Source organism: Carcharhinus amblyrhynchos, chromosome 2 (genome assembly GCF_965287045.1).
Source record: "Carcharhinus amblyrhynchos chromosome 2, sCarAmb.v2.hapA, whole genome shotgun sequence".
Lineage (NCBI taxonomy): Eukaryota > Metazoa > Chordata > Chondrichthyes > Carcharhiniformes > Carcharhinidae > Carcharhinus > Carcharhinus amblyrhynchos.
The window spans coordinates 140,554,731-140,678,527 of record NC_137325.1 but is presented as its reverse complement, the minus strand read 5'-3'; the positions used below and the strand labels follow the sequence as shown (position 1 = coordinate 140,678,527).

General features: G+C 44.2%; 2 protein-coding genes across 2 annotated transcripts; both read right to left on the bottom strand.

The window, feature by feature from the left end:
- Positions 1–4,113: 4,113 nt before the first annotated feature.
- On the bottom strand, positions 4,114–70,950 carry ccdc13 (coiled-coil domain containing 13). The gene is made up of 15 exons (XM_080217632.1): positions 70,727–70,950; positions 49,023–49,171; positions 46,305–46,447; positions 45,151–45,243; positions 44,288–44,404; positions 43,172–43,276; positions 38,931–39,101; positions 36,322–36,498; positions 34,617–34,823; positions 26,380–26,534; positions 21,669–21,752; positions 18,255–18,374; positions 17,952–18,100; positions 7,820–7,931; positions 4,114–4,870 (listed from the first exon to the last, which is right to left on the bottom strand). The coding sequence occupies exons 1-15, from the start codon at positions 70,948–70,950 to the stop codon at positions 4,714–4,716; spliced, it is 2,163 nt and encodes a 720-aa protein (XP_080073758.1). The 3' UTR covers positions 4,114–4,713.
- Positions 70,951–73,292: 2,342 nt separating this feature from the next.
- LOC145359063 (HIG1 domain family member 1A, mitochondrial-like) lies at positions 73,293–87,542 on the bottom strand. The gene is made up of 4 exons (XM_080213437.1): positions 87,422–87,542; positions 78,001–78,108; positions 76,401–76,535; positions 73,293–74,632 (listed from the first exon to the last, which is right to left on the bottom strand). The coding sequence occupies exons 2-4, from the start codon at positions 78,101–78,103 to the stop codon at positions 74,559–74,561; spliced, it is 312 nt and encodes a 103-aa protein (XP_080069563.1). The 5' UTR covers positions 78,104–78,108; positions 87,422–87,542; the 3' UTR covers positions 73,293–74,558.
- Between the last annotated feature and the right edge of the window lie 36,255 nt (positions 87,543–123,797).

Genomic DNA, 123,797 nt, shown 5'->3' with positions numbered 1-123,797 from the left:
CTGGTAATCTTAACTTGGCTGTCAATGTAATTCTTGGCACACTCAAGATTACTTCGTAAATGTTGCCCAATTGCGGAATCACATCTGATGTTGAATACTATGGATGGAATTCTCCTATTCCACCTGTGGCAGGATTAGTGCCAAGCACGAGCACAGAATCTTGTGGGAGCCCAAAAGTCGGAAACCTGCTGGCGTAAAATGACGTTGCACTTCTCTCATTGGCAGGTCCATGGCGGGTCAGATCTTCCCAGTTGCTGGTGATGCCAATGTCATTTGCATTCATTTGCATATCATGAATGCTCATTAAAACAGCAATCTACTGGCCTCCCATCAGATCTTTCAATCCTGCGTCATGCCAGTGGGAAATCACATCAATGTCATTCCTGATTGCAAAAGAATGGCATGCCCAAGATGGTCCACAGTAGGCAGTGTACTTCACGGTGAGTGCAACCTGACGACTCTCACCAATTTTTACAGATGCACCACGGAAAGCATCCTTTCTGGTTGTATCACAGCTTGGTATGGCTCCTGTTCTGCCCAAAACCACAAGAAACTACAAAGGGTTGTGAACAAAGCCCAGTCCAACATGCAAACCAGCCTCCCATCCATTGACTCTGTCTACACTTCCTGCAGCCTCGGAGAAGCAGCCAGCATAAGCAAGGAACCCATGTACCCCGGACATTCTCTCTTCCACCTTTTTCCATCAGGAAAAGATACAAAAGTCTGAGTATACGCACCAACTAACTCAAGAACAGCTTCTTTCCTGCTGCTGTCAGACTTTTGAATGGACTTACCTTGCATTAAGCTGATATTTCTTTATATCCAAGCTATGACTGTAACATTACATTCTACATTCTCTCCTTTCCTTCTCTATGAACAGTATGCTTTGTCTGTATAGTGCGCATGAAATGCTTTTCACCGGATACTAATTGTTATAAAGCAGAAGTGGATCCCCCCTCTGGGAACTAACATGGAAGCACCGAAAGAGGAGTACCGTGCTCTATAATCTGTAAGAAGTGTGTGTGAAATGGTGTGACCTGCTCTTCAGCAACTTCTAGTGGTTAAATGCAAAATAAATCCCTGACAGTCACCTAAAATCAACACGTGACAATTTATTTATCTAACTAGCAGGGGCGGCACGGTAGCACAGTGGTTAGTACTGCTGCTTCACAGCTCCAGGGACCTGGGTTCGATTCCTGGCTCTGGAAGTTTGCACATTCTCCTCGTGTCTGTGTGGGTTTCGTCTGGGTGCTCCGGTTTCCTCCCACAGTCCAAAGATGTGCAGGTTAGGTTGATTGGCCATGCTAAAATTGCCCCTTAGTGTCCTAAGATGCTTAGGTTAGAGGGATTAGCAGGTAAAATATGTAGGTCCTGGGTGGGATTGTGCTCAGTGCAGACTCGATGAGCTGAAGGACCTCTTTCTGCACTGTAGGGATTCTGTTCTATTCTAAAGAACAAATTATTAACAAACCGAATAAATCCCTTCGAATTATTAACTATTCCCAAATAAAAAAGATTCTAGTGGAATGCTGTTCCAATAAATACAATTCCCATTCAGTAACAAAATTTAGTCACTCTCTAAAGTTTGGTGTCTTCCAGAATATTCTGTATCTTCTCTGTTGATTCTTCCGTATGGAATTTCTTGCTTCTTGGTATCTTTGCTATCTAGATGGTGTTTTCTCTAAGACATAGATGAAGCTATGAGAGCCAGTGATTCTCTCTCCACAGCTGAGCTGATAGCTCTGGCAGGTGGCAGTTTCTCTCCCCTCTTTGTCCCACTGCCCCCTTCTTTTATACCCATGATAACATATCAATATTTCCTATAACAGGATTGGTCCTAGGTTGACAAAACCATCAGATTTAAATTTAACAGTTTCTTGGTATCTAAGTGCCTGATTCAAACTGATTGGCTAAATTCAAAAGCCTGTTGTCTTGGTAGAAACTGCTGCTTGGCCTTTCGATACCAATGTTTCAGTTTGAGCCCTCAGTGTACCTGTATTGTTTAACTCTCTAAGCATAGAAAAAACACCATCTTTTAACAGGACCATGCAATCCCTTCCCCCCCTAGCATTTTACAATTTTACCACTTTACAAACATCAAATTCTAACTTCCTACCTCCCAATCTACAACTACTCAACTTTGCAACATAATACATGTGACAATAATATATCAAATCAAAAACAAAGCTTTTTGCTATAGTGCTGCAGTGCTTTTGAAGCATTGTACACCGCTCTGCTAGGGCAGACTCGTCCCTGCCCACCATCACTGTGCTGAGCTGGTCTTCATGGACAACACTGTGCTGCTGGACCCACACATCCTCCTGTGTCACCAACTCAGATCAGTACTGCACCTGGAGTTGGGGAGTCCAGGGGTAACAAAATCTATACAACCACCGCAATGAAGGTCAGAAGTTCAACTGGGAGGGTGTGGGGTGGGCTAGTAGCCTGGAAAAGGTGAAAGGGCAATGTGGAAGTAGAGCTGTGTGGGATGGGGGGGAGGGTGAGGGTTCACAATGTCTGGCAGATAGGCAAGGAAGTGGATGTTAAAAATTAACAGTAGAGGTCAAAGAGAAGACCAGGAGAGGGAAGCTGGACCCTGACAAGCCTGCAAAAAAAAAGCTCACAAACAAAGGGGGGGGGGGGGGGGGGGGGGGTGTCAAAGAGATACCGCATTGTTTACTGGAAGGGGATGGATGAAGACTCCAGATGCGGTGGGCTGAAGTTTAAGTGGGGCATGGGCACCTCACAGGTGATGGGCTTGAGGAGGAATGTGGTTGAATCGAGAAACAGACTTCTTCTCGAACTGCTATCCTTTTCCCTCCACATCTGCACAGTCTGGTCAAGAAAGGTGGCCTGGAGAGACCGATATGTGGTGTGGCTGGACTGCTATTTAAATATGGCTCCAGGACCTTCGAACCCATCAAACCCTGAGGGCAGGCGAGTGAATCAGCAGCCGGCCCCCACAGGAAGAGTCGAAGATGAACTCATTGGTACATAATTAATGAGATCCGAGTCCAGAAACTGACATGGGATCCTGCCATTCTGGTCAGTGGGACAGGCTTTGCCAGAGCCACCTGCTATTGCACCTGGCCTCAAAATGGGAGAATTCCATCCTATGTTTTGAGTTTTGCAAGCCAGACCTGGTTGGGTATGGTCAGTATCTTGCCTGTTGCAAATAGTTGAAGGGATGTAATGTTTGATATGATCCGCCCACCTTTTTTGTTCTGATGAGCGCAAGTTGAAAAGCTTTGACATCATGTATCTTTTTCCATCAATACTTAACTTCTGTATCATCGAATGATTAAACGTGTCATTCTTACCCAGTCTGGTTGACATGACAATTCCAGGAAGTTTTGGAAGATCATGGGTGGCGCGTTGCACCGTGGTTAGCACTGCTGCCTCACAGCGCCAGGGACCAAGGTTCGATTCCTGGCTTAGGTCACTGTCTGTGTGAAGTTTTCTTCACTTGGTTCATTCAATACCCGAGGTGGAAAACAGCAGATCCTGGAAATTTGTCCAACTTCAATCGCATTATTTTTTCCATTTTGTAAAACTTATATCAATCTTATAATTCCTCCTCCTAATTTACTTCTCAGATCTTTGACATTTTGTATATTAAAATTTAAGCAAGCTGCATAACCACTTGTTAAGAGCATTTATTGTTAGATAACGTTGATAATGCATTTACACATTTAGATGTAGTATTGCATTTGCTTGGAATGTATGAATTTCTATTGAGGTGAAGTGATGAGAAATTGACTCTCTCCTGCTCCATGAGGATATTGACAACTCATGTACCTCTGGGTAGGCACAGCAAGAACCAGCTGCAATTCTGAACATTCCTGTCAATGTATCTGAATCGCGATGTACGAGGGAATGCTCATATTATGTGCATTCAGTTATCTGACATTGAGGGCTGAGACTGCTGAATTGCGGCAATCTGTTCAGACCAGGTTTGTACCAATATCTGCTCACCCCTGGATTTATCCAGACACCACAAAATGGGTTCCCATTGGAATAATTGCAACATTGGACTAGATATTTTATTGAAAACGCATCATCAAAAAAAGTTTCCTGAATATGGAAGTTGACATTAAGGTATTAGTAAGAAAAGTAACTTTTTTTTTGATTACCTATATACCCTGTAAGATACATGGTACATCAACTGTATCATTCCTACAGGATAGAGCAGCAATCTTCAATATCTGGTTATCTTTAACAATGCTTGCTTTGCCTATTCAGAAGGTACAATTCTTATACATCAATTTTTAACTCTATCCTTGACATGCAGGTGGAAGAAAAGTTTTATCTCTTCCCAACTGCATTCCTGTATTCCTTATCCCTAGAGGGCCATTACAGCAATTGATCCAAACTCGAAATGGACTTATATCTGGCATCAAAAATTTCAAATCATTTGAGACATGGTTGGATACTGTAATGGGAGTAAACCACAGATGGGTTGAGTGACCTGCCTCATTTGTCATTTGTGTGACTCTGATTCCTCAGTCCTTTCACTTATAAAAGGCATGAGTGAAACCATAATCATCCAATTAGCCCAAGGTCTTCTTTGCAATTCTCTGGAGAAATGTGGCATGGAATCGGATTTGTTCTCTTCTTCTTTGACTGTGTCTGTTCTCCAAATGCCACGCCATTGTTTTGGATACCTCCTCAACAATAAACTGAAGGAATGTTTCTTCAGCTGAAGCAGTCGATTTAAGTTTTTTCTCTGTGCCGTCGAAGAGTCTGAAGGAAGACCTGCTTCACTTGGCCCATTGTGTCATGGTATAATTTCAGGTCTTCTTCTTTGGCTTTTAAAGTGCTTTGTAGAGCCGTCTTTAAGGCTTCATTCTCATCCATCTGTATGGCAAGTCTGAAATCAAAAAGATGCCACATCTTTACATTCAAATTAATCCATCAATTTAACCCAAGAACTTGAGGGGACCATGAAAAGATTAGGAGAATGGCTCTACCAAAGGGCTGCCACAGGCATGATAGGCCAAATGGCCTTATTCTGTGCCATTTCAGTTAATGATTCTATCAGATAGATGTCAGCCATGTCTCAGTTGCAGCACTCTTGCTTCTGAATTAGAATCATAAGGTTTCAATACCATTCCAGAGAGTTAAGCAGACAGTTTATGCTGATATTTTGTGCAATGAACACTATATTTTGGATGAGATATTGAAACCAAGACCCCATCTAGTCACTCAGCTGGACCTAAATGATCCAAACGTCCTATCTAAAGAAGAGCAGGGGAAATATCCTTGTGTCCAGTCACACATCCATCCCTCGATCAACACCAACAAATTCAGCTTGTGGGACCTTGCTGTGGAAGAAATTGGCTGTAGATGGTGAGATGTTTTCACTAGTAGCTACAAGATAAAGAGCCAGTCATTCAAAACCAAATGTGTAGAAATTTCTTCTTGCAGAGGGTGGAGAATCTTTGGAATTTTTTGCCCCAAAGGGTCATGGAGGTTGGTCATTAGAAATATTTAAAGAGGAGTTGGATAAATATTTGATCGATTGAGCAATAAATAAAGGGCTATGGGGAAATGGCCCAGAAAAGGAGTTGAGGTTGGCATAGATGAGTCATGAGGTTTAGAACGGAGTTGAGGAGGAACTTCTTCACTCAAAGGGTGGTGAATCTCTGGAATTCTCTGCCCGTTGAAGTGGTGGAGGCTACCTTGCTAAATGTTTTTAAGACGCGGGTTGATGGGTTTTTGGTAAGAGAGGGGATTAAGGGTTATGGGGAGAGGGCGGGAATGTGGAACTGAGCCAAGACAGATCAGCCATGATCTTATTGAATGGCGGGGCAGGCTCGAAGGGCTAGTTGGCCTACTCCTGCTCCTATTTCTTATGTTCTTATGAAGGGCCTGCTGGCCTATTCCTGCCTCTATTTCTTGTGTTCTTGCGTGTTGGCCTATATTAAAACAGCATCTAGACTTCAAAGGCACTTTCCTGGCTACGAAGCGCTTTAATCAGTGCAAGGTTCTATATCAATGCAGGTTCTTTTTCTTTCTAAAGTTCTTGGGAAATAATCAAGATTGCTGCCAAAACCACACTGGCCAGAAATCTGACTTTAAAAACCAAATGTAGAAAATATACATCAGGCCCATCAGCATCTTAAAGAGGGACTCAGGTTTTCAATTTTGCATGGGACCTTTCTATCCTCTTGGTAGCATTCTTACTTTTAACTTTTACTTTAGCCTGAACAATGGATCACAAAGGGCCATCATCACACCAGAACATGGAGTGCTAAGATTGAAAGAATGAATCATGGTCACTGAATTCTCCCTTTTATTGATCAGATTTGGGGTGTTAATGAAATGTTTGTTCTTTGCACTGCGCAGTACTCCAATAAAATGGAGGGTTCCTTTTCCAATTCATCGGGGTAAGACTTGGCTAAGGAACTACAGTACAATATCTGAGTAAAGTTATTGTATGTGCAGATTGTGTGTTTTTGATAAATTATATATTAAGCAGCTCATCTGACTTTAAAAGTAAAAACAAAATCAACAGTTTCTAGCGTGGAATAGACAAACAGCAGTTCACCAGCACCTTCTCAAGGGCAATTAGGGATTAGCGAGAAATACCGGCCTTGTCAATGACACCCACATACCATGAAAGAACAAAAACAATTTGCAAAACATGTGACACTTCACACAAGTCAAAGAATTGAGCTGCAGGTGTGGGTCTATTCACAACAGTGTTGAAGTACAGCTGTACAGCTGAGAAAGTCTGCTTTATTAGCCTGTAAACAAGGGAATTGAAATGTTAGAGATTTATTTCCATTCTCTAAACACCAAAGTCACCAGTATAATGAGTTTCTAGCATTTCTAGCTAGGTACAATAATTGTGCACCATGTAAAGTTATTTTCTTAAATTCAAGTGTATCCATTTTTGCATAGGGTACTGACACCCCAAGATTATCTCGCTATGAAGGAAATATTAATTTAAAGAAAAACACATTCCACATTCACTTCTTGTGTGTTCGATTTACAGGAGTTCAAAACATTAATAGAGGAAACTGCCCTTGGACAATCCTCTTGTCCAAAAGGCCAGTAACCGCAAAGTACTATTACTAGCCAATGTCAGCAACTAATATGACTATGCATAAAGACATTGGAAGTTCCCGCATTCAAATAAACACAAAATATACCCTCAGAGTAAGCACTAGTGGACAGAGCTTAAATACAGGCTAAGACTGGCACATTTCTGAGTCACTGCCAGTCAGGTACATCTTATGTCAGATGCCAAACAGATCATATTTGCACAAGTTTCATATTTTCAAATAGCTCAATCTGCAGAAGAGACCCAATTTCGTATTTTTCCAGTTGTTTTGACAAAAAATAAATCACAACAATATGTTATTATTTTTATTCCTTCATAAAGCATGGGTGTTGCTGGTTGACCAGCATTTATTATCCATCCCTTGTTGCCCTTGAGAGTCAACCACATTTCTGCGAGTCATATGTAGGCCAGACCAGCAAAGAATGGCAGATTTCCTTCCCTAACGGACATTAGCAAACCAGATGGGTTTTTCCGACGATCAACAAAATGGTTTCATAGTTATCAGTACATTCTTAATTCCACATATATTTTATTAAATTCAAATTCTACCATCTGCCGTGGTGGGATTCAAACCTGGGTCCCCAGAATATTTACTGAGTTTCTGGATTAATAGTCTATTGATAATACCACTAGGCCATCGCCTCCTGATTATCCTGAAAGGTTATCTTACCACATTCATATAGCAGTGTTACATTGCATACCAGGACAGATCTGCACAAAGACCCCTTTAAAATGCAAACATCATCTTACCGTGTATTCAGTTCTTCTACTTGAATATCCAAAGATATGGCCAATGGCCTCCCTGGAGGCAGATCCCCACTGCCGCATAGGTTCTGGGACTGACGGCTGCTGCTGGACGAACCTTCATTTAGGAAAACAGGATAGCTGTACGAGTCTTACTTTGACATACATCACAGTGACAGTGGGGAGCAATTTGGGCATGTACAAGTTCTCAAAACAAGTGGTACACGACATCAGCTGCCTGTTATATGCCTCACCCTGTGACTTCAACAGGACAAAACATTGGATATATTGTATAACAGGCAGTAAATGCAATTCTACCAATTTTTCTACCCTGGCCACTGTCCAATTTCACTTCTGCAGAGCTGCATGCTTTTTAAGTGCCATGAAAGTAAAATATTTTGGTTTAACGTTGTTCCCTATCACAACTGGATTCCTACCATCTGAAAAGAAATCAGAATTAACATCCACATCTGTGATAAGTTCAGAGAAAAGATGAGAATAGAGGTGTCAAGAGTGGGGACACTGCGCAGCTATAGATCAAACAGATAGACAAAGGTAAATATGCAGGGTATTATGGAATACTTTGATAAAAGAACAAAAAGACACAGGTTCAAAATAACAAAAGGCAAATTTAGAACTGATGTCTGATTTTCTTCATATGGTGGGATATTAGTATTTGGGGTGGGCTCCTGGTTAGGGTCAGGTGGGAAGATGGTTGGGTCATCTGAGAAACACTTGATGATGGGGGTGCACATATAAATTGATGAGCTAGGTTGGGCACAATGACATTGTTCACCCATATTTATTTTCCACTATCATCTGCAGCCTGTTTCTGAACTCACACCTAGCACTATTCACTAAGGGCAACACGGTAACACAGTGGTTAAAAAGTAAAGTTTACTTAATAGTCACAAGTAGGCTTACATTAACACTGCAATGAAGTTACTGTGAAAATCCCCTAGTCGCCACACTCCACAGTCTGTTTGGGTACACTGAGGGATAATTTAGCATGGCCAATGCACCTAACCAGTCCTTCCAGACTGTGGGAGGAAACCAGAGCAACTGGAGGAAATCTGCGCAGACACGAGGAGAGAAGGTGCAGACTTCACACAGGCAGTGACCCAAACCGAGAATCAAAACTAAGTCCCTGGCGCTGTGAGGCAGCAGTGCTAACCATTGTGCCACTGTGCACCCCTCTGCTTAGCGCTACTGACCCACAGTACCAGGAATCCAGGTTCGATTCCCAGCTTGGGTCATGTGTGGAGTTTGCACATTCTCCGCATGTCTGCATGGGTTTTCTTCAGGTGCTCCAGTTTCCTCTCTCAGTCTGAAAGATGTGCTGGTTAGGTGGATTGGCCGTGCTAAATTCCCTCTTAGTGTATCCGAACAGGCACCTACCAGAGTGTGGCACTCGGGGATTTTCACAGTAACTTCATTGCAGTGTTAATGTAAGCCTATTTGTGACACTAACAAATAAACTTAAAACTTAATCACCGTGTTCGTTAACCTATATTGGCTACAGGTGCAGCAATGCCTGGAATTTAAAATTTGCATCCTCTTGTTTAAATCCTCCCTAACTCAAGTTTTACAACACGTTGAGAACCTTGCACTCCTCGTTCTAGCTTTTTTGTATCCCGAGTTGATTTTCATCACCTCACCATTGGCTCCAGTTGCTTATACCCCAAACTCTGAATCCTCTCCATAAACCTCTCCATCTTTACACCTTTCTCACTTCTCGTTTCATACTTTTCAAAATCTTTCCCTTTCACCTCTCTGATCAGATGTCCCATCGCTTCTTCATGCAACTCGGTGTCAAATTGTGTCTGACTACACACCAATGCAGAGCATTGTGTGTGTCACTGCAATATAAATGCAAGTTGTTTTTATTGATCTTGTGGGGGAAAAAAATCAGTATGATTATTACAATTTTTTTACTTTGCTGAAAGTGAAAATGTAAATCTATCTTGGATTTAGTAACCATTTTCAAAGGTTCCCCTGCTGTTCCAGTTCTGATACAGAAGAAAAACTCCCACTGTACTGCATTGCACCAGTGCTAACTTTCAATTTCTGCATTACCTGTTCCTGGATCTGTGGGGGGGCCCTGCACCTGAACAGTTCCCTTCTCTTCTACAGCAGACTCCAGCATCACACTTCACAAGTGAACACATCTTGTAAACATGTCTCATTAGCTGTGTTTGAACGATCTAGATGACTGCTTACATTTTATCTTTGAATGTATATATTTTTTAGATGAACACTACTCTAAGCTGTCTAACTTCATAACGAGAATGTTAAAACTCCGGGCATTTGTCCATGAAAATAATAAATGTCTTTGCCATTTCATTCCCCACCACCTGGGTCCAGCCCAGCAACATTGTAAATATAGTTACGGAATCAGTATCACATAATTGCTATGGTTCAGAAGGAGACTATTCAGGCTATTGTGACTGACTCTGTTCTCCAAATGAACACTATGGCCGGAATCTTACTACCATTCATGCTGGCAGAATTTTCCTGTCCCGCCACAGTGAACACAGATTTGGCTGGTCGCCAAATTCTCCGATCTTGCTGCAGCGGGAGAATGGTGTGAATGGCAGGTGAGATTGCGCCCTGTGACTTGGTGCCACTCTCCTGCCCCATCCTCCTACCCCTGCACATTACTGTATTAGAATAAAAACAGTAACTATTCAATAGTCACCTTCATACCATCCAAATTGCTTGCTTTATGTTGCTGACAACACCAAAAGCAAACAGGCGGTGAGATAAGGTCAGAGCAGGATATTGATCTATCACTCTCATGTATAATTTGCTGATAAAAAAGCATTGAACTGCTTAATGGTCTCAATAATTAACACTCCTGCATCATAGAAATAATTGGAAATATAGTCTTGCATTCCACTGATGGTGCAACCACTTTATTCAGTGAGAAGCAGAAAACAGAAAGGTCGTTGATGCAATGTCTGATCTGTGTCAAGTTCCATCTCTGAGCCAAATAGGTGGCAGGGACAGTAAAAATTAATGGCAGGATGCCAGGTTAGGAGAAGTACAAAATGTGGAATCTGCTATTGAACACCACTCACCGGGCCTTTCTAGAAGTGTGTTTGTGGGAGAATTTTAACCTAGCTCTTTTGGTGAAAATTTGACGTTGGGTGGAACAGTGATCTCATAGTCAATGCAAAATTACTCTTCATGGAGAGTAAATTCAGGTGGAGGTGTAAAATCAACACTATAGCCCAGCCCACCAGTCTCCAGATGAGCAGGTCAGTTTAAAATTGTCCAGCTAGACTGCGTGCCCAAGTAAAGGCAGCATTCAGCCATGATGTCCTCTATAGCATACAGATATTAGCAGACTAGCATGTCTGACATGTGTGAAGTATTGGGGATCATAGAATCATCGTAGAACCCCTACAGTGCAGAAAGAGGCCACCTGGCCCATCGAGTTCATTGACTCTACTGGATACTATCAAATTATGCAGTAGCAAGGCATCATGAGAGAAAGCATGATGAATTTTCTAATGGTTGGGAACAGATTTATTGCTACTAAATAGACAGCTGCAACTGGGACATCAGGATTTACTCTGCCCCCATCTCTTTTGTAACGTACACTATGCCACTTTGAAAGTAATATTATGGTACCATCATTAATTCTCACATGGAATGTGAAAGTTTTGGCAGGCATTTACAATACCTTCTTCAGAACTATTACTCTTCAAGAATTCTTGTGCAGCCCAACTTCTTTTGTCTCACAATTAGTGGTGCTGCCTTCAGCACCATTTCTCTCTCCTTCTTTAAGACATTCTTTAAAACCTAACTTTTTGACCACCTGTCCCAATGTGTCCTCTGGCTCTGTGCCAATCTGTTTGTCTGATTTTGCTCCGGTGAAGTTGTTGGGACATTTGACCATGCTAAGAAATTTAATGCAGAGAAGTGCAAAGTGAAACATTTTGGTAGGATGCAGGGAGATAAGCATTATTAGCTAAAAAATACAATTCTAAAGGAAGTGCTGGAGCAGAGGCCTGGCAAGGATATATATAATACAAGCGGTTGAAGAAAGAAGACCAGGTTGAGAAAGCAGATAAAAAAAGCACGTGGGATCCTGGGTTTTATAAATCATAGAATCCCTACAGTGCAGAAAGAGGCCATTTGGCCCATTGAGTCTGTACCAACCACAATCCCACCCAGGCCTTATTCCTGGAACCTCACACATTTACCCTGCTAATCCCTCTGACATTAGGATTAATTTAGCACATACAATCAATCTAACATCTTTGGACTGTGGGAGGAAACCAGAGTACCTGAACGAAATCCGTGCAGGCACAGGGAGAAAGTGCAAACTCTATACAATGATCCACGGCTGGAATTGAACCCGGGTCCCTGGTGCTGTGAGGCAACAGTGCTAACCGCTATGCTACCAAGCTGCCTAAGACATACAGTGTGAAAGCAAGCAAGTTAAACGAAACTTTATGATAGCTGGTTCAATCACAATTGGAGTATCGTGTCCTATTTTCAGTACTGCACTCTAGCAAGGATGTGAAGGCTTTGGATTGGGGCTGAAAAGATTTACTAAAATTTTTCCAGGGGTGAGGGACTTCAATAACAGATAGATACGAGAAGTTGGGGTCGTTCTCTTTGCAACAGAGAATGCTAAGAGGAGATTTGATGGAGGGATTCAAAATCACAAGATAGTATGGGCAGAGTAGATAAAGAGAATCTGTTCCCATTGTCAGAAGATTCTGGAACCAGGGCACATTGATTTAAACTAATCGGCAAAAGGTAGCACGAGGAAAAATCTTTCTCTAAGCAGCAACACAACAGGGGAAATAGAATCAACAGTGGCTTTCAAAAGGTACTAGATAAATTCACAAAGGTACACAGTGTGCAGGGTTATGGGAAAAGAATGGGGGAGTTGGACGAGCTGGATTGCTCTTGCAAGTGCTGACATGGACTCGACAAGCCAAGTGGCTTCCTTTCGCACTTTAACCATTCTATGAGCTGAACCCCACCTGCTCCTCCACTGCTGTGGAACAAATCCTAGTGGCGGCAGGAGAATGCCTTAAGTAGCCATTAATTGCCATGGTGCCTAAGTTTACAGCCCTCCCCCAAATCCCAACTGCCCCTGAGGGCTGGAAGATGTAAAATTCAGCCCTTTAATTAAGCCCCACAGTATAAAAGTACAAATTGTTGTTGTAATTGGAACGCATGCCAAAAACCCATTATTTTCATTCCCCTCCAGTGTTGGGAAAGTGAAAGTTGATGTTAATGATCAGTAGCATCAACACATATGGGAAAGGGAGCTCAAGGTGTAATGCCACTTTTTTTTCCATTAATAATTTTCAGCATGTATAGAATTTCCTACCAAGGCATTCCCAAGTGAAAACATTGCAATTTTGTGCATCTGCTATAAGGACACCTTTAATCAACTTCCTCCTTGGGGGGGGGAAACCGTCAATAACAAATAAGGTCACCTTCTGTCTCTCAACTCCTGTGCCTCTACCTCGAGGACCAGAACGGCAGCGATATGTAGCATCAGCTGATTAGCTGCCCACAAATGTAATGCACAAAATGACTGATACATTGTTTAGTAGGACTGGGGCTTTCAGCTTCTTTCCCTACAGATAGCGATTGCAGCAAGGCGCAACTACTCAATCTCAGAAGAACACGGTGGAGGTCAGGGGACATCATTAATTTCATCCATGTGGACGTTTTATAGCTCCTTCTGCGTGTCAGTTATCAAACATACATCACGATCGTAAACTGGGTTGAGAGATATTTCTGTGGGAGACACTTAACATACTAGTGTTACCTAAGTTTTGAACATAATTTTCAATCAGGTGAAACCGTAGCTCTCTGTATGGGCATCAATGCATGCTGAGCATTGACAAGATCATAAGGTGGCATGAAAGTTCTAAAAAGGCAAGTAGAGAAAGACTGACAGCCTTGAGGACATGCCATCATGGTATATATATTTGGAGTATCCTTGTTATAGAAATCCTTTAGTTAGCATTACCTTGGTGCCTTTTCTCAGGCTGCCATCTATTTCCACAACTCCAGCCAACTGCCTCAAAGGCACAGAGAGAAATCGCCTTCCCTGCCAGCCAACACCTGCCAGAGATCTCAATGACTCTTCTCTGAGAGGTTGCCCTTGACAACCAACTGAGAAAACTCTCCACCATCGCCTTGAGGGCACTATCTGCAAATATTCCAGCTTGCTTTCCAAGCTTTCCGCTGACTTGAAGTAATTGCAATCTTTATTCCTAGTCTCTCCAGTTCATATAAAATGGCATTTTAATTCAGACTGTTTATTAGCTTGAATTTCAAACTGGTTATTTCATTTGTGCAAGTCATGAAGGAAACCCTAAATAGGACTTTTGCTGTAGCTTGCTCACCACTGTGTTTGTACTGGGGTTTCATTGTTCTTTACGCCTCAGAAAAATTCTGCAAAGGCACAGAAGAACAGAAATCGGCCATTCGGCCCTTTCAGCCTGTTCTGAGGTTCAATTAGATCCTGCCTGATTGTATTTTGGTGGACCCATAACCAATGTATTATAATCCCCCCAGCCTCAACAGCATTTTGTAGGAGAGTTCCAGACTTCTATTACCCTTTGTGTAAAGAATTACACCTGACATCATCCCTAGTTCTCATTTAAAGGTTACACTCCCTTGTTCTTGAGTCTCCCTGTACCAGAGAAAATAGTTTCTCTCGATCTACCCTATCAAGTTCTTCAATTATCTTTAACACCTCAATTAGGTCATTGCTTAATACTATACACTGAAGGGAATAGAGGTCTGTGTAACTTGGAGCTATGAGGAGAGGCTGAATAAACTAGGCTTGTACTCGTTAGAGTTTAGAAGAATGAGGGGAGATCTCATTGAGACGTATAAGATGATGAATGGGATGGATAGGATAGAGGTGGAAAGACTCTTCCCGCTCAAAAAAGACAGTAGGACTAGGGGGCACAGCCTCAAGATAAAGGGGGGGCGGTTCAGAACGGAGTTGAGGAGGAACTTCTTCACTCAAAGGGTGGTGAATCTCTGGAATTCTCTGCCCGTTGAAGTGGTGGAGGCTGCCTCGCTAAATATTTTTAAGAAGCGGGTTGATGGGTTTTTGATAAGAGAGGGGATTAAGGGTTATGGGGAGAGGGCGGGAAAGTGGAACTGAGCCACGACAGATCAGCCATGATCTTATTGAATGGCGGGGCAGGCTCGAAGGGCCAGATGGCCTACTCCTGCTCCTATTTCTTATGTCCTAATAATTTAACCCTTTTAGGCCCAGTATCATTCTAGTGAAATTAGTTAAAGCCAGGGTGTTCAAGCATTTGTTATTGTGGGTTGCCTAACATATAATGTTTAAATTTACATTCCAATCAGATGCACATATCTAATTTACTTTTCCCAACACATGGTGTTCTGTCTGAGGAATTACCCACGAATGGCAATGTGGATAGAATTCAACGCCCTCTGACCAGGGTGAGTTTGTTGGTGGGATCTGCCAACTTTCCATCTTCACCCTAATTAAGACTGTGGCTTGCGGGTGGTTTTCCTGCTATGTGACCAATTTGGTCATAAATGTACAATTAATGTATTTAATGTCCAGCAGGGAGCATGACAAACAGACGCTGGGGCAAGGCCGTCCATCATTCAAAGGCACTCCATTTCTGATAGAGGGACCAGACATCACAGTGTGAGGGGGCTGTTGAAGGCCAACTTCTGCCCTTTCTGACGACCTCATTCCACTCAACTTACCTGCCAATCCTGCTTTCTGCCAGCACTAACCTAGTGATGATACCTGGCCTCTGGCCAGAGAAGACCAGTTACTGTCCTGTTAAGTGCCTGAGTGATGGTTTCAGCTTCTCACTAGCTATCCAATTGGCAACGAGAGCATAGTCACCTCCATGAAATACCACCCAGCATTTCCAAATTCTAGCTGAACAATCTAGTGAATGTACATACAACTAGTCTATGAACCAGATGTGATGAAGACTGTTACACAGGAATGGTTATTGGGTTAAATCAATAGGGGGACAGATTTTTATTGTTTGCAAAAAGTGAACACTGTTGAAATTGTTGGAGGGTAATGAAAGCTATCACTGGTTATGTCTCAGCTCAAATGTTTTCACTGGCAGGAGGGTTAGTAACCAGTGAGCACAAATTTAAAATGGCTGGCAGAGGGGGGATGAAGGTATTTGCCTTTTCAGAGTGAGTTATGAGTGGTGAAACTGTGGTGGAAGAGATTAAAAAGTAACTTTTAAAAGACATTATAGAGACTTGAAAAAGCAACATTTGAAGGCAGGGGATGGGTGCTTGGGACTAAAGTGAATGTCTTTTTCACATAACTGGTATAGACATGATGGACCAAATGGCCTTCTTCAGGGTTGCATAACTTTATGGCTAAGTTGCTAGGCCTTTGAAGGCCAAATTGCTAGTATTCCAGTCGTTTGTTGAGTTACAGAGTTGCACAGCAAAGAAGAAGGCCCATCAACCCATCGTATCTATGCTGGCCACCAAGCACCTATTTATTATGGAACTTGCCTATTGCTCAGCGAGTACACATTTCACTGTGCTGAATTCGCTGTGTTTAATCTCTCAGTCTGTTTTAAATGTCGAAAAACATGTATGAAAACATTTTTAAAAACTGTAATACAACAGTGACTATGGCTTGGATTATCATCGAGTTAGGATGACTCAGAAGCCCTTTAAAAATGTCAGGGGGGGTCCAAATTCTAGGAATACCAAACCCATTCCCCGCCTTTCTGATTTTCGTGAGTCGCTTTGAAGATTATGGTCTGGTTCAGGTCAGAAGCTCACACCCTGAACTACCAACCTGTGCTGGTTCTATTGTGGGGTTAGGCATGTCCTAGTTACATAGAACATAGAACATTACAGCGCAGTACAGGCCCTACGGCCCTCAATGTTGCGCCAACCAGTGGAACCAATCTAATGACTCTCTAACCTAAACTATTCCAATGTTATCCATATGCCTATCCACTGACCATTTGAACGCCCTTAAAGTTGGCGAGTCCACAACTGTTGAAGGCAGGGCATTCCAAGCCCTTACTACCCTCTGAGTAAAGAACCTACCTCTGACATCCGTCCTATAATTACCACCCCTTAGTTCTCAGCAATTTTCATGCAGTCGGGCCAGCTTTTCAAAGATTAGAGCTTCACTGCCCATTACAGGTGTTGCAAGCCATTGTCAACACAAAGGAACCTTTTGAAATTAAATTCAAAGGTCCTCCTCATCTCCCCTGTGCCAAGGGATATCCCTCAAACAGCCACTATGGTCCTTCATGCTGAACTATAGCTGAACTATATCTATACTTATTCATCCACAATACACTGTATAGAAGCAATGAATCCCATAGTGACAGTAGGATGCATGAATATATATTTTTAAAAAGCCATTCATTCATTAAAAAAAGCTATTACTATATCCTAATAAAGTTGTCAATCATCCAGACCATTTAAAGTTTCAAAGCTGAAACTGCAAACATTTGAAACCTCTTTATCCAATGTTTATTTACCTTCTTGTGTAAATGAATATGACACAATTGTGTGCATAGAGCTGTCAATCAAGCAGTGTTTTCTTCAGAGCGCAAGCATTTAGAAACTTCTAGGCTCTTGGCCAAGCCTCACTGTGTATTCTTGGCTGAGAGCCCAGAAATCCATTAATGTACTAAATCTGCACCCCCCCCCCCCCCCAACAAACAAACAAACAATAAAAATCCAGTCCTTGTGGTCACTTTTTCCTGAGGTGGAGGGGATGAGTCCGGAATTTTTCTGACTCCTGCTACCCACTTTGAGGATGAAAATCCAGACCTAATTTTCACTGGCTGTAAAGCGCTTTGGGCATGTCCTGAGGTTGCACAAGATACTGTTTGAACTCTAGTCATTCCTCCCTTTTGCCATGTCTGCCAACTCTGTGGTTGTAACAGTAGAACAGAGAAGTGAAGTAACAGTAACTTATACTTTTATTGCACATTTAATATAATAAAATGTCTCAAGGTGCAAAATTATAAAGCAAAATAAGAAAACTGTGGTGTCTACTTCAAGTGGCAAGGTTGGGATTTAGAGATTGCAATGGTCAGAGCTCCTGGGGGTGTGGGGAAGTGTTGTCTGCTCGGCGTCACAATGCACTTACTTGCTTTGCTCTTACTGGAAGACTTGTCATGGGTCTTTCCCGCATCCAGTTTGGCTTTTCCAAGTTGCTGCTCTAACGTCACAGACCACCGGCGCTGCTCAAGAAGTTTCTGCTCAGCCTCCAGAACCTTGTCTTTGCTACCTTCTAACCTAAAGCACAGTCAGTATTGTGGTCATTAGATTAGGGTTAGAGTCAAAGCCAGATAGACTTCTCAAGTAAAACTTTGATTGAAATAAATATTGTACCAATTTTAAAATCTCCCTGAAAATTTCAAAAAATCTTCAATTCATGCCTTGATCTTACCTCTTCTGTAGGATGGTAACTAGCTCCATTAGTTTATCCCTTTCTACTTCTGCAGCTTGGTAAAAAGCCTTGTACTCGGTGCACTGTAACTGAAGAGCTTTCACATCAATTCCATTGACACTGAGGAGAAAAGAAATCCATAAAGGATCCACAGCTTCATTTGTTTTAAATTTATGCTACTTGTGTTCAGAGAACTTTTGCCACCCAGTTTCAGCATAAAGCATAATGGGATCAGATGCAGACCAGAGCTCCCTCAGTCTTGTCCTGACAGTATATATAAACATTAACCTCAGAAACACACCACCATCTCCTCAAGGGGTATTAGGGATGGGCAATAAATGGCCTAGCCAGAGACACTCCGGCTGGAGTGTCCCAGGAAAAAATATATTTTTAAAAAAGAATCTCTAATTCATCGATCTGAATAGAACACTGCCTTGCTCTTGCTCCTTCCTCATTGCACCATTCCAGATTTGTCCAGAGAATTACCTGCAATGGCTTCTTTTCAGCTCTCCAAATGGTAACTTTGGAGACCTCCAACGATCTATCTTGAGCTCCTTTCTACATTTCACCTGCATGCTGCTCCTCGGTGCCATCATCTGAACATACAGGTTCTACATGTACACTGACAAAACCTAATTCCACCTCACCAACACCTGTCTTGACCTGTCTGCTCTCTCTGATGTCTCACACTGTAACATCTAGAACATCAACTAAATATTGGGAAGGCTGAAACCACAGTCCTTGGTCCTCACCAGAAATTCCCTTTCTGAGCCACTGATACCATCCCTCTCCCTGGCAACTGGCTGAGGCTCAACCAGATCACTCTCAATCTTGATGTGAATTTGACCCCAAAATGAGGTTCTGAGGACTTACCTACTCCACCAGCAAGACCGCTTACTTCCACTTCTGCAACATTGCTCAATGTTGTCACTGTCTCGGTTCATCTGCTGCTGCAATCTTAATCTCCATGCCCTTGTTACCTCTACACCTGAGTATTCTAATGTCTTCCTGGCTCTCGCTGACCTCTTGCTCAAAACGGGTGCAGAATACATTGAACTCATCAGGGAGGGGTGCGTTGGAGCCAGCAATTTTACATGCCTTCATCTTGTAGCCTGTTCTGACTTGAAATAGTCAGCGGAAACGCTGGATGTTGTAAAGTGCACTAAGATAGATAAGTCCCTGGGATCTGATGAAGTGTATCCTAGAACATTGTGGGGGCTAGGGAGGAAACTGTGGGTCCCCCTAGCAGAGATGTTTGACTCATCAACAGCCACAGGCAAGGTGCCTGAAGATTGGGGGTGGCAAATGTTGTGCCTTTGTTTAAGAAGGGCTAAAGGGAAAAGCCTGGGAACTACAAACCAGTGAGCTTAATGTCTGCAGTGGATAAGTTGTTAGAAGGTATTCTAAAAGACAAGATCTACGGGCATTTAGACAGACAAGGATTGATTAGGGACAGACAACATAGCTTTGTGAGTGGAAAATTATGTCTCACAAATTTGATTGAGTTTTTTGAAGGAGTAACCACGAAGATAAATGAGGCAGTACAGTTGATGTTATTTACATGGACTTTAGCAAGGCCTTTGTCAAGGTACTGCATGGTAGGTTGTTGCATAAGGTTAAATCTCATGGGATCCAAGGTGAGGTAGCAAATTGGATACAAAATTAGGTTGATAACAGAAGGCAGAGGTGGTTGTAGATGGTTATTTTCAAACTGGAGGCCTATGAGTAGTGGTGTGCCTCAGGAATTAGTGCTGGATCCATTGTTATTTGTCATTTATATTAATGCTCTGGACAAGAACTTAAGAGGCATGGTTAGTAAGTTTGCAGATGACACCAAGTTTGGTGGTATAATGGACAGCGAAGATTATCGAGGGTTGCAACGGAATCTTGATCAATTAGGCCAGTGGGCTGACGAATGGTAGATGGAGTTTAATTTAGATAAATGCGAGGTGATGCATTTTGGTAGATCAAACCAGGGCAGGGCTTATTCAGTTAATGGTAGGGCGCTGGGGAGAGTTGTAGAACAAAGAAATCTAGGGGTACAGATTCATAGCTCCTTAAAGTGGAGTCACAGGTGGAGAGGTGGTGAAGAAGACATTTGGCATGCTTGGTTTCATTGGTCAAAACATTGAATACAGGAGTTGGGACATCTTATTGACGTTGTATATTATATTGGTAAAGCCACACTTGGAATACTGTATCCAGTGCTAGTCATCCGATTATAGAAAGGATATTATTAAACTAGGAAGAGTGTAGAAAAGATTTACTAGGATGTTACTGGGACTTGATGGTTTGAGTTATAAGGAGAGGCTGGATAGACTGGGACTTTTTCCCTTGGAACGTAGGAAACTTCAGGGCGATCTTATAGAGGTCTATAAAATAATGAAGGGCATAGATAAGAGATAGTCAACATCTTTTCCCAAAGGTAAGGGAGTCTAAAACTGGAGGGCGTAGGTTTAAGGTGAGAGAGGAGAGATACAAATGGGTCCAGAGAAGCATTTCTTTCACACAGAGGGTGGTGGGTACAATTTTGTATTTTAAAAAACATTTAGGTAGTTACATGGCTATAGAGGGATTTGGGCCAAACGCAGGCAATCAGGATTAACTTAATGCTTAAAAACTGGACGGCATAGACAAGTTGGGCCGAAGGGCTTATTTACCATGCTGTAAGGCTCTGTGACTGTATGACGAGATAATCATTTTTAAAGTGATGTTGGTTGAAGAATAAATATTAGTCAGGGCACCATGAAGAACACCCATGCCCTTCTTTGCAATAGTACTATTGGATCTTTATGTCCATCTAAGAGGTAAGATGGAGCTTCAATATCATACATGCAAGACAGTACCTCTGATAGTGCGGCACTCCCCAATACTGCATTAGGGATGTCAGCCTTGATTATATAAGTCTCTGGCGTGTGACTTGATCTTCCAGCAGTCTAACTCAGAGGTAGGTGCGCTGCCACGAAGAAACAACTGAACACTGTGTGTTAATGGGCCAACACCAGATTCCAGGAGCAGTATGGGGACCATCACCTTTAAACCTGCAATGTTCCCATCGAAAGTGACACTGGCATTCACAAAAGGGAAAGCAATAAAGTAAAAGGGTTAATGTCATTTGGGTGACTTAACCATAAGTAACTCCTTACTTTAATAGGCTTGCAGGAGCAATGGGGGTGGAGGGAAAGAGAAGAAATAAATTTCATGTTTGGCAGGAATACATTATTCTTGCCATTCTGCAGGTTGCGGTTTCATTAATAGCGCTCATGTCTCTGAATCAGAAAGCTGTGGCATCAGACTCCACTCCAGAGAGTTGGGCCCAGGACCCAGACTGACAATTCACTTGTTCACAGAACTAAGAAATTTAGACTTTGTGTTCAAAACCTAAAACATGATCCACATGAAAGATGAACAAACCTGGTGCACCTTCCAACAGCACTGCCTGAATGGGGTGGCGTTGCTGCAGATTCAATCAGGGTGTGGCCCATCTTGGACACCGAGCTGTTGAGATCAAAAAAATGCAAAACCTTTGGGTAAAGCATGATTATGTCAATCTGTTACATTTGCTGAAAATCTGTGACACTTGCTGGGTTTTCAATCCTATCGCTATCATCCCTTTCTCCCATAATTACTGTAATTTCTAAAATAAATATTCATACTGCTACGATGCTTCACTCCTTCAGACGCGAGGTGCTGAAGCACAAATTTCACCCCACCTACACCCAGTGCTGCTTTCACACTGGCACACTCTTGCCCGATTCGGACTGGCCTTCCGACTGATTTATTTCCTCCTCTTGCTCGGAGTGCTTTCTTCTTTGAGGTGCAACAGCTGACCACCCAGGTCGAAGCATTTGTTTAACCTGACTATCAGTCAAGGCCGATACTTCATCCTGGACCCTCTCTGAATGAGAGTCCAATTATCTGCTGCATTCCTAGCAGCAAGCAGTGAGGGCGCTCTGAGGAGGAAACCACCCAGGTTGAAGAAAGGGGCTACTATAACCTTGATTCTCTTTGATCTGGGCCCCTGGCTGGGAGCAATGGAGTGTACTCTAACATTTGATGACTGCGATGGGACTAACCGCACACAGAAAGGAATACAGGTTTACAACTTCTAGTTATTTTTAAAATTAGGATTACAGCTGGAGTCTTGCCTGCTGGGCTTTGCCACCAAGTGGTGCAGCATGTTCTATTGCACACTCCATCAAGTTCTCAGACTCAAGGAGACCCAGTAACTCATCCCAGAAAGGCCAGCAAGCGATTCAGCAACCCCTGCATACTGGTTTGCATTGTGAAGTGTCACCTTACTTTCGCACAGAAAATGTCTCCTATAGTCCTTAAATTCCAACTGTGAGAAGTTACCATAAGCAAAAAGCTCAGACTAAACAAACAAACCCCAATGTAGGGCAATACATTGGGAGATAAGGAGGAAAGATGGAAACATTAAACCTTGCAGGAGGAGGAGGGATAAGGGGCTCAGTGGATGGATATACAAAATTGGGAGAGGCATGGTAAAAAGGTGATGAGAAAAGCAAGCCCTGGAAAACCACTGCTGATGAAATTCAGCACTACAATGGAAAAAAAGCAGCACAGTGATTAGCACAGTTGCATCACAGCGCCAGGGATCCAGGTTCGATTCCTGGCTTGAGTGACTGTCTGCAGGGTCTGCTTGTCCTCCCCGTGTCTGGGTGGGTTTTCTCCGGGTGCTCCGGTTTCCTTCCACAGTCCAAAGCTGTGCGTGTTTGGTTGATTGGCTATGCTAAATTGCGCCTTAGTGTCAGGGGGATTAGGAGAGTAAATATATGGGGTTACGGGAATGGGATCTGGGTGGGATTATTGTCGGTACTGTTGATGGGCTAAATAGCCTCTTTCTGCACTGTAGATTCTATGAATCTAAACACATTTTCAATATCACAGCTGCAAAAAAACCAGTCAGAGAAGAAATGGAGACCAAAAAAAAGATGCAAAATCAGGTTGGAGCCATGGATGTACACAACATGGGGTCAATGGTGGCTTGGCAGTAATGTCATTGGACTTGTCATCCAGAGGCCCAGGTAAATACTCTAGAGATATGGATTCAAATCCCACCTTGGCAATGAATTTGAATTCAATTGATAAACTAGCAATATAAAGCCAGTCTCAGTAATGGTGACCATTGCAACCATCATCGATTACTGTAAAAAACCATCTGGTTCATCAATTGCTCTGAGAATCATAAAATCCTTTCTTTAGAGAAGGAAATCTGCCATCCTTACCCAGTCTGGCCTATATGTGACTTCAAAGTTACAGCAATAACTGTCAGAGCCAACTATCCTCTAAAATGGCCCAATAAGGCCATTCAGTTAAAGGGCAATTCGGGATGGGCAAGCGACACCAGCATCCCATGAAAAAAAAATCAGGATGACTACTCCCTCTCAGTATTCATGAGAGAACTCTGAAACAAAAGTCCAGTGACGTTTTATAAATCAGATGGAAGACTGAGGAGATCAAGTAGGGTTCCAAACAAATAAAAGGAATGGATGGCATTTATCCTAAAGTCTGGAGCGAAGAAAGAGCATGAAGCATCAGTACTAATTACAAGGAAGCCATTGCCCACTGTGGATGCCTCACATTGTGTCATATTGGCATTCTAAAAGCATGTCAGAATAGGTGATGAATTGGTGAATTAGTCCAACTTGCAATTAACTTGCACCGAGTAACTCATCTTCTGATTCCCCAAGGCCTGTCTACCACTTACAAGGTACAAGCCAAAACTGTGGTGGAATATTCCCTACTTACCTGGATGGGTGCACTCCAACAACACTCAAGAAGCTCAGCACCACCCAGGACAAAGCAGTCCGCTTAATTGGCACCACATCCACAAACAAGCACTCCCTCTACCACCGATGCTCAGTAGCAGCAGTGTACCATCTACAATATGCACTGCAGAAATTCACCAAAGGTCCTTAAACATCACCTTGTAATCCCACAACCGCTTCCATCTAGAAAGTTAAGAGCAACAGAGACCTGGGAACACCACCACCTGCAAATTCCTCTCTAAGCCACTCACCGTCCTGACTTGGAAATGTATTGTAATTTCTTCGTAGTCACTGGGTCAAAATCCTGGAACTCCCTCTGTAACAGCATTGTGTGTCAACCCACAGCATGTTCACGTTACATATTAATTATATTAATGATTTTGAAGAGGTACCTCAATGTATTCTCTCCAAATTTTCAAATGATACAAAGTTGGCTGGGAGGGTGAGCTGTGAGGAGAATGCAGAGATGCTTCAGCATGATTTGAACAGGCTGGGTCTTTGTGCATGAGCATGGCAGATGCAGTATATTGTGGATAAATATGACATTATCCACTTTGGTAGGAATAATAGGGAGACAGATTATTACTTGAATGAGTGTAAATTGAGAGGTGGGTACTCAGCGAGACTGTGATGTTCTTGTGCATCAGTCCTGAAAGTAAGAACGTAGGTACAGCAGGCAGTAAAGAAGGCAAATGGTATGTTGGCCTTCATAGCAAGAGGATTTGGGTTTAGAGATAGGGATGTTGCAATTGTACAGGGCTTTGATGAGGCCACACCTGGAGTGTCCTTTTCTGAGGAAGGGTGTCCTTGCTACAGAGGGAGTACAGCGAAGGTTTACCAGGCTGATTCCTGAGATGGCAGGTCTGTCATATCAGGAGTGACAAGTTGGTTAGGATTATATTCACTGGAATTTAGAAGAATGAGAGGGGATCTCATAGAAACTTATAAAATTCTAACAGGGTTAGACAAGGTTGATTCAGAAGGGATGTTTCCATTGGTGGGGCTGTCCAGAGCTAGGGTCATTTAAGTTTAAGTTTGTTTATATTGTCAAAAGTAGGTTTACATTCACGCTGCAGTGAAGTTACTGTGAAAATTCCCCAGTTGCCTCACTCTGGCGCCTGTTCAGGTACACTGAGAGAGAACTTAGCATGGCCAACGCACCTAACCACCATGTCTTTCGGATTGTGGGAGGAAACCCGGAACACAGAGGAAACCCATGCAGACATGGGGTGAACGTGCAGACTTTGCACAGACAGTGACCCGAGCTGGAATTGAACTTGGGTCTCTGGCGCTGTGAGGCAGCAGTACTAACCACAATGCCACCGTGTCACCCGTGAGGATAAGTGGTAAACCTTTTAGAATTGAGATGAGGAGAAATTTCTTCATCCAGAGGCTGGTGAATGTGTGGAATTCACTATCATAGAATGTAGTTGAGGCCAAAATGTTGTCTGATTTCAAGAAGAAATTAGATATAACTCTAGAGACTAAAGGGATCAAGGGACATGAGGGAAGGGAGGATTGGGAGATTGATTTCAATGATCAGCCAACGTCAAAATGAACAGTGGAGCAGGCCTGAAGGGTCAAATGGCCTACTCCTGCTTCTAGTTTCTGTGTTTCTATGTGGACTGCAGCATTTCAAGAAGGCAGCTCACCCCCACCATCTCAAGGACAACCACGGGTGGGCAATAAGTGCTGGCCAGCCAGTGATGCCCATGTCTCACAAATGAATTAAACAAAATATGTAAAATAATGAAACTGATTATCAGGCAGTGACAACCCAAGTGAATCTTGACTAGACTGAAGAATTGGTGATCTTCAACTTCCAAAAGGTTTTATCACAAAGTTCCAAGCGAAAGGCTACAGTTCAAGTCAAAGTGGTGGGAGTTCATAATAAGCCCCAGGTACCGATAAGAAACAACTGGATGAACGGTAGGGAAAGAACAAGTATTTAGTTGAGGAATGATGTCAGAGTGAAATTCGTACAATTGTCTAAAATTGCACTCCTTTGCCTTCCTGTTACTTTGCAAGCTATCTATCCTACTTCTTATAGAGCCTTGACCTTAGATACTTCAGTTCTTTGCTCTTTCCCTTATTTGCAAACAAAGTTCACAAACTGAAAAATGGCTGAAGCTGCCACTACTGTTTACTTATTCACATAATGTTGCTTGAAAGGGCAGCATTTTGCTGTGGTACCTAAGTGACAAAGAAGTAACTTCCCAGCCCATCTCAGAATCAGCAACATTTCAGTCTCATTAATTTGTGCAGAAAACCAAACTTTGCTTGGTCAGGGCAAAACGGCCTTTTCTCATTCCATAATTCCTTATTAGTCTTACCGAGCAGAAAATGGTCTCCCTGGGTGTTCACTGTCAGCTGTTAGAGGATTCGGGGTTGAATGTCCACTAAAGTTGTCTAGCTGAGTTGAGGAAGGACGATGGTCAGGGAGATATACCCCCATGTGGTCAGCTGAAAGTTTCTTCTCTTGGTGTTGCTGTATAATACAATACAGTAAGTCCTGGCTTAACGTTCCTCACTTAACTAATAAACTAGTGTCCTGAATTCCGTTAACGTTATCAATTTCACTTTAGTGTCGTCTGCCAGAGACTTCCTTTTCTGCTGCCTGCCTGCTCACAAAACCTTTCCCCCAGTGCTTCCTCGTCTTCCTCAGTGTCTCTTCCCCCACTTACACCTTTATCCGAGGCCTCCCCTCTGCCCTTTGATCCCAGGGTCACCCCTCCTGCCCTTTGCTCCGGGGTTTCCTTTCTTGCCCTTTGCTCCTGGGATTTGCCCTCCCGCCCTTTGCCCCTGGGGTCTGCCCTCCCACCCTTTGCCCTCCAGGGTCTGCCCTCCTGCCCTTTGCCCCCCAGGGTCTGCCCTTTGCCCCCCAGGGCCTGCCCTCACGCCCTTTGCTCCTGGGGTCTGCCCTCACGCCCTTTTCCCCCAGGATCTTCCCCCTCTGACCTTTGATCCCGAGGTCAGTTGTCCTCCTCCAGGCTGCTCACTGCGCTGCTGCCTCCGCTTCTGGCTTTGCTCATACTGAATTCCTACTGCAGCTCTGGCCCCATCTAGCGGCAGAATTTGGACAGTGTCTGGGACTTCAACTAAAAACTGGACCTGCAACTTCTCTGCCCCTAGTTAAAGCCTGGCAACAAGTGTTGCATTTCTTTCATATTTTATGATGTTTTACACTTTGCAAGTTATTTCAGCTAGGAAGGCACAATGTTGAACTTTATTTGAATTTGTACATTAGTATCTCCAGGTGAGAAGCGTCCGAAGGCACTAACCTGGCTTTAACACTGATTCCTATGGAACCTTTGATTCACTTAAAAATCATGAACAAACCACAACTTTAAGTGAGTATTTACTATATATAATCTGATCATGATCATCTCACAGCAACAAGCGAGATATTATGATCCCAGCTGATGTTATAACTGGGCAGGAAGATGCCAGAATGGAACCTTGGCTCAAAAGACTGGAACTTTTTTTTAAATAAAATGTGGAGGAACCGCTAACACTTTTCAACAATAAGAAAAAACATTTATTAAACATGAAAAAATTGTATTGTGATACAATACTCCTCCCCCCTTTAGTGTAATAATTGCACACAGATTTTTTAAGATTAAAGTTTTAAGTTTATTTGTTAGTGTCATAATTAACACTGCAATGAAGTTACTGTGAAATTCCCTTAGTCACCTTACGGTGCCTGTTCGGGTACACTGAGGTAAAATTTAACATGGCCAATGTACCTAACCAGCACGTTTTTCGGACAGTGGGAAGAAACCAGAGCACCCAGAGGAAATTCACACAGACACGGGGAGAACGTGCAGACTCCACACAGACTCAAGCCAGAAATTCAACTGGGTCCTTGGCGCTGTGAGGCAGCAGTGCTAACCACTGTGCTACCATGCCACTGCATTAACACGGATTACAAAGTACATCTTAAACTATAATGGTCTCATTAATACACAAAGTCCCTTTTAAGCACACATGACGACTGTGGTCAAATACACACATATTGCTCTAAATCCAAGGTTGTATCTGTGGACTCCTCCTCAGAATTACCCCAGATGATTATCACATGAGAGTTTCCAAACACGCTTTAAAATCTTCTCTGTTAATTATGCTTTTCCTTAGTGATTTGAATTCTGAAATCTAGCCCCTCCAAGTTTTTCAAATGAATCTTTTAAACAAAGCTTCCACTCCATTTTTAACAGTGAGTCCAAGAATTTACACCAACCCCTTTAGGATTTCTTTGTCTCGACAGCTATACAAACAATTGCTTTAACTCTCAATTTCCAGACAGAGTAAATTGGTATCAAACATTTCACTTACCTCTGAAATCTGCTGTCCCATCTTAAATCTGGTTACGGCAATTGTCTCTTTAACCCAGAATATTTTGTTCACTCCTCTTTGAAATTTTCAGAGCAATTCGCTGTTCTCTTAACTCCAGTCATCATAGATATTCTTGTTTCCCAATTCCCTGGTTATCTGGACTGTAACTTGTTCCTTAAGAAGCCTGCATCTTTGCAACCCTCTTGTTCTATACAACTTCTCCCCAGTATCCTGCCTCCAACAGTAATATATCCAGCTAAAACTAAAACTTAAAATTTTTTGAACCCTTAAAAGGGCTTCCAGTTGCTAAGCTACATACTTTTGCTAGCCTATTTATTCTTCACGCCATAGCCCTTTCTAAGCACAACAGAATCACAGTTAGAATTTAAACCAATCCCCACACATACAAACACCTTTATCCAGCATGAATCTAACTATAGGTTATATGCCTTCCAGACACAGAAACACTAAATTAAACCCACTTAAAACTACGCCATATTTCTAATGTTTACCAATACAAATATAAATCCCATAAAACTACCTTGTTTTTCTAACCTCCTCCTTTGAAAGAAAGAAATCTTCATAATCATGAAGATTTTTTTACACTGGCATTACATTCACTTTACACAATCTTAACATGACAAATATCTAACCACATAACTCATTGCATCATACAGGTACATTTTTCTTCATTCACAATTACACAGGTCATAAGGTATAATTACAAATATTCACCCAAAACAAAGACAATAACTTTAACAGCATCATGGGGCAGCATGGTGTCACAGTGGTTAGCACTGCTATCTCACAGACCCAGGGGCCTGGGTTCAATTCTGGCCTTGGTCACTACCTGTGAAGAGTTTGCACATTTCCCCCATGTCTGTGTGGGTTTCCTCCAGATGCTCTGGTTTCCTCCCATGATTGAAAGATGTGCAGATTAGGTAGATTGGCCATGCTAAAGTGCCCCTTAGTGTCAGGGGGATTAGTTGGGGTAAATATGTGGCGTTACGGGGTTAGCGCCTGGGTGTGCTTGTGGTCAGTGAAGGCCTGATGGGTCAAATGGCCTCCTTCTGCACTGCAGGGATTCTATCATTCTTGATCATCAGGGAAACATCATAACTCAAGTCTTATGTTTCGTTTTCTTCTGATTTCCAGTTTTCATTCAGAACATTCAGAAAATAATGTTTAAGTCTATTGTGCAATAATCCTTATTGTCACTTGTAGGCATAGTCCATTCTGAGGCCTGCTTTCTAAATTCACGTAGTAAATTTGCATTTTGATTTAACACAGTCAAAATTCAATTTTGTGTATTAACAGTTCATTTCTTCATTTGTCAAAATCTCTTTTAGCTGTTCTAGGAATGTTGCTAAGATGTTTCTTATGTTCACTCAAAATAAAAATACACCCTTACTTTGTTTGGTCATTAAATTTTTTTGTGATCTTGTTGTTTTTCCTAGTCCCATTTCAAGTGAGTTCTTTTCTATACTGTCTGAGTCACGTCAACCACTTGCTCTCTCTGAAGTTTCATAGTTTGTTCAAATCCTTCACATTTTTTTTGCACAATTTCTGCACTATCTCAGTTTAGTTCTCAGTAGACTTTGAATGATCCTTGGCAATTCTTCTGACCACTACAACCCACACAGTACTTCAGTTGTTTTCTCATTGTCCATTACTGACTTTGATGTATCAGTAATATTACTTGAGTTGTTTTTTTGGTTAACTCAATCACTATTCAACAATGAGTTTTTATTCACAGGAGTAACTTTTGAATTGTGACCATCCATATCGTGCATTTTCTTCTTTATTTCCTCCATTCTGCTTTGAAGTTCAAAAATCTCATTGTTCTTCTCACAATGAAGTTCGAACACTTTGTTACTTTTGCTTTTTATTTCTGCATTCAACCAGTTATTCTGATTTACCAGAACCTCCGTTTCTTGTTCAAGGCATTTTTTCACGATCTTTCATAAATACTTCTGAGGCATGAAGTTCATTCACCAAGTTTTAATTGAAGATCGACCTTTGACAAGTTTGCTTTTTCAAGTTTATGCTTTAGACCATTCAAGTCCTCAAACGTTCCACTTTTCAGTATAAACATCTTCCACTTTCTACGCCTTTTAGCTTTGACAAAGGCCATCTAGGCTTGAAATGTCAGCTCTTTTCACTCCTTACAGATGCTGCCAGGCCTAGAATCATAGAATCCTACAATGCAGAAAGAGGCCATTCAGCCCACTGAGTCTGCACCAACCACAATCCCACCCAGGCCCTATCCCTATATCCCTATATATTTACTCATTAATCCCTCTAACCTATGCATCCCAGGACACTAAGTAGCCATTTAGAATGGCCAATCAACCTAACCCACACATCTTTGGACTGTGGGAGGAAACCGGAGCACCTGGAGGAAACCCATGCAGACACAGGGAGACTGTGCAAACTCCACACAGTGAGCTGAGCCAAGATTTGAACTCAGGTCCCTGGAGCTGTGAAGCAGCAGTGCTAACCACTGTGCTACCGTGCTGAGATTTTCCAGTATTTTCTCTTTGGGTTCAGATTCCAGCATCCGCAGTAATTTGCTTTTGTTCCACTTTTCCTGATTGATCCTCGATTGTTCTCATCAATTCTATTTTTTTATTCACAAACTCCTTTTTCATTTGTGAAAGTTGATTTTCTGTGTCAATCAGGTTCTCCTTCTATTGCTTGTTATCTGCAGTAAGTGTCTCATTTCAACCACAGTAGTTTGCCAAAGATTTGTTAAAAAGATTATTTATTAGTCACAAGTAGGCTTTCTTTAGCACTGCAATGAAGTTACTGTGAAAATCACCTAGTTGCTACACTCTAGCACCCGTTCAGGTACAGTGAGGGAGAATTTGGCATGGCCAATGTACCTAAACAGCACTTCTTTTAGACTGTAGGAGGAAACCCATGCAGACACAGGGAGAATATGCAAACTCCACACAGTGACCCAAGCCGGGAATCGAACCTGGGTCCGTGGCACTGTGAGGCAGCAGTGCTAACCATTGTGCCACCCCACCATGATCACCATGATCAACTTTCTGTCTACAGTTGTCATTACATTACTGTCTCCACAAGCGAAATCATTACCTAGGATGAAATCTATTCCTCCAATCAATAATTTAGGAATAATTCCCACTGTAACAATAGCATTTACAAAGTTACTTCTTAAATTGACTTTATTCAACGAAACAGGTCTACTCCTTCCATTAATACCTCTTACTCATACTTTTCTCCTTCATAAAACTTCCTCAAATACAAATTGTATCATCAGCCACCATCAATGCCTGATCTGCACCTGTATCTCTTAAAATTTTAATTGGTTAACTTACTTTGTTAGACGAGTAAGGGAAAACATTTCTCTTTGAAACAAAACATCCAGAGCCTCCAACAGCCTGACTTCCTTCTCTCGTACTCAAATAATTCTCGGAATCTGAGATCTATTCCCCTTTCACAATGATTCTGAAAGAGCACTTTCCACCCGCACCACTGCTACAGTTTTAATAGCCACTTCCTTTGCAGACGCTTCCCTTCCAACTGCTTCAATTGCCCGTCCATTTAATTTCCAATAATCTGCCTTATATGTTTCATTTTGTTATAACAGAAACACTTAGGTCTCTGAAATTCACTCCTCAGCACCTTCCCTTTTGATCTGAGGTGAAATCTCCTGACTATTCCTGGCTGTTCCGTCTCTTCCTTGACTATTTGTTGTCTTTTCTCTGGTTTAAAAGGATGATGGAAAAAAAGCTTTGGTTCTCTGTAAAATTTCTTTTGGCCAATTTTATCTGTTTAGCTAGCTTTTCAAAAGAAATAAAGAACATTTCCACATTCTTTACCTCAAATTATGCAAGAGCTTGTATAAATTAAACATTTCTCCACTGGGTTCTTACCTAAAGCTATGTCCTTTCTCACCCTGCTCCAGCGTTACTGCTTTAACTTCCAGCATTGTAAGTTGAAAATCTCTTTCTCTCTTTCATTTTCTCTTTCTGCCATTGCTAACTTCTCCATTTCCAAGTGAAAAGCTCTCTCTTTCTCTTTTTCCACTCTTTCCCTTTTTGCTTTTCTTGGATCTCAAGTTCAAGTTTTTTCATTTCTACTTCTTTCCCTTTTCCTGAATTTCTAATCCTTCCATTTGTCATTGAATTTTAGCTACTTCGATTTCCTCACTTTTCAAAATACTTGGTCTATCTGACAGGTCTTGAACATTTAAATGCTCTGCGGGTCATTCAATTACCTCAGCTTTCTTAGTCTCTGCAGATAATTCCAACTCCAATATATCTCTGACTAGGGTCTTATAAAGACCCTAGTACTCATTTGGAGTACTGTGCGCAGTTCTGGTCGCCTCACTATAGGAAAGACGTAGAAGCTATTGAAAGGGTACAGAGGAGATTTACAAGGATGTTGCCTGGACTGGGAGGCATGTCTTATGAAGTTAGGTTGAGGGAGCTGGGACTCTTCTCCCTGGAGAGACGAAGGTTGAGAGGCGACCTGATATAAGTTTATAAAATGTTGAGAGGAATAGATAGGGTGGATTCTCAGAGGCTATTTCCCCGGGTTGAAATGGTCGCTACGAGAGGACACAGATTGAAGGTGCGGGGAGGAAAGTACAGAAGTGATGTTAGGGGTAAGTTTTTCACTCAGAGGGTGGTGAGTGAATGGAATCGGCTGCCGTCAGTGGTGGTGGAGGCGAACTCGCTGGGGTCTTTTAAAAGACTTCTGGATGAGTATATGGGGTTTAATGGGATTGGGGGTTATAGATAGGTCTATAGATTGGTAGGTGTTGATGTGATCGGCGCAACTCGTGGGCCGAAGGGCCTGTTTGTGCTGTAGTGTTCTATGTTCTATATCTGCTTATTCAGTTAACTGACTCTTGGTTACTTTCTGTAAACCAGCCAGAGTTACATCTTCTATCTTAGGCTTTAATGCCTCACTATTGTCATATCCTATAATCCCACATCTTTGACCAAGCTTGTGTCAACTGTCCTAACATCTCCTTCTGGGAGTCAGTGTCAAACTTTGCTTGATAATGTTCCTGTGAAACAACTTGAAATGTTTTGCTCGGTTACAGACACCATAAATTTAAATTGTTGTTGTTACTGTTGCACCCATGTTGCCATTAATTCCACAATTTAGGAAAGGGGACATGCAGAACCGACTCCTGGAGGAAGTAGTGAACTTGTGATTAATTTAAACATTTACAAGGGAGCTGACTGAGATGTGTTTAACAGGTTTATTAAGGGTTACAGAGAAATTAGATATATGTTTTTTATTCAGGGAGAAAAGTGAAATGAATTTGGTGGTTGTTAAAGTGGAGAATCAACGGCGAGTGAAGGTATAGACATCTGCAATATAACAAATATCAGTACGAGCTTATTTGAGATAGGATTCGATAAAGATGGGTGAGAGGAGGCTAGTGTAGATCATAAATGCTAGCGTAGGCCAGTTGTGCGAATCGACTGATTCTGTGCTGCAGACTCGATGAGAATCCATGCTAGGAATCTCTTATTGGGGCAATTCTGGAGGGAGCAGAATTTCTCTCGCCTCCCCAGATACGTCTCCTGCTCAAAAATATCCAACTTTCTATGTGAGACCCTCATTTACTATGCAAGGCAAGACTCAGTGACATGCTTACAGCCCAGAGGAAACCCTGGTAACACTGCAGTGGGAACACTGTCTCAAGTACCTGGAGCTCACTGGAGGCAGAGGTAATTGCTGCGAAGTTCATGTCCCACACTGTTAAGGTAGGGGGAAATTGAGGAAATGTGGACCTAGCCCCGACCCTACACCCTTGCTACTCTTTGCATGTAGCATCCAGGGAAAGAGCTAATTTGAACTTGATAGCTGAAAATAATACAAGCAAAATGTGCAAATGTTGGACATCTGAAATCAAACACAAAGTGTTTGATAGAAATAGAGTTAACATTCTGAGTCTAATATATCTCTCTCCACAGATGCTGCCACATCTGCTGAGTTTCTCCAGCACTTTGTTTTTATTAATTTGTAGATTCTGGATGCATGAAAGAGAGTTTTTAAGTCTGAGACATGAAAAAGCAATTGTCTCATGTTCTAATCAGACGCTAAATATAGTCAGTGATTTTGAATTGAAAACTCTCTAAAGCTGGAAGGACTGAAGGATTTAAGGTTTACTTCAAGCCATTACAGAATGCTTCGATGCAAAACAGAGATGGTATGAACTTACTGTGACAATCAAGATCTATTTGCATACCTTTAGTAACAGTTGTTTGATCTCTTCCTCAAGATCTTTCACTTTAGCTTCCCGATCAGTAACCATCTGCTTTAGCTCACCAATCAGGAAACCCTGCTTCTGGGCTTCACAATTCTGCTGCTGGCTCACATTTTGCTTGGTGTCCTTATTCTGTGATTCATGCTGACTCAATTGACCCATAATCTCCTGCATTTGTTTCTGCTGTTTCTATAAAAGACCCAATGTATAGGGAAGAGTTAATGTTTGATTGCAAACAGTTTGTTTTCATTGCCCATTATAGTCAAACATTAAAGGGTTGATATTACCCTCTTGCTAGTAAGGAATAATGTATGCATCAAGCTCATGGTTTACAAGGCTGCAGTGCTGCCTGTCCTCCCGCATACATCAAAAACATGGACAGCATACAGCAGACATCTTAATCCTGCAGAAATATCATGAGCGATATCGCCATAAAATCCTGGAAATTCAATGGGGTGATAGGCGCTCCAACACCAGTGTTCTCTCTCAGGCCAACATCCCCATTATCGAGGCACTAATTATTACTAATCAGCTATGTTGGCTGGGCCCAATCAAATCATCCGCACATGTGACACAAGACTCCCAAAACAAGCTCTGTATTCCAAGCTTCATTGTAGCAACTGGTTACAAGGCGAGCAGAAGAATCATTTCAGAGATGTCTTCAAAGCCTCCCTAAAAACATTTAACATCTTCACCGATCTGTGGGAATCTTTTGCTTGAGACTGGCCAAACTGGAGAAGCATTCCACTCCAGAGATGTGCGGGTTAGGTGGATTGGCCATGTTAAATTGCCCTTTAGTGTCGGGGGATAGCTAGGGTAAATGCATGGGGTTGTGGGGATACGGCCTGGGTGGGACTGTGATCAGTGCAGACTTGATGGGTCGAATGGCTTCTTCTACACTGTAGGATTCTATGATTCATGAAAGAATTGACCATTTTGAACAATTCCAACAGCCCAGTTGGAGACTAAGTACAAACAGCAGAAGGATCATATCCAATTCTGAGCTTCCCACCCACCACTGCCTCAACAAACTGACCTGTGGCAGAGTATGCTTGTGGATCTAGGATTTAGTCACCTCAGGATTCACAACGTCAGAGTGGAAGAAAGTCCTCGGTCCCGAGGTACTGCCTAAGAAGAGGAACAGTTTGTGCAAGGGGGTTGGCATGCTGGCAGGATGGAAAGATAAAAGAGTCACGTCTCATTATTTTCTTAGCTGCCTCATCAGAGAGGGGACCTAATTTAAAAAGCAGTGCCTCACATCGATTACGAAATTGGGATATGCCTGCCATATCTACCATCTTGATCTTGGACCTAATAGTGAGAATCACCAGTACAATTACACTGTTACTTCACACATTGTAGCCAATTTGCCTACAGTAAGGTCCCAGAACAGCAATGAGATAAATAAATTTAATCTATTTTGGCAGTGTTGGCTAAGTTACAGTGAATGAGCATTGGTGGAATTCAGTTGGTGGAATTCTCATCTGCCACGGATTTGATTCCTGGCCGATATACAGTTTTGACTAGGGTGGAGCACAAGTTATCGGTATAGACAGGTCAATTAGCCTGTTACTCTGCTGTAGATTCAATTTCATGTTGACTTGGACAGACTAATCACACCAAATCAGAGTTGACTTCAAGAAATGTGTTTGAAATGTATTTTGTTTTAATAATTAATATTTCTCACCAACAATGCGCCAACCAGTTCATCATCATGCTTCCCTTTCTCGAGAAGGGTCACCACCTGATTCTTCAAAACCTTGAGTTCACTGGAGAGAACTTTGTTCCTTGCTTTGGATCCATCAAGTTTACTCTTGAGCTCCTCGTGATCTTTTTTCAACTTCTCATAATCACTCGTCACTTTCTGAACAAACACACAAACAAGTTTGTTGTTAGATAATATATCATCTTGTACTAATTGCGCTCACAATGCCACCATGTCTTAGAGAGGTCACTCTGTCCTACGAGGGTGAACCATTGCTCTGGTGTGTTGCTGTAATTTTCTTCTCTCCCTCCTCCCTGTCTATTAGTTATTTATTCCAATAACTATCTAGGGGACCCCGTGTGCCAGGCCGCAAACTCAAGTGGAGGTCATTTAGAGCGTTCTGTGAGTCTCTGGCCACTGTATTTCCAGTGCCATCAGCTCCACGCCAGAAATCGGCATGGAGCTGAGTAAATAATGCAGATGCTGATTTCAATCTAATTTACATGACATTAGCAGACCTGGGCTGAGGTTTCCAGGCCCGCTAGCCTCTCCCCACCTGCCAGGAGTGATTCACTCTAGCGGGGTCTACAACAGCTCCTCACTAGCACGGAGCTGGCAGCCAGACCCTACTGAAGTGAAGGGTGGCCTTAGAGGCTTCTGAGAGGGTTGGGGTGGGGGGCTGCCCCCAGGAATTGCCAGCTTGGCAGTACCAGCCTGGTACTGTGGCACTGCCCAAAAGGCAAAGTGGTAATGCCCACGGAGCAAAGCAGCACTGCCCACTGGGCTTTGGGCAATGCCAAGGGGTGGGGCCAGAAAGGGGCTGAGCCTAATGGGGGCAGGGCTTCTCAGGGGGAGATCACTGGGGGTGGGGTGTCCCGCTGCAGCTCTGCACTTAAGATCTTGAAATCAGTGGCACAGGGAGGGAAGGCGCTCCAACATCATCATCGGGGCTGGGCATTGGGGTCAGGGCGAGGCGGGGGGGTGGTCGGACTAGACACATCCGGAAGACCAGCGGTCGGGCCATGGGGGCATCGGTGGGGCAGTGATGGGGAGGTGGTGGGGATGGTGCTATGCTGGCCAGCAATCGGGAGGCCAGCAGTGCGGGGTTACTGCGCATGCGCCAATCTCGGTGCTGACAGATCGGTGCATGCACAGTGGCTCACTCATCGCTACGCTGCCAGCATCTCCAGCAGGAATAGAACCCACCCACTGATCTTTCACAAGATTTACACTAGTGCATCTGCAGTTTGAAAATCCTGCTGAAAAAACCAGCAAGATTTACTCCAGTTTTTACACAAATTCAACACTTAGAATTTTTCTGGGAGAAACCCACCCCTGGTATTTATTGAGAAGATTTATCTTTTTATCTTCAGGGATGGTGATGGTGTAGGGGCATTGTCATCTGACCAAAGCAGATGGAGAAATTTGAATTCAACAAAAAAAAAATTTGTTGTTTGACATAAAAAAATCCATCTGGTTCACTGATATCCTTTAGGAAAGGGAATCTGCCATCCTTACCTAGTCTGGCCTACATGTGACTCCAGACCCACAGTAAAGATTGACTCTTAAATGCCCTCTAAAATGTCCTCAGTTCAAGGGCAATTAGGGATTGACAATAAATGCTGGCCCAGCCAGTGATGCCCACATCCAATGAATTAAAAAAATCACTCCCAATTCCTCAGCTTTGCATCCAATTTTTCCCCCTTTGTTGTGTTCTTCCTTCAAATACTATCAAACCGTTACACCTATTCTTAATTCAAAAATGTCTGCAGAACCTTCTGCTGGCCTTTCACAGTCCATAGTCTTTATCACACAGAGCTATTTTCTCTGCTTGGATTGGTTTGAGAAAATGATGGGCCCTAGAAACATGATTGAAAAGGGGCGAAAAAAGACTGACCATGAAAAAAGAGGAAACTGAACAACTGTGTCAAGGGCAATTACCCCCACTCATAATATTGAGGGGAACACAGTCCTGACTTTAATGACCACAATATGGGCAACACGGTGGCACAGTGGCTAGCACTGCTGCCTCACAGCACTGTGGTTAGCACTGCTGCCTCACAGCACCGTGGTTAGCACTGCTGCCTCACAGCACCGTGGTTAGCACTGCTGCCTCACAGCACCGTGGTTAGCACTGCTGCCTCACAGCATCGTGGTTAGCACTGCTGCCTCACAGCACCGTGGTTAGCACTGCTGTCTCACAACACCGTGGTTAGCACTGCTGTCTCACAACACCAGGGACCCGGGTTCAATTCCAGCCTTGGGTGACTGTCTGTGCAGAGTCTGCATGTTCTCCCCATGTCTGCGCGGGTTTCCTCCAGGTGCTCCGGTTTCCTCCCACAGTCCAAAGATGTGAAGATTCGATGGATTGGCCATGTTCAATGGCTCTTTAGTGTCGGGAGGGGTTGAAGGGTAAATATGTGGGGATATGGGGGATTGGCCTGGGTGGGATTGTTGTCGTTACAGACTCAATGGGCTAGATGGTCTCCTTCTGCACTGTACGGATTTTATGATTCTATGAATTTAATCACATGAACGGAAATAGATGGTGTATTTCTTACTGTATTAGCCAGCTATTATAAAGTACTTACATCCAATGTTTCCTTTCTTTCTTTCTCCAATGTACGAATGTATGCTACATTTTTGTCCTGATTTGACAAACGTCGCACCCCTGAACTACCAAGAATTTCCTCTTCCACACTGAGTTCAGATGACCGTCCCTTCTGGTTTTTTAGTCCTGTTTGGCTTTCCAACTCACGGATCTACTTAAACAAGAGAAATTAAGAGATACATACAGATAGTCTGTGCCACAACGGCCTTATAGATTCTATAGAGCATAAATAATCACCTGTACTTTCTTCACTGCAAAATTGAGAATGTAGAACAGTACAGCATGGTACAGACCCTTTTACCCTCAATGTTGTGCCGAGCTAGCGATGGCACTAGACCAATACTTTGTCTCTGTCTTCACAGTCGAAGATAATAATTCTGTCCCAAAAACTGCAGTTAATACAATGAAACTTAGTGTAATTAGTACAACCAGGGAGAAGGTACTCAGTAAAGCGAAGGGCTTAAAAGTAGGTAAGTCCCTGGGAGCTCTGACGAAGGGTCATCCTGACTCGAAACGTTGGCTCTATTCTCTCTCCACAGATGCAGTTAGACCTGCTGAGATTTTCCCGCATTTTCTGTTTTTGTTAAAAATAAGGGTTGTTCATTTAAGGCAGAGATAAGGAGAAATTTTTTCTCAGAGGGTTGTGGGTCGCTAGAACTCTCTTCCTCAAAAGACAGAGGAAGCAGAGCCACTGATTACTTTCGAGGCTGAAATTGATAGATTAGTCTATCTATATTAGTCTATAGATTAGGTCTAGTGGTATTATCGCTGGACAATTAATCCAGAAACTCAGTTAATGTTTTGGGGACCCGGGTTCGAATCCTGCCACAGCAGATGGTGGAATTTGAATTCAATAAAAAAAATCTGGAATTAAGAATTTACTGATGACCATGGAACCATTGTTGTAAAAATTCATCTGGTTCATTGATGTCCTTTAGGGAAGGAAATCTGCCAACCTTATCTGGTCTGGCCTACATGTGACTCCAAAGCCACAGCAATGTGGTTGACTCTCAACTGCCCTCGAGCAATTAGGGATTGGCAACAAATGCTGGCCAGCCAGTGATGCGCATGATCTGCCAATGAATTAAAAAAAAGGTAAGATGAAAGGTTATCACGGGTAGACAGGAATCTTGATTTGAGGTTACAATCAGATCAGTCATGTTCGAATTGAATGTCAGAGCGGGCTTAAGGGCCCAGTGACTGGCAGCTGCTCCTAATTCATATTTTCCTGTTCGTCAATACACCTGCTTGTTATTTTTGCTGCTCGGTGCCTCTCCTGCTCACTGCCTCTCCCATTTGCAGATCCCATCATTTGCCGCTCCCCATTCCCAAATCCCGACTCCGAGAAAAGGCCCAAGGGAGGAGAGACAAGGGGGAACAAGCAGGAGGGTTGCTCATTTTCCAGCATTTTCTCTTTAGGTTTCAGATTCCAGCATCCACAGTAATTTGCTTTCAGCCTGCTCAGTAACCATGCCAGGACAAAAACAGTGACAGCACTATTCAGGGAATGTGCTTAAATTAACAACAGGGCTGAAATAAAAACAAGTTATTCGAAAACAGATTTAAACCAGGGCTTAGCTGCACTTTCAAAATGTGGTGACTATTGTAATGTAGGAGATGTGACAATCAATTTGTGCACAGTCAACAGAAATGTGATAATATTGAGGAATAAATATTAGCAAGGACACCAGGGAAGAACTTCTCTGCCCTTCTTCAAAATAGCGTCATGGAATGACCATCTGAAAAGGCAGATGGTTACCAATTGAATAATTCATCTGAAAAACAGCACCTCTAACACCTTCAGTCCTGCATTGGGGATGCCAGCCTAGATTATGTGCGCAGGTCTCCTAAATGGGAATCCAGAACCTTTAGACTCAGAAGGAAGATTATTACCACTGAACCACAGCTGACACCTAGGTGTAGGTATAGAAACGTAGTTAGATGGCTCATGCTTTAGTAAGGTGTAGATTGCAGGAGGGAGGATTGACTGAGATTGCTGTACAGTTTTGAAGAAAATAATTAAAATAGCAGAGATTAGAGGACAGGAATGAGAGGAAGATTCATTGTCAGATGACAAGCATTTTCTCAGATTCTATCAGTACCACACGGAAGGGTCAACAGAGATTACATATGGCAGAAGAACTGGTGGCCCAGAAGCTCTGACCATAATACCTGCAGTAACCTATTTAAAATGAATAGCTTACCATCAGTGTTATAAACAGGAAATCTATCCCAAAGAATCCAAGCATGTGGGCAGATTGACAATGACTATTGATCCGTCAAAGCTAAGTGCTGAACTTTAATTAGGTTTGTCTGACACATAAAGACACTGGATGAGGAAACAAGATTTTCACAGTTCCGGTGAAGGATGTGAAAGTAATAAAGCAACGCTGACTCAGCACAGTGAGAGGTCTAGAGGCTGGCAGCATTGAGGCTGTATAAGTGATCAAGATATTTTTAAGAAAACTGGTCTGAAAGAATTACAAATTGCAGCCTTGTCTGAAATAGTCAATTCACTCTTTTTTCATTCAGTCATGAGATTATAGGCGTCGCTGTCTGAGCCAACATTTATTGACCATCCCTAATTACATAGAACATAGAACACTACAGCACAAACAGGCCCTTCGGCCCACGAGTTGCGCCGACCTCATCAACACCTACCAATCTATAGACCTATCTATAACCCCCAATCCCATTAAACCCCATATACTCATCCAGAAGTCTTTTAAAAGACCCCAGCGAGTTCGCCTCCACCACCACTGACGGCAGCCGATTCCATTCACTCACCACCCTCTGAGTGAAAATTCACTCACCACCCTCTGAGTGAAAAATTGCCCTTGACAAAGCAGCGATGAGCTGCCTTCTTGAACTGCTATAGTGCATGTGGTGTAGGTAGACTCAGAGTGCTGTTAGGGAGGGGGTTCCAGGATTTGGACCCAGCAACAGTGAAGGAACGATGATATATTTCCAAGTCAGTATGATGAGTGAATTGGAGGGGAACTTCCAGATGATGGCGTTCCCACTTATGTGCTGTCCTTGTCCTTCTAGATGCCAGTGGTCATGGGTTTGGAAGGTGATGTCTAAGGAGCCTTGGTGAGTTCCTGCAGTGCAGGAATCTTAACTCACTTACAGATCATATTAGCATTTTTTTATTCTAATGTAAGCTATTTATTCTTTTGTCCAATCTACAACATATTTGATTAGTTTATAATACCAGCCCTTGATAGTCCTTATTTAATCTCTTGGCATTGACAGTCGACAATCACACCCATTCCTCTAATTAAATTAGCATTTCCAATATTTTAAGATTTGGTTACAGTAAGCTGGGGACAAAGACCCAGCTTGCTGCAGGTCTCCCAAATCTGAAAAGAAAGGTCATTTTTCATGGCAATGTCTCTGCCCATCAGAGTTCACTTGCCAACCACTCTTCTCATGCAGTATAAATCGTTGTTCCTGGCACTTCTGAGACAGGGAAAAGAGCCTGAAATTGCATGGATGGGATTCCCTCTGGGTTCCTGTTCACCCCCAGCTGGTTGTGATTCTTTTGCTGGGATGAGCAGGGTCCCAGACAGAAAGCCCACCTGTGTCCCACTTAAGGACCTTAAACGGTCCCTTAAATGCCACTTGAGGGCTTTTTCCTACCTAGCCTCAATTTTTAGGTAAGTGGGTGGAATGCAGTTGTGGGGTGTGAGGGGAGGTGGTAGAACTGAATTAAATAAAATTCAAACTCAAGCAGAATATCAGAAGCCCCCTACTGTCTGGGTACGCCCTCCCCTTAATGCCCAAATCTCCTTCACCAACCCCCCATCAAGACCCCAACTGCCACCCTGGTGACCCCCCCTCCCCCCACAAGAAGTTCCCTATCCTCCACGCCCTGGGTCCCCTGTCACTTACGTTCTTCTGGGCCCGGGACTTAGTTCCTGGCAGCTCCCTGCAGTGCTTCTTCTGGCTACTGCAACACTGTGCCTGGGGCGACTGGAGTGTTGCTGACCAATCTGATTGGGTAGCCGCTCTCCAAGATGAGACTTCCTCCCAACTGAGGGCAGAATTCTTGCTTTATGCCAATCAATGCTTGGTAGAATGTAAATTGTCATCTGGGCATCTGGAATCATGGGTGATATGTTCCCGGGCTGAACCCCTGCCATCCTAAAATTTATGTCAAGAAAAGGATGAAATAACCTACCCACACCCTCACCTGTGACTCACGTTGGGATTCCTTACCTTCTTCTGCAAGATGAGGATCTGCTGGGCTCGGCCACGCCATGTCCCCTTGTTATTCAGCAAATGTTGTACGTTCACATCTTCTCCCACTTCATTAGCCAATACCTGGAAAAGATCAACAAAATCTTTAACCCATGCAGGGTGATCACTCTGCAGAATTCTGTCTATGTACAGTCCACCAGCGTCAGCCTGGGTTTCTGATCGCATGTCATTCTAATTCTCTGCCTCACTCTGACCTCACTGTCCTCTGCTTCCCACATAGTTCCACTGAAGATCAACAGAAACTTGAGGAACCACACCTCATTTTTTTTTACAGACTTCTGGACTCAACACAGAGTTCAACAGGTTCAAATCATTACCTCTGGCCCTGTTTTTTCCATCAGCAGACCCATCTTTTGTTTCTGTATTTTTCACATTATCATCCTCTTTGACTTGTCTGCGTGGATTTCCTGCAGGTGCTCTGGTTTCCTCCCACAGTCCTAAGATGTGAGGGTTAGGTGGATTGGCCGTGCTAAATTGCCCCTTGGTGTCAGGGGAGGCTAGCTAGGGTAAATGCATGGGGTTATGGGGATAGGGCCTGGATGGATTGTGTTGGTGCAGACTCAAAGGACCAAATGGCCTCCTTCTGCACTGTAGGATTCTATGACTTGGACCATTATCCTGTTTTGTCATTTAGTCTACCCTGCCTTCCCTTTTATTTTTTTCTCTCCTCCCATCTTTTCCCTCCGTACACTTGCTTGAGACCTGTTATATCTCTAAATGTTTCTAGTTCTTATGAAAGATAATTGACTTGAAACATTAACACTGGACTGAGCCTTTATCGCCATTTCATTGAAGTGTCAACTGAGATTATACATGGCAGCAACCTTAACCTGACTGCTACCTTTACTCTGAATAGATCACATGCAATACTGGTTTTACATGCTGCCTAATTCTACTCTCAGCAATAGGGCAGAATGTAAAACTGGAATTCCACCTGATTCCATATGTTTCCCACATGGTAAGTTAGCATAACAGCAAGTCTGTTATTTCCTACAGAGGGTGGAACTAGTGAGCTTCTATTGTAATTGGTTTAAATTGAATTTTAATAGTTTTATTATTATTAAGATGGTGTACCTTGTGTGCCATTTTCAACTCTTGTTTGACACTCAGTACTTGGTTTCGAGATTCAACCAGTTTTAGATTGGCTGCTGCAAGTTTTTCCTGAAGGGCTTTTGCATCAAGGCTGTCAGACTGTTGAGAACAAGGACCAGAATTCAAAAGCTAATTAAAATCTGTTTTAAGTTTTACTCAGTGCCAGGGCACAAACTGTGGGTAACAGCTGCTTCTTCACAACAATGCCAAAGGTTTTTCAAATGAAAATAAGCAGTTGTGAAAATGTATATGGGAAGAGCAGAAAAGAGAAAACAAAGGGGAAAAAAAAGGACAGAAGAGAGTGGATTTCCCTGGGGTATTCCCACTCTATCACTATATGACCATGGGGCATAATGTAAATCAGGCTTCCACCAATTGTCCACTAAAGGTGCAGTACAGAATGAGAGGAGCATTGAGGAAATTCACAGAGAGATGGCATGTAGCTTGAGAGTTGAGAATGGACAAAGGAAATACAATTACAGAAAAATAACAGCTTAAGTGATGGGAACAGACAGAGAAAGTCGTGGCAGACAGATAACTAAGTGAGGAAAACGGGAATAATTTGAGGAAACAGAGCAAAAAGCAGCAGGAGATACAGAGTGGAAAGAAACGCAAGAGAAAGAGATAACTGAAAAGAAAGACTGAGACAGACTGGAAAAAAGATGAGACAGATGACAAAAGCGGGAGTGGGGGGAACAGAGAAGGAAACAGAAAACAAGCAATGACTGGAGCTAGAGGAGAGACAGAGTGACAGACAGAGAGAGAGACAGAAAAACAGAGGCAGAGACAGGGAGAGTGACAGAAAAAAGAGAGGAGGGAGAACTCTTTCATTATTCTCCACTGACCAGTGAGTTGTTTTGCATCTTGAGAGACAGCTCTTGGTTGGTTTGCCCAGAAGCCTCTTTGGCGCTGAGTGTTTGGCTGCCTGTTGGAGTAGCCTGAGGTTATAAAAGCAAACATTACATTATTGAGAGCATCAAAATGATACAACCATTAACCTAAATATCAAAATGATGACAGAAACAGTAGACCATTATGCTCTCATTTTTCACTTATGTAACAAATTTAGCTGACAGCACTGTCAAAAGCAGCAACATGATTTTAAGCATCAGGGCTGCACAGTGTTTATACTGGCTATGGACAGTCAGTCTGTTTGTACAGGCAACAGTGTATTGGCTTCACCGCTGCCTTTTGGCAAAGGTCTGGCCGGAAGAGTTTCAAACTATGCCTTTAAAATAACTGTTCAGGTTGAAGCCACTAAAGATATGAACTTTGATTCTGTACTGTACCTCCACTATATAAATGCATAACGTCCACTGCACTGGGACCCCAAGACATTACAGAACTAATCCCGTTTTTGAGGTAATACACCAAAAAATCTAAATAGCACTTGAAATTCAATGATTCAATTCGGGTGGAAATACGTCTGGTGCATTTTGAACAGAGAACACAATAGTTTATGACTGAGACTACTAAGGGTGCAACAAGTACTTCCATCAGAGATGTTCTTTTTTGGGCAATTGTGTGCCTGACAGGGGTAGGAACTCAGCATTATTTTAAAAATGCAAGCAACTGAGAAATCAACATCTACCTATGGGGCTTTTGCTCACGCAGAGGTGAGTTGGGATATTTCTAACCCACAATAATGGGTCAACCCATTCAGATTCCATCAGTATTAGGGATAACAGGCTAACCAACAATACTATCAGTACCATGGACCTGCCTAGCTCAGAACTGATATTGTTTGAGCCTTACAAAACTCCCTGCTGTTTGTCAGGCCCCAATCGATTCACAGAAAATGAATTACGTCTTGACAAAGAACAACTTGTTTATGAAGGTAAAATACATAGGCGATGACTAAAAATCTCTCAGCCAATCTGCCACGTCATTGAGGTTCCCTTTCTCCCTATAGGCTGATATGTGAGGGTGAAAGCTGAGTATAATTTTTGCTAACTCGTCATTGTGCCTCTGAGAGTCTATGATTGGGTGACAAGCACACCTCCTTTTTCAGCTCCTGTAACCTGTTACTCAGTTGCTTGATTTTGGATTTCAGGCTCTCATTCTCCACCGTCATCTCCCGGTTCCTCTTTGACAGCTCCACAATTTTAGTCGCAGCCACATCACCTGCCATGTCAGATGTTCCTGCAACGCAATCACACACTTTAGCCACTAGAACTGCCCACAGAGACTGTTTCTATTATATTAGCAGCAAACTGAAAGCCGTATTAACTAACACTCCCCGAGTCTATACTTTATTCCCTTCACTTTAACTTTCAAGAGGTCCTAAGTACATTTTTCTTAGGCAAGGGGGTTACGCAACCAAAATGGGTGGATGAAGTCATGATACAGTCTGGCAATGATCTAACTGCACGACAGAACAGATTCAGAGATTCGGATTTTTGATTTGATTTGATTTGATTTGTTATTGTCATATGTATTAGCATACAGTGAAAAGTATTGTTTCTTGTGTGCTCTGCAAACAGAGCATACCGTTCATAGAGAATGAAAAGAGAGAGTGCAGAATGCAGTGTTACAGTCATAGCTAGGGTGCAGAGAAAGATCAACTTAATGCAAGGTAAGTCCATCCAAAAGTCTGACAGCAGCAGAGAAGAAGCTGTTCTTGAGTCGGTTGGTATGTGACTTTTTGTATCTTTTTCCTAACTGAAGAAGATGGAAAAGAAGATATCCGGCGTGCATAGGGTCCTTGATTATGCTGTCTGCTTTTCCGAGGCAGCGAGAAGTGTAGACAGAGTCAATGGATGGGAGGCTGGTTTGATTGGCCTACTCCTATTCTTATGCCCCCAGTATACAACCCCACAATAAAAATAATGCAAGGCCTTTCATATCTTCAGGACATCCTGAAGGATTTTACAACAATTTTCATTGGTTTAGCACATTTAGCATTGTAAAACATACCAAGATGCTCAACAAAATAAATATCAACAAAAACACTGAGCCACGATAGGATATGTCAGGACAGCTGAACAAAAATGTGACCAAAGAAGGTGGTGTTCAGGAGCACCTTAAAAACAGAAAGAGAGATAAAGAGCTGTAGAGGCCATTGGAGGGAATTCCAGAGCTTAGGATCAATGATGTACTTTTCAAATTAGTGATACAGGAAAAGCAGCAGTCAATTTGTGCACAGCAACATCCTACAAGCAGCAATGTGGTAAAGATCAGGTAATCTGCTTTTAGCTGTTAGCTGAGGGATAAATATTGACTTATGTTCAAACATATCACTCTCGTAAATTGCAAAGACTCCACTGGGCTAGTTCACAAAGAAAATTCCTATCTTTGAATGGAGATGGGAATAAGTGGCAAAGCCAACTGCAGAAGTTCACACAGGCTGCAATCAAGTAGAAATCATTGAACTGCTGAGAGTGCCCTTCAATGCTATTGGTTTTAGCATAAAAACCTCTGAAAAAGTTATAACTTGTTAGGTGAGGAGTACCTGAATTTTCAATAGTGCAATGCTGAAAACTTTCTCTGGCCATTTGTGGAAGGTTAAATTTCTTTGTTCTGTTCAAAACATTTCCACATATTTTTAAAATAGTAATTTTTTAAGAAACCTTTTGCTTACATTTTAGTTTCTACATTTGATACCTGATTTACTGTCTGTGAGAATGAGTTGATACAAGTGGTTGTTAACCTTGTTGACATTACTGCTGCTAGAGGCCTGGAAGTGACCTTTGCTTGGTGCCAAGTTTGAATTGGTTTAGGGAAAGAGGAATCCAGTGGTGGTACAGATTCAATAGTAGCTTTCAACAATAAATTGGATAAATATTTGAAGGAGAAACAAAATTGTAGGATTCAACGGTAATAAAAGAGGAATCATAGAATCTTCACAGTGCAGAAGGAGGCCTTTCAGCCCACTCAGTCTGCAGTGACTCTCCAACAGAGCATCTGATCCAGGGCCACACCCAGTCTATTCCCACAACCTCACATGTTTACCCCATTAATCCCTCTAACCTATGTATCCCGGGACACTAAGGGGAAATTTAGCATGGCCAACTCACTTAACCTGCACCTCTTTGGAATGTGGGAGGAAATCAGAGCACCTGGAGGACACCCATGCAGACAGGGTTGGAATGTGCAAACTTCACACAGTCACCTAAGGCTGGAATCAAACGTGGGTCCTTTGCGCTGTTAGGCAGCGGTGCTAAACACTGTGCCACCGTGTCACCTAAGGGAATGAGATAAACTGGATTGCCCATCCAAAGAGCACAGACTCAATGTGCTGAATGGCTTCAGCTGTGCTACACTATTTTCCAAATCCATAATCTTGAATCATTCAAAACTACAGAATGGTGAAAAAGTAGCTCAACCTGTGCTTTCAATTCAGGAATCAATATTTTTTACAAAGCAAAAATGAAGATGAAAGGAATGAGATGTATTCTCACCTTAGCTTCTGGAAGATGATTAAAGTTGCATTTATAGTTAATGTCCTCACTGAACCTGTTGAGATTATGGTCTTGTATTGGTCCCAGACATCTGTTACTTTTGTCTAGTTTTGAATTTAACAAGTTTGAATGGCACATGATCTGCCTAATTCTAGAAATCTATCTTTACTGATAATCACTCTGTAAAACTGGCATGATATTCGGAAAGTATCTCAACTTACACACCAACAGAGGCATTTCTGGAAGTCATTTAAACAGCCTCCCATGTGCCAATACATCAGCCACAACTATTCCTCCCCCCTCTAGTGTCCGTTTACCTGCGAGAGCGAGTCGATCTTCTTCACTTTTCTTTCTCAGGTGTTTGATTTCATAGTTCTTTTCATTAAGGAGTTTGTAAAGCCGTCCATTCTCGTCCCTCAGCTCCTGGATCTGCTCCTGCAGCAGCTCATTCTCATTCTCCAGAAGGCTAAAAGGTTCAGAGTTTCAAACACAAGGCTTACAACTGGGGAATAAACACCTGGGAAATTCCTCTCCGATCCCCCTTACAAAATTGGAACTAGCCCAGCAGCTCACTCTGGCCCTGATAAGTCCTTGCTTCCTACCAGGTGATTTCCATTCCCGCCAGAAATAGGTCCAGCTGTCATTTGAAGGAATTCTACGAGCCGGCAGATACTATATGAGCTGGCAGCCTGTTCCAGAGCTCCGCTGTTTTCTGGCAAGAATCATCTAACCTACCTTTGGCCTTAAGCAACTTAAAATTTTGCTCCAGCTCCCCCCAAGCTATTTAACTGGAATTAACTGCCAATTCAAATAATCTATTCCCTTCACCATTTTAATTATATTTCAATTATATCACCCCTATATTTCTGTGATGTCCCAACTTCATCAGTCAATCTTGTTAACTAAGATTCTTCAAACTGGAAATTAATCGGGGAGACGATGGCCTAGTGGTATTATCGCTAGATTATTAATCCAGAAACTCAGCTAATGTCCTGGGTTCAAATCTCACCACGGCAGATGGTGGAATTTGAATTCAATAAAAATTATCTGGAATTAAGAATCGATTGATGACCATGAAACCATTATCGATTGTCAGAAAAACCCATCTGATTCACTAACGTCCTTTAGAGTAGGAAATAGTGCGGGTAAGGGTGGCACAGTAGCACAGTGGTTAGCACTGCTGCTTCACAGCTCCAGGGACCTAAGTTCAATTCCCAACTTGGACCACAGTCTGTGTGGAGTTTGTATAGTCTCCTCGAGTCTGTGTGGGTTTCCTCCCACAGTCCACAGATGTATGGGTTAGGTTAATTGGCCATACTAAAATTGTCCCTTAGTGTCCTGAGATGCGTAGGTTAGAGGGATTAGTGGGTAAATATGTAGGAATATGGGGGTAGGGCCTGGGTGGTATTTGTGGTCAGTGCAGACTTGATGGGCCAAATGGCCTCTTTCTGCACTGTAGGGTTCTATGAAATTTGCCAGCCTTAGCCGATCTGGCCTATATGTGACTCCACCCACACTCCTACTTTAAGATGCCCTTCTTATATGCCTCTTTGAACATAAGAACATAAGAAATAGGAGCAGGAGTAGGCCATCTAGCCCTTCGAGCCTGCCCCGCCATTCAATAAGATCATGGCTGATCTGTTGTGGCTCAGTTCCACTTTCCCGCCCTCTCCCCATAACCCTTAATCCCCTCTCTTATCAAGAACCCATCAACCCGCTTCTTAAAAATATTTAGCGTGGCAGCCTCCACCACTTCAACGGGCAGAGAATTCCAGAGATTCACCACCCTTTGAGTGAAGAAGTTCCTCCTCAACTCCGTTCTAAACCGCCCCCCCCCTTTATCTTGAGGCTGTGCCCCCTAGTCCTACTGTCTTTTTTGAGCGGGAAGAGTCTCTCCACCTCTATCCTATCCATCCCATTCATCATCTTATACGTCTCAATGAGATCTCCCCTCATTCTTCTAAACTCTAACGAGTACAAGCCTAGTTTATTCAGCCTCTCCTCATAGCTCAATCCCCTCAACTCCGGTATCAGCCTAGTAAACCTCCTCTGCACTCCCTCCAGGGCCAAAATATCCTTGCGCGGGTGCGGCACCCAAAACTGCACACAGTACTCCAGCTGCGGCCTCAAAAGCTTACTTTATATTGTACCTTTTAGCATTGTAAAGTGTCCCAGGGCACGTCACAGGAATGATATCAGACAAAGATCGACGCTGAATTTAAGAAGCAGCCATTAGGACGGATGACTAAACACTTGGTCAAAGAGACACATTTTAAGCAACGAGTTAGTACAGGGGCAGCAGGGCTTAGGATCCACTTGGTTGGAAGACCTGTCAAGAGACAATTAGAATAGGCGTGTCCACTATTCATAAGGGAATAGTCCCAATTGGAAAATTAACCATTCTGTGCAAACTTTTCTATTAGCGCCCTATTCAACTTATTTGGGAGAAATTGATAAAATTCACCTGACTGTGAAAGTAATATCACTAAGTTCCAGAATCTTATAATTTACAGTATTAAAGCCCAAACTGCATTGATAAAGACATTCTATGGGCTGAACTTTGCAGGATCCATTGATGCAACTACTCTATTAGTCATCATCATACAATATTACTCAATGTGATTCCACTTGAACTTACTGAACTCATGTAATTTGGACAGACAACCCTGTACAATGTACCTTGAGCATCACCTGCTGGACAAACTGAAGCATTACAACTTTTAAAAAGGGCTATTCAGGCACTCAAAAGAGGTCAGAATAATCAGATGATCAAAAACAAATTACGTGTAGATGACACTAGGGCATCTGATAAAGCAGAGAGCACTGAACATTAGGGGTGGTGGCATCGTAGTGGTATTGCCTTGGACTAGTAATCCAGAGACCCAGCATAACGTCTGGGGACCCAGGTTCAATCCCACCATGGCAGATAATGACATTTGAATTCAATACAAGTCTGGAATCGAAAAGCCTAATATTGTAAAAAACTATCTGGTTCACTAATATCCTTTAGGGAAGGAAATCTGCCATCCTTACCTGGATCCTTATTTTCCTGCTCCTGATCAAGGGTCCACATTGGAAATATTAACTCTCTCTCCTCATTTCCTGTTAGATCATCCATGATCTTATTAAATGGCAGAGCAGGCTTAAAGGCTGAATGGCCGACTCCTGTTCCAATTTCTTATGCTCTTACGACCTGCTGAGTAACTCCAGCATTGTTTCTTCCAGATTTACATCGCCTTCAGTATTGTTTTCATAAGAAGGACCAATTCTTGTCCCTGCTTTGAGGGCAGCTTTTGAACTTAGAACTCTGATCATGGTAGTTAATTCCCTCTATTAGCTTTATTCCTATTCCAGCTCCACAGTCCTCTGTATTCCTCAAATTATGACCTCTTGAGTCTCTCCAATTGCCTCCCTCATCCAGCACAGACAGCCAAGTCTTAAGCTGCTGAGGCCAGCAGCTCTGGAATCCCTTCATAAACCGTTTTGCTTCTCAAACTCACCCTGTCTTCCTTTTAAGACATTCCTTAAAATCTATCTAACAAATTTGATTGAATGTTCCAAGGAATTGACTAGGTCATAGAGTCATAGAGTTTACAGCATGGAAACAGGCCCTTCGGCCCAACTTGTCCATGTTGCCTTTTTTTTAAAACCCCTAAGCTGATCCCAATTGTCTGCATTTGGCCCATATCCCTCTATACCCATCGTACCCATGCAGCTATCTAAATGCTTTTTAAAAGACAAAATTGTACCTGCCTCTACTACTAACTCTTGTAGCTTATTCCAGACACTCATCACCCTCTGTGTGAAAAAATTGCCCCTCTGGACACTTCTATATCTCTCCCCTCTCACCTTAAACCTATGCCTGCAAGTTTTAGACTCCCCTATCTTTGAGAAAAGATATTGACTATCTAGCTCATCTATGCGCCTCATTATTTTATTGACCTCTATAAGATTACCCCTCAGCCTCCTATGCTTCAGAGGAAAAAGTCCCAGTCTATGTAGCCTCTCCTTATAACTCAATCCATCAAGTCCCGGTAGCATCCTAGTAAATCTTTTCTGCACTCTTTCTAGTATAATAATATCCTTTCTATAGTAGGGTGACCAGAATTGTACACAGTATTCCAAGTGTGGCCTTACTAATGTCTTGTTCAACTTCAACAAGACATTTCAACTCCTGTATTCAATGTTCTGATGATGAAACCGAGCATGCTGAATGCCTTCTTCACCGCTTTGTCCACCTGTGACTCCACTTTCAAGGAGGTATGAACATGTATCCCTAGATCATTTTTCTGTAACTCTCCCCAACGCCCTACCATTAACTGAGCAAGTCCTGCCGTGGTTCAATCTACCAAAATGCATCACCTCACATTTGTCTAAATTAAATTCCATCTGCCATTCATCATCCCACTGGCCCAATTGATCAAAATCCCTTTGCAATTGGAGACAGCTTTCTTCACTGTCCATTATGCCATCAATCTTAGTGTCATCTGCAAACTTACTAACCAGACTTCCCATATGCTCATCCAAATCATTAATATGAATGATAAATAACAGTGGACCCAGCATTGATCTGAGGCACACCACTGGTCACAGGTCTCCAGTTTGAAAAACAACTCTCTACAACCATGGCTTCTGTCATCAAGCCAATTGTGTATCCATTTAGATACCTCACCCTGGATCACATGAGATTTAACTTTATGCAACAATCTACCATGCGATACCTTGTCAAAGGCCTTGCTAAAGACCATGTAGACAACATTAACTGCACTGCCCTCATCTACCTTCTTGATTACCCCTTCAAAAAACTCAATTAAATTTGAGAGACATAATTTTGCACTCACAAAGCCATGCTGACTGTCCCTAATCAGTCTTTACGTCTCTAAATGCCTGTAGATCCTGTCTCTCAAAATACCTTCTAACAATTTACCCACAACGGATGTGAGGCTCACTGGCCTGTAGTTCCCAGGCTTTTCTCTGCAGCCCTTTTTAAACAAAGGCACAACATCTGCCACTCTCCAATCTTCAGGCACCTCATCCGTGACTATCGATGATTCAAATATCTCGGCTAGAGGATCCGCAATTTCCTCCCTAGCCTCCCACAATGTCTTGGGATATACTTCATCAGGTCTCAGGATTTATCTACCTTGATGCACTTTTAAGATTTCTAGCACTTCCTTCTCTGTAATATCCTCAATATATCACTATTTATTTCCCCAAGTTCCCTAACATCCATGCTTTTCTCAACAGTAAATACTGATGAGAAATATTAATTTAGGATCTCACCCATCTCTTGTGGATTCCCATATAGATGACCTTGTTGATTCTTAAGAGGCCCTACTCTCTCCCTTGTTACTCTTTTGCCCTTTATGTATTTGTGGATACTCTTTAGATCTCCTTTGCCTTATCTGCCAGTGAGTAGACGAGGGCTGTATATGTAGTCTACATGGACTCCAGTGAGGCTTTTGACAAGGTTCTGCATGAGAGACTTGTCAATAAGGTAAGAGGATGGCAGCTGGTGAGTACGGGTGTGCCTCAGGGGATGGTGCTGGGATCACAACTTTTCACAATATGCGTTAACAATTTGGAAGAAGGAATTGAAGGCACTATTGATAAGTTTGCAGATGATACAAAGATATGTAGAGAGACAGGTAGTACTGAGGAAGCAGGGGGGCTGTAGAAGAACTTGGACAGATTAGGAGAGTGAGGAAAGAAGTGGCAGATGGAATATGATGTGGAAAAGAGTGAGGTTACATACTCTGGAAGGAGGAATGGAGGCATGGACTATTTTCTAAACGAACAAATGCTTACGAAATCAGAAACATAAAGGGACTTGGGAGTCCTTGTTCACGGTTTTCTTAAGGTTGATATGCAGGTTCAGTCGGCAGTTCGGAAGGCAAATGCAATGTTAGCATTCATGTCGAGAGGGCTAGAATACAAGAACATGGATGTACTTCTGAGGTTGTATAAAGCTCTGGTCAAACACCTTTTGGAGTATCATGAGCAGTTTTGGGTCCTGTATCTAAGGAAGGGTGTGCAGGCCTTGGAAAGGGTACAGAGAACATTCACAAGAATGATCCCGGGAATGAAGAGTTTGTCATATGAGGAACATACGACACGCTCTTCATTCCAGGGTCTGTAGTCGTTGGAGTTTAAAGTAAAATAACTAAAGTTTATTTATTAATCACAAATAAGGCCAACATTAACACTGGAATGAAGTTACTGTGAAATTCCCCTAACCGCCACAGCCTGTTCAGGTCAATGCACCTAACCAGCACGTCTTTCAGAATGTGGGAGGAAACCAAAACACCTGGAGTAAACCCACACAGATATGGGGAGAACGTGCAAACTCCACACAGTGACCCAAGCTGGGAATCGAACCCGGGTCCCCGATGCTGTGAAGCAGCAGTGCTAACCACTGTGCTATCGTGCCACCCCAGATGAGGGTGGATCTTATTGAAACTTACTTATCCTGCGAGGCCAGGATAGAGTGGACATGGAATGTTTCCACTAGTAGGAAAAACTAGAACCAGAGGGCACAACCTCAGGCTAAAGGGACGATTCTTTAAAACAGATGAGGAGGAATTTCTTCAGCCAGAGTGTGGTGAATCTGTGGAACAGCGTAGAAGGCTGTGGAGGCGTGGTCATTGAATGCCTTTTAGACAGAGATAGGTTCTTGATTAGAACAAAGAAAATTACAGCACAGGAACAGGCCCTTCAGCCCTCCAGGTCTGCCCCGACCATGCTACCCCGACTTAACTAAAACCCCCTATCCTTCCGAGGTCCACATCCCTCTATGCCCATCCTATTCATGTATTTGTCAAGATGCCCCTTAAAAGTCACTATCATAGCCGCTTCCACTACCTCCCCCAGCAACGAGTTCCAGGCACTCTCTACTCTCTGTGTAAACAATCTGCCTCGTACTTAAACCTGTGCCCCCTAGTAATTGACTCTTTCACCCTGGGAAAAAGCTCCTGACTATCCACTCTGCCCATACCTCTCATAATCTTGTTGACTTCTATCAGGTCACCCCTCAACCTCTGTCGTTCCAGTGAGAACAAACCAAGTTTCTCCAACCTCTCCTCATAGCTAATGCCCTCCATACCAGGCAACATCCTGGTAAATCTTTTCTGACCCTCTCCAAAGCCTCCACATCCTTCTGGTAGTGTGGCGAATTGAACACTCTTTTCCAAGCGCGGCCTAACTAAGGTTCTATAAAGCTGCAACATGACTTGCCAATTTTTAAACTCAGTGCACCGGCCGATGAAAGCAAGCATGCCGTTTGCCTTCTTGAGTAGCTTCTCCACCTGCATTGCCACTTTCAGTGATCTGTGTACTTATATACCCAGATCCTTCTGCCTATCAATACTCTTAAGGGTTCTGCTTTTTACTGTATATTTCCTCTCTGTATTAGACCTTCCAAAATACATTACCTCACATTTGTCCGGATTAAACTCCATCTGCCACCTCTCCGCCCAAGTCTCCAATTGATCTATATCCTGCTGTATCCTCTGATGGTCCTCATCGCTATCTGCAAATCCAACAACCTTTGTGTTGTCCACAAACTTACTAATCAAACCAGTTACATTTTCCTCCAAGTCATTTATATATATTACAAACAGCAAAAGTCCCATCACTGATCCCTGAGGAACGCCACTTGTCACAGCCCTCCATTCATAAACACACCCTTCCACTGCTACCCTCTGTCTTCTTTGACCGAGCCAGTTTTGTATCCACCTTGCCAGCTCACATCTGATCCCATGTGACTTCATTTCTGCACTAGTCGGCCATGAGGAACCTTGTCAAAGGCCTTACTGCCTTACCCCCATCAATCATCTTTGTCACTTCCAATTAATAAGGGGATCAGGGGTTATGGGGAAAAGGCAGGAGAATGTGGGTGAGAAAAATATCAATCATGATTGAATAGCAGAGCAGACTTGATGGGCCGAGTGGCTTAATTCAGCTCCTATGTCTTATGGTCTAAAATGGCATTTGCCAAGCTGCTTCAAAATGTCCTTTTACAGTAGTCCCACAGCTTAATATAATCAGCACATTTAATCATTACTAGAATTACTAGAATACATTGTTCACTAAGACTAGAAGTCACTTGAACTAAATACACTTGAGCTGCTTCTCATATTGAGAACTGCTATCCACAAAAATCAAGACTGACATTCCAGTGCAGTGCTAAGTGAGTGCTGCAACGTTGGAGGTGTCATCATGGATGAGATTAAAACAAGGATCCACCAGCCTGCTTAGATGGTTGTAAAAGATTCCATGGCAATAGCTCTAAGAGGAGCAGGGGATTGAGTTATCCCTGGTTTCCTGGTCAACATTTACCCATCAATCTGATCGCTATCATACCACCATTTGTAGGAGTTTGCTGTGTATAAATCGGCTAATACATTCCTTAAGTTACAACAGTGACTACATTTTAATTGAAAGCATTGTCAGCACCTCTTCACATTGGAAGTACTTCATTGGCTGTGATATGTTTTGAGATGTCTAGTGGCCCTGAAAGGTGCTATATAAAATGTAAGACGTCCTTTCTGCCCAAGCCTTGTCTTGATGATGCCATTAATACTCATGATATAAATTACAAAACTTCAAAAATGTAAAAATCAAAATCTAAATATTTTCTTAAAAGTCTCTTGGAAAAAGGAAATTTGTTCTATAGAGTACCATTATAGATAGCTGGGAAAGAAGGCCCAGGTTAACCTACTGAGTGAAGACGGACTGATGGCACAGTGGTTAACACTGCTACTTCACAGCGCCCAGGTTCAATTCTGGCCTCGGGTCATTGTCTGGAATTTGGCTGTGTGGAGTTTGCACATTCTCCCCGTGTCTGTGGGGGTTTCCTCCGAATGCTCCAGTTTCCTCCCACAGTCCAAAGATGTGCAGGTTAGGTTGATTGGCCATGCTAAATTGCCCCTTAGTGTCAGAGAATTATAGGACAAACATGAGGTTACAGGGATAGGGCCTGGGTGAGATTGTGGTCGGTGCAGGCTCAATTGGCCAAATGGCCTCCTTCTGCACTGCAGGGATTCTATGAATGGATTTAGATTATAGATCAGATGTGATTCATGTTAGCTTTTCAACTCTTGTTTGGGGAAGTTATACTAATATTGGGTCCCATCTATTTAGCTGAACAATGACATTGGATATATAGGGCAAATGCAATTGGTATAGATGTGCGACATTGTCTAAGACAAGTGTGAAGTATTAAACATTGGAAACCGAATCATAAAGTAGATTGCATCACCATGGTTAGTGAGCAGTTCAAATTTGCTAATGGTGAAAAGTTTCTCATTTTATATAAATTTCTTGTATGGCGTGAAAAGATTTAGTTTCAAATTATCACCTTAGATATAGGTTTAGATTCCTACCAGCACCTCTTCACGTTGAAAGTGGAGACATTACTTATTTATAATCAAGATTGCTAATTTACAGTTTCCAGTCTCCAAAACCCTATGTACTAAAGCGGAATCCATACTGCAAATGGCACTGCTGATTAGTATATAGTAGGTCTTGTGGTGCACTGGGTTGTTTTCCTGTCTCTGAGCGAGAGCCTCTCCCTTCAGGTCCCATCCCAGGACTTGATGGCCAAGGAATTTATTATTGCTGGACTAGTAATCCACAGACCCAGTGCAATGCTCTGAGGACTTAGGTTCGAATCCCACCATGGCAGACAGTGAAATCTGAATTCAATAAAAATCTGGAATTAAAAGTTTGATGATGACCATGAAACCCTTGTCAATTGTCATAAAAATCCATCTGATTCACTAATGTCCTTTAGGGAAGGAAATCTGTCATCCTGATGCGGTCTGGCCTACATGACCCACAGCAATATGGTTGACTCTTAAATGCCCTCAGGGATGGGCGATAAATATTGGCCCAGCCAACAATGCCCCACATCCCATGAACAAATAAAAAAAGTGTTTCCATAGTGTGGCCATACAGATTACATATCAACTTGCAAATCCCTCCAACACACAACAAAGATGGGTGATAAGACTTGGAGAGATAACTGGTCAATCATGTGATGGAAAGGAAGTTGGAACCTCTACAATTACTATCCATAGTTCCCGAAAAGGCAGGGAATTATAGGCCGGTTAGTTTAACGTCTGTTGTAGGTAAAATGTTAGAATCCGTCATCAAGGAGGAAATAGCGAGGCATCTTGAGGGGAATTGCTTGATAGAGCAGACGCAGCACGGTTTTGTTAAGGGGAAGTCGTGTCTGACAAATTTACTGGAGTTCTATGAGGATGTGTCTAGGGCGGTGGATAGAGGAGAGCCGGTGGATGTGGTCTTTCTTGATTTTCAGAAGGCGTTTGACAAGGTACCTCACAAGAGGTTATTGCAGAAGGTCAGGGGACATGGAGTTGGGGGTAGGGTGTTAGCGTGGATAGAGGATTGGTTGTCAAATAGGAGGCAGAGAGTGGGGGTCAATGGGTGCTATTCGGATTGGCGGTTGGTGACTAGTGGAGTGCCCCAGGGGTCGGTGCTGGGGCCTCAGCTATTTACATAGAACATAGAACATAGAACATAGAACATTACAGCGCAGAACAGGCCCTTCGGCCCACGATGTTGCGCCGACCAGTTACAAAAACAATGACCCACTAGCCTATACCAATCCCTTTTCGTCCATAAACCTATCCAGAGATCTCTTAAACGCCCCCAAACTAGACGCATTTACAACTGCAGCAGGCAGGGCATTCCAATCCCTCACCACCCGCTGGGTAAAGAACCTACCCCTGACATCCGTCCTGTAGCTACCCCCCCTTAATTTAAAGCCATGCCCCCTCGTGCTAGCTTTCTCCATCCGAGGAAAAAGGCTATCACTATCCACCCTATCTAAACCTCCAATCATCTTATATGTTTCAATAAGATCCCCTCTTAGCCGCCTTCTTTCCAACGAAAACAACCCTAAATCCCTCAGTCTCTCCTCATAGGACCTCCCCACCATACCAGGCAACATCCTAGTAAACCTCCTCTGCACCCTCTCCAACGCCTCCACATCCTTCTTGTAATGCGGGGACCAGAACTGCACACAGTACTCCAAGTGCGGCCGCACTAGAGTAGTGTACAGTTGCAACATTACACTGCGACTCCTAAATTCAATCCCCCTACCAATAAACGCCAAGACACCGTACGCCTTCTTGACAACCTTATCTACTTGATTCCCAACTTTCAGGGATCTATGTACACACACACCTAGATCCCTCTGTTCATCCACACTATTCAAAGTCCTCCCGTTAGCCCTATACTCGACACATCTGTTGCTCCTACCAAAGTGAATTACCTCACACTTCTCCGCATTAAATTCCATCCGCCACCTCTCGGCCCAGCTCTGCAACCTATCTAAGTCTCCCTGCAGACTATGACACCCTTCCTCACAATCTACCACACCTCCAACTTTGGTGTCATCAGCAAATTTACTAATCCACCCAACTATACCCTCATCCAGATCATTAATAAAAATTACAAACAACAGTGGCCCCAAAACAGATCCCTGAGGCACACCACTCGTAACTGCACTCCATGATGAATATTTACCATCCACCACCACCCTCTGTCTCCTATCCGATAGCCAATTCCTGATCCAACTTCCTAGATTACCCACAATCCCATACATCTGCATTTTCTGCAGAAGCCTACCATGGTGAACCTTATCGAACGCCTTACTAAAATCCATGTATACCACGTCAACTGCCTTACCCCTATCCACCTCTTTGGTCACCTTCTCAAAAAACTCAATAAGGTTAGTAAGGCATGACCTACCCGCTACAAAACCATGCTGACTATTTCTAATCAATTCATTACACTCCAAATAACTATAAATCCTATCCCTAATAATTTTTTCTAAAACCTTGCCCACAACAGAAGTAAGACTCACCGGTCTATAATTCCCGGCAAAGTCTCTGTTCCCCTTCTTAAACAATGGGACAACATTCGCTATCCTCCAATCCTCCGGGACTACACCAGAGACCAATGACGACCTGAAGATCTGAGCCAGAGGCTCTGCAATCACCTCTCTAGCCTCCCAGAGAATCCTAGGGTAGATCCCATCCGGACCAGGGGACTTATCTATTTTCAGCCCCTCAAGAATTTCCAGCACATCCTCTTTATCAACCGTAATACTGTCTATTTTACACCCCTGCAACCCAATGTCCTCCTCAGCTATATTCATGTCCCCTTGCGTGAACACCGAAGAGAAATATTGGTTCAATACTTCTCCAATCTCCTCCGGTTCCACACACAACTTCCCCCTGCTGTCTGTAACTGGCCCTAATCTTGGCCTGACCAACCTTCTGTTCTTGACATACCTATAGAACGCCTTAGGATTCTCCTTAATCCTATCAGCCAAAGTCTTCTCATGTCCTCTTTTAGCCCTTCTCAACTCACTCTTCAACTCCCTCCTAGCCAATCTAAAGCTTTCTAGTGCACTATCTGAGCCCTCCAATCTCATCCGAACATAAGCCTCCTTTTTCTTTTTAACCATCGACTCAACTCTTTTAGTGCACCACGGTTCCCTAGATCTACCAAATCCACCATGCCTGACAGGGACATACCTATCAAGGACTCGCAGTAGTTGCTCCTTGAAAAAACTCCACATTTCAGACGTTCCCAGTCCCTGTAATCCCCTAATCCAATCCATGCTTCCTAATTCACTCCTGATAGCCTCATAATCGCCCTTACCCCAGCTAAAATTGCTGACCCGAGGTTCATGCCTATCTCTTCCCATCACTAAGGTGAACGTAACCGAATTGTGGTCACTATCACCAAAATGCACACCAACTTCCAAGTCTAGCACCTGGTCTGGCTCATTTCCCAGCACCAAATCCAATATAGCCTCACCTCTAGTTGGCCTGTCTACATACTGAGACAAAAAACCTTCCTGCACGCTTTGTACAAACACTGACCCCTCTAGCGAGCTAGAACTATAGCAACTCCAATCAATATTCGTAAAGTTAAAGTCCCCCATAACAATTACCCTATTACTTTCACTCCTAACCAGGATTGTCTCCGCAATCCTTTCCTCAACCTCTCTAGAACTTTTAGGAGGTCTATAAAAGACTCCCAACAGGGTGACCTCTCCTCTCCTATTTCTAATCTCCGCCCATACTACCTCAACTGACAAGTCCTCATCAAACTTTCTCTCCGACACTGTGATACCATTTATATAGATGATCTGGAGGAGGGAACCGAGTGTATGGTGTCGAAATTTGCTGATGACACCAAGATTATTGGAACGGCAAATTGCGCAGAGGGTGTGGAGAGTCTACAGAAGGATCTAGACAGGCTGGGCGAATGGGCCAGGAACTGGCAAATGGAATTTAATGTTGGCAAGTGTGAGGTGGTCCACTTTGGTAGGAATAATGGTAGGAAGGATTATTACTTACGTGGCAAAAAACTGCAGCAGGCAACAGTGCAGAGGGACCTCGGGGTCCTTGTGCATGAGTCGCAAAAACCCAGCTTGCAGGTGCAACAGGTGGTCAGGAAGGCGAATGGGATGCTGGCCTTCATAGCGAGGGGGATTGAATATAAAAGTAGGGAGGTCTTGCTGCGGCTGTATAGGGCATTGGTGAGGCCGCAGCTGGAGTACTGTGTGCAGTTTTGGGCGCCGTACTTACACAAGGATATTTTGACCTTGGAGGGAGTGCAGAGGAGGTTTACTAGGCTGATGCCGGAGTTGAGGGGGTTGAGCTATGAGGAGAGGCTGAATAAACTAGGCTTGTACTCGTTAGAGTTTAGAAGAATGAGGGGAGATCTCATTGAGACGTATAAGATGATGAATGGGATGGATAGGATAGAGGTGGAGAGACTCTTCCCGCTCAGAAAGGACAGTAGGACTAGGGGGCACAGCCTCAAGATAAAGGGGGGGCGGTTTAGAACGGAGTTGAGGAGGAACTTCTTCACTCAAAGGGTGGTGAATCTCTGGAATTCTCTGCCCGTTGAAGTGGTGGAGGCTGCCTCGCTCAATATTTTTAAGACACGGGTTGATGGGTTTTTGATAAGAGAGGGGATTAAGGGTTATGGGGAGAGGGCGGGAATGTGGAACTGAGCCACGACAGATCAGCCATGATCTTATTGAATGGCGGGGCAGGCTCAAAGGGCTAGATGGCCTACTCCTGCTCCTATTTCTTATGTTCTTATGACAACACTGTGTATGTCACCACAGCAACTTGGGCTCCCAGTCATATGTAACACATCCCCATTGTGTGGTGTATGTAAGAAAACTCTTGCATTTATATAGCATCTGCCACAACCTCAGGATATCCCAAAGCAACTTACAGCCAATAAAGTGCTGCTATTTTGTTGAAATGTGGTCCTTCACTGTTGTAAAGTAGGAAATAAGGCAGCAAAAGTAAGCAAAGGTCACACAATCAGCAAGAGACAATGACCAAATAATCAGTTTTGTTTTAAGTGATGTTGGCTGAGGGATAAATACTGGCTGGGATGCTGAGGAAAACTCCCTTGCTTTTGTCCAAAATATTGCTGAGAGATCTTTTATAATCACCCGAATCAAAAAGAGTGCACCTGCTGACAGCAGTGGGAATGTCAGCCCAGATTTTTATGCTCAGGTCTTTGGAGTGGAACTTGAACCCACAACTATTTCAGCTGGGAGGTGAGAGTGCTGCCTACTGTAAGGGACAGATATACTGCAAAAGAGAAAAGGAAAAGGATAAGGGATTGAGATAACACTGTTTTCTCAAAGTGTTTCATGGCCAGTGAGATACTTTTTGAAACATGGTGTGTGTATTGATCAAGTGGATTCTCACAGGCTTCTTCCTGGGGGTAAAATGGCTGCCACAAGAGGACACAGGTTTAAGGTGTTGGGGAGTAGGTACAGAGGAGATGTCAGGGGTAAGTTTTTCACTCAGAGGGTGGTGGGTGCATGGAATCGGCTGCCGGCAGTGGTGATGGAGGTGGATTTGATAGGGTCTTTTAAGAGACTTTTGGATAAATACATGGAACTTAGTAAGATAGAGGGCTATAGGGAACCCTAGTAGGTAGGGACATGTTCGGCGCAACTTGTGGGCTGAAGGGCCTGTTTGTGCTGTAGTTTTTCTATGTTCTATATTCTATGAAAGTGACAACCAAGTTGGAACTTGCTGTGCATGATGAAATAACAAGATTCCACAAACACCAGTGTGATGACAAATATAAGCTCAAAGAAACAATGTGTGAAGATTAACAGAGTATTACGTTGTGGCTCTTATGGCATCATGAAGAGATTTCAGACTTTTTCAGAAAGAAAATGTATTTATTGAGAAGGGAAAATTGGTACAGGACGGTTTGCAGTCCTGGGCTGACCTGGAGCAGAGCTCCAGTCTTTACATGCTTACAACTTGGCTTCTAGATGATTCTGCCCAAGTGAGAACTCCACCCTCTGGGGTTGTCACTCACTCTCAGGTTCCCTTGTGGTCCCTCAAGTCAGGTGACACTTCTGCAATACAGTCTTAAAGAGACAGACATCACAAACAACATCCCTCCCCCTTTAACTTTCTTATACAATCTTCAAATTCAACTTACTCAACCCAGACATTTGTAAACTGATGTAGCAATTGTTCAATAGAGGAATCTTGTGGCTTACATTTACGTAACACTTCTAGAAAGCACAATTGCAAATATAGTCTTGCATGGGATTCTTCCATAAAGGCTTGCTGTTTTCTGAGTTCTGTCCTAGACTATGCACTGACCAAGGACTACATACTTCACTCTGTGGATGATAGCTAAAAGCAAATTACCGGGGATGCTGGAATCTGAAACCAAAAGAGAAAATGCTGGAAAATCTCAGCAGGTTTGGCAAGAGAGAAAAAAGCTGACGCTTACGCAAGGATATTTTGGCCTTGGAGGGAGTGCAGAGGAGGTTTACTAGGCTGATGCCGGAGTTGAGGGGGTTGAGCTATGAGGAGAGGCTGAATAAATTAGGCTTGTACTCATTAGAGTTTAGAAGAATGAGGGGAGATCGCATTGAGACGTATAAGATGATGAATGGGATGGATAGGATAGAGGTGGAGAGACTCTTCCCGCTCAGAAAGGATAGTAGGACTAGGGGGCACAGCCTCAAGATAAAGGGGGGGGCGGTTTAGAACGGAGTTGAGGAGGAACTTCTTCACTCAAAGGGTGGTGAATCTCTGGAATTCTCTGCCCGTTGAAGTGGTGGAGGCTACCTCGCTAAATATTTTTAAGACGCGGGTTGATGGGTTTTTGATAAGAGAGGGGATTAAGGGTTATGGGGAGAGGGCGGGAATGTGGAACTGAGCCACGACAGATCAGCCATGATCTTATTGAATGGCGGGGCAGGCTCGAAGGGCCAGTTGGCCTACTCCTGCTCCCATTTCTTATGTTCTTATGTTTCAAGTTGAGATGACTGTTTATCAAAGATTTGACAAAGGGTCATCTGGACTTGAAACGTCAGCTCTTTTCTCTTCTTACAGACACTGCCAGACCTGCTGAGATTTTTCCAGCATTTTCTCTTTTGGACTCTGTGAGTGGTGTCTGGTGTCACTCTGCAATCCACTGTTGATCCTTTTCTCCGTCAAGCAACTTACTCTGCAATGCATGCAGGTAATGTCATTGCAGTACAACAGTCTGGCATCTTGACAGTTCTTGGACAATCTCAGCTTGTTATTTGTATTTCTATTTGGCATGTTTTCCATCAACCATGTTATCATATTGGTTCTTGTGCATTTCTATTTGTGTAAACATTTCAGCCCTCTAGTTCAGGCATGTAATCTCAGTTTCCTTCTCTGCTTGAATTGCTGCTTTGTTTAGTTCTCTCTAGCTCACCTCCTTCAGCTGAGTGGCTTAATTTACCAATCTCTTCTTTCCATCTTCCACTTCAACCAATCTTCTGCTAAGATCTGAGTTGTTCTTTAATCCAACGCTTTCACAATCTATTCAGTTTATCCATTTCTGAGTTTCTTCCAAGGTGAATCCATCATTCCCTTCTAGTAACATTTGATAAAGATTTCTCCCTTCTCGTGCTTTGCATGTTTTTGTAGAACACGTTTCTTTTATCGTAGTTGCAGTGAACTCTACTTCTGTGTTCATCAATTCTTCCTTCTTGTCTTTTTTATTAGACAATTCTGAATTGTTAACTTGTTCAACAGCTGTGTTCTCTGAGTATATCTGTTGCTAAGTCCTCCTCAGCACCTTCAAACATCAGACAATTTTTGCCTCCCTACAGAATGCCAATTTCTCTAGCTCATGTTTTCCACACGACTGGTAGTCCATCCTACATTAGCGCCCTGTATTAAATCCTTGAGATGCTTCACACTGAGATGAGCAGTTCTCTCACTTAACACAAAACTGATAGCATCCAATACATGGGACTTCCTTGGGTCATGTGTTCTATGCTATGGCCTCTGTTGTTGAGTTCTGCTTGTGCTTTCTTCCTCTCAACCCTTTCTACCTTTTATTCACATAATCATGCTCTCACTCCAGTTCCTTCACAGCTTGTTGGTGAACTTTGTATTTAGATTAGATTTATTATTGTCATATCTACTGGTATACAGTGAAAAATACTGTTTCTTACATGTTATACAGTCAAAGCATACTGTTCATAGAGAAGGAATGAGAGTGCAGAATGTAGTGTTATAGTCATAGTTAGGGTGTAGAAAAAGATCAACTTAATGCAGGGTAGGTCCATTCAAATATCTGATGGCAGTAGGAAGAAGCTATTCTTGAGTTGGTTGATATATGACCTCAGACCTTTGTATCAGGCGACCTGATAGAAGTTTATAAAATGTTGAGTGGAATAGATAGGGTGGATTCTCAGAGGCTATTTCCCCGGGTTGAAATGGTCGCTACGAGAGGACACAGATTGAAGGTGCGGGGAGGCAAGTACAGAAGTGATGTTAGGGGTAAGTTTTTCACTCAGAGGGTGGTGAGTGAATGGATTCGGCTGCCGTCAGTGGTGGTGGAGGCGAACTCGCTGGTGTCTTTTAAAAGACTTCTGGATGAGTATATGGAATTTAATGGGATTGGGGGTTATAGATAGGTCTATAGATTGGTAGGTGTTGATGTGATCAGCTCAACTCGTGGGCCGAAGGGCCTGTTTGTGCTGTAGTGTTCTATGTTCTATCTTTCACCCGACAGAATAAGATGGAAGAGAGTTTGCCTGGGGTGTGTGGGGTCCTTAATTATGCTGGCTGCTTTTCCGAGGCAGCAGGAAGTGTAGACAAAGTCAGTGGATGGGAGGCTGGTTTGCGTGATGGATTGGGCTATATTCATGTCCTCTGCCCTTGCGGTCTTGGGCAGAGCTGTGATACAACCAGAAAGAATGCTTTCCATGGTGCATCTGTAAATGTTGGTGTACTGTTTCTTACTGACCCTAATAACTGACCCTAAAAACTGACCCTAGCTACATCCACCTTTTCATGTTGAGTCCGGTTTTATTTTTCTCAATGTGCCTTTCTTTTTGTTGATTTCTTTCAGAGAGAGATTGGTGCTGTCCTTTCAGGACCATTATATTCTTTGACTTTTTAACTCATCTTCTTTCATTTTTTTTTCAGCAACTAAGTTTTCTCATCTGAAAACTTTCAAGACTTCACTGCCTGCAGTCCCGCAGTGCAGGAATTCTTACCTAGACATCCTGCAGATTCTGTTCAGATTGGGACTGGTATGTTGGCCTTCATTGCGAGAGTACAAGAGTAGGGATGTGTTGTTACAATTATACAGGGCCTTGGTAAGGCCACAGCTAGAATATTGTGTGCAGTTTTGGTCTCCTTTACTGAGGAAAGTTGTTCTTGTTGTTGAGGGAGTGCAGCGAAGGTTTACCAGGCTGATTACAGGGATGGCGGCTCTAATGTATGAGGAGAGATTGACTAAGTTAGCATTGTTTTTGCTGCAGTTCAGATGAATGGGGGGGGGGGATCTCATAACAGGACTAGACAAGATAGATGCAGGAAGGATATTCCTAATGGCGGGGGTGTCCAAAACCATGGATCACAGTTTGAGATACAGGGTAGACCATTTAGGATGGAAATGAAGAGACATTTCTTCACCCAAAGAGTGGTGAGCCTGTGGAATTCATTACCACAGCAAGTAGTTGCTGCCAAAACATTGAATGTATTCAAGATGCGGCTGGATATGGCACTTTGGGCAAATGGGATCAAAGGTGATGGGTAGAAAGCTGGATTAGGCTACTGAGTTGGATGACCTGCCATGATTGTGATGAATGGTGGAGTAGGCTCGAAGGGTTGAATGGCCTTTTCTTGCTCCTATCTTCTATGTTTCTATAAATCTCAGCCTTTCACTTTCCTGTGCTTTTGGGACAAACTCTGCAGCTCCCTGATTGTTTTTTTCCTTTTCACTTCTGAACTTGTTGACTGCAGCCATTAATTTTGTTTACAAAAAACTTATATCCAGACTTCTCCTTTTAAAATCTGAAACACAGCTTTCTTCTAGCTGGGTATACCTTCCTTTTATTTCAAACTCATGTCCTTTCTTTCCCTTTTACTTAAGTTTCCTTGCTCCTGCTAATCTCTCTTTATTTTAATTTTTCTTATATCTTATTAAATCTTTGATTCATTGCCACACCAGCTTCAGCACTTCGAATGCCACTTCGGGGTCAGCACCAAGTCAACAACTCTCTCTGAGTCTATTTGCCCAAGAGGTATCCTTCTTTTCCAACTTCAGTTAACCCGGATGCTCACACGTAGGCTGTGCCATTCAATCGATTCCATCTCGTTGCCAATGTGTTATGTTGTGACTCTTGTGGCGACTTCAAGACATTTCAGACTTTAAGAATGAAAGCTATTTATTGATAAGAGAAACTTGGTACAGGAAGTCCTGGGCTGCCTTGAAGCAGAGCTCCAGTCTTTACATGCTTACAACATGGCTTCTAGATGATTCTGCCCAAGAGAGGACTCTACTCTCTGTGGTGATCACTCACTCTCAGTTCCCCGTTAGTCCTCAAGTCAGATGACACTTCTACGGTACTGTCTTAATGAGGCAAACATCACATACATAACAGGGGAAAGCAATGGCTTTACAGACTCATCTACTTAGTCACAAACATGTTGAGGGGTAGAAAAATGAATGACGTGGATTTATATTGCACTTCCAAAGGCCTTGACAACCAATTAAGTATTTTTTGAAGTGTCGTCACTGTTGTATTGTTGGAAATGGGCCACTGATTTTCACACTGCAAGCTCCATAAACAGCAGTGTGATAGCGGCCAAGTGATCAAGAGATAATGATGCTCAGGACACGAAGATCATTGCCATCCACCCAGGCAAATTGGCAGGTGCCCGCTGGTCCTCTGAATACCTAATACCTCTGTCCTGCTCTTTTCCCAATGCCCTGCAATCTTTTCCTTTTCAGGTAATGATCCAATTCCATTTTAAAACTTCAACTGATCCTGCTCCACTGCACTGCAGATCCTGGACATTTGCTGCGCGAAAATGCTTCTGCTCTCGTCACTATCACTTCTTTTTGTTAATTACCTCAAATCAGAGCCCTCCAGCTCTCGATCCTTCCATCAATCAGAAAAGTTTTTCCCTATCTACTCAGTCCAGGGGCATTCGTGGTTTTGAACATCTGTCAAATCTCCTATCAACCGACCCTTCTATCTACGTAAATACATAATCCTCACTCCTGGAACCATTCTCATAAATCTATTCCTGCACCCTCTCTAAAGACTCAACATTCCCTATAAGGTGTGGCACCCAGAATTGGATGCAATAAGCCAGGCCAGTGTTTCATATTCTCAGTTTAACATTTCATCCAAAAGATGGCATCTTTGACAGAGTGGCACAGTGATTAGCACAGCTGCCTCACAACAACAGGGCCCCGGGTTCAATTCCTGGCTTGGATCACTATCTGTGCATGTCTACATGTTCTCCCCATGACAGCATGGGTTTCCTCTAGGTGCTCCAGTTTCCTCCCACAGTCTGAATGATATGTAGGTTAGGTGCATTGACTATGCTAAATTCTCCCTCAATGTACCCAACAGGCACCGGGGTGTGGCGACTAGGGAATTTTCACAGCAACTTCATTGCAGTGTTAATGTAAGCCTACTTGTGACACTAATAAATAAGCTTTGAACCCTTCAGGACTGCACTTGAACATCAGCACAGCATTTTATACTCAAGCCCTGGAATGTGACACAGAGCATTTTAAAAAATTAATTCATGAGACGTGGCTATGCTAACATTTACTGCAAAACTCTGATTGCCCTCCAAACCTGGCTTGATAAGCCACATATTGCCATGGATCTGAAGTCAAATCAGAACAGACCAGGTAAAAGCAGCAGATTTCCTTCCTTAAGTGAAGCATTCGTGAATCAGATGGGTTTTTACGACAATTGACAATGAGATTTTCATTGGATTCAAATTTCACCCTTTGCCACGGTGGAATTTAAACCTGGCAGATTTGAACCCGGGTCCCCAGACATTATCCCAGCTCTCTGGATTATTGTCTGGTGATAATACCACTGACTTCCCAGTGATTGAGTGCAGAGACTGACAGAAGGACAAGTTGACCCCAGTATAGAGTATTTGAGAAGGGAACATTGTGACCCTAGTGTAGAGTGTCTGAGAGGGGGACAGTTTGACAACAGCCTCCAGTGTAGAGCATCTGAGAGGGGGAAAAGTTGATCCTGGTGTAGCGTATCAGAGAGGGAGAAAAGTTGACCCTGGTGTAGAGCATCTGAGAGGGGGACAAGGTGACCCCGGTTAGAGTATCTGAGAGTGGGAGAAGTTGACCCCGTTTAAAGTATCTGAGAGTGGGACAAGTTGACCCCGGTTAAAGTATCTGACAGGGGGACAAGTTGACCCCGGTTAGAGTATCTGACAGGGGGACAAGTTGACCCCGGTTACAGTATCTGACAGGGGGACAAGTTGACCCCGGTTAAAGTATCTGAGAGTGGGACAAGTTGACCCCGGTTAAAGTATCTGACAGGGGGACAAGTTGACCCCGGTTAGAGTATCTGAGAGGGGGAGAGGGGGACAAGGGGGAGAGGGGGACAAGGGGGTGAGGGAGACAGCCCCCCCCCCTCCCCGGCATTTACCTCTTGCTGGTGTCAGTGTTGCTGTTGCTCGGGACCGCCGCCAGCTGCAGCTGGAGGTCATCCCCGGGCTGTTGCCCGGTGTTTAGGGGGCTGCCAGCCGCCGCCGCCTCCTCCTCCTTCCTGCCGCGGGCCAGCTGCAGCATCCTCTCCCTCCTCTGCTGCTGCTGCTCCTGCAGCGCCTGGAACTGCTGCCTCAGCTCCTCGCTCACCAGCTGCTCCTCCATCGCCGCCAGGATCAAATCAGAACCCCTTCCCCCTCGGTGAAAGGACCCCCCCGCCGCCGCCGCCGCCGCCCCTCGGGGGATCACTCCCGGCTCCTCTCCCCCGGCTCGCCGCCTCCGGGCCTCTTGATGGCGGCCGCTGTCTTCCGGCGGCTTCCGTCGCATAGCAACAGCAACCACGGGAGACGGGGCCTACAGCACCTCCCTCATCCCTACCTCCAACTGCAGCTCACCCATTAACCCAAAGCACGCCCCTGCTCAGCTTTCCTGGTCATTTTCTTTCCCCACAGCCCAGCAACAACTTCATTTACAAAGTAAAATTTAACTTAACATATATGAAAAAACACGAAGGTTAGCACTGCTGCCTCACATTGTCAGGGACCTGGGTTTGACTCCCACCTTGGGTCACTATCCCTGTGGATGGAGTTTGTACGTTCTCCTCGTGTCTGCGCGGGTTTCCTCCAGATGCTCGGGCTTCCTCCCACAGTCCAAGAGACGTGCTGGTTAGCCGCATTGGCTACGCTGAATTCTTTCTCGGTGTACCCGAATAGGTGCCAGAGTGTGGCGACTAGGGAATTTTCACAGTAACTTATTTGCAGTGTTAATGTAAGCCGACTTGTGGCACTAATAAATATACTTTAAAAACAGTACATACCCCATATCACATTCACTTCTTCCAGTGCAAAACCAGTGCCCCATCTATCTTTTCCAATACAAACCTAAAAACCTCATACGCCTCCCAGCACAGGTCCTGTGCCATCCATCTCTCCCGATTCATACCTTGTTCCACTCCACCTCTCCCAGTACATAGCCTGTACCATGTGCACCTCTCCCAGTAACTACCTTGTACAACATCCACCTTCTCAGCCCTGTAACTCATCAATCTCCATTTCATTCCCTGTACCATGTCCACCTCTTCCAGAACGTGGTGACCTGGTATTGTGAGACTTCTTCCTATACCTCTTCCAGCACAGATCTCAGGTAACATGCACCTCCTCAGTTGTTACTGAGTCTGGTCCACTTCAAATTCCATGCCTCATTCATCTTTCCCCAGTACAAACAGTGCCCCATTCACTGTTCCATTACAAATTGTGTGCTCCCTTCCTCTCATTACAGGCTGTTTAAGCCCCTTTCTCAGCACATTGAGCACTGCTCCAACTTTTCCAACAGAATTTGTAATGGGAGACACCTGCCCTCTACTGGTCAAATAAATATGTGAACAAAAAACTAAACTTCAAAAAATCTGGCACCGCTAAAACATCCTAGTCATGGAATGTTTTGTTGTCAAAATATATTTTTTCCTGCAACTAAGGTGTGAGGATGGATGGCATTATTTTTTGTTAACATTTTATTTGGTGACTGTCTATATGGGGTTTGCACATTCTCCCCATGTCTGCGTGAGTTTCCTCCCACAGTTCAAAGATGTGTAGGTTAGAGGGATTAGCCATGATAAATGTGTGGGGTTGAAGGAATAGGGCAGGAGGAAGGGTCTGGGCCAGAGAATAGGGCAGGAGGAAGGGTCTGGGCCAGAGAGTCAGTGCAGACTCGAGGGCCTCTTCTGCACTGTAGAGATTCTATGAAAGAATGTTGGGTGGTTGTTTTTAATATTTGGCAATTTCACCAAGTCCTGTTACTTTTCTTTGCTCGTCACCCAAATATGCTTTAAGACGACATTCACAGGAGAGTCAATTCCATTTGCAAACATCTTTTCTATGTTTACCTTACTGAACCTTTTCAGAATCTTAAAGTCTTCTTTCAGACCATCAAGTCTTCTCTCTCAGCCTCTTCAACCTTTCCTGCTATGTATAACGCCTAGTAAAAATCCTTTTGGATATTCCTCTGTGTCATTTCTATGATTGTAGGGACTAGAACTGTTCCATTTTTACCAAAAGAGAAAATGCTGGAAAACGCAAAGTACTCTCAAATTTTTAAAAAATTTATTTATGGCATGTGGGCATTACCAGCTAGGCCAGTATTTGTTGCCTTTAAACTGAGCTATGTCATTTCAGAGGACAACTGAGAGTCAACGACATTGCTGGGTCTGGAGTCACATGTAGGCCAGATCAGGTAAGGATGGCAGATTTCCTTCCCTAATGGGACATTAGTGAACCAGATGGGTTTTTTATGACAATTGACAATGGTTTCATGGTCACCATTGGAATCTTAATTACAGACTTTTACTGAATTCGATTTACACCATCTGTTGTGGTGGGCATTACTGTAATGCTGTAATACTGTAATGCTGTGAGCATTACTCTGATTTACTGGATTACTACTCCAGTGACAATACCAACTGCCAAATCCCATTGCATTGACGTCTTTATGTTTTGTTTTAAATTTCAAAGTAGAACAGTAAAAGCCACATTTATTTTTATGGTACAATAACATCTCCAGTAAAATGCATGTTACAAAGATAATGAATAAATAAATCTATGTGAGCAAAATACAGCCTCAATTCAGGCACTTTTTAAATAAGATGTGTCTATTGCAATGATAAAGGATTTTATACTCTAAATTACATTGTTAAAAGATGCAGTTGAGTCCCATTGGAACCTGTTGAGTAGATTACAACTACAATCATGTGTTGACCCATCAAGTTTCTCATGTGGAGTGAGATTGGCCACAATAAATTTGTATTTTACTGACAAAAACACCCATCCTATATTTAGTCTGTAAAACATATCAATTTCACACAGGTTAACATTTTTCAAGCATTTGGAACCCCAATGTTATCTAGTTGCACTTTGAGTTAATCAGCACCAAAGGTTAATAACTTGAAGTCAAGTTACAACCTTCAACCCATCAAAGCCCTGCTTCAGTGTAGAAATAAAAGTCCAGCATTTCTTGCACTTTGCCAACATTTCCAATTGAAAACACTACCCCAATTTGTGCAATTTAAAGTGAACTTGACATTCGATTCAAAGCTGCAGAATACTGAATGCACTGAAAACTTTCTGATGAGCGAATAAAAATTAATATGATGGAAAAATAATTGCTTCTCATCCAGCTGAAAGTTGGAGCAGAAATACATGTGCGCTTTTAAAAAGAACTTCAACACAAATTAGTTGGAAATGACAACTTTGAACCGAGCATTGAGTACTTGGTACGATTTGCACCTCGTAACAAATGTCACAAGATAATCTTAATTGTATCCGGGAAGTTGTATTTTACAGGTGAGAAATGCACCAAATAAAAAGGAAATGGAATTACAACCAGTCAGTTGGGTGATGTCAATAAGTCTAATCTACGTAGCTAATGCCCTCCAAGTAAGTCAAGATGGCAAACAGGTTTGAAGCATTCTCCATCACTCCAATCTGGAATTAATCAATTATTTTGTACCCAAGGATTGTAATGTATAAATATGCAGTTATTTTTAAGTATAGGTATATTTGATTTGAAATGTGATATTCTGCACCCTGCATCACTAAGTCCTTTTTGAGCTAATATTCCCACTATTCATAGGAAGTCTAAACACAAAAAAGTCTAAACTAGATTTTAAATATCTGAAGAGTACTTGTACAAGGTGAAAGGAGAAATCCTGATCACCTCAATGTGAGGTACACATGAAAGCCTAAAATTTTAAATTCCTAGTGCAGTATACAGGTCCAGATTCATTTGTGAAGTAGAGCGCTTTTCTGTTCCCTGGGCTTCACGACATATTCTTTGTACATCGAATAGAGAACTCCTGTAATAGTAAAAGATGCAAATTAGCCAAGGTTAGCAGCTGAAGCACAGACCATGTCAACATTTAAGATTATTTTAGATACCTGCTTGATAGAAAAGGGACTAAAGGAAATATACAAATATGAATTAAGAACAAGAGTAGGCTATTCAGCCCCTCAAGCCCATGCCACATTTGGATAAGATGACTAGTCTGATTGCACTGTCTATGCCTTATATCCATTGACTTCCTTGTCAGTCAATTTGCTCTTAAAAATATTCAGTGACCCTGCCTCCACTTCTCTCTGGGGAACATAATTTCAGAGACTGACAACCTCTTGAGATGAAAACATTTTCCTCATATGTTGTAGATGGAAGACCCCTTAACGGCAAGGTGGTTAACACAGTCTCTCACAGTGCCAGAGACCTGGGTTCAATTCCCAGCTTGGGTCACTGTCTTTGTGGCCATGCTAAATTGCCTTGGTGTCAGGGGGTCCAGCTAGGATAAATGCATGGGTTTATTGGGATAGAACCTGGGTGGGATTGTGGTGGACGTAGACTCGATGGGTCAAATGGTCCCCTTCTGTACTGCAGGATTCTATGATCTATGATATCACCTAGCTCTTTCTCTCTGATAGGGGAGAATCATCCTTTCAGCAACCACCCTGTCAAGTCCCCTCAGTATCACACAGGTTTCATCAGGTCACCCCCTCCCCAGTATTCTTTTAAACTCCTGTGTACAGGCCCAACCTGGTCCTCATGAAACAATGCCGTCATCCACAATGCACAAAGGATTATGACTGCTGCTGACATGGAGGGTAAACATTGTTACCAATCATTGGGCTGAACAACCTGTTTCTGTGCTGTAATTTCTACACAATGTGGGAATTCACTTTAAAAATTTGAAACTCAAAAAAGTGGCACCAAACATCAAACTACACCTACTTTCCCAACATAAGTCTTAAAACAAAGATCCAGAATCATTAGAAAATGTAGTATTTGAGATTGACATAAATAATGCAGTATAAAATGTAGAATAATGTTATAAATGTAGGGTAGCATGGTGGCACAGTGGTTAGCACTGCTGCCTCACAGCGCCAAGGACCTGGGTTTGATTCCCAGGCTTGGGTCACTGTCTATGCGGAGTCTGCACATTCTCCCTGTGTCTGCATGGATTTGCAATTGGGTGCTCCGATTTCCTCCCACAGTCCAACAGACTTGTGGGTTCGGTGCATTGGCCATGCTAAATTCACCCTCGGTGTACCCAAACAAGCGCCAGAATGTGGCAATTAGGGGATTTTCACAGTAACTTCATTGTAGTGTTAATGTTACCCTACTCATGATGCTAATAAAAAATAAAATAAATATACTGAAATGAAGTTGACATTGTAGATCCACAACAATATTTAAAAGCAAAGGTATCCTCAATTCGCTTTTGCGTTAGCAGATTCAAGATGGATCGGTGCTAAACATGGATGTGGGATTAGTTAGTGTGGAACACACACAAATACTGACTTTTATGGATAATTAGGCTTTCCCTTCCTCACTTGTATAATCTAATGTAGTTTAAGCTCCAACACTGAAGAATAGTCAGTCCCTATAGAACCAAACCTCCGTCAGTCTCCATCTTCAGAACAAGCAGAAATGGGAAAAGATGAGGGAGGGTTACATTCCTTCATTCTTGGTGTTGGATATTTAAGCAGAAAAGAAGAATTGTGATGTGTCGAAACAGCACAAGTTTATGACCTTGCTCGTTACTAGCAATCACACGAACATTGGGAGATATAAATTACCTATAGTCATGGCTCCCACCACACATCCCTGGGCTGCCACACGCATGTGGATAAGGTGCACAGACATTTTTTTGTTCCCTCTACTCTTCAGCTTGTAAAGTCCATAGGCCACCACAGAAGCAAACCCGGCAATCCCTGGAACAGAAAAAAATTTAATGAAATGTTTTGCTGGAAACTGAAGAAAATGGCCAAATCCACACTTTAAAAACAATCGTGCCAGTTTTGGTAATGCTTTACCCTTGCTGCAGTTTACAGTCCAGCCTCATCAAATTTCCATTCTATAAAGCAGTTTTCTTTCAAGATACCAGCGTTTAACTGAACAGCCACAGGATTCTAGCAGCTGAAGTAAAATATTTACTTATTTGGCTTCAGCACCCCTGCTACTTTGCTCTATTCTCAAACATACAAATTAGGAGCAGAAGTAAGTAATGTAATGGTGGAGCAGGCTCACCCCTTGAGCCTGTTCCACCATTCAATAAAGCCATGGTTGACCTTTGTTTCTAAATTCATTCATGGGCTGTGGGCGTTACTGGCTGGGCCAGCATTTGTTGCCCATTCCCAAGTACCCTTGAATTGAGTGGCTTGCTCAGCCATTTCAGAGGGCATTCAAAAGTCAAAAACATTGCTGTGGGTCTGGAGTCACATGTAAGCCAGACCAGGTAAGGACGACAGATTTCTTTCCCTAAACGACATTAGTGAACGAAAATTGACAATGATTTCATGGTCATCACTAGACTTTTAATTTCAGATTTTTTTCATTGAATTCAATTTCACCACCTTCTGTGGTGGAATTTGAACCTGTGTGTTCCCAGAGTATTACCTAGGATTTCTGGATTACTAGTCCAATGGATTATTAGACTGCTGATAATACCACTACATCATTGCCTCCCCTCCTGCTCACCTCCTCTTATTATCCAGTCTATTCCCAAAATCTTTTAACTCCCTTGTCAAGGATGTATCTCTGCCTTAAAATATTTAATGGCCCTGCCCCTACCATTATTTAGGGAAGAGAATTTCCACAAACTCACCACCCTCAAAGAAAACATTTCACTGAATTATTATAGTGCAAAGGCGGCCATTTAGCCCATTGGATCTGCACCGGCTCGCCAATAGAGTGTGGTGACTTAGTGCCATTCCCCTGTCCTATCCCCGCACATTGTTTCAATTCAAATAATCATTTGATGCCCTCTTGAAAGTCTCAATTGAACCTGCCTCCACCCCACTTCCAGGCAATACATTCCAGACCCCAACCATTTGTTGCGAGAAGAAGTTTTTTCTCACATCGCATCTGCTTCTTTTGCAAATCACTTTTAACATGTGCACTTTTGTTCTTGATTTTTTTTTGCTAGTGGGAACAGTTTCTCCATATTTAGCCTGTCTATCCCACTCATTATTTTGAACATCTCTACCTATTTCTCCTCAACTTGCTCTTAAATGGGAGACTTATCTTTAAATTGTCTCCCTTATCCTGATCTCTCCCATAAGGTGAAATATCCCTATTTTTAATTTGTATTTGATCAGTCATTTACTATACAATGATTGACGTATAGCAATTGAGAAAATGGGGATCAGGATCAAGGAGTTTTGGAAAGCAACTTACCAACAGGGACAAAGGGAGATTCCTTGGATTTCCGAATAAGCTTTGAGGTATGGTCATCTTCTGGGGCAAGCACAGGAAGCAGGCTGGCATCACTTGAAGACATGACGGCTGCAAAAAAATGATTACAATCACACTCAATAAAAATCAGTTTTGTGGGTGATGTTACCAACAGCAATGTAACAGCAACAACACACAAAGTTTACCCTTAGATTAGCAAGCAGAAAGGTCTCAGAAAAGGAGAGGCATTACTGACAGACTCTCCTCCCTTTCGGGGAAGTATGGTAACTTTCTGATGCAAGTTTGTAAGTCTGGTTTCAATTTGAGTCATAAACTGCGAATGACTGACAGACAGGCAATACAAGCCAAAAGTACTTGCACACTATTCCCATAAACCACATGCTTTCTACACTGCCCTTGCCATTGACTGCAGATTGCCTCAGATTCTGGATTTGGTTTACAGGAACACCTCGTCCTTAACAAGGAAGAAGGAAAATGATCCCCGAATTACTCATCGTCAAGTCACAATGACATGACAAAATTTCCAGCTGGAAAGTGGAGTTAACAGTTAAAAAGCCGAGAGACTCACTAAACTCAAAAGCAGAAAGGGAACTGGGTAACTGATAGATGAATGAAACAAATCATAGAATCATTGAATCCCTACAGTACAGAAGGCAGCCATTCAGCTCGTTGAGTTTGTACTGACCACATCCCATCCAGGCACTATTCCCGTAACCCCACATATTTCCCCTGCTAATCCCCCGACACTAGGGTCAATTTAGCATAGCCAACCTAACCCGCACACCTTTGGAGTGTGGGACAAAACCGGAGTACCCGGTGGAAACCCATGCAGACATGGGGAGGATGTGCAAACTCCACACAGACAGTGACCTGAGGCCAGAATTGAACCCAGGTTCCTGGCACCGTGAGGCAGCAATGCTAACCACTGTACCACCGTGCCTCAGCTCTCAAACAATGATGAGATGGAGGAAAGAGAATCTGGTGAAATTGTGCAACGACAATAATCTCTCCCTCAATGTCAATAAATCAGAGGAGATGGTCATTGACTTCAGGTAATGTAGTAGAGGACATGCCCCTGTCTACATCAACAGTGATGAAGGGGAAATGGTTGAGAGCTTCAAGCTTCTAGGCATCCAGATTACCAATCATCTGTCCTGATCCCCCAGTACTGACACTATAGTTAAGAAAGCCCACCACTGCCTCTACTTTCTCAGAAGACTAAGGAAATTCGGTATGTCCACCGTGACTCTCACCAACTTTTACTGATGCACCATAGAAAGCATCCTTTTTGGATGGCATGGCTCCCAAGACCACAAGAAACTACAAAGTGTCATGAACGTAGTCTAGACCATCACGCAAACCAGCCTCCCAACCATTGACTCTGTCCACACTTCCCACTGCCTTGGAAAAGCAGCCAGCATAATCAAGGGCATCACACATCCCGGACATACTCTTTCACCTTTTCCCATCAGGGAAAAAAGTACAAAAAATTGAGATCACGTGCCAACCGACTCAAGAACAGCTTCTTCCCTGCTGCCATTAGACTTTTGAATGGACCTACCACGTATCAAGCTTATTTTTCTCTGCCCCCTAGCTATAACACTATATTCTGTACCCTCTCCTTTCCTTCTCCCCTATGCACTCTATGAACAGTATGCTTTGTCTGTATAATGCACAAGAAACAATACTTTTCACTGTATCCCAATACATGTGACAGCAATAACTAAAAAAAATTGCAAAATGTTTTAATCTAATGGCACAATTTTAAAACAATCCTTCATGGGGTGTGGACATCACTGGCTAGGCCAGGAATGGACAATCAATGTTTGCCTGGCAGTGACACCCACATCTTGTGAAAGAATATAAAAAATAATTACCTCATTGGACTGAGAAGTTGCAAAATCACCACATTATTTGAGAAGGAAAGGGGAACTCACTAATTGCACAGTTGTCAGTTTAATAACTATGGTGGGGAAGTTACTGGAATCTATCAGAGTGACTAAGCAATTGGACAGGAATCAGCTGGTCAAAGAGTAAACAGAGGTTTGTTACAGGTAGGTCATGTCTCACTAATCTCATTAATTTTTTGCATCGTGGATAAAGAAGTTTCCATCGATGTTGCTGATATGGGGAAATGCTTTTGATATGGTATTGCACAAGTTTATTAGGTAACCTCAAATGATCTTGCTACCAAAATCAGGTGGTATATGGTTAGGATGCAGGAAACATAGTAGTGATAAACAGTATGTTTTGATTGGCAGAATATGGCAAGCATGCACGTAAGTCCAAAGACGTGCTAGTTAGGTGGACTGGCCATACTAAATTGCCACTTGGAAGGAGTGGAAACACAATCACCAGAATAATACCAGGGCTTAAAGGTAAAAGCTACGAGGACAAATTGCACAAAGGGTTTTTTTTTAAATGATAAAGGATTGGATAGGATAGACAAAGAAACCATTTCCAATGGTGGGGCAATCCAGAGTTAGAGCTAAACCACTTATGCGTCAAATCAGGAAGCAATTTCTCCACATAAATGATAGAGAAATGAGTAACCTTTCAACACAGACTGCTCAACTCTTGTTAGGTAAGGGCATTGAGTAATATGGAACATAAGTAGGTAAATGAAGTTGAGGTACAGATCAGCCACGATCGAAGTGAATGGAGGCAGTGGCTCAGTGTGCTGAATGGCCTCCTCTTCTGATTTTTAATAATTCAGTCATGGGATGTGGACGTTGCTGGCTGGGCCAGTATTTTTTGCCCATCCCTAACTTGCTAGGCCATTTCAGAAGGCAGCTAAGAATCAACCACACTGATGTGGGTCTGGAGTCCCATGTAGGCCCGACCAGGTAAAGACGGCAGATTTCCTTCCCTAAAGGACATTAGAGAACCAGATGGGTTTTTATGACAATGGTCTTAAGGGCATCAACAAAAATCTGGAATTAAAAATCTAATGAATACAAATTCCACCATGACAGATGGTGAAATTTGAACCTTGGTCCCCAGTGCATTAACCTGGGTCTCTGGACTACTAATCCAGATATGATGGTATCTATTTAACTACTTTAATATAACTTTCCAGATGACATGATTGATCAGCTCAGGGGAAATTAAACATTCCAAGCTAAATATTGACCAATTGGAGTACATTTTGGTAGAGTGCAAAATGGCAGGAGGTGTTAGCTTGTGAAACATTAGCAAGAGTCTGGCAACTCGAATATCACTATGCTAAAATGAACTTTTAGAAAATGGACAGGTTGTCTCAATCTCTCTAATCAGCTCAATGAAAATAATAAGAAATATTGACATACTTTTGGTGAACTTAAGAAACTATTCATTACAAACAGCTGTTACAATGAATACTTTGCCAGAGGAAGCCTCTCATTCTCAAGTGAAGAGAACTATTTGTTTTAACATTAGTGTCACATAGTGCTAGCATTTTACTGAAGAGGAGGGTTAGAGAACTAATCTACTATGTCTTAGACACATTCATCTTAAAATAATCCCCTCTTGTGAAGAGGTAACCAATTTAGTTTTAGTAAAATATATTTAATATATGAAAAGGGAACCAAAGCAAAGATTAACAGATTTTTAACAATAACTATAAAACCAACATTGCAAGATCAAAATGTACTCTGTCCAATATAAAGGCCACATACTTATCACATCTAGGCACACAATAAAGAAAACTTTCTCAACTTACTTTTAGAATATAAAACGGTTACAAATTTCAGATCTATTTTAAGTATTATCCCAGATACAATAGTGCTAATTAGTCCTGTAAACAGTCCGGATATCTTTCGCACTAACCAATATCTAAATATACAATAATATCACAGAATTGTTACAGTGCAGAAGGAGGCCATTTGGCCCATTGTGCCTGCACTGGCTCACCAAATGAGCATCATGACTTAATGCCATTTCCCTGCAACTTAGCACACTATTTCTAATCAAACAATCATCTAATTTCCTCTTGAATTTCACAGTTGAATCTGCCTCCAGACTGAACATTCCAGAACCTGAACCACTCACTGTGAAAAAACTTTCTTCGCATCTCGTTTGCTTCTCTTGCAAATTACTTTCAATCTGTGCCCTCTCATTCTCAATCCTTTTGGGAACAGTTTCTCCCGAACTATTTTTCCAGCAACCTGGGGTTAACAGTACATGCACTTCTCCAATCTTCTCACAGCTGGACTGACACCCGCGAGATCAGAATAATTAAACGGTTTTGTTGATAGTAAGTGACCAAATAGAGGTACAGAGCTAATCAAATTTCTCCTTGGCCCAATCTTTTGTAGAATCCTACTGTGAAGGAGACCATTCAGCCCATTGATTCTGCACCAACTGCAATCCCATCCAAACCCTATCTGCATAACCCCATGCATTTACTCCAGCTAGTCCCCCTGACACTAAGGGGCAATTTAGCATGGCCAATCCATCTAAACCGCCCATCTTTGGACTGTGGGAGGAAACTGGGGCACCCGAAGGAAACCCATGCACAGACAGGAGAATGACCCAAGCTAGGAATTGAACCCTGGTCCTTGCTGCTGTGAGGCAGCAGTGCCAACCACTGTGCTGCCCTTCTTTCTTGGAGAATAAAAAGAAACACACTACAATATCCCTATTAGTGAGCATTTAACCTTTCCTAGACAACACGCTGATTCAGACAGGCTCAGTGTTTGAAATGAGCAGTATTTTCCTTGAGGCCAGACTTCCTCCTCATGCCTAGCTGTTTGAAAACCCCATATGCCTTGTCATTTTCTCCAAGTTTCCAGCAAGTTAAGCTTTTCTCTCTGATTGTGTCCTTTTTCTGTGATTTACTAGTAAGCCTGTCTATGAAACAAGCTAATCTTCTTTATTGGTTGTAAGTGCCCAAAATGAATCAGGAACTATTGGGGCAGAATGAGTGACCTGATTCTCATTCCACTTTGTTTGAAATTGACTGCCAGTCACTATTAACTCCACTAGCTTCTGAATGGCATCTGCAATACCTGTGGCTTCTTGAAGCCCAATTTATTTCCAAACTAAAAGTCCCAGAATATCATATAACATCTAAATGAAAACTCTACCCTTCTACAGAGCTGTGTTTTGATCATATGCCATTTTATTGGTGGCAGTTACCATTTCAAACCACATCTCTAGCCAATAAAAAAGACACGACCTGTTTGTATCTGAGCACTAACAGAATGCAACTGGAAAAATCGGTTCATTTATCTAGATTTTTAAAAAAATCCAGATTGTATGGGTGGTAGGGGAACAGACAGAATCTTGTGCTCATAAATCGATCAAACTGCCTTCAGTTTAAAGTTTTGACCACTCTAATGCAGACAGTTCAGGCTCTGTCCCTGAGTACATTAATTGTGTGTCAGTTGTGCCTCAGTTGCTAAGTCACAAGGTTCAAGTCATTCTCCAGGACTTGAACACACATACAGAGAAAAAAATTAGAGGTGACATTCCAGTGCAGTGCTGAGTGTTGCACTGCGCAAGGTGCCACCTTTCAAGAAGTATTCCAAGATGGTGCCAGAGCGTGGCTACATCTTGCAAGCTATGCCCAGCATACCTTCTAATTCTAACTTTTACACTCATTCTATGCTTCAAACTTTATTCTAACTCTTTAAAACTCTCACTTTCTCTATACCCTAGTTATGATTGTAACACTACGTTCTGCACTCTCTTCTTTCCTTCTCTATGAACGGTATGCTTTATCTGAATAGCACACAAGAAACAATACTTTTCACTGTATACTAATATACTTGACAATAATAAATAAAATCACATAAGATGTTAAACCAAGGCCCCATTTGCTTTCTTGGGTGAATATAAAAGATCCCATGGCACTACGTTGAAGAAGAGCAAGGAAGCGCGCCTTTGTGTCCTGGCCAATATTTATCCCTCAATCAACATCACAAGAAACAGATTATCATTGTCACATTGCTGTTCTTGGGAGTTTGCTGTGCACAAATTAGTTGCCATGTTTCTTACATAACAGTGACTAAACTTCAAAAAGTACCAAATTGGTTCTAAAGCGCAAGAGATCAGGAGTCATGAAATACACTACATATAAACACAAATGCTTTTTCTAATAAGTCAGAAAGCCAGTGAGCAAACTGGAAACCATTTTTAAGGTTCAATAACACAGATGTTACAAAAGAGAAATATATCATTGACAAATACTGTCAAAGTGTCGGCAGGAGAGCAACTGGGGGTAGAGGTCCCTATTCCACTATGAAATAGTGCCATTGGTTCTTTTACATCACCCAGGGGTGCCAGGTATGGCCTCAGTTTAATGTCTCATCTGAACTTTGGCACCTTAGACAGTCCAGCGCTAGTGCCAGCCCACATTTTGTACACATCTCTGAAGTGGGACTTTAAACCCACAACTTCTGACTCAGGGTTAAAGGAAAAAAACTACTGAACCAGTCAGATGATCATCCAATCAAAGACTAAAATCCCAAATATGGTATCACCACGTAATTTGAATGGAAAGTAGTATCAGAATTATTCCTCTACCATCTTCAATCCCACCAATCACAAAATGATATAAAGGGAGACACATAGCTTAGAAATCTCAAAGCGCCTATAAATTTGTGATTAAAGCACAGCACCTACAGACAGACAGCACATCACTGATATTTTTCTTGATATATCAAAATATATATACATAGGATTTAACTTTGCTTACTGTACAAAATAAAACTCCTCCAATGAAGCAGTATTAGTACAGTTCAAGCCTGTAAGCCAACAGTGATGAACTTCCCAAACCACCCCCCCCACCCCTGCAACTAGCCACAAGGCCAGAATGTGATAGAATACTCCCCACTTGCCTGGCCGGGTGCGACTGTAACACCCAAAAAGCTCAACACCATCCAGAACAAAGCAACCCACTTGATTGGTACTCCATTCACCACCTTCCCACAAATCATTCCTTCCACCACCGGTGGATTTGTAGCTGCCGTGTGTACCATCTATAAAATGCACTACAGTAGCTTGTCAAAGCTTCTTTGACATCAATTTCAAAACCCAGTCAGCCCCATCAAGTGAATGGGAACACAATGTCCCCACCCTCTAAAGGCACACAATATCCCGCTTTAAGACATACCAGCATCCTTAAACCATCACCTGGTCAAAATCCTGCAGTGCCCTACAAACAGCAATATGACAATATAGAGGGGCTCTCTTCTGTGTTTGGAGGGTAGCCGAGGTTTTACGCTAAACCTGAACATAAAAGCGCAGATTGTTGACTGAGAATCACCCACTGAGCCACAACTGACTCTACTCAAGGAGCAGTACATGTCCCAAATGATTGGGCGGATAGTGGAGTCAATGGGCGGGGGGAAGGGGAATACAGTCAGAATCAGTAGCCCACCCTTAGTTCACAGCCTTCTCCTGTCATTGTGCCTAATGTCCCAGGTTGCATTGTCTGGGACAGGTTTTTTATTCATTCATTTTTACAGGATGTGAGCACAGCAGGCTGGGCCAGCATTTATTGCCCATCCCTAACTGCCCTTCATTTCAAAGGGCATTTAAGAGTAAACCATATTTCTGTGGGTCTGGAATCAAACATAGGCCAGACCAGGTAAGGACAACAGATTTCCTTCCCAAAAGGACATCAGTGAACCAGATAGGTTTTGATGACAACTGACAATGGTTTCATGGTCACCATTAGACTTATAATTCCAGATTTTTTATTGAATTCAAATTTCACCATCTGCCATGGTGATGATTCAAACTCGAGTCCCCAGAGATCCTAAATCTCTGGATTGCTAGTCCAGTGATAATTACCTGTGCCGTAGCCTTACTACAGACAGTTAAATCTTAGACAGGCAAAGTAGCCAGTCTGCTTACTATCACAGTCTTGATACCTCCTCTGCACCATGCTTTCACAGCCCTACCTCTCCCTCCAATACCTGGCATCCCCAATACCCACAGCTCTGTCATCCCATCAAACCCCCCCTCAGCCCTGTCATCCATTAAACTCTCCCCCACAACTCTGCCATCCATTAACAAACCCCCATCCCCACAGTCCTGTCATCCATTAACACTCCCCCCATCCCTGAGATCCACTAACAACCCCCCAATCCCACAGCCCATCATCCATTAACACCCCTCCCACACCTGTCATCCATTAACAAACCCCCCAATCCCACAGCCCGTCATCCATTAACACCCCCCAACCCCCCACAGCCCGTCATCCATTACCACTCCTCCAGCCCGTCATCCATTAACAGCCCCCCATTCCCACAGCCCTATCCATTAACACTCCCCCACCCCTGTCATCCATTAAGAACCCCCCACCCCTGTCATCCATTAAGAAACCCCTCCCACAGTCCATCGACGGTGCAGAGGGACCTCGGGGTCCTTGTGCATGAGTCGCAAAAACCCAGCTTGCAGGTGCAGCAGGTGGTCAGGAAGGCAAATGGGATGCTGGCCTTCATAGTGAGGGGGATTGAATATAAAAGTAGGGAGGTCTTGCTGCAGCTGTATAGGGCATTGGTGAGGCCGCAGCTGGAGTACTGTGTGCAGTTTTGGGTGCCGTACTTACGCAAGGATATTTTGGCCTTGGAGGGAGTGCAGAGGAGGTTTACTAGGCTGATGCTGGAGTTGAGGGGGTTGAGCTATGAGGAGAGGCTGAATAGATTAGGCTTGTACTCGTTAGAGTTTAGAAGAATGAGGGGAGATCTCATTGAGACGTATAAGATGATGAATGGGATGGACAGGATAGAGGTGGAGAGACTCTTCCCGCTCAGAAAGGACAGTAGGACTAGGGGGCACAGCCTCAAGATAAAGGGGGGGGGCGGTTTAGAATGGAGTTGAGGAGGAACTTCTTCACTCAAAGGGTGGTGAATCTCTGGAATTCTCTGCCCGTTGAAGTGGTGGAGGCTGCCTCGCTCAATATTTTTAAGACACGGGTTGATGGGTTTTTGATAAGAGAGGGGATTAAGGGTTATGGGGAGAGGGCGGGAATGTGGAACTGAGCCACGACAGATCAGCCATGATCTTATTGAATGGCGGGGCAGGCTCGAAGGGCTAGTTGGCCTACTCCTGCTCCTATTTCTTATGTTCTTAACACCCCCAACCCCTCCCCAGCGCCTGTCATCCATTAACATCCTCCCACCACCCCCACCCACATCCCTGTCATCCATTAATACCCCCCACAGCCTCTGTCTTCTATAAACACCCCTTCAGCCCCACAGCCCGTTGTCCATTAACAACCCCCCACCCCCACAGCCCACTAAACTCTCCTCCCTCACAGCCCTGGCATCCTCTTGTCCCCCCCCCCCAAATAGACCCCTGTCCCTTAATTCTGGGCTGGCGGGGGGCGGGGAATGAAGCTGAGAAATGTTAACTAAAACCCTCAGAATGGGACGATGAGATCAGCTCAGGCCCAGCGCCGAATACCCCTCACCTGATCCCAGGGTGACGAACACTCCGAACTGCAGCGAACTATCACACCAACTGACCGCCGGCACCCGCTCGCCGGCAAATGTCACCTCGGGGGCGGGGCTTGTGCGGGACGGGAAGTGACCTCATGTGACTGTGCGCCTGCGGGGTCGAACAGGATGTGGCCTCATCGGATCGTCCGCCCCGAGGGCGTGGCCGGATGTAACGTCAGCACCATGTGCGTCAGCGGCCAGAAGGACGTCAATTAGCTCGTCTGATGCAATCTGGTGAGGTGACAGCCCCGTTTATTCATATATTTCAGACTAAAGGGGAATTTACGCGGTGTGGATGATTATAAATCCTCGAATTGCATTCAGAGGTCGATATTCTGTTCATAATCTTCAGTCGTCTGACTGGACTAAAAAAACTTTTTACCCATGGCGGAGGGAGGCTTGCCTGTTGCTGTGGTAACGCCGTCTTAGCGGCTCTTCAACCCTTCCCCTGCAGTTAATTATTAAACAAGAGGAAACAAAACCGGCGTTCAAACACTAGAATTGTTCACGGCATTAGAAACCCACAGATTTGATATTAAAAAAACAGCCGCCGCGCGGAAATTGGGATTTCATTCATAAAGTGGAGATGGCACACGTCATGGTGTGATTGAAGGCAGAGCCAATCAGCAGGCGGGGAGGCGGTGACGCAGTGAGGCGGGGATGAATGGGAGTTTTTACAATTGTGAAACTCAGCACACACACCCCAGTTAGACGACATGTAAAACACCACACACACCCCAGTTAGACGACATGTAAAACACCACACACACCCCGGTTAGACGACATGTAAAACACCACACACACCCCGGTTAGACGACATGTAAAACACCACACACACCCCGGTTAGACGACATGTAAAACACCACACACGGCCCTGTTACATGACATGTAAAACACCACACACGGCCCTGTTACATGACATGTAAAACACCACACACGGCCCTGTTACACGACATGTCAAACATGACACACACGGCCCTGTAATACAACATGTAAAACACTACACACAGCCCTGTTACTCATGTTAAACATGACACACAGCCCTGTTACACAACGTCAAACATGACACATACAGCCCTGTTACACGACATGTGAAACACACCACACACAGCCCTGTTACATGACATGTAAAACACTACACACAGCCCTGTTACACGTCAAACATGACACACACAGCCCTGTTACGCGACATGTCAAACATGACACACACAGCCCTGTTACGCGACATGTCAAACATGACACACACAGCCCTGTTACATGACGTGAAACACCATGCACAGCCCTGTTACACAACATGTAAAACACTACACACACAGCCCTGTTACATGACATGTGAAACACTACACGCACAACCCTGTTACACGACATGTGAAACAGTACACGCACAACCCTGTTACACGACATGTGAAACACTACACTCACAGCCCTGTTACACGACATGTGAAACACCACACACAGCCCTGTAACACGACATGTAAAACACTACACATGCAGCCCTATTACACGACATGTGAAACACCACACACAGCCCTGTTACACGACATGTGAAACATGACACACACAACCCTGTTACACGACATGTGAAACATTACACACAGCCCTATTACACGACATATGAAACACTACACGCACAGCCCTGTTACACGACATGTGAAACACCACACACAGCCCTGTAACACGACATGTAAAACACTACACATGCAGCCCTGTTACACGACATGTGAAACACCACTCACAGCCCTGTTACATGACATGTGAAACTCAGCACACACAGCCCTGTTACATGACATGTAAAACACCTCGCACAGTCCTGTTACACAACATGTGAAACTCAGCACACACTGTATACACACAGCCCTGTTACACAACATGTGAAACACCACACACAGCCCTGTTACACAATATGTGAAACTCAGCACATACTACACATACAGCTCTGTTACTTAACATGTAGGTGTAGGTAGGTGTAGGAAAATGCTTTGTCAAGATGGCGGCGCGGGCTCGTTGGGCCAAAGGGCCTGTTTCCCGTGCTGGGTTGTTCTTTGTTCTTTATGTGAAACACCACACACAGCCCTGTTGCACAATATGTGAAACTCAGCACATACTACACATACAGCCCTGTTACTCAACATGTGAAACACCACACACAGCCCTGTTATACAACATGTGAAACTCAGCACTCTACACACACAGCCCTGTTACACAACATGTGAAACACTACACACACAGCCCTATTACACAAGATGTGAAACTCAGTACGCACTGCACACACAGCCCTGTTACACAACATGTGAAACTCAACACACACTGCACACAGCCCTGTTAACATGTGAAACACTACAACCACAGCACTGTTACACAAGATGTGAAACACTACACACACAGTCCTGTTACACAAGATGTGAAACACTACACACACAGCCCTGTTACATAACATGTGAAACACTACACACATAGCCCTGTTACACATGTGAAACTCAGCACACTACACACACAGCCCTGTTACCAACATGTGAAACACTACAACCACAGTCCTGTTACGCAACATGTGAAACACTACACACGCATGGACACATGCATCTCCATTAAGGACGGTCAGCTCAGCACGTTGTGTAACAAGGTTGGGTACACACACATGGACACATGCATCTCCATTAAGGACGGTCACCTCAGCACATCACTGTACCCGCAAGCCCACGGATTATCTCATGATGCTCCACTTCTCCAGCTTCCACCCTAAACATGTTAAAGAAGATATCGCCTACAGACAAGTCCTCTGTATACAGAGAATCTGCTCATATGAGGAGGATCGCAACAGATACCTCCAATTGCTGAAAGATGCCCTCATAAGAACAGGATATGGTGCTCGACTCATCAATCGACAGTTCCAACATGCCATAGCGAAAAACGGCACTGACCTCCTTGGAAGACAAACACGGGACACGATGGACAGAGTACCCTTCATCGTCCAGAACTTTCCCGGAGCGAAGAAGTTATGACGTCTTCTCCAGAGCCTTCAATCTGTCATTGATGAAGACGAACACCTCGCCAAGACCATCCCCACACTCCCACTTCTTGCCTTCAAACAGCCGCAGAACCTCAAACAGACCATTATCCGCAGCAAACTACCTAGCCTTCAGGAGAACAGTGACCACAACACCACACAACTCTGCCACAGCAACCTCTGTAAGACATACCGGATCATCGACACGGATGCCATCATCTCACGTGAGAACACCATCCACCAGGTACACTGTACATACTCTTGTAACTCGGCCAATGTTGTCTACCTAATATGCTGCAGGAAAGAATGTCCTGAGACATGGTACATTGGAGAGACCATGCAGATGCTACGACAATGGACAATCACCAGGCAAGACTGTTCTCTTCCTGTTGGGGAACATTTCAGCTGTCGCAGGCATTCAACCTCTGATCTTCGGGTAAGCATTTCCCAAGGTGGACTTCATGAATGACACATGACAGCGCAGAGTCACTGAGCAGAGACTGATAGCCAAGTTCCGCACATATGAAGACGGCCTCAACCAGATCTTGGGTTCATGTCACATTATCTGTAATCACCACGACTTGCCTGGACTTGCAAAATCTCACTAACTGTCCTGTCTGGAGACAATTCACATTTAAGAACATAAGAAATAGGAGCAGGAGTAGGCCAACTAGCCCTTCGAGCCTGCCCCGCCATTCAATAAGATCATGGCTGATCTGTCGTGGCTCAGTTCCACATTCCCGCCCTCTCCCCATAACCCTTAATCCCCTCTCTTATCAAAAACCCATCAATCCGCGTCTTAAAAATATTTAGCGAGGTAACCTCCACCACTTCAACGGGCAGAGAATTCCAGAGATTCACCACCCTTTGAGTGAAGAAGTTCCTCCTCAACTCCGTTCTAAACCGCCCCCCCTTTATCTTGAGGCTGTGCCCCCTAGTCCTACTATCCTCTCTGAGCGGGAAGAGTCTCTCCACCTCTATCCTATCCATCCCATTCATCATCTTATACGTCTCAGTGAGATCTCCCCTCATTCTTCTAAACTCTAACGAGTACAAGCCTAGTTTATTCAGCCTCTCCTCATATCTCAACCCCCTCAACTCCGGCATCAGCCTAGTAAACCTCCTCTGCACTCCCTCCAAGGCCAAAATATACCTGTGCTTAACGCTCTCTCCACTCACATTGTCTGTACCTTTAAGACTTGATTACCTGTAAAAACTCACATTCCAATCATTATTTTGTAAATTGAGTTTGTGTCTTTATATGCCTTATTTGTGAATAGAACTCCCACTCACCTGACGAAGGGGCAGCAAGTGCTCCGAAAGCTAGTAGCTTTTGCTACCAAATAAACCTGTTGGACTTCTTACACATGTGAAACTCAGCACACACTATACACAGCCCTGTTACACAAGATGTGAAACTCAGCACACACTACACACACAGCCCTGTTACACAAGATGTGAAACTCAGCACACACTACACACACAGCCCTGTTACACATGTGAAACTCAGCATACACTACACACAGCCCTGTTACACAAGATGTGAAACTCAGCACACACTACACACACAGTCCTGTTACAGAAGATGTGAAACTCAGCATACACTACACACAGCCCTGTTACACAAGATGTGAAACTCAGCATACACTACACACAGCCCTGTTACACAAGATGTGAAACTCAGCACACACTACACACACAGCCCTGTTACACAAGATGTGAAACTCAGCACACACTACACACAGCCCTGTTACACGAGATGTGAAACTCAGCACACACTACACACACAGCCCTGTTACACAAGATGTGAAACTCAGCACACACTACACACAGCCCTGTTACACGAGATGTGAAACTCAGCACACACCACACACACAGCCCTGTTACACAAGATTTGAAACTCAGCACACACGACACACACAGCCCTGTTACACATGTGAAACTCAGCACACACTACGCACAGAGTCCTGTCACTCAAGATGTGAAACTCAGCACACACTGCACACAGCCCTGTTTCACAAGATGTGAAACTCAGCACATACTACACACAGCCCTGTTACACATGTGAAACACAGTACACACGCAGTCTGACAGCAGCAGGGAAGAAGCTGTTCTTGAGTCGGTTGGTATGTGACTTCAGACTTTTGTATGTTTTTCCCGGTGGAAGAGAGAATGTCCGGGGTGCGTGGGGTCCTTGATTATGCTGGCTGCTTTGCCAGGGCAGCAGGAAGTAAAGGCAGAGTCAATAGATGGGAGGCTGATTTGCACGATGGATTGGGCTGCATTCATGGCCTTTTATAGCTCCTTGTGATCTTGGGTAGAGCAGGAGCCATACCAAGCTATGATACAACCAGAAAGAATGCTTTCTATGGTGTATCTAAAAGTTGGTGTGAGTCATAGTTGACATTGCCAAGTTCTCTTAGTCTTCTGAGAAAGTAGAGGTGTTGGTGGGCTTTCTTAACTACAGTGTCGGCATGGGGGGACCAGGACAGGTTGTTGGTGATCTGGACACCTAAAAACTTGAAGCTCTCAACCCTTTCTACTTGTTCCCTGTTGATGTAGACAGGAGCATGTTCTCCCTTATGCTTCCTGAAGTCGATGACAATCTCCTTTGTTTTGTTGACATTGAGGGAGAGATTATTGTTGCTGCACCAGTTCACCAGATTCTTTATCTCATTCCTGTACTCTGTCTCATCATTGTTTGAGATCTGACCCACTATGGTGGTGTTGTCAGCAAACTTGAAAATTGAATTGGAGGAGAATTTGGCCACACAGTCATAGGTGTATAAAGAGAATAGGGGGCTGAGAACACAGCTTTGTGGGGCACCGGTATTGAGTATGATCATGAAGAAGGTGTTGTTGCTATCCTGACTGATTGTGGTCTGTGAATTCGGAAGTTCAGGATCCAGTCGCAGAGGGAAGTGCCAAGGCCTAGGCCATGGAGTTTGGAAATGAGTTTTGTGGGAATAACGGTGTTGAAGGCTGAGCTGTGGTCAATAAATAGGAGTCAACATAGGTGTCCTTGTTATCTAGGTGTTCCAGGGTTGAGTGCAGGGCCAGGGAGATAGCGTCTGCTGTGGACCTGCTGCGTTGATAGGCGAACTATAGTGGATTCAAATAATCGGGAGGCTGGAATTGATTCGTGCCATGACTAGTCTTTTGTAGCACTTTATAATGATGGATATCAGAGCCACTGGAAGATAGTCATTAAGGCACACTGCTTGGTTTTTCTTCAGTACCGGGATGGTGGTCATCTTCTTGAAGCAGATAGGGAGCTCAGATTGTTGTAATAGAGATTGAAAATGTCTGTGAATATGTCCGCCAACTGATCCTCACAGGATCTGAGTGCTTGTCCAGGTACCTTATCCAGGCCAGTTGCTTTCTGTGGGTTGACCTTCAAGAAGGCTGCTCTGACATCTGTAATGGTGACCCCAGATACAGGTTCATCTGGGGTTCCAGGGTGGAGGGCGTGCTCTCACCGACCTCTTGCTCAAAACCAGCGTAGAATGCATTGAGCTCATCAGGGAGGGATGCGTTGGAGCTGGCAATTTTACATGCCTTCATCTTGTAGCCTGTTATGTCTTGCAGACCTTGCCATAGTCCGTGTGGCTAGCCTGGGACTTTAGCTTGGTCTGGTACTGTCTTTTGGCATTTTGATGGATTTCCTTAGATCATATCTGGCTTTCTCGGATAGGTCAGGGTCACCTGACTTCAATGCCTCAGACCAGGACTTCAGCAAACAGTGGATATCTCTGTTTATCCATGGTTTTCGGTGGGGAACACACGGAGTTGCTTGTTTGGCACGAAATCTTCTACACACTTACTAATTAAATCAGTTACTGTAGTGGCTCGCTTGTTCAGGCTGATCGCAGTTTTAAAATACTGACCAGTCCACAGACCAACACTGTATGACTTTCTTTGATGGATTCTCCCACTTCAGTTTTTGCTTATAAGCCGGGAGCAGGAACATAGCCTTGTGGTCTGATTTGCCAAAGTGTGGGTGGGCGACAGAGGAGTAGGCATGTTTGATATTTGTGTAGCAGTGGTCAAGGATGTTTGGGCCTCTGGGACAGGACACGTGTTGGTGGTAACTTGGTAGCATGCTCTTGAGCTTGGCCTGATTGAAGTCCCCGGCCACAGTGAACAAGGCCTAGCGATGTTTCGTCTCAAGGCTATTTGTAGTGGTGAATATTTTGTCCTGTGCGATCTTCATGTCCACATGGGGTGGGATGTAAACTGCCATCAGGATAATGGAGGTGAATTCCCATGGAAAATAGTAGGGGCAGCATTTTAGTGTCAGGTATTCTAGGTCTAGGGAGCAGAAAGTTGTCAGTGTTGCTATGTCTAGGCACCATGAGGTGTTAATTAGGAAGTAGACCCCACCTCCCCTAGCCTTGCCTGAGGCTGTTGTACGATCCATTTGATGGATTGAGAAGCCCTCTGGTTATAGGGCGCTGTCCAATGAAACAGGAGTGAGCCACGTCTCCGTGTAACAGAGTACACAACAGTCCCTCATTCTCTTTGGAAAGTGAAGTATGGTTATGGCAGGGTAATAGCATGGTACCCCTTGGGTGACGTCAAGGCACTTTAGGTTTAGGAACAAAAGGTATTTATTGATAAGGAGACACAAGGTTCAAGGGATTGCAGCCCATGGCTATCTTGGGGCGAAGCTCCAGTCCGTACATACTTACTACATGGCTACTCAATGATTCTGCTTGAGAAAGGACTTCACCCTGTAGGGTGGTCACCTGCTCGCTGTTCCCATTAGTCCCTCCAGCCAGCTGACCCACTTCTGCTATGCTGTCTCAAAGAGGCAGTCACTACCATCACTACAGATAGGATAGGTGGTGAGAAACTAATTCCTCTTAAGAGTACATCAAAATCTATAGAGGGCACAGATTCAAAATAATGGGCAAAAGAGATAGAAGTGATGTGAGGAAAATCTTTTTCACCAGGGACCATAAGACATCGGAGTAGAATTAGGCCACGTGGCCTATTGAGTCTGCTGGGTGGAGACTCCCTGAGAGGGTGATGAAGGCAGGTTTGATGGAGGTATTCAAAAGGTGGTTGGATTGCTATCTGAAAAGAGAGAATGTGCAAGGCAGAGAGTGGGATTAGGTAGAATGCAGACTTGATAGGCTGAATGACCTTCTTCCGCACTGTAAACGTTCTGTGATTCTGCAATGCTGGAAAATGGATGGACATTGGCCAGGAAATCAGGGAGAATCCCCCTTCTCTTCTTTGATATAATCCAAAAGATGGTTCCTCTGACAGTGCAGCTCATTATTGCAACAGAGAGTCAGTCTAAACCTCGGTGTTCAAGCCTCTAGGGATTTAAACCCACAACATATTCACTTAGAAACAAGTGCTGCCCACTGAGCCGTAGCAGACAGTGGACAGAGTGAGATGTCAGCAAAATACTGCAGATCCTGAAATCTGAAATAAAAACAGAAAATGCTGGATAAACTCTGCAGATCTGGCAGCATCCGTGCAGGGAGAAACAGAGTTCACATTTCGAGTCCGTATGACTCTTCTACAGAACTGAAGAGGGATAGAAATGTAATGAATTATGTAGTCGGAGAGGGGGATGGGGCACAATAGAAGGTTAGGGATAGGTCGGAACTAAGGAGAGATTGACAAAGGTGTCACAGACATAAGACAAAGGGAGTGTAATGGTGGCATTAAGAACTGAAGAACGTGCCTACGGTGGCAAAAGGGTAAGATAGCAGAACGTGTTAAAAGGAGAGCACGCGTCAGTGCTCAATGAAAGCAAAACTGAACAACAAGGGAAAGGTGGCCATGTGGGGGAGGGGTGGGGCAAGCCAAGGCAGGCAAAAAACTAAAGGTGGGGCGTCAAGATGGAGGGGCAAGTTCACAGAGAAAGTAGCTGGCATTGATCCATTGGAAGTTCTCGGCCTTTTGGCCAAGATCAAGTACAGTATCGACATGCTGCACTTGGTTGAAGTCATTAGGTTACATTTCAGCTTCATTTGAAGCAATTTTTAAAAGTGGCATCTCAGCCTTTTGGCTAAGATGCAAATGAGATCAAGCCTTGGAGGAGGTGCTATGCCCACTCCAATCAGCTTGGATCATGTAGATCAAGCCCAAGACAGGAGGTGAGAGCCCTGTCTTGTCAGCTTGGATCGGGAATGTCCCAACTTGTTGGGACTCTGAATTGGCATTAATTTGACTTGGTTGGGTTGGAATAAAGTAAACAAAAAAATCTGTTACCAGGAACTCAAGCAATTTATCAGAATCTGTCACATTTGCATTGTCTCTCTCTCTCTCTCTCTCCCTTGCTCACTCTAATTATAGTTTCTATTTCTTGCTCTCTGTAACCACAATTAAAAACAGTGGTTTAAGCTAATATTTATATCCTTCCGACATTAATCTGTCAGATTGTTTGATTTGTTATCTTACAATCGTCATATACAATGAATCTCTGTCAAAATAAATTCCAGCGCTTTGCTACGAGGAATCTAATAATAATTCAAGGACTGGAACTCACTTAAGTTAATGTAAGTGAGGAAACACTTTTGGAAAACACAATGATACTAAAGGTTGACAAATCTCAAAGACAGGAAATCATGAGATATGGGGAGCGGCCAGGAGTCACAGAGGTTTATAGCATGGAAACAGGCCCTTTGGTCCAACTTGTCCATGCCGCCCTTTTTATTTAAATCCCTAAGATAATCCCAATTGCCTGCATTTGGCCCGTATCCCTCTATATCCATCTTGTAACTATCTAAATGCTTTTTAAAAGACAACATTGTACCTGCCTCTACTACTACCTCTGGCAACTTGTTCCAGACACTCACCACCCTCTGTGTGAAAAAATTGCCCACCTGGACACTTCTGTATCTCTCCCCTCTCACCTTAAACCTATGCCCTCTAGTTTTAGACTCCCCTACTTTTGTGAAAAGATATTGACTATCAGCTGACCTGATCCCCTCATTATTTTATAGACCTCTGTAAGATCACCCTTCAGCCTCCTACGCTCCAGAGGAAAAAGTCCCAGTCTATCCAGCCTCTCCTTATGACCAAAACCATCAACTCCTGCTGCTTCTGGCCTACAATAAGTACTAAAACAGCCACATTTCTTGGGGAGCGGACAGTCCTGGTCTAGGAATCCCACAGCTAAGGCCTCCCCTTTGCTTATTGTTGAATTTAACTCATTGCACTGATGATGGCATCAGGCTGCTAACTAGACTTCATCTGCCTTTTGTAGCCGCCTTATCCCTGGCCTGAGTTTGGGACTTTAAAATTAAGTCGCGGATCTGAGGTCAAGTTGTCCAATCCAGATATTTTACTGCCTCCTGTGACTTTTTCCCGCTTGTCAATGCCACAGTTTCCATCTGAAGGGGTTTGGAAGCCTCTTCCCTGACTGCATTATGGTCATGGTAATAAAACCATTGTATCCCTCAGAAAGGAAAAAAAAAGGGTTTCAGAATTTACTTGGTGCCAAAAATTTATCAATCCACTGAGCTCCTTCACCAGGCTGTGGATGAAGAGAGGTGACAGTGTTCCCAGGGGATTTCACCAAGGGTTTGGACGATCTTGTAGAAACGTTCTCTCTCTCTCCATGGAGCATGGAATTACCCTTTAGATCCTGGAAGCAAGCTGGATTGTTTTACTTTGGAAGTGGATGCCATGCCATCCCTCATTCCTCTGGGGGCTTCTAGAGTGACAGGTATGATGTGGACTGTTGTCCATGAGTCACCAGATTATTAAAATATACTCGGGGTCAGGGTTCAGGGACTGGGGTCTGTACTCAGGGTCAGGGTTCAGGGACTGGGGTCTGTACTCAGGGTCAGGGTTCAGGGACTGGAGTCTGTACTCGGAGTCAGGGTTCAGGGACTGGGGTCTGTACTCAGGGTCAGGGTTCAGGGACTGGAGTCTGTACTCGGGGTCAGGGTTCAGGGACTGGAGTCTGTACTCGGAGTCAGGGTTGAGGGACTGGGGTCTGTACTCAGGGTCAGGGTTCAGGGACTGGAGTCTGTACTCGGGGTCAGGGTTCAGGGACTGGAGTCTGTACTCGGAGTCAGGGTTCAGGGACTGGGGTCTGTACTCGGGGTCAGGGTTGAGGGACTGGAGTCTGTACTCGGGGTCAGGGTTGAGGGACTGGGGTCTGTACTCGGGGTCAGGGTTGAGGGACTGGGCCCTGGACTTGGGGTCAGGGTTCAGGGATGGGTCCCTGTCCTTGGGGTCAGGGTTGAGGGACGGGGCCCTGTCCTCGGGGTCAGGGTTGAGGGACGGGGACCTGTAGTCAGGCTCAGGGTTCAGAGAGGCCCAGGCAAAAGCTGACAAGATCAGACTTGCTTTGGAGAAGCTCAAAGAGGCAGAGGTCAAAAAGATCAATGCGTTACAAATATTCTAATGGTTATAATATGGGGCCAGCAACTCCAAGGAGTTGGAGGTCAAATCGCAGTCTGCCAAGTTTTGCAATTATATTTTAATAATCTGGTGACTCATGGACAACAGTCCACATCATACCAGTCACTCTAAAAGCCCCCAGAGGAATGAGGGATGGCATGGCATCCACTTCCAAAGTAAAACAATCCGGCTTGCTTCCAGGATCTAAAGGGTAATTCCATGCTCCATGGAGGGAAAGAGAACTTTTCTACAAGATCGTCCAAACCCTTGGTGAAATCCCCTGGGAACACTGTCACCTCTTTTCATCCACAGCCTGGTGGAGAGGAGGAAGCTCCAGTTACAGTGGGGTAAAGGCAGCGATACAAGAACCTGACAACAAAGAAAGACAAACTGACTCCACACAGAATAATCTGTAGAAAAGTGACACTACTTTTGCCAGTGAAATTCAGATGTATTTATAAATTTGGTATCCTTCTATTGTATTTACACTAAATTTGCTTGTGTGCTCACTGCAATCCGTATAGTTGTGGAAAATCATGACCCCCATAGCCAAATAAAAAGAGCAGTCTAATGTCTAATCCACAAGTTGGCATAGTATTGGGTGTTCAAGGTGGAAAGGGGCTGGAGAAACAGTACAACCAACTTGATAATGTAAGAGAGTGTCACATGACTGAGAAGTTAGCAGGAGAAGGCTCAGCACTTAGATTAGAAATACCTATTGAGCATCTGTAATTAGAGATGTTCATACAATAAACTAGTTATTGTTCAGGCATATCTATGTCTCTGCAATCATTCTTTAGCCAGAGATGACCAATATACAATATGGTGGCAGCAATGAGATCCCAAAATGTGCGAAAATCAACTTTAAAGTTTGAAAGTATGACCTGAAGAAAGGTGCCAAACCTGAAAACAGTTGAAAATTGCCAAAACTGCTACAAAGAACAAAGAACAAGAACAAAGAAAAATACAGCATAGGAGTTTGGTAGAAGATCAACCATCAGCTCCTCAGGGTAGTGTCCTAGGCCCAACCATCTTCAATTGCTTCACCAATGACCTTGTTTGGTTAGAAATGGGGAGGTTCACTGATGATTACACCATGTTCAGCACCATTCATGACTCCTCAGATACAGATGCAGTCCATGTCCAAATGGAACATGACCTGGACAATATCTGGACTTGGATTGACAAGCGGCAAGTAACAATCGTGACACACACGCACCAGGCAATGACCACCTCCAACCAGAGAAAGTCTAACCGTCGTCCCTTGACGTTCAGTGGCATCACCATCACTGAATCCTCCCACTACCAATGATTGATGATTGACCAGAAACTCAACTGGACTAGTGTCAGGCAAACAAAGTTCATTTTAAGGGATTTATATTTGTATTGTTAAGCATTATGGGTTTTAGTTGGTTTAATTTAGTGTTACTGTGTAAGTAAGGATAAACCTATAGTTAGATTCAATGCTAGACAAAGGTGTTTGTATGCGTGGGAGTTTGCCCACTTCAAACTGTGCTTCTATTGTGCAGAGAAGGGGTTATGGTGTGAAAGGTAAACAAGTTAGCAGAAGCATAAAGTTGCTGCTTAGCCACCGGAGGCACCTTTAGGATGGGAAAGCTTTTTGAGTTTAATTTTTTAGCTGGATAGATTGAAGTTGAAGGTAGGAAGCTGGAGACTGAACATCTCTCAGTTCTGCCAGAGGAAACACTGGATAAGACAAGGGGCCTACGAAAAGGCAGACTTCTCAAAGAACCTGATGAAGTTCAGATAATGAGGAAATGGGGTAGAAAGAATGTCTTAGGAAGATTGAAGTTAAGGGAACAGAGACCAGAAGTTGAACGAGGCACTGTTCAGAAGAATTCAAGGGAAAAGCAGATAAAGTGTTCTGGGTTAAAGAGACTGCTACAGTATTCAGGGAATAAAGAGGGAAAGCAGACTTCAGAGGTAAATCAAACGTTTGGTGACATTTGAAACTATCGAGGGAATCAATAGTTGAAGCAGTTGTGAAGAGTTTATGTGACAGTCAAGGCAAAAGAATCCTTAAGGGAGAGGTGTAAAACCTAGTGCTGGGTTCCTTGTTAAAAGTGGTGCATCAGCCATGTTTGACAGTATATTTGGAAAAGCTGGGATGAACAAGGAACAAAAAACAAAGAAAATTACAGCGCAAGAACAGGCCCTTTGGCCCTCAAAGCCTGAACTGACCATGCTGTCCATCTGGACTACAACCCCCTACCCTTCTGGAGGCCATATCCCTCCATTCCAATCCCATTCATGTATTTGTCCAGATGCCCCTTAAAAGTCACTGTCCTATCTGCTTCCACTACCTCAACCAGCAGCAGGTTCCAGGCCCCATACATCTCCTTTAAACCTTGCCCTTTGCACCTTAAACCCATGCCCTCTAACAACTGACTCTTCCATCCTGGGAGAAAGCTTCTGACTATCCACACTGTCCATGCCACTCATAATTTATAGACTTCTATCAGATCTCCCTCAAACTCCTTCGTTCCAGTGAGAACAAACCAAGTTTCTTAAATCTCTCCTCATACTAATGCCCTCTGTACCAGGCAACATCCTGGTAAATCTTTTCTGTTCCCTCTCCAAAGCCTCCACATCCCTCCTGGTAATATGGCAACCAAAATTCCAAGTGCGGCCTAACTAAGGTTCTATAAAGCTGTAACATGACTTGCCAATTTTTAAACTCAATGCCCCGGCCGATGAAGGCAAGCACGCTGTATGCCTTCTTGACTACCTTCTCCACCTGTGTTGCCACTTTCATTGACCTGTGTACCTGTACGCCCAGATCCCTCTGCCTCTCAATACTCTTAAGGGTTCTGCCATTTACTGCATATTTCCCATCTGTATTAGACCTTCCAAAATGCATTATCTCACATTTGTCCGGAGTAAACTCCATTTGCCATCTTTCTGCCCAAGTCACCAACGAATCCATATCATGTTGTACCCTCTGACAGTCCTCATCGCTATCTACAATTCCACCAACCTTTGTGTTGTACGTAAACTTACTAATCAAACCAGTAACATTTTCCTCCACATCGTTTATATGTATTACAAACAGCAAAGGTCCCAGCACTGACCCCTAGTGGCAATGCCACTTGTCACAGCCCTCCATTCAGAAATGGACCTTTCCAGGGCTATACTCTGTCTTCTATGACAGTGCCAGTCCTGCATCAATGATTCTTAAGGCAAACAGCTGATGGAAAACATTGTTTGAAAAGAGATTTTGAAATTTGCCTTTTTTGGGAGTAGAGTTTTGAAACACTCAGATGACAATCATCTGGAGAGGTTGTAAGAGAAAGAAAATTGGTTGAGTGGCATTGGCCATTTGGTCAGGGTGGAGTGCGTCTGACCACAGTCAGCCTATGTGTTTAAAGGGACTGTATGTTATTGAGACTATTGTAGCCTAAGATATACATTATAATCCATGTAAGCATTAAAATCTGTGTTTGTTTACAAAGATAAGTGGGAGTGAAGGTGTATTGTATCATAGTCAAACTTTTAATGTTTAATAAGTTTCTTTTCTTGTTTAAAAACTAATTAGTGATCCTGTGATCCTTCATATTTTCGAAAAAATGTTATGGTCTTCTGAGTTAGGACTGCACTCTGGGATCTTCCTGTGAAGTTATATCATCAACTGTGTTCGTAGCACTAGCCACTTATGTACTGTGGCTACAAGAGCAAGTCAGAGGCTAGGAATCCTGCAGTGAATAAAGCCTGTCCATAATCTACAAGGCGCAAGTCAGGAGTGTGATGAAATACTCTCCACTTGCCTGGATGAATGCAGTTCCAAGAACACTCAATAAGCTGGACATCCTATCTACAAACATCCAATCCCCCCACCACTACAGTGGCAGCAGGTGTGTGCCATCTACACGATGCACTGCAGGAACTCACCAAGACTCCTTAGGCATTTCAAACCCCATGACCACTTCCATCTAGAAGGAGAAGGGCAGCAGGTACCTGGGAACATCACCACCTGGAAATCCCCCTCCAAGCCACTCACCATCCTGACTTGCAAGTATGTCACCATTCCTTCATCGTCGCTGGGTCAAAATCCTGGAAGTAAAGTTTATTTATTATTGTCACAAATAGGCTTACATTAACAGTGCAAAGAAGTTACTGTGAAAATCCCCTAGCTGCCACATTCCGGCGCCTGTTCGGGTACACTGAGGGAGAATTTTGCATGGCCAATCCACCAATGCACATTTTTGGATTGTGGGAGGAAACTGGAGCACCTGGAGGAAACCCATGCAGACACAGGGAGAACGTGCAGACTCCACACAGAGAATTGAACCCAAGTCCCTGGGGCAGTGAGGTAGCAGTGCCAACCACTGTGCCACTATGCTGCCCAAACTTCTTCTCTAACAGCACTGTGGGTATCCTTACAGCACGTGGGCTGCAGCAGTTCAAGAAGGCAGCTCACTACCACCTCCTCATGGGCAATTAGGGATGAGTAATGAATGTTAGCCTAACCAGCAATGCCAACATCCCGTAAATCAAAAAAAATCAGGGATCAGTGTTGGGGCTGCAACATTTTACAAACAATATCAATGGATAAAGGGACTGATTGCATAGGTTCTGGATTTGCTGATAGTACAAAGCAAGATAGTGAGCTGTGAAGAGAACATAAGAACATAAGAAATAGGAGCAGGAGTAGGCCATCCAGCCCTTCGAGCCTGCCCCGCCATTCAATAAGATCATGGCTGATCTGTCGTGGCTCAGCTCCACATTCCTGCCCTCTCCCCATAACCCTTAATCCCCTTGCCTATCAAAAACCCATCAACCCGCGTCTTAAAAATATTTAGCGAGGTAGCCTCCACCACTTCAACGGGCAGAGAATTCCGGAGATTCACCACCCTTTGAGTGAAGAAGTTCCTTCTCAACTCTGTTCTAAACTGCCCCCCCTTTATCTTGAGGCTGTGCCCCCTAGCCCTATTATCCTTTCTGAGTGGGAAGAGTCTCTCCACCTCTATCCTATCCATCCCATTCATCATCTTATACGTCTCAATGAGATCTCCCCTCATTCTTCTAAACTCTTAACGAGTACAAGCCTAGTTTATTCAGCCTCTCCTCATAGCTCAACCCCCTCAACTCCGGCATCAGCCTAGTAAACCTCCTCTGCACTCCCTCCAAGGCCAAAATATCTTTGCGCAGGTGCGGTGCCCAAAACTGCACACAGTACTCCAGCTGCGGCCTCACCAATGCCCTATACAGCTGCAGCAAGACCTCCCTACTTTTATATTCAATCCCCCTCGCTATGAAGGCCAGCATCCCATTCGCCTTCCTGACCACCTGCTGCACCTGCAAGCTGGGTTTTTGCGACTCATGCACAAGGACCCCGAGGTCCCTCTGCACCGTCGCCTGCTGCAGTTTTTCGCCATGTAAGTAATAGTCCTTCCTACCATTCTTCCTACCAAAGTGGACCACCTCACACTTGCCAACATTAAATTCCATTTGCCATTTCCTGGCCCATTCGCCCAGCCTATCTAGATCCTTCTGCAGACTCTCCACACCCTCTGCACAATTTGCCGTTCCCCCAATCTTGGTGTCATCAGCAAATTTCGACACCCTACACTCGGTTCCCTCCTCCAGATCATCTATATAAATGGTAAAAAGCTGAGGCCCCAGCACTGACCCCTGGGGCACTCCACTAGTCACCATCCGCCAATCCGAATAGCACCCGTTGACCCCCACTCTCTGCCTCCTATTTGACAACCAATCCTCTATCCACGCTAACACCCTACCCCCAACTCCATGTCCCTCGACCTTCTGCAATAACCTCTTGTGAGGTACTTTGTCAAATGCCTTCTGAAAATCCAGAAAGACCACATCCATCGGCTCTCCTCTATCCACCGCCCTAGACACATCCTCATAGAACTCCAGTAAATTTGTCAGACACGACTTCCCTTTAATGAAACCGTGCTGCGTCTGCTCTATCAAGCAATTCCCTTCAAGATGCCTCTCAATTTCCTCCTTAATGACGGATTCTAACATTTTACCTACCACAGACGTTAAACTAACCGGCCTTTAATTCCCCGCCTTTTGCCTGGCACCCTTCTTAAACAACGGCATAACATTAGCCGTTTTCCAATCATCCGGCGCTTCCCCGGAATCCAGCGACGTCTGGAAAATAACCACCAAGGCATCCACTATCACTTCCGCCATTTCTTTCAGAACCCTCGGATGCATTCCATCCGGTCCTGGGGACTTGTCCACAATCAGCCCCTCCAGTCTGTCGAGCACCGCCTCTCTAGTAACAGTAATGTCATTAAGACCCTCCAGTCCTACCACCTTTCCATCGCTAACACCCGGCAAATTATTCACGTCCTCCTCCGTGAAGACAGAAACAAAAAAGTTATTCAATACCTTAGCCATATCCCCATCCCCTACCACTAGGTCCCCTTTCTCATCCTCTAAAGGACCAACGTTCACCCTAGCCAGCCTCTTCCTTTTTATATATTTATAAAAACTCTTGCTATCCTTTTTTATATTAAGCGCTAGCCCAGCTTCATAGTTTCTCCTACCCTTCTTTATCAACTTCTTTGTCAATCTTTGTTGACATTTAAACCTCTCCCAATCCTCTTCTCGCCCACTACTCTTAGCTACTCTAAATTCCTCCGCTTTTAATTTAACACTTTCCTTCACCTCCTTCGTTATCCACGGCTTATTACCTCTCCTCCTACGGTCCTTTTTGACCATCGGAATAAATTTCCGCTGAGCACCAAGAAAGATCTCCTTAAAGATCCTCCACTGCTCCTCAGCAGACCCTCCCTCCAACGCGCTCCCCCAGTCCACATTCGCCAATTCTTCTCTCATCCTACCATACTCCCCTCTATTCAAACAAAGGACGCGTGTCCGGGAACCCACTTTCTCCTCCTCCATCTGCACCAGAAACTCCACCATACAATGATCACTCTCCCCAAGAGGATCCTTCACCGCAAGGTCCCTAATTCTACCCGCCTCATTACATAGCGCCAGATCCAAGATAGCTCGCTCCCTCGTCGGCTCCAACACACACTGTTCCAGGAAACTATCCCAGCAGCATTCCAAGACCTCCTCCTCGAGCCCACCGCGTCCAACATGGGTCGACCAATCAATATGCAGATTGAAATCCCCCATAACTACAGCCGTCCTATTCCTGCACGCCGCACTTATTTGCGCGTTAACAGCCCGCCCCACCTCCAGATCAGTATTCGGGGGCCTATAGACGACACCCACCAGCGTCTTCCTCCCTTTGCTGTTCCTAATCTCCACCCACAACGATTCCACGTTCTGCTCCTTGGCTCCAATATCATCCCTTGCTACCACCTTGACGCTATCCTTAATCATCAGAGCTACGCCCCCCCCTTTTCCCTCCTGCCTATCCTTCCTAAACACTTGATAGCCCTGTACATTCAGCTCCCAGTCCCTGTCACCTTGCAGCCACGTCTCTGTAATGGCCACCAGATCGTATCCATTTGTGTTGATCAGCGCCACCAGCTCATCCACTTTATTCCGAATGCTTCGTGCATTCAGATAAAGCGCTTTCATCCCAGCCTTCACCTGGACCCTATTTGCCGTAACGCCACCAACCATACTCACGCCCCCTACTCCCTCTATTATTGGGACATCCTCGGCCTCTTCCCTTACCTGTACCCTATCCTTAACTTTAGACCTCGTAACGTCACCTACCGTCGCACCCTCCCCCCCCCAATTAGTTTAAAGCCCTGTCTACAGTCCTCTTTACTCGATTCGCCAGCACTCTGGTCCCAGCACGGTTCAGACCAACCCCATCCCGCCCGAACAGGTCCCACCTACCCCAATACTGGTGCCAATGCCCCATAAATTCAAACCCATTCCTCCCACACCAATCCCTGAGCCACCCATTCACTTCCTTAATCCTGTCAACCTTACGCCCGTCTGCACTCGGTTCAGGCAGTAGCCCAGAGGATCTAAGGGGTCTACAAAAGGGGTTAAATGATTGGGCAAAAATTTGATACAGGGTGTATAATATGGGAAAGTGTGAAATTGTCCACTTTGGCAGGAAGATTAGAAATGCTATATATTATTTAAATGGAGAAAGATTACAGAACTCCAGGATACAGAGGGATCTGGTTGTCCTGGTACATGAATTATAGGAGGTTAGTGCACAAGTACAGCAAATAATTAGGAAGGCAGATGGAACGTTGTTGCTTATTGCAAGTTAATGAAATGTTAAAGTAGGGATGTTTTATTACAGTTGTAAAGCATGTTGATGAGACCATATCTGGAGAAGTGTGTACAATTTCATAGAATCACAGAATCCCTATAGTTCAGAAGGAGGTAAAACGATATAACTTTGCAAACCTTACAATGTTATATCATTTATTTCCCAATGAGTCTTAGCTGCTGCTGGAGCCATGTTGCAGTCACTTTATCTTAACCACACAACACTCCACCTGGTTCAACACTCTCACACTCTTGTTAATTTTAAAGATTACAAATCCCCCTACACTGAAGGAGTCATAGTTTTCAAATCCTGCCAAAGAGCCACTCAGTTTGCTAAGAACCCTGCCAATGTTAAATGCAAGGGTATCTGGTCAGACCCATCTGGAGTATTGTGAGCAGTTTTGGACTCCATATCTAAGGGAGGATGTGCTGGCCTTGGAAAGGGTCCAGAGGAGGTTCAGAAGAGTGATCCCTGGAATGAAGAGCTTGTCATATGAGGAACGGTTGAGGACTCTGGATCTGTACTCATTGGAGTTTAGAAGGATGAGGGGGGGATCTTATTGAAACTTGCAGGATACTGCGAGGCCTCAATAGAGTGGACGTGGAGAGGATGTTTCCACTAGTAGGAAAAACTAAAACCAGAGGGCACAACCTCAGGCTAAAGGGATGATCCTTTAAAACAGAGATGAGGAGGAATTTCTTCAGCCAGAGACTGGTGAATCTGTGGAACTCTTTGCTGCAGAAGGCTGTGGAGACCAGGTCATTGAGTATATTTAAGACAAAGATAGCTAGGTTCTTGATTGATAAGGGATCAGGGGTTATGGGAAAAAGGCAGAAGAATGGGGATGAGAAAAATATCAACCATGATTGAATGGCGGAGCAGACTCGATGGATCGAGTGGCCTAATTCTGCTAATATGGTCTTATGATCTTATGGTATCCCAAAACCCAGAAAGTTAACGTGGAACAACCAGTTTTTAGTGGTGTATATTTCTAATTTAGTATAATGTGAGGAAAGATATGCAAACCAATGAGAAACTGTGCAGCCTCGCTGTAATCAGTCATCAAAAAATATTTATTAACTTAAAAGTAACAAGCAACAAAAAAAACTACAATACAAAACAATAGTCCATTAAGCTACAATGATGGCTACACACATGCAGCATCTTATGAAGTTTACCCCATTCCTGTTTATCTACATTCCTGATCTCTGAGAAATGTCTCTTGTCCCAAAACAATATCCCATGCAGTATAACTCTGTGAATTAAAACCAGCAAATAGTTACCACCTAGGAGTTATCTTTAGGTTTGCAGCGTCTTCCTCCATTTGGGGTTGTTTTGCTCTGAGGTATTCAAGATCAGCAGCTTTGAGGCTGGAATTCTGTGCTTTTGGGACAGTTCCACTTCTCAGCTGGACGTGGCTATATCTTGACCGCTTGCCAGCTGTTCCTCTTAGAAACATAGAAAATAGAAGCAGAGGTAGGCCATCGTCTCCTGCTGTTCCCAGTTAACCCTGCTTTGGGCGTATGTTTTTTTTTTCCCTTTGTTATTCTATCTAAATAGCCCCTTGGACCAGCTTTTGGTACAGAGACCAAAAGAGAAAATGCTCGAAAACCTCAGCAGTCTGGTAGCATCTGTAAGGAGAGAAAAGAGCTGATGTTTCAAGTCCAGGTTACCTCTTTGACAAAGCGTGTTGCCAGGACGAGTGGCCCTGAGTTACAGGGAGAGGTTGGCCAAGCTAGGGCTTTATTCCTAGGAACATAGAAGAATGAGGGGTGACCTTATTGATGTGATAAAGTCACGAGGAGCTTGGATAGGGGTGAAAGCACATTGTCTTTTCCCCAGGATAGGGGAATTGAAACCCAGAGGCCAGAGGTTTAAGGTGAGAGGAGAAAGATTTAAAAGGGACCTGAGGGGCAACATCTTCACACACAGGGTGCTGCATGTATGGAATGAGCTGCCAGGGAAAGTGGTTGAGGCAGATTCAACAGCAACATTTAAAAAGCATTTGGATAAGTACATGAATGTGAAAGGATTAGAGGGATATGGGTCAAACGTGGGGGGCATTTGGGACTAGGTGGGAAGGTACCATGGTCAGCATAGACTGGTTGGGCCCAAGGGCCTGCTTCCATGTTGCATTGCTCTATGACTCCACTGCCAGGATTTTACCACCCTGCCCACTATGGAAATTGGATTGGGTGAGGGATCGATCGTGGAAAGGTCTGTTCGCCTCGGGCAGAATATTATGGTTTCGGGACAAGTGAGGCTGGAAAATCCCACTCTATGATCCTATGTCGTGTTTTCCTGCTGCTAGGCTAATTTGCATGTTACAAACCTCTTCAAACCAATGCAGTCTTATCAATTCCTCTTTGAGCCCATTCCTCAAACTTTATTTTATCCAAACCTTTTCAAAAATTTTTTATTTTTCCAATTCTTAAATCGTCACTTTCTTCAAAGGTCTTGACACCACCTCTGCTGGTTCTGTCTTTCCGGTTCAGACAGGATGTTCTTGGGGCTGGTGGGGCCCATCCCTAATTACCCTTGAACTGAGTAGCTTGCAAGGCCATTTCAAAGGGCTGTGAGTCTGGAGTCACATATAGGCCAGACTGGGTAAGGCTCCTCATAGTAACGTGTTTCACAAAAACCGATGATAGTTTCATGGTTAACCATTGCCATTTCAGATTTATGGGTGTGATTCTCCCATCCCGTCATGCTAGTATTCCAGTGTATCGGGCCGGAAAAATTGCGTGTGGGCCAATTGCGGGATTTGCGTACGCTGTAAACTGTCAGGAACAGCCGATAAGTGATTTACATCTTATTTTAATGTGATTATTGGGCCTTGGACTGAACTCTCTGGGCTCACTAGCATCTCCCACTTCACCACTACAATTTCAGTCTGATGGGGTTTTCGAGGAAGCAGCGGGAGACCCCGCTGGAGTGAAGAGGGGGGCAACTGGGCCCCCCCCCCCCCCCCCCAGAGGGTTGGGCCATGGGGGAGTGGAGCGCTCTGGGCATGGGTACCCTGGCAGCACCCTGTGCCTCTGGAACCACCCAAAGGACAAAGTGCTCATGCCCAGGGAGCACCTAGGCACTGCCCTGTGGGCACTGGACAGTGCTGGGGGGCGGGGCCTAAGGGGAAGAGCCTGCTCGGGGTGGGGTCTAGAGTGCAATCGGTGGGGGTGGGAGTCCTCATAGAATCATAGAACCCTACAGTGGAGAAAGAGGCCCTTTGGCCCATCGAGTCTGCACCGACCACAATCCCACGAGGCCCTACCCCCATATCCCTACATATTTTACCCACTAATCCCTCTAACCTAAGCATCCTAGGACACTAAGGGGCAATTTCAGCATGGCCAATCAACCTAACCCACACATCTTTGGACTGTGGGAGGAAACCGGAGCACCTGGAGAAAACCCACGCAGACACGGGGAGAATGTGCAAACTCCACACAGACAGTGACCCAAGCCAGGAATCGAACCCAGGACCCTGGAGCTGTGAAGCAGCAGGGCTAACCCACTGTGCTACCGTGCTGCCCACCACTCTGTCACCATCCTGCTGCCACTCTGCATGGGGATCAGTTGGGACTGGAGGCATGCCAGCGATCGGGGTGGGGGGTGGGGCGGGGGGGGCGGGGAGTGGTCAGCTTGGTGGCACCGCCTCCTGTGGGGTTTGGGTATGCCGGACGGAGGATGGTCACTGCCGCGGGGGTGGTGATGGGCTTGAGATCGCAGTGCTTTGGGATGGATGGGAGGGGGAATCAGGGCTGGCCCAGAGATGTTTGTAGGGGCTGTGATTGGACTGTGCAGCAACAAGTGAAATTGACACTGACAGACTGGCTTTAAAAAGACTGGAACTCTCCATCGGTGTTTCTAAGTCTATCTGGGGCTTTGGCTACTCAATTTGGACAGGGAGAAACTCATTTAAAACATGGAGCCCAGGCTCCAGACCTTGGTGTTTGCTATTACCTGAAACCCTTCTCCCACCCTCCACACTCCCATTTATTGACTACAGTTCAGCCTTCAACACTATTATTCCCACGAAACTCAATTCCAAACTCTGTAGCCTGGGTCTCGGCTCCTCCCTCTGCGACTGGATCCTGAATTTTCTAACTCACTGACCACAATCAGTAAGGATAGGCAACAACACCTCCTCCATGATCATCCTCAACACTGGTGTCCCACAAGACTGTGTTCTCAGCCCCCTACAATACTTATACAAGTATGACTTTATAGCCAAATTCCCCTCCAATGCGATTTTCAAGTTTGCTGACGACACCACTGTAGTGGGTAGTGTAGGCCACTGTAGTGTTGGCCTTTATAGCAAGGGGGATAGAATATAAAAGCAGGGAGGTCTTGCTGCAACTGTACAGGGCACTGGTGAGGCTGCAGCTGGAGTACTGTGTGCAGTTTTGGTCGCCGCACTTGCAGAAGGATATATTGGCCTTGGAGGGAGTGCAGAGGAGGTTCATTAGGCTGATACTGGAGATGAGGGGGTTGGACTATGAAGAGAGACTAAATAGACTGGGTCTGTACTCGTTGGCGTTTAGAAGGATGAGGGGGGATCTGATAGAGACATATAAGATAATGAAGGGGATGGATAAGGTGGAGGTAGAGAGATTCTTCCCGCTTAGAAAGGATAGCAGGACTAGAGGGCACAGCCTCAAGATAAGGGGGGGGCAGTTTAGATCAGAGTTGAGGAGGAACTTCTTCACTCAAAGAGTGGTGAATCTCTGGAATTCTCCGCCTGTTGAAGTGGTGGAGGCTGCCTCGCTAAATATATTTAAGTCATGGGTAGATAGGTTTTTGATAGACAAGGGAATTAAGGGTTATGGGGAGAGGGCGGGAAAGTGGAACTGAGCAGCGACAGATCAGCCATGATCTTATTGAATGGCGGGGCAGGCTCGAAGGGCTAGATGGCCTACTCCTGCTCCTATTTCTTATGTTCTTATGGGTCAGATCTCAAACAAGACAGAGCACAGGAATGAGAGAGAGAATCTGGTGAACTGGTGCAGCAACAATAATCTCTCCCTCAATGTCAACAAAATGAAGGAGATTGTCATCAACTTCAGGAAGCATAGAGGAGAACATGCCCCTGTCTACATCAATGGGGATGAAGTAGAAAGGGTCGAGAGCTTCAAGTTTTTAGGTGTCCAGATCACCAACAACCTGTTCTGGTTCCCCCATGCTGACACTATAGTTAAGAAAACTCACCAACACCTCTACTTTCTCAGAAGATTAAGGAAATTTGGCATGTCAGCTACGACTCTCATCAACTTTTACAGATGCACCATAGAAAGCATTCTTTCTGGTTGTATCACAGCTTGGTATGGCTCCTGCTCTGCCCAAGACCACAAGGGACTAAAAAAGGTTGTGAATGCAGCCCAATCCATCATGTAAACCAGCCTCCCATCCATTGACCCTGTCTACACTTCTTGCTGCCTTGGTAAAGCAGCCAACATAATAAAGGATCCCAGGTTTAATACAGAGAGGAAATATACAGTAAATGGCAGAACCCTTAAGGGCACTGATAGGCAAAGGGATCTGTGCATCTAGGTACACAGGTCACTGAAAATGGTAACGCAGGTAGAGAAGGTCCTCAAGAAGGCATAAGACGTGCTTGCCTTCATTGGCCGGGGCACTGAATTTAAAAATTGGCAAGTCATGTTGCAGATTTATCGAACCTTAGGCCGTGTTTGGAATATGGCGTTCAATTCTGGTCACCACACTATCAGAAGGATGTGGAGAGGGTACAAAAAAGATTGACCAGGATGTTGCCTGGTATGGAAGGCATTAGCTATGAGGAGAGGTTGGAGAATCTTGGTTTGTTCTCACTAGAACGATGGAAGTTGAGGGGCGGCCTGTTAGAAGTCTACAGGATTATGAGGGGAATGGACAGAGTGGATAGTCAGAAGCTTTTTCCCAGGGTGGAAGAATCAATTACTACGGGCATCTGTTTAAGATGCAAGGGGCAAGGTTTAAAGGAGATGTATGAGGCAGATTTTTTACACAGAGGGTGGTGGGTTCCTGGAACTCGCTGCAGGGGGAGGTAGTGGAAGCAGATACGATAGTGACTTTTAAGGAGCACCTTGACAAGTATTTAATAAGATGGGAATAGAGGGATATGGTCTGCAGAAGGGTAGTGGGTTTTAATTCAGTCGGCAGCATGATTGGTGCAGGCTTGGAGGGCCGAAGGGCCTGTTCCTGTGCTGTAATTTTCTTTGTTCTTTGTTCTTTTGAATAATGAAAAACTCGGTGGCCCAGGGACCTGGTTTCAATTCCGGCCTTGGCTCACTGTCTGTGTGGAGTCTGCACATTCTCCCCGTGTCTGCGTGGGTTTCCTCTGGATGCTCCAGTTTCTTCCCACACTCCAAAGATGTGCAGGACAGGTTGATCAGCCGTGCTAAGTTGACCCTAGTGTCAGGGTGACTACCAGCATTATTAAGTGGACTTATGGGGATAAGGCCTGGGTGGGATTCTTGTCAGTGTAGACTGGATGGGCCAAATGGCCTCCTTTTGTTCTGTAAGGTTTCTATGATTCTGTTAACTGAGAATCAATAAAATGTGGATTTGGTGCGGTTCTGTAAGGGTTCCACCAGGAGATGGTGCTGTTGTACCTAGTAACGATGTGGAGATGCCAGCAGTGGACTGGGGTAAACGCAGTAAGAGGGTTAAAGTCCAACAGGTTCACTTATTTGCTATCAAATAAACCTGTTGGACCTTAACCTGGTATTGTGAGACTTCTTATGTACCTAGTAACTACAGACTCACTCACTAACTTGGTTAAAGGTCACAGTCCCCAGAGTTCATTGGCAAGGTCTCCCAGTGAAGCACTGTCCTGCAGAGTGACACTGGGCATGGGCTCAACAGGCTCATTGTAGCCCTCCTTGTTGGTCTGTGGATGTGGAGCCAACCCTGCTTTTTAACAATGTCCCTGCTTTGTGCAGAGCGGAAGAGAAAAATGTGAATGGAGCTGAATGTGGCTTTGTCACGCGGACACAACTGGGCACTTAAAAGTTGCTGAGAGTGTAAGACATAGATTAACCAGGGAGATGCCAGGGATAAGTAACTCTAGTTATCCCTGGCATCTCCCTGGTTAATCTATGTCTTACACTCTCAGCAACTTTTAAGTGCCCAGTTGTGTCCGCGTGACAAAGCCATGAAATACTGACCTCTGGTACCCAGGTAAATTGTGGCAAGGACGAGGCCATGCTCTTTGGGAACTTGGCAGAACTTAACACAACATAAGAACATAAGAAATAGGAGCAGGAGTAGGCCATCCAGCCCTTCGAGCCTGCCCCACCATTCAATAAGATCATGGCTGATCTGTCGTGGCTCAGTTCCACTTTCCCGCCCTCTCCCCATAACCCTTAATCCCCTCTCCTATCAAAAACCCATCAACCCGCGTCTTAAAAATATTTAGCGAGGCAGCCTCCACCACTTCAACGGGCAGAGAATCTGAAGATGCTGGGGATGTGGCTTGGAGGCACCAAGGCATGTGTTAGGAACTGGAAGGAGCAAAGGCGTATAATGAACCAAAAACTGGGCATGTGGGAGAGACGTTCCCTCTCCATTGTGAGTAACTATCTGGTCATCAGGTGTGCGGGGCTCTCGGTGTTGCTGTACAAGTCTGGCACATTCCCCACTCCTGCGCTGTGGAAATCACCAGAGCCATTTTCCACTTCATCTGAGGGTCAAAAATCCCATTGATGCGATATACAAACTCTAGATAAAGGGGCGGGCTGGGGTGCTGGGGGGTGGTGGGTGGGGGGCGGCGGCGGTGGGGGGGCGGGATTGGGGGGGGGGACATGCCAAACATTGCCCTACTCCTCTGTGCACGGCTGCATTAAGCTGTGTGTAGAACCTGAATGCATAAACACCAAAGCTGGAATTTTACCGCCCTGCCTGCCACGGGAATCGGACTGGGTGAGGGACGGACAATGGAAAGGTCCATTGATCTCGGGTGGGATTTTATGGCCATAAAATCCTGTCCCAAGTGTCACTATGTACTGAGGTTCCACCAGCCCCAGTGTGGCAGATGATGGGTCTGGCCACACCATCATGGAATGCTCCAAGTACTTATACCATGCTGTACCACCTGTTCTCTCATGGAAAATTTTATGCAAAAAAATCTTTTAAAGTCTATTTTTAAAATATACTTTATTTACATAAAGTCTGAAAGACACATTTTTAACTCCACACCCCAGCAGAGAGTCGAGTGAACCTTCTCTGAGCTGCTCCTAATACAATGATGTCCTTCTTAAAATAAGGAGACCAAAACTGTACACAGTACTCGAGATGTGGTCTCACCAATGCTCTGTACAACAGTAGCAAAACATCCCTACTTTTATATTTCATTCCCCTTGCAATAAACAACATTCCATTTGCCTCCAAATCATTTACTGGACCCACATACTAATGTTTTGTGATTCATGTACCAGGGCACCCAGATCCCTCAGCACTATCATGTTCTGTAATGTCTCTCCATTCAAATAATATGTTGCTTTTTTATTCTTCCTGCCAGATAGAATCTCACATTTTCCCACATTATACACCATCTGCCAAATTTCTGTCCACTCGCTTGACCTATCTCTAACACTTTGCAGACTCCTTGGGTGGGATTTTCCAGCCACACTCACACCAAAACCAGAAAATCCCACCCAGGATCAATAGACCTGTCCATGGTCCAACCAGCACCTGCTATGATTCTCGCAGCAGATGGAATGGGAAAATTCAACTCCTTATGTCCTCTTCACATTTTACTTTCCTACCTATCTTTGTGTCATCAGCAAATTTAGCAAGCATACATTTGGTCCCTTCATCCAAGTCATTGATACAAACTGTAAGTAGTTGGGGGCCCAACACTGATCCCAGTGGCACTCCACTTGTTACATCTTGCTAACCCAAAAAGTGACCCATTTATGCTTATGCTGTGTGTCCTGTTGGCTAACGAATCCTCTATTCATATTAATATTACCCTCTACACCATGAGCTGTCATTTGGTATTGTACCTTTGATGTAGCACCTTGTCAAATCCCTTTTGAAAATCCAAGTACAGCACATCCACAGGTTCCCCTTATTTACATTGCTTGTTACTGCAATAGATTGGTCAAACATGATTTCTCTTTTCTCCCCTCTATCCTTCTCTCCGATCTTCCCTCTCTTCATCCTTCATCCGCTTTCCTTTGTATCCCCTACTTTAATTTTGTAATACAAAGGAATCCCTGTACTCTAGACATTAAAAATAAATCCATTCAAGAAGTGGACAAGCCCAGAATTTAATTGCTCATTCCCAATTTCTCGTCACTGCCTTCTTGAGCCCTAGGCCATTTCAGAGAGAAGAGTCAACCATATTGCTGTGGATCTGGAACTATCTATAGGCCCGACCGGGTACGGACAGCAAATTATTGGTTTGGTAGTGTAAGTAGAAAGGACTTGTACTTGGGCAGAGCAGACAGTGCATTTATAAGCTCATGACTGTTCTGTAAAAGTCACACCACCAGCTGTATTAGCACTTCTACCACGAGCAGAAGGTCTGTGAACTCCAAGAGCTGTCAGATTGATTTCAATGTAGCTGGATGTCAGACATGGATATAACTGGAGCTAAAGCAATGGGAAGGTGGTGGTCTAGTGGCGGTATCCCGAGCCTCATCATCCAGAAGACTGAGCAAATCCACCAGGGGCATGTGTTCAAATCCCATCATGGCAGCTGGTGGAATTTAAATTAATTCATTTAGAATATTAAGTTAGTTAGAAAGAAAAGAATGTGTGAAAGGGACAGGGAGATTGAGACATCTCATAAAATTAAACTCCCAAGCAGCCAGAATAAATGGTTCAACTCAGAAGTTAAAAGGAATGGAGGAAGCCAGCCAGGACCATAGGAATACAGGAACCCAGAGCTCTTAAGCTGGGGGGGCAGTGGAACCTGTAAGGCTTGGAGCAGCTAAGTGAAGGATACTCGAGGCAGAGAAACATACAGCCAAAGTCAACAGCAAGACAGAGAGCCGGAAAGTGCCCAGAGGCCCCATAGCACTAGTAAAGGTGGGAGTTAAGGAACAGCTTGTGGAATTTAAAAAAGCCAAAGTTTGATCTGCACAGTTGCCAAAAGTTAGTCTGATAACAACAATCGCATTGATTATCCTAAAAACCCATCTGGTTCGATGACTTAGGGAAGAAAATCTTCCACCTTTACCTGGTCTGGCTACACATGACTTCACCCCCACATGACTCTGAATTGGGTGACAAATGCTGGCCTTGCCAATGACACCCACAGTCCTGTGAAAGAAAATAAACAATAACTCAAATTTTCAGCCTATATCAGTCAACTTTCATACCCATTATCTGTGCCTGTAGACTTATATTGCAAATTAAAACATTTTGAAGAGAAACACTGAGAGAGTAATACATTCATTACATGAAGGAATTTTCAAAAGATTAGCAAAATAAAATGAGAAGACCAAGTTGCATGTTATATCTTCCTACTGGCTTTTCTATCTACCCATCCTCCCCTCCTTTCCCTTCCCTTCTTCCCTTTCCCTTCTTTTCCTGCCCTTCCATACCCTGTTCTCTCTTCCCCTGCCATTCCTCTTCACTCATCCTCCTCCTCTCCTTCCTTCCTATTCCCTACTTCTCTCCCTCCTTCCTTTCTCTTCTGACTTTTCCTTAGCTTCCTCCTGCTTCCATCCATCTATCCATCTCATTTTTCCTACCCATCTCCCTCCACCTCCTGCCCTTCTTCTCTATTTAGTGTTGTAATGATGCGGATTAACACCAAATTATGCGCAGAAATATTGAACCTGAACATAGAATATAGAACATAGAACAGTACAGCACAGTACAGGCCCTTCAGCCCTCGATGTTGCGCCGACCTGTGAAATGAATCTAAAGCCCATCTAACCTAAGCTATTCCAATATCATCCAAATGTTTATCCAACGACCATTTAAATGCCCTTAATGTTGGCGAGAATTTGTTGAGGATTTTTAAAAAATGGACATACACACCAAAGGTAGCTGAGGATGTAAAGTCAGTCACTGGCTCAATTGCGGGTGTGTGACACTAAGAGGAGGCCAATGGAATCTCACCCCGTTTGCAGACGATACATCAAAAGTACTAATGCTGTCCAGAAACCAATTGTTATCTCCTATGGCGACAATGGGATGTAATGGGAGATGAGTAGTATCTCAGCAGGAATGATATCCTGAGAGCAATATCTCAGAGAAAAGAGAAGAATGTGTGAACTGGACAGGGAGATAGAGGCAAACGAGGCATCCCATAAAATTAAACTCCCAAGCAGCCAGGATAAGTTGTTCAACTCAGAAGTTAAATGGACTGGAGAAAGCCAGCCAGGATCCATAGGAATACAGGAACCCAGAATGATTCAGAGCTCTTAAGGGGGGCAGTAGAACCAGTAGGGGTGGAGTAGCTAAGCGAAGGCTATTTGAGGTAGAGGAACACACAGCCAAAGTCAACAGCAAAGCAGAGAGCTGGAAAGTGTTCAGGGACCCCATAGCAGGCACTAGCACCAGTGGGGGCGGGAGTTAAGGAACAGCTTGTGGAATTTAAAAAAGCCAAAGTTTGATCTGTGCAGTTACCAAAAGTCCAGGTGAGACTGGTGGAATTTAAACCAAGCAAAGAAAATTACCTGGAATTTGAGTTAGTGGGTAAATTTTTACAGAGTTAAACAGAGAGCAGAAGAACTCTGAGACAAGCAAGGGAACAGTAAGAGCAAGGTGTCACACCCAGCTGCAGAATTAGAGCTGCTGGAAGTTTAAGAGGTAGTTGACAGGCTGGCAGTAGTAAAAGAGGTCCACAGGGGGTTGTAAAACAGAGCAAAGAAGTGGGCCAATAACCTGCTTGGCCATCAGATTCATTGCAGGTATAAAGGAGGGCTAAGGGAATCCCGAACCCGAGAACCAGATAATGAAGGAGATGCCTCACTAGGTTGAAAAGCCAGCAGGGAGTACATCCAGAGCCAAACATCCACTTGGAGACAAGTAATGTTCCAGGTTAAGGAAATGCAAATTCCCAGGACAACAGAGGGTGCTAATGACCCGGTATCCTGCGTGAATCATAGAACCCTACAATGCAGAAAGAGGCCCTTCAGCCCATCAAGTCTGCACTGAACACAATCCCACCCAGGCTCTACTCCCATATCCCTACATATCATACCCACTAATCCCTCTAACCTACGTATCCCTGGACACTAAGGGGCAATTTCTTAGCGTGGCCAATCAACCTAACCCGCACATCTTCGGACTGTGGGAGGAAACCAGAGTACCCGGAGGGAACCCACGCAGACACGAGGAGAATGTGCAAACTCCACACAGACAGTGACCCAAGCTGGGAATCGAACCCAGGACCCCGGTGCTGTGAAGCAGCAGTGCTAACCACTGTGCCACCGTGCCGCCCAGTGGCTTGTGTGATCAATGGCTTTTTGGTGAATCTAAGTGGGGAAAAGGGAAATTCCCAAATTTCCAGGGAAGAGTGAGGGTGATGCCCCAATTTGCTGAAAAGCCACAGGGCAAAGCAGCTGAAGCTAGTCCAACCTCTGTGAGCGAGTGTGTGGCCAAAGATACAGGACAGAACAGGAGCGCAGCAAAGCCTCACCCCAGGCAGAACACTTGAAAAGTAAGAGAGCCCGTACCCCTGCTGGAGGTCTGGTTGTCTGTCACCTTCCTTTCACTTGTAGAAGAGGGATTCCTGAAAAGTCCCCAGGCTCCATGGGTGAAGAAATTACCTCCCCTTGTTGAAAAGCCACCAGGAGTATAGCTGAAACTATGCCGCCACTAGAGGGCAGTGATGTTCTGGAGGACATGGTGGATGTTAGGAAATGATGTGGAGATGCTGGCATTGGACTGGGGCCAACACAGTAAAAAGTCTGACAACACCAGGTTTTAGTCCAACTGATTTATTTGACAGTAAATGCACAAACTTTCGAGGTTTCCTGTTGACAAACACTTCAGTGGTCACGGACATTCGGCCTCTGACCTTCGGGTAAGCATTCTCCAAGGCGGTCTTCACGACACACGACAGCGCAGAGTCGCTGAACAGAGACTGATAGCCAAGTTCCGCACACATGAGGACGGTCTCAACAGGGATCTTGGGTTCATGTCGTACTATCTGTAACCCCCGTGACTTGCCTGGGTTTGCAAAACCTCACTCACTGTGTTGTCTGGAGACAATACACATCTCTTTAAACCGTGATCAGTGCTCCTTCCACTCACATTGTCGGCCACTTTAGGACTTGAACAGCAGGTTAGGTGTAAAGATTCGCATTCTAATCAGTAATCTCTAAACTGTCTGTGCTTTATATGCTCTGTCTGAGGCCAGGACTCTCCATTCACCTGACGAAGAGGGAAACCTCGAAAGCTTGTGCGTTTACTATCAAATAAATCGGTTGGACTAAAACCTGGTGTTAGAACATAAGAACATAAGGAATAGGAGCAGGAGTAGGCCATCTAGCCCTTCGAGCCTGCCCCGCCATTCAATAAGATCATGGCTGATCTGTCACTGCTCAGTTCCACATTCCCGCTTTCTCCCCATAACCCTTAATCCCCTCGCTTATCAAAAACCCATCAACCCGCGTCTTAAAAATATTTAGCGAGGTAGCCTCCACCACTTCAACGGGCAGAGAATTCCAGAGATTCACCACCCTTTGAGTGAAGAAGTTCCTCCTCAACTCCGTTCTAAACCGCCCCCCCTTTATCTTGAGGCTGTGCCCCCTAGTCCTACAATCCTTTCTGAGCGGGAAGAGTCTCTCCACCTCTACCCTATCCATCCCATTCATCATCTTGTACGTCTCAATGAGATCTCCCCTCATTCTTCTAAACTCTAATGAGTACAAGCCTAATTTATTCAGCCTCTCCTCATAGCTCAACCCCCTCAACTCCGGCATCAGCCTAGTAAACCTCCTCTGCACTCCCTCCAAGGCCAAAATATCCTTGCGTAAGTACGGCGCCCAAAACTGCACACAGTACTCCAGCTGCGGCCTCACCAATGCCCTATACAGCCGCAGCAAGACCTCCCTACTTTTATATTCAATCCCCCTCGCTATGAAGGCCAGCATCCCATCTGCCTTCCTGACCACCTGCTGCACCTGCAAGCTGGGTTTTTGCGACTCATGCACAAGGACCCCGAGGTCCCTCTGCACCGTCGCCTGCTGCAGTTTTTCGCCACGTAAGTAATAATCCTTCCTACCATTCTTCCTACCAAAGTGGACCACCTCACACTTGCCAACATTAAATTCCATTTGCCATTTCCTGGCCCATTCGCCCAGCCTATCTAGATCCTTCTGCAGACTCTCCACACCCTCCACACAATTTGCCGTTCCACCAATCTTGGTGTCATCAGCAAATTTCGACACCCTACACTCGGTTCCCTCCTCCAGATCATCTATATAAATGGTAAAAAGCTGAGGCCCCAGCACCGACCCCTGGGGCACTCCACTAGTCACCAACCGCCAATCCGAATAGCACCCATTGACCCCCACTCTCTGCCTCCTATTTGACAACCAATCCTCTATCCACGCTAACACCCTACCCCCAACTCCATGTCCCCTGACCTTCTGCAATAACCTCTTGTGAGGTACCTTGTCAAACGCCTTCTGAAAATCAAGAAAGACCACATCCACCGGCTCTCCTCTATCCACCGCCCTAGACACATCCTCATAGAACTCCAACACCCGGCAAATTATTCACATCCTCCTCCGTGAAGACAGAAACAAAAAAGTTATTCAAGACCTTTGCCATATCCCCATCCCCTACCACTAAGTCCCCCTTCTCATCCTCTAAGGGACCAACGTTCACCCTAGCCAGCCTCTTCCTTTCTATATATTTATAAAAACTCTTGCTATCCTTTTTTATATTAAGCACTAGCCCAGCTTCATAGTTTCTCCTACCCTTCTTTATCAACTTCTTTGTCAATCTTTGTTGACATTTAAACCTCTCCCAATCCTCTCCTCGCCCACTACTCTTAGCTACTCTAAACGCCTCCGCTTTTAATTTAACACTTTCCTTCACCTCCTTCGTTATCCACGGCTTATTACCTCTCCAGTGCAACATGTGGGAGGTCTTGGAAGCTCCTGGTCTACCAGACATCCACACCTGTGCTCGGTGTGTGGAGCTGCAGACTCTACGGAACCAGGTCAAGGAGCTACAAATGCAGCTCGAGGACCTTCGGCTCATTCGGGAGAGTGAGGAGGTTATAGATAGGAGCTATCAGCAAGTCGTCACACCAGGGCAACGGGAAGAGGGCACTTGGGTAACTATTAGGAAGGGGAAACCACGGGTGATGGAGAGCACGCCGGTGGATGTTCCCCTTCAAAATAAGTACTCCGGCCTGAGTACTACTGGGAGGGACAGCTCATCTGAGGGAGGAAGCGGTGGCCAGGTCTCTGGAGCTGAGCCAGTAAGTCAAAAAATCAAAAAAGAGAGCAGAAAGGTAGTATTAATAGGGGACTCCACAGTGAGGGGGGCGGACAGGCGTTTTTGTGGACGTAGAAGGGAGTCGTGGATGGTGGTTTGTCTCCCTGGGGCTGGGATTCAGGATGTCTCTGGGCGTGTCCCAGACATCCTGAAAGGGGAGGGTGAGGAACCGGAGGTTGTGGTTCATATAGGTACTACTGATGTAGGTAAGAAGAGGGAGGCACTCGTGAAAAGGGACTATAGGGAACTGGGTAGGCAGCTGAGGAAGAGAAAAGCGAAGGTAGTAATCTCAGGATTGCTGCCTGTGCCATGGGAGAATGAGGGAAGAAATGAAATGAGGTGGAGGGTGAATGCGTGGCTGAGGGACTGGTGTAGAGGGCAGGGATTTCAGTTCCTAGATCACTGGGACCTCTTTAGGGGTAGGTGGGACCTGTACAGTAAGGACGGGTGGCACTTAAATACCAGGGGGACTAGTATCTTGGCGGGAAGACTGGCTAAGGCTACCGGGGGGACTTTAAACTAGAAAGGATGGGGGGAGGGAATTGTGATGGGGAGACTGGGACGGAGGAGGTTAGCTCCCAGGTAGGGGAGGACCGCAGGCAGTATGGGAGGGAGGTTAGACAGGCGGTGGAGAAGGGAAATGCCCAGACTGAGGGGCTGAAGTGTATATATTTTAATGCAAGGAGTTTAGTGAATAAGGTAGATGAGCTTAGGGCGTGGATTGCTGCTTGGGATTGTGATGTGGTGGCCATTACGGAGACTTGGATGTCTCAGGGACAGGACTGGGTACTTCAGGTGCCAGGCTTCAGGTGCTTCAGGAAGGACAGGGAGGGTGGCAGAAGAGGTGGTGGAGTGGCACTGTTGATCAGGGACAGTGTCATGGCTGCAGAGAAGGAGGATGCCGTGGAGGGACTATCTACTGAGTCTCTGTGGGTGCAAGTTAGGAACAGCAAAGGGTCGAAAACTTTGCTGGGTGTATTCTATAGGCCGCCCAATAGTGACAGGGAAGTTGAGGTGCAGATTGGGAAACAGATTCTAGAGAGATGTAGTAATAACAGAGTTGTCGTGAGGGGAGACTTCAATTTCCCAAACATCGACTGGAATATCCCTAGGGTAAGGGGTTTGGATGGGGAGGAGTTTGTTAGGTGTGTTCAGGAAGGTTTCCTGACACAGTACGTAGATAAGCCTACGAGGGGAGAGGCTGTACTTGACCTGGTACTGGCGAATGAACCAGGACAGGTGATGGATCTCTCGGTAGGAGAGCATCTTGGGAATGGTGATCATAATTCTATCTCCTTCACAATTGCATTGGAACGAGATAGGATCAGGCAGGCTAGGAAGGTGTTTGTCT

Coding starts and splice junctions, on each gene's coding strand:
- ccdc13 (XM_080217632.1), bottom strand. CDS start 70,950: ATGGAGGAGCAGCTGGTGAGCGAGGAGCTGAGGCAGCAGTTCCAGGCG. Junction 34,824..36,321: donor AACTGGTTGGCGCATTGTTG/GTGAGAAATATT, acceptor GGTCTTTTATAG/AAACAGCAGAAACAAATGCA. Junction 18,375..21,668: donor GCTGTTGGAAGGTGCACCAG/GTTTGTTCATCT, acceptor TTTTCTCCTCAG/TGTCAATGGAATTGATGTGA.
- LOC145359063 (XM_080213437.1), bottom strand. CDS start 78,103: ATGTCTTCAAGTGATGCCAGCCTGCTTCCTGTGCTTGCCCCAGAAGAT. Junction 76,536..78,000: donor ATCTCCCTTTGTCCCTGTTG/GTAAGTTGCTTT, acceptor TTTCTGTTCCAG/GGATTGCCGGGTTTGCTTCT. Junction 74,633..76,400: donor GGTGGGAGCCATGACTATAG/GTAATTTATATC, acceptor TTACTATTACAG/GAGTTCTCTATTCGATGTAC.